At 35.6% G+C, this 144,179-nt stretch overlaps 7 protein-coding genes and 3 pseudogenes across 8 annotated transcripts; 6 read left to right on the plus strand and 4 right to left on the minus strand.

The window, feature by feature from the left end:
• The first annotated feature begins 20,306 nt into the window (after positions 1-20,306).
• LOC120129034 (flap endonuclease 1-like) lies at positions 20,307-24,120 on the plus strand. Its single transcript, XM_039146636.1, has 17 exons — positions 20,307-20,394; positions 20,493-20,609; positions 20,743-20,801; positions 20,962-21,021; positions 21,179-21,232; positions 21,350-21,398; positions 21,492-21,539; positions 21,707-21,772; positions 21,870-21,920; positions 22,083-22,202; positions 22,272-22,356; positions 22,463-22,544; positions 22,640-22,754; positions 22,840-22,896; positions 22,992-23,038; positions 23,141-23,195; positions 23,584-24,120. The coding sequence occupies exons 3-17, from the start codon at positions 20,770-20,772 to the stop codon at positions 23,749-23,751; spliced, it is 1,089 nt and encodes a 362-aa protein (XP_039002567.1). The 5' UTR covers positions 20,307-20,394; positions 20,493-20,609; positions 20,743-20,769; the 3' UTR covers positions 23,752-24,120.
• A 2,117-nt stretch (positions 24,121-26,237) lies between these two features.
• On the plus strand, positions 26,238-27,208 carry LOC120128690. Its single transcript, XM_039146318.1, has 2 exons — positions 26,238-26,578; positions 26,638-27,208. The coding sequence occupies exons 1-2, from the start codon at positions 26,238-26,240 to the stop codon at positions 27,206-27,208; spliced, it is 912 nt and encodes a 303-aa protein (XP_039002249.1).
• Positions 27,209-29,228: 2,020 nt separating this feature from the next.
• Positions 29,229-30,075, plus strand: LOC120129035 (germin-like protein subfamily 2 member 1). Its single transcript, XM_039146637.1, has 2 exons — positions 29,229-29,406; positions 29,490-30,075. The coding sequence occupies exons 1-2, from the start codon at positions 29,298-29,300 to the stop codon at positions 30,038-30,040; spliced, it is 660 nt and encodes a 219-aa protein (XP_039002568.1). The 5' UTR covers positions 29,229-29,297; the 3' UTR covers positions 30,041-30,075.
• A 4,749-nt stretch (positions 30,076-34,824) lies between these two features.
• LOC120128691 lies at positions 34,825-35,505 on the plus strand. The gene has a single exon (XM_039146319.1). It carries the CDS (start codon positions 34,825-34,827, stop codon positions 35,503-35,505), a length of 681 nt encoding a protein of 226 aa, XP_039002250.1.
• Positions 35,506-35,586: 81 nt separating this feature from the next.
• On the minus strand, positions 35,587-55,236 carry LOC120128692 (thioredoxin F-type, chloroplastic-like). Its single transcript, XM_039146320.1, has 4 exons — positions 55,198-55,236; positions 54,995-55,140; positions 36,164-36,263; positions 35,587-35,972 (listed from the first exon to the last, which is right to left on the minus strand). The coding sequence occupies exons 1-4, from the start codon at positions 55,234-55,236 to the stop codon at positions 35,838-35,840; spliced, it is 420 nt and encodes a 139-aa protein (XP_039002251.1). The 3' UTR covers positions 35,587-35,837.
• A 4,447-nt stretch (positions 55,237-59,683) lies between these two features.
• Positions 59,684-61,078, minus strand: LOC120129033 (annotated as a pseudogene).
• Positions 61,079-66,895: 5,817 nt separating this feature from the next.
• Positions 66,896-68,974, minus strand: LOC120128803. The gene is made up of 2 exons (XM_039146433.1): positions 68,344-68,974; positions 66,896-67,332 (listed from the first exon to the last, which is right to left on the minus strand). Exons 1-2 carry the CDS (start codon positions 68,812-68,814, stop codon positions 67,270-67,272), a joined length of 534 nt encoding a protein of 177 aa, XP_039002364.1. The 5' UTR covers positions 68,815-68,974; the 3' UTR covers positions 66,896-67,269.
• Positions 68,975-69,644: 670 nt separating this feature from the next.
• On the minus strand, positions 69,645-70,707 carry LOC120128693 (annotated as a pseudogene).
• An 11,040-nt stretch (positions 70,708-81,747) lies between these two features.
• Positions 81,748-83,321, plus strand: LOC120128697 (mitochondrial import receptor subunit TOM7-1-like). Of its 2 annotated transcripts, none has more exons than XM_039146324.1 (2): positions 81,748-81,847; positions 82,898-83,321. In XM_039146324.1, exon 2 carries the CDS (start codon positions 82,925-82,927, stop codon positions 83,141-83,143), a length of 219 nt encoding a protein of 72 aa, XP_039002255.1. In that variant the 5' UTR covers positions 81,748-81,847; positions 82,898-82,924; the 3' UTR covers positions 83,144-83,321. The 2 variants fall into 2 exon arrangements, with proteins under 2 accessions (XP_039002255.1, XP_039002256.1); XM_039146325.1 differs by having other exon boundaries at positions 81,756-81,847; positions 82,905-83,321.
• A 23,048-nt stretch (positions 83,322-106,369) lies between these two features.
• On the plus strand, positions 106,370-115,165 carry LOC120129014 (annotated as a pseudogene).
• Positions 115,166-144,179: the final 29,014 nt, after the last annotated feature.

Genomic DNA, 144,179 nt, shown 5'->3' on the forward strand with positions numbered 1-144,179 from the left:
TGTTTAATGAATTATAATTAATAAATATTTGAATATTATTTTATGATTGTGATAATTTTTTTGAAATATTTAATTGTAGGAGGACGAGCAGCGAGTCCTTCGTCTTCGACTACATAAAGTGCCCAAGCCACACCCACTAATAGAAGAAAATTTGCAAGAGGCTGGATTTTGGTATGTCACATTTGTGCGAGATTACAAGTTGGTCCCAGGTTTTATCAGTGCGTTGATTGAACGCTGGAGACCAGAAACGCACACGTTTCATTTGCCGTGTGGCGAATGCACGATAACTTTGGAGGATGTGGCAATGCAACTCGGGGTCCAAACTAATGGGATGCCGGTGGTAATGTCACATGAGTTTAATAAGGTGGAACAACTTTGCAACTTGTTTCTTGGGAAAGCGCCCGTACCACCAGAGTGTAAAGGGTGGCGGGTGAGGTTGTCATGGTTGAAGAATGAATTTCAACTTCAATCAAATAGTACGGAGCACGAAATTATATATGCAACACGAGCATATATATTACAATTGATTGGGGGAATTTTGATGCCTGATAAATCCGGTAGTTATGTTCACACTCAGTATCTTCTTTTTTTAACAAATTTTGAGAATTGTAGGCAATATAGCTGGGGTTCGGCGATATTGGCGTTCTTGTATCGTGAGATGTGCAAGGCGTCATTAGTCGTGAATGATAATAATACAGTAGAAATCGGTGGATGTCTGTTGCTTCTACAATCATGGGCTTGGCATAGACTTCCGTTTCTGACACCGATTAGTCGGACTGCGGTTGACTTTCCACTTGCCGGACGGTAATATGAATCCTCTATTTTAATATAAAATATTAATTAAAAATATTTATTTTGATTAAAATTATTGAACAAAATGTCTCTATTTTTGTTTTGATTGATATACAGATAGAGGCATAAAATTGAAGGCACAGGGTTGGTGCACAACAACATTAAAGAGTTCAGGTTGAAGATAGACATTAAGGCCAAAAAGGAGGTATGCATAATTTGTATTTTTTAATTATTATTTTAATTAACTATATTATCTAATTTAAATAAATTTTATTGTTTTTGTAATTTTACAGTTTAATTGGAGACCATACATGAATGAAGAATTATTTGCGTTGATACCGCACGATATTTTAGATGGGTTTCAATATTGGTGTGCTGTTACACCATTGATCAATTTTGCTTTTGTTGAGATCCAATTTGGGGATAGAGTGCTGAGGCAATTCCACTTCCACCAACCTATTCCGCGGAGTCCATGGGATCATGACCTCCTCCAAAACTTAGATGGTCGTCGTCCAGTGAATTGGGTTGAGACGCATGACGACCTGCACAGATTTGATGGTCGTCGTAAAGAAAGCGTTAATTGGGTTGAGAAGCATGCAACCTACATTAATGCTTGGAACAATAGGGCTTCATTCATGCCAACTCTTGACGCCATTCAAGACGACGACTTTAATTTTGAGACTTCGGCTTACCTTGCTTATTTTTTGGATAATGGAAAGCCGTTCCTCACAACAATAGTAGAGAGGCGACAATTTTTGAGGTTTAAGAAAAGATTTGGTAAAGCTGAATACTCTCTACCGAGTGGGAGTGGGAGTTCATCTCTACAAACTGAAGCGGAAATGACCGATGTGGATAATAGCGCACCACAATCGTTGCATCACGCAGTTGATGACTCTACTGGCCCGGCATACATACCAGAGTTTGTGCAGCCTGAGGCACCCATCTATTCTCCTACGTTTTCGTCGACGTATGACTTTGAACACATGACAGTTCAAATACCCCCACTGAATGAGGGGGATGAGTACAATACTCCTGAGCCACAACGGCCACAACGTATCAGACGTCCGCCCCGACATTATCATTCAACAACACCCCGACATCGACAACAATTGTAAACTCGTTTGCTATTTATTACAAATTATTTATTGAAATTAGACTACTTTTTTTAACCTTAACAATGATGTTTAGTATCAAATAATTACTAGTATCAAATAATTAGTATTAAATCATTAGTAATAATTAGTAAATCATTAGTATCAAATCATTAAATATTTAAAAATCATTAATAAATTCGACTATGTATAAATTTAAACTCAGTAATCCACACTTGTACACTACTTTGTTAGTATTCTATAATTATTAGTAATAATTATTAAATCATTATTATAAATAATTACTAAATAATAACATAATAATTATTATAAAATCATTATTATAATGATTATTATCAAATCATTACTAAATCATCAAATCATTAAATATTTAAATCATTATTAAATCATTTTTATAATGATTATTACTAAATCATTACTATAATGATTATTATCAAATCATTACTAAATCATCAAATCATTAAATATTTAAATCATTATTAAATCATTTTTATAATGATTATTACTAAATCATTGTTCATTGTTCATTGTTCATTGAACCAAAAATCATTAGTTTGATAATTTTTTTTATGGTTAATTGAACCAAACATTGTTCATTGTTCAAGTCGTAAATCATTACTAAATCATTACTAAATCATTACTATCAAATCATTAAAAATTAATAATAATTTCATTATTACTAATCATTACTAAATCATTACTATCAAATCATACATAATTAATAATAATTTCATTATTACTAATCATTACTAAATCATTACTATCAAATCATTAAAAATTAATAATAATTTCATTATTACTAATCATTACTAAATCATTACTATCAAATCATACATAATTAATAATAATTTCATTATTACTAATCATTACTAAATCATTACTATCAAATCATTAAAAATTAATAATAATTTCATCATTACTAATCATTACTAAATCATTACTATCAAATCATACATAATTAATAATAATTTCATTATTACTAATCATTACTAAATCATTACTATCAAATCATTAAAAATTAATAATAATTTCATCATTACTAATCATTACTAAATCTTATAAATACATAGAAATTCATAGAAATACATATATCATTACTAATGATGAGGCCTATATCTTGGTAAATTAGGACAATTGTTTTTTGAATGGCCTTCACCCCTACATAATCCGCATCTCTTTGTTTGACCTCTCTCTCTAGCATGGAAATCCATACTGGTATGAATACGAGTGGACTCAGGTCGACCCTTTGGACTTCTGCGAAGCATTGGATTTGGCAGCCATTCGTCATGATCTTTTCTGAGCCAATATGATTCATTTGGTATCTGTCTGAACTCATAGCTGTAGACATTTAATATCCTACGTAAGTGAAAGCACTCATCAACATAAGTGTATGCGCTTACACCAGCATACATACATGCTGCGACTGCATGAGCACATGGATATTTCCATGCCTGAAAACGACCACAATCACACCATTTATGTCGTAAATCAACTCTAAATGTTTGGTCTTCTCCTCCGACGTTACGGCGTATGCACGACACGACAAAAGTATGACCAACTCGGTCGAAATTATGAACAACCATTGATGTTGCCAATCGCTCATTTGCTTCCATTGATTCCACCACTGTAGGAGCCCAAGTTTTACCTCTATTTATAAGACTCTCTATTTCTTTGCCTTTGTCCGACCAAACTTTACCCAATCTAAAGTACGTCTCTTTCATCACACTCGCAATTGGGAGATGGCGTGTACCTTTTAGTACCGAATTAATGGCCTCAGCAAGGTTTGTGGTCATATGTCCGTATCTCCGACCTTCGTCATATGCTTGTGACCATTTTTCCCGCGGTATTTTTGAAGCCCACTTCCAAACACGCTGATCATCGTAAAATACCTTCAAATTCTCCAATCTCTTATCAAAATTTGGTCGACGTAGTTCGTATCCTGTTTCATAATATACTGTGTTAAACCGCAATTAAAAAAACCATGTAAAAAATGCACAAATATTGAAAATAAAACTTACCCATGCTGACTATCTCGCTACGAATGTGTGCGTTATGAAATTGGTCGATGCTATTCTTGCCAATATGACGGATACAATATGTCGGATATGCATACGGAGGTATCCAACGACTTCCTGGTCGTTCAATTGCCGCCAAAATACCCGTTCCTCTATCGGATATCAAGCAAACTCCATCTTCACGAACGACATATTGACGTAGATTGGTCAGAAAGAAATCCCAAGCCTCTGTTGTCTCTCCCTCAACAATGGCGAATGCAATTGGGAAGATATTTCGCTCACCATCTTGAGCAACTGCCATCAAAAGTACATGCCTATATTGACCATACAGCCACGTACCATCTACTTGGATCATACGTTTACAAAATGGAAATCCTTCAATACATGCCTTGAATGCCCAAAATAGTCTATGAAATATTTTCTTCCCTGGCAGAAGTTGACCTTCTTCGTCATATGCGGGCATGGTTTGAGACTTCACTATGGTTCCTGGGATAAATCGCTTCATTGCTTGTAGCAAATGTGGTAGCTCATTGTACGATGTATCCCAATCTCCATACGTCAGCTTCATTGCCTTCATCTTCGCATTCCACACCTTGCCATATTTTACTTGATATCCAAATTGGCTTCGAATAGATGCAGCTAACACTGAACAAGATATCCTTGGATCCTTTTCAACCATCGCCTTCATGTATTCACATATTACATCGGAGTCCAATAGTCGGTGGTCTTGTTCGATGAAGTTTCGCAAACACGTGTGCGGACCATTGTACCTCGTGATGACCCAAACATCGTGCCTTTGATTTTTCGACACTCTGATCTTCCACTTGCACTCTAGGCCATATTTTACACACTTCGCGTATAGGGTTTTCTGGTTGGACTCTGCAACATGGATATCAACATGGCATTTTATGCAGTACTCTTTAATCGCTAGGGTAGCTTCATTTTTTCCTCTGAATTGCACCCCAACTGAAAATTCACCAGAATTATCGAATGATGCAGTCATTTGGTATGGAGGTAAATGTGGCATGTCTGGGAATTCAGGTGCCCTCATCGCATCATAGTCTATTCGTACATGTGAGGAGTAGCTTCATACGGTGCCGGAACTTCATCAATTGCACCTCCACCAAAAATATTTTCGTCGCCGCCCAAAACGGGTTCTTCGGTTTCTTCATCTTCGCTTGAATCATCATGAATTTCTCCCCATCGATTTTCAGCGTCAATATCAACAACCAATTCCGGTATGTTTCTCGTCTCACACTCTTCTGTTGCAGATGTCCCCCCGACTTCATTTACACTTTCCAATAGTGCCATAAAACTGTTCGGGAACCTGTATGTCGGCTCCTCAAACTGACTATATAAAGTCATTTCAGATGGATTTTGAGCCACACCTCTTGATGACCCAGGAACATCACATATGTTATGCACATCAACAAATAACTCAATAACTGCTATATTGGTTAACTCATGTAATCGAACCATGGTTCCAATATCATCATCTTCTTCAAGTGGAACTGCAGCATATTTGACTGGGTTGGGGCATATCATAAACCTATACCTCAAACCATCAACTGCAACTCGAATTTTTCTTTCTATCTTATGCTTCATTTCTATAAATGTGATGTCTTTTTTGAACATCATATTTATTGGTTTTTCAGACTGAAAAACTACTCCGATCTCATTTCCATAATCTGTCCATTATAATGGACAATCGTGAAAAAGTTGTTGCTCATTTCCTTTCCTTTCCTTTCCTTTATTGTTTCTTTCTTCGAATCAATATGTACGTGGAAAAATGTTGTGGAATAATGCTCTGTACGTGTAAAAAAATTATTTCTTTAAACAACAATAAATTAAAAAAATTAAATTTATATAATCTAATATATTATAATATAACTTAAACTAATAAACTTTTTCTTTATTATAATATAATTTAGTTAAAATAACAAACTAACAAACTAATTAAGCACTAATTAACTTTTTTAATATTTTAACTTAAACTTCAACAAACAACTTAATATACGTTTAAACACACTAACAAATTAATTAAATATTTTTTACATTTAATAACTTAAACTAAGAAACTAATTAACTAATTTTTATATAATCTAATATATAACTTAAACTAACAAATTAATATAATATAACTTAAACTAACAAACTAATAATTTATACTAACAAACTAATTAACTAAATTTCTGTTTTATCCTAAACCCTAAACTAACAAACTAATTATTTCATAATTTCATATTAATAAACTAAATTAAACAATTAAAAATTACCTCACAAACGATATTTGAGCCTTTATCTCCATTTCCTCTTCTTCTTATTTTCCTTTCATTTCCTTTCTCTCGCCAAATTTTCTTTCTTTCTTATGATTCTACCCTAAACCCCTCATATCCAATATATAATGATATTTCAACGGTTGGTAGGTAAGTTGCAATCAATTTGAGCTGTATAATTCACGTTGAAAGCTGTAAATTTTTCAACCGTTGAACGCTGCAATAATACAACACAGCTGATTTTATGCTGCACCAATACAGCTATGATAACAAGAGTGAACAGTCTCGAAGCTATGGCATGAGGGACAAGCTATGGCTAGAAGCTAGGGCACGAATCTATGACACTTTGCAGCTCAAATCATGCTGCAATAATACAGCAGATGTAAGAGGAATCACGCGAGGAGCAGGAGGAATAGGTTCTCCTGAGCAGCTGCAAGTGGAGAGGATTGTATGGCTACCTATCCTGCATGGCCCAACGTTGTTCAGTCCAAGCATGGACTGCATGGTGACCTTTGGCGAGCTGGGCGTGCATGGAGGTCGTTGGGCGTGCATGGCCGTGCATGGAGGTCGTTGGACGTGCCTGGGCATGCATGGAGGTCGTTGGGCGTGCATGGGCGTGCATGGGCGTGCATGGAGGTCGTGGGGTAGGTCGCAGGGCGTGCATGGCGACCTGGTTGGTCGCCGGGCGTGCATGGCGACCTGGTTGGTCGCGACCTGGTTGGTCGCCGGGCGTGCATGGCGACCTACCCCCGGTACTGTAGAGGACACTACTTTAGCAATTAATCTGGCGATCCCACTATTTAACGAATAAAAAAATTTCAACGCACTATCAACGAGATTTTGCCTGTAATATATATGTTTATTGTTTTTAATTTAATAATAATATATATCGTAACGTAAAAAATAAATCATTAGACGCCTATAATTACTAAATTAATATCTTAAAACTCACTCAAAAGATGTATATACCTAAATATGTAGTTATTGTACATACCTAAATATGTAGTTATTGTACATACCTAAATTTAATGATAATATATACTTGTAGTTATTGTACATACCTAAATATGTACTGCGAATTTAATGTTGTACCCACCCTTTAACTACCACTACCAATGCCACATCCTATTGAAAGCAGCACGACTGAAACATGTTCAAAATGAACCTTTGCTTACATCTCCATCAACTCCTGGACCACTGAACTTGCACAACAAAATTTTTGCCATGGATAATACTGATGTAGACAATGTTAAGCCAACCGAGGAATGCCATGAAGTACATAATGTTGATGAATCTGACAGATTGGTTGGTCAGCTCTTCTGTTCACGTGATCAAGCTTGGTACTTTTACAAGGGATTCGCACGGGAACATGGGTTTAGTGCACGTAAGGGAACAACACGGCTTGACGTGGAAGGGAATGTGAAGACACAAGAATTTTGTTGTTCCAAAGAAGGGTTTCGAGTATCAAAAGTCAATACTGTTGATCGTCAACGTGCTCATATGCCAGTCACAAGAACAAGATGTAAGGCTAGAGTCGTAGTTACAGCAACAAATACAAACGATCAGTGGGTTATAAGTAAGTCTGATCAGAAACATAATCATGCATTGTGCACACCTGCTATGACACCATTTATGCGTTCTAATAGAGCTGTAAGTAAGGCTGATATCGATGAGGCAACAACATTGAAAGAGGTCGGTGTTGGCACGTCACAAGTAATGAACTATTTAACGCAGCAGGCAGGGGGCTATCATAATTTTGGATTTACACATAAAGACCTCTACAATGCACTTCAAAGAGGTAAAGCAAAGGAAATCGTCGATAGGGATGTGAATGCGCTTATTGCCTACTTTGATTATAAGAAACATGATGATCCTGGGTTTTTTATGATATACTCGGTAGACAAATCGGGGGCATTGTATAATCTTATTTGGTCGGATTCTACATCGAGATCGGATTACACATGCTTCGGTGATGTAATTGCGTTCGACACAACGTACAAAGATAATTTGTATGGTCGACCAATTATGCCTATTGTTGGTGTCAATCATCACCATAACACAATTGTGTTTGCCACTACCATAATCGCTGACGAGACGTCTCAATCTTTCGAGTAGGTGCTACAGAATTTTTTAGAAGCCATGATGAATAAATCACCTATTTCCGTTGTAACGGATGGGGATAGGGCAATGCAAAGGGCTATCAAATCTGTTATCCCTTATACTAAGCACATATTATGTTCTTGGCATATTTCTCGCAATGCACAAGCTAACATTGGTGACCCAAAGTTTACAGCAGCATTCTCAAAATGCATGGCTTCCTGGTGGACAACCAATGAATTTGATATTCAATGGCGTTCGGTTGTTTCAGAATTCAACGTCCAAAAGCATCCATGGGTGATTGAGAAGGGAAATACACGACACTTATGGGCACAAGCATATCTAACCGGTCATTTCTTTGCCAATATTCGCTCAAGTCAAGCTCAGTTTGAGTACAAGCACACAGCCTACATCAACTGATTTTTTCGAAGACGGAATGGAATGACAACGATCTCCATATATCGTAAGTATCAACATGACTCCTATTGTATGTACATATAAATATTTTGAATGAAGGAAGAAAAACCGCGTTACTTAAAAGTACCGACACAATATTAGAAAGTGTCGATATAGGTTGTAGACCTATTCGCTCATAAAACCGGTATATTTATACCGGTTATATTACAAAATTATCTATTACATTATAAATCTGGGTTCCGATGTGTACATGTCGACACTTTTTTAAATGGTATCGACATATTTTTCTTCCAATCTGGACATAAAGTACCGACACAATATTAGAAAGTGTCGATATAGGTTGTAGACCTATTCGCTCATAAAACCGGTATATTTATACCGGTTATATTACAAAATTATCTATTACATTATAAATCTGGGTTCCGATGTGTAAATGTCGACACTTTTTTAAATGGTATCGACACATTTTTCTTCCAATCTGGACATAAAGTAGCGACACAATATAAGAAAGTGTCGATATAGGTTGTAGACCTATTCGCTCATAAAACCGGTATATTTATACCGGTTATATTACAAAATTATCTATTACATTATAAATCTGGGTTCCGATGTGTAAATGTCGACACTTTTTTAAATGGTATCGACACATTTTTCTTCCAATCTGGACATAAAGTACTGACACAATATTAGAAAGTGTCGATATAGGTTGTAGACCTATTCGATCATAAAACCGGTATATTTATACCGGATATATTACAAAATTATCTATTACATTATAAATCTGGGTTCCGATGTGTAAATGTCGACACTTTTTTAAATGGTATCGACACATTTTACTTCCAATCTGGACATAAAGTACCGACACAATATTAGAAAGTGTCGATATAGGTTGTAGACCTATTCGCTCATAAAACCGGTATATTTATACCGGTTATATTACAAAATTATCTATTACATTATAAATCTGGGTTCCGATGTGTAAATGTCGACACTTTTTTAAATGGTATCGACACATTTTTCTTCCAATCTGGACATAAAGTACCGACACAACATTAGAAAGTGTCGATATAGGTTGAAAACTTTGTTGTGGATATCATCAAAAACAATGCTATAGTCATGTGTTTCGATACATTTGCAAGCAGATGTAAAATGCATTAGTATTGATATTTCAACAATCCTCAAATGTATATGTACACATAGAAGCGAATATGGAATAATTAATGAAAATATACACACAATATAATCACACCAAAATATAAATACACAAGAATGTTCAAATAATGTACCGACGAACAAAATTAATCCGATGAAAAAGGGTTATTTCTAATGAAGTCCGGAACATTAGAGGCCTTCAACAAATTTTCCAAATACTCTCGTATGTTTCCGCCTTTTTCTGAGGACATACATAAATAATTTCAATTATCAAACTAATGAGGTACAATTTTACTAACAATAAACTAAATTCGCATAAGCATGAATAAATTTGTGTCATACGTAGAGCATTGTCGTTCGAATGGGAAGCAGCGTCAAAGGTATGTGGACATATGTAATTGTATTTCTATATAAACACATAAGTTGTTAAAATAATCAATGTCTGAACACCTGTTCAACTGGAAAAACATATTGCATAAATGCAAGTTACCGAATTATAAATCATTTTTTCCACTAAATCATCGACCAAAAGTGTATTTAGCTCGTTAAAATCTGGACACGCGTTCCAAACATCATTGAGATCTTTACAGTAGGTAACATAATCGTATGTTTTGCATTTTTTTTGATCCTGCTCACAAACAGTCGAACATAAATATGTAGGAATCATAGACAACGAAAAGTCAGCAAACTGTAATGACATTCATCTTACCCACACGAATAGAAAATGCTCAGAAAATACAGGTAGTTTCTCAAGTACACGGTCGATGTTATGCCTGAGATTGTAATCAAGTTTGAATGTTAACATTCAAATGTATATTAACGATTTTGACTACAGTAATTCAATTGTTCCAAAAATGTTCTAACCTCATCTTTGAAGACCAAAGGGCAACAACAAAATTGTCGACACAAAATTGCATAAATTCAAATAATCATCTTCTGAGGACAACATCTACAACATGAAGAAAATGAGATTAAAGTTCTACGCTTATATGTTAAAATAATGGATACAAAAGAATAGAATTAAAACCTGCAGGCAGTCTTGGGATGTAGGCAAGGACACCATTGATCAAAAATTAAAAGTTTTCTTGAAGGGGGCGTTGCAGACACGATATACTTGTTTGGATCATCATCATCATCATCATCATCATCGTCATCATCTTCATCGTCAGCTTCATTGTCATCATCATCGTCATCTTCATCGTCAGCTTCATCTTCATTGACCGCTTGGTTGTCCACATCTGTTAAAAGAAAATAAAATACAGTTCAGAACGTGTAAATGTTTAGAAACATAAATAATGAATTACCTAACTCGTTTGATGTCGTTGACGTAATTCGTTACGCAACATGGAGACTTCATGTTGCAATGATGAAATATCGGATCGCATTCCACTCACAAGAGAATCAATATGCTCCTGAAAATTGACCATGTATTCCATCACGGTCTTAATTGTGACATCCTCTGCAATTGGAGCTTCTTCCATCATTGCGTCTCCACTTGGTTGCTCTTCTTCATGGCCAACGGGGTCTATTTCCTCCCTCTCTTGATCTAATCCGACCTCATTGACACGCTTCCAACCGAGTTTTTCAACAAAATCATATCCCGCTTTTTTAATAAATACCATGTCAATCTTGCGGGTTAATCGAACAAGGGCGTCATGCGAAAAATTAACTTCCTTCTTCTTCAACAGATGGGTGATGACGCATCCATATGGTAGTGTAGTTGAAATTGTTGCTCCCTTTGTGACCATATATACAATTGTATTAAATATGAGTTTTGCAATGTTTGGAGCCGTTTTGGATTTATACTTTGCTATCCACCAATAATCGCAGTCTCGAAGCGTTGAATGTTTTCCCCCACTAGGCCGGATATACCATGTGAGCATTTTGTGAAACACTCTCGACTCTACATCGAGGTGAATTGGGCTATTTCTAGCAACCCGTTTAATTGTAGACCAATCTACACCATTTTCATCTGAATCCCCTTTATTCGCTACACCTAAACCCTCCGCAATAGTTTCTGGAGATATATATATATCCTTCCCCATGACATGTGTAATAATTCCTATTATATTAGTCTTATTAGGCTCATGCTGTAAGGAAGTATTGTTGTAGAAGACTCTAACTAGGTTGGGATAATATCTTGGTTCTACACCAAGGAATTCAAGCCAACCCCAAGATGTAAATATGGATTTAAAACTAAATGCATATTTATTATCAAACAAGAAACCCAGGTCAATGACACGTTCGGGACGAATCTTCCTTACTTTAAAACTCGTCTGCCATCTTTGTTTCTCCATATCGGATCTAAAGTTCAGAGTTTCGAAGGACCTGATTTCCTCAGAAGAATCGTTTGTTACAGAAGGAGGTTGTGGTTGAGAAGAACTGGGTTGAGAAGAGCTTTGAGAAAGACCGCGCTTCTGACGCTGACGTTTTGGAGCCATTTTGGTTGGATGCTATTACAATAGAACACAAACACATTCAGGAAAAAAACTCCAATATAGAAATCAATCAAACCCATAAAATATCGATAAATTTACCTGAATATCTGATCGTCACTTATGATAACGCTAGAAGAAAGAGGAAGAGTTATCTTCTGCCTGCTTGCCTTTATGTTTAGGGTTTTTCGATTTAGAGTACTATATATAGTGAACGGTGGAAAAAATACTTGATATTTAAATTAGTATCGACAAAACATTAAACAGTGTCGATACATATTATATACCAATTCTCTCATAAAACCGGTATACTTGTACCGGTTAGATTGAAAAATTACATATTACATTGTACTTTTGGTTTTCGATGTTTTTGGGATCTACACTTTCTATATATGGATTGACACTTTATGGTTGCACCCTGTTTTCCATTCATTCTGGACCAAAAATATCGACACAAACTAAAAAAGTGTCGACACATTATTTAGACATATTCTCTCATAAAAACGGTATACTTGTACCGGTTAGATTGAAAAATTACATATTACATTATACTTTTGGTTTTCGATGTTTTTGGGATCGACACTTTTTATATATGGATCGACACTTTATGGTTGCACCCTGTTTTCCATTCATTCTGGACCAAGAATATCGACACAAACTAAAAAAGTGTCCACACATTATTTAGACATATTCTCTCATAAAACCGGTATACTTGTACCGGTTAGATTGAAAAATTACATATTACATTATACTTTTGGTTTTCGATGTTTTTGGGATCGACACTTTTTATATATGGATCGACACTTTATGGTTGCACCCTGTTTTCCATTCATTCTGGACCAAAAATATCGACACAAACTAAAAAAGTGTCGACACATTATTTAGACATATTCTCTCATAAAACCGGTATACTTGTACCGGTTAGATTGAAAAATTACATATTACATTATACTTTTGGTTTTCGATGTTTTTGGGATCGACACTTTTTATATATGGATCGACACTTTATGGTTGCACCCTGTTGGCCATATTGTAAATTTGTCTTTTACTTTAAAGTATCAACATGACCCTTAATGTGTATAAGAAACATGTACAACAACATACTGCTAACTTTTCTCATCTCATTCATAATTATATTCACATACAAAATTATAAATCGTATACAAAATTATAAATCTTATACAAAATTAACCCTACATTTACATCATTGCATCCTTTTGTTATTCTTATGTATCATGGCAGCTTTTGTTATCTCCTGTCTTCGTTCATTTTGATTGTGGCTTACGAGATCGTTTAATATTTGCGATCGATCCCACTCTCCAACAACCTATATTCAAATTGTCCGAACGTTAAGTATTGTAAACTACAGCATTCAATCTACGACTTTTAACAATTTTACCACAAACGAATTTTTCTTTCAACTTACAAAATCACCAGTTGCCCCTGTAGAACCGATCGATTCCATCCACATCATCACATACATGCCGCAATCATGTCTGTTATAAAATTTGAAAACCACACATGTCAATTATGATGAATACTGCATAAATTAAGCTTTCTATTTGTGATAACATCTCATACCCATTCAATTGCTCATTCTTCTTATGCTCCACAAATTTGAAATTTTTCAAGGGATACTTTCCTAGAGATCCACAGGATTCAACCCAAATGCGTTTCTTATTATAAGAATCTAATATTTTAATCTGCATTAAAATAGAAGAAGTTATGATCCAAAAAAATTATGCATTATAATTTACATAATGTCCTTTCATACATACATACATACCAATCTCTTAGCATCCTTCACTCTCTGTTTAGCTGCTTCAGTTGTAAACATACTATCATATATTATTGCAACACGATCTGCCATATCCAACACCAATAGATACCAATGTGAATTATGGTAGTTTATTGTGATCATGATCTGCAACAAATTTCACACCCAATTTGACAAAATTCAACATTCTATATCCGAAAACATCATTTGCAATTGGTATGGTGTCTTACCTTCTCACAGTCGGTGAATTTCACATAGTTATTCAGTATGGGACCCCAGAAGGTAGCAATACTCTCAACACTTTCTTTGCTGTTGGCATCCAACGCCTGCTGCTACAATTACGCAACAAACATTATTAATTTACAGTCTATAACACTACTTATCTCCATTTATTAATTTAACTCACCGCTAAGTGGTATGGAAGGTAGCCAATCCTCCGGAGTGACTTCTGAGAATCGTAGCATACTGTCCAGGCGAGCAAATCAATAACCTAACAAAATTAATTACACAATCAGAACATATTCAATAAGTTTTAACATTTTCTACTTTCTACTTACCACACCGCCAACCCATTCCGTAGGCTTCAACGTTGCAACGTCGTATACACTAGCGAATTGATTTCCCATTGAGATTACAGAATATCTGTATGAATCATTAGGATTAATATGTTGTCATGAAATATTTAAATATAACTCACAAAGCAATATATTTCACTTACTCCGATTCTAACTCACTATTCCATAAATAATCACAAATTGCAGCTTCGATGTCATCAATTCCGCTTGGAATATCCGCTTTTTCAACCTACAATTTTGCATACAAATTTTTGTCACAACAACATAATAAAAATCAAATTAAGTTTTCTTTTATTCAACTTACCTTCTGCTTCTTCTTCTTGGGTGCAGGACATTCCGAATCCAAATCTGTTGCTATAACACTCTCCGGTGTATAAATGACATCGACTTCCTTCCTCCTCATTTCTTCCATCTCTTCTTCTTCCTCCTCCCTCTTTTCTTCTTCATATTTTTTCAGTTCATTGTATTTTTTTCTACATAGCTCTTCATCTCTTTTATTTCACCCTTCAATTGATCTCCTTCATCCAAGTATTTATCAACCACCCCCTTCACCCCCGTAAGTTCACTCCTCAATTCCACAACCTCCTTCACCACTCCCTCAAATTTTTCACCCGTCACCATCTTAATATCACCCCTTAACACCCCAACTTCTTTCACCACTTCACCCCTCAACACCTCTACTTCTTTCACCACTCCATCTATTTTTCCTTCCACTACCCCCTTATGCCTCTCAAGTGTATCTTCGACTCTCTCAAGTTTCTCTTCGACTCTATCAAGTTTCTCTTCGACTCTTGATTGTCTTTGCATGATATCAAATTGGATTTTTTTTGATATAAGCCAATTCAGAAATCAAAATGTCGAAGTTACTATGTTTTCCCTCACCGTTGTCCCACTCACCGTCATCCCCCAATACAACCATCCCTCCTTTCTTCTCCTCTGCCTCCACTGCCTCCTCTACATCCTTGCCAATAACCTTCAAAATAAAATTACAATATTAAGACATTGATTATATTCTTAATATTATTTAATTACATTTATTACCCTTTCTTGCTTCTTCGCTCTATCCAACTTCAACTTCACCGTCACTCTAACCACCTCTTCCTTCCCCCATGCACGGATGCGTGCCACTCCGGTTCTTTCATAAGCCGGCACTGCCTCACAGCCTGACCAAAAATCGAACAGTGCAACCTGCATTTATAATAAAATTTATATTTTTATATAAAAACCCAAAAACGTTATTCAACTCATTTACCTCTAAGATTGCTATGCACCCTTTGAGGTATCTCTGGCTACCCTTTTTAAAGGTGATTATTGATTCAATCAATCTCGAATGGATATATTCAGCCCAATTGAATTCACCCTTCAAGCCTTCATCACAAATGAGCTTCATATGTTCCTTGTTCGTTGACGTATTACCCGTTGGACAAAGAAAGATACCGACAAGGTATAATAGAACTCTGGCCTTCAGCTCATCCCCAACGTAAGATCCACTTTTTATTTCCTCTTCAATTTCAGCATATGTCACCTTATGCTTCAAACCATATTTGGAGGCAAGTGCTTTCCAGTCCTTACTCTTACAGACTTCTACAACACTTTTGCCTTCATTTTCTACCCCCAATACGGCTGCAGCACATGGGATCCCGAGAGGAAATGAAAAATCACCATACTTAGCAATACATTGTCTGACATCAAATTGCGCCATCAAGGATCGACACAATTCCCTCCGAATAGGTCGATCCCTTACTCCTACCAACGATCCAAAACCTATTTCTCCCAGCACATTCAACTGAACCTTCTCCTTAAGGTGTTTAGTTAATAAATTCACCCTCTTAATGCTGCATCTTGTCGACACTTCCTACATTTTTTAACAATATATAATGTTATAGTTCTTATATATTTTGTATCAACGTATTTACAAGTTTAATGAATACCTTATTTTCATGTGCTTTCCTCCGTTCTTTGTATTCTTTACTATCATTCATTGACTGTGTGATGTAAGGTTCCTTTTCAGCATCACTCATTGAATTCCATTTGGACCTCACATATTTTGTCACCTAATATTAAACATAAACGTTTCTTAATCAATACATTAACACTAAATACTACTCAATGTCAATTTCATTTTACATACCGAACCGCTCTGTGTGCCATCTTCCTTCATCCTTTTGCATTCGACCATACTGTCAACATTTAAAATTTGTAATCAATTTAAAATTATCGATACTTTAATCCAATTACCATTTCAACAATAATAACAAAAAGACATTGATACTTACTAGAAGTACATATATCCACCCTTTGGTTGCTTTCGAGTCTCGGCCTCAATTTCAAAGTCATCTGCTCCACCAACAATTTTCCAACCCATTGACTTCATTTTTCCTTCATATATCAGTTTATGCAAATCAAATTATTTTGTTACATACACTTTATTCAATACACAAATATAGATAACTACTCTTGTGGTAAAACAGTTTTCTTCAAAAGAATTTGAATGGCCACACCAAAATGTGTCGGCACATTTATACAACCTATAATATCATTTTCTACCTATAATATTTAATAAAAGTATCGACATTTATATTTTTCCTTGAATATCACTTTCTACTTGCAATCGGTCCCAAATGCTTCTTTACTCCAAAACCCCAAACAACACATAAAAATCCTATCGCGATTACTGTAATAATAAAAAATTAGGGTTTCGACAACATACTTTTCGATTCGACTGCAGCAACAAACAAACAAACTTCGCTTTAGAAACGCCTTCTGAAATGCAGCAACAATTACGCTTCGATTTCAAAAACTCGTCCGTTCTATCTATTTTCAGAGGATATTTAGCTTATTATTTCATCGGATATGTTATTTATATTTAATCGATACAAATACAAAAGTGTCGATACTTTTATGTCAGGTGTCGATACTTTCGAAAGGATAATTACCTATTTCTTTGAAAGTGTCGATAATTTATTACACGTACTTACGAAAGTATCGACACTTTCAATATATCCGGTATTATTTTACCGGTTTTATCATTTTGATATCTGTTTTATCATATTTTTACCTGTTATATCATTGTGGATCGATATATTTTTTTAAAGTATCGACACATTATAGGCGCTAAAACTGCTTCTCTTTTAAATTCACAAAGTGTCGATCCTTATATAAAGTATCGACACTTTCAATATATCCGGTAACGTTTTACCGGTTTTATCATTTTCTTACCTGGTATATCGTTTTGGATCGATACATTTTTTAAAAGTATCGACACTTTATAGGACTTAAAATTACTTCTCTTTTAAATTCACGAAGTGTCGATCCTTATATTAAAGTACCGACACTTTAAATGTATCCGGTAGCGCTTTACCGGTTTTATCATTTCAATTCTGGTTTTGTCATAGTTTTACCTGTTTTATCGTTTTAGATCGACACATTTTTAATTTGGATCGACACGAACCGACAAGTTAAGTTTGCCGGTTGCACAATTTTTTAATATTTCTTCATGACTTAGATCTACTACATTATTATTAGACAACATTTCCGGTAGCGCTAAACCGATTTTGTTAAATATATTTTAATGTATCCGGTAACGCCATATATTAGCCGTATATTAACCTGCCTTTCCTGAGACATTCCCACAATTATTACAGGGGGAAGTTCAAGGAAAGTCGATGTAATTTAAAATTAAGAAAATAAGTAATCGAAAATATTTTCGGTTTAATACAATCTAAAATATTAATTTTTTCTTAATATTTTTAAGTTGAAAACCTTTTTGATATTTCAGATATTATCATATATTAAGATAATTTTTTAATAATATCTCAGTAGTCAATACTCTATACCAACCTATGTTCTTTTTTAACACTCCGTCTATGCAACTTTAGTTCAAGGCCATGATTACTATATTTCAGATATTATCATATATTAAGATAATTTTGTAATAATATTGATATTTACTTTTTTAATTATTTAATTTAATTTAAATATTATATAAATTATAAAATTATTTCAATTTAATTTATTACATTCAAAATATTAGGTTTTAAAACTTTAACCTTATTTTCATTTCACTCAACAATCAAATATGATCGATTTGTCAAGTTGTCCTTTATTTTTTCATATTGCTTTTGGTAATGACTTTTAGACCTATTAAAAACAATTCTCTTAATTTCTCTAGAATCTCTCTTTTTCTTTTCCCTAAATAAAATTACGATTAAATTTAAATTTTATAAAAAATCATTTCATTTCATCTCATTAATAATTTAGTCATATTCTTTTACTAATCTTTATAATATGTATAAAGTATAAAAATTAAATTATATGTTTAATATGATATTTTTAATTTTATTTTTAAAATTTTAACTCATATAATATATGAAATATGTGAAATCAAATTTTATTACTGATTCATTTATTATATATAAGTTGTAAATTTAAGGAAAAATTTTATAGAATGATAATTAAACCAACGCTGTTGTATGGATCAGAATGTTGGGCAATCAAGAAGGATCATGTAAGGAAGACGGAGGCCACAGAAATGAGAATTTTTCGATGGGCATGTGGTAGGACTCTGTGGGACATGACACCAAACTCTGCAATTAGGATGTTATTGGAGGTGGTAGGACTCTGCGAGACATGACACCAAACTCTGCAATTAGGATGTTATTGGGGGTGGTGCCTGTATCCGAAAAGTTGATAGAGTGAAGACTACATATTTTTGGACATGTCCTTAGACGACAACCGTCGGAGGCGGTCAGGAGGGTAAAGTCGATTACAGTCAACGGTGCTAGAAGGAGATGTCGACCAAGGAGGAAGTGGGAAGACTGATTGAGATCTGATTTGAAGGATTTAACCCTTACCGAGGACATGACCTCTGACAGGAAAGTATGGAGACTGAAGACCATGGTAGCCGAGTAGTGTGGGTCACAGCAATAGGGTGTAGCATCTCTATCTTATTTTTTAATGCCTTTGTACTAATTTCCATGACTTTTACTTTTATACGTTTATGTTATTGGAATTTATGAAGGCTTAGAACTAGTGTAGCGGAGTAGTGTTGCCTTAGTTTTGGTTTTAATCCAATTTGACTTTATTCCTTCTCGTAACTTGGTATCTCTGACTATTGTGTATCATTCTCTTTCCTCTTTTTAAATTTAGCTTGGACTTACGTTTCTATATATATACTGAGATTTTTACGCAGAGATTTATTTGCAGGGATTAATTTTCATTACAGACGCGCATATGTAGACTGCATATGAAGACTGTCCAACTATGTATTTATTTATACATGCATTGTATTTTATCTTTATTTTTTAATTTTCTGACTACCGGAAGTCTTCCACGGAAGTTATTGTCAACCTGGCGTTGAGGGCAACCTACTACCATACCTTACCTAATTGCATATGAGAATATAATTTTATTATTGTTGTTGTTGATATTTTAATTATCCTTGTATTTTATTGAGTTAAGACTGATTTTTTTTAATAAATTAGTTAAATTAAAATATAAAGATTAAATTTATATTTATGCATACTAGAAATGACAATCCAGCTCAGTTGGTAGAACACAATATTTTTAATCTTGAGATCGTGAGATCAAGTCTCATTGAAGGCATTTCATAATTTAGAGGTCTCCTACTGAATCTGATGTTGCAACTATAACTAAACACTCCCAAATTCTAAACCCTTGCTGCCGCTGCCGCTGCAGGCACCGCTGCTCTTCCTTTCTCTAACCTATACCAACAATGGGCATTAGGGTGAGTTATTTCTTTAGCATTATCATATAAAAAATGGAAGATTGGGGCTTTCTTTTTGAATATTAACGTAAATTTTCGGATTTAACTGTGATGATTAGGGTTTAACGAAGCTTCTAGCGGAAAATGCACCAAAGGCAATGAAGGAACATAAATTGGAGAACTATTTTGGTTGCAAGATTGCCATTGATGCCAGCTTGAGCATTTACCAGTTTCTTGTCCGTATATTATTCACCTGCTGTTTCTTTTTCATTAAAATGAAGAAAAAAGAAAGCTTAACTATCATATCCATTTGGGAGCTAAGACTCTAATAATATAAAGAGGCTCTCTTTTGTTACGGGGTGAGTGCAGATAGTGGTGGGTCGTAATGGGAGTTAAATGCTAACCAATGAAGCTGGTGAAGTTACCAGGTTTTTTACTATGTTTTGTTTTCTCTTCAATTATTAATCCTCTTTGTTTCTCTGCATAATTTCCTTTATCAGATTCTTAGTTTCTTACTTTTACTTTGTAATTACGTTTCTACACTTGTTTCTAGTAAGGTTTACTTGGTTTTACTGGCTTAATCCTCAGTCATCTGCAAGGCATGTTCAATCGCACAATTCGACTTCTTGAAGCAGGGATGCAACCTATGTAATGCATTTCATTACCTTGTCTTATCAGTTTCTTCAGAAAGAAGTTGATTTTCAATTTGTACGAAACTATTTTCATTGCTCTTTGTTGCTTGTATGGTACCATACCACTTCCCGAAAGTCCTTTATTTGCTAATTAGTGTATCATCTCCTTTCAGCTACGTTTTTTATGGACATCCACCTGATTTGAAGAAACAAGAGCTGTCAAAACGGTACTTTTCTGCAGCACATATAAATTCTTCTCATTACTTTCCTCCCTTCAAAATTGCTGGAATTTGATGCCTTTCGTGGCTACTCCGTCATAATTTTCTACTAAATTTGGCGTGTAGTTACTCAAAGAGGGAAGATGCTACCAAGGATTTGCATCAAGCCATGGAGGTATCTTTCTTAGTTGTTACAGAGTGATGGATAAAGTGCCCTTTAATTGTTTCACCACCACTAAAAATCAAGCTTCTGTTTTCATATTGTTAGACTGGCAATAAGGAAGATATCGAAAAATTCAGCAAGCGGACAGTAAAAGTGAGTTCTTCTTGCCTCTCTCAGCTCCCTGTACTATATAAGAGAGCCAACTGTTTTACTCAGCACCTATTTCTGAGTGTTTAGGCAGGATAGAAATAGGAAACATCAAAATAAGATAAAAATGTGCCTAAAATCAACGTTGGATTATTTGCTCGCCTTGTTTCCAGGTCACAAAGCAGCACAATGAAGACTGCAAACGGCTATTAAGACTTATGGGGGTGCCTGTAATTGAGGTGAGTTTTCATCATTTTAGGTGCGAGTTTTTAGGTTTTGGGGTTTGATCTGAGAAAGCTAAATTGAAATGAGGGACTTATGTTTTAGTTTCCTTAGGCTCCTTCAGAATCAGAGGCACAATGTGCTGCACTTTGCAAATCAGGAAAGGCAAGTATCTAGTACATCATGATAAGATTGTCTCTATGAGATTGAAAATGCTCACAACTGTTTCCAGTGCCATTTTAAAAGTGGTTTTTCGCAGCATTTATTTTATTAATATCCTAGTATTCTATAAGGCTTCAATAGTTGAACCATTTCATAGTATTTTAGGTTTACGCTGTTGCTTCTGAGGACATGGACTCTTTAACCTTTGGAGCTCCTAGATTTCTTCGCCATTTAATGGCCCCTACCTCAAGAAAAGTTCCAGTCATGGAGTTCGAAGTTGCAAAGGTACTTTGAGTATTACACACTGATGTATTTTGTTGATTTTGAGTTTCTAATTTATGGGATATGTGCTAGATTTTAGAGGAGCTGAATCTCACCATGGATCAATTCATTGACTTGTGCATTCTTTCTGGATGTGATTATTGTGAGACCATCCGAGGTATGCTGGGATTTTCATTAAAATGTCCGACCTTTATGTTACATGATCCACCTAAAAGTTGGGCTATGTAGTTGGTATGTCATAATCATTCTCAAGCTGTGCCCAGGTATAGGGGGAAAGACAGCTTTGAAGTTAATTCATAAACATGGGTCTATAGAGCATATACTTCAGAACATAAACAAAGAGAGGTCTGAACTGTTTATGTGGTGTGAAATTATTTATACTCATTTCTGTGTAAAGTAACTAATATTAGTCTAATACTAATAAAACATCTTCTATTCAGGTACTCAATACCTGATGATTGGCCATATGAAGAGGTTCGATGTATTTTTAAAGAACCTTTAGTCTGCGCCAATAATAAACAATTTGAGGTGGAGTGGAGTGCTCCAGATGATGAAGTGTGTAATTCCTTATCCTATTTACATACAGTTTTCTAAGAGGTGTACAACTATCTACTCTTACATTATTTTGTCTATTTCCTAGGGGTTGGTCACCTTTCTGGTGAATGAAAATGGGTTCAGTAGTAACAGAGTGACAAAGGTACGTCCTCTCTCATTAACTCTGCTGTTATGATACTTTTTGTTGAATTAATAAAAAAGATTAACTGTGTATTTCTGTCTTTTTATGTTTACTAGGCAATAGAAAAAATTAAAGCAGCAAGGAACAAGTCATCACAGGGCGGGTCAGTAACACTTAGCTGCATAAAAATAATGCTTTGTTACATAATCGATGCTATAAATTTCTGCGCTATTGCTTACTATGTCTTATATTCTTCTCTTTCCAGACTAGAGTCATTATTTATGCCAGTTGCTAACACACCTATACCAATTAAACGGAAGGTATGATATGAATCAACTCAGCATTTTGATCCTTGTGTTTCATGCATCATACAACTATTTTGCATGCAAATTGGATTTAGTGGCTATTTCTTTTTTTCTTCTTCTTCTTCTTTTGGTACATTAAATGGATATCGCTTTACTCACACTACGCTATATCGCTTTACTCACACTACTCTATATCGCTTTACCTCACATGATACTTTTCAGCCATATAGAAGTAGCAAAGTTGATGTTTTATTAAGTTTTGAGAAATATATTCGGTGTTAGACAATCTTCCTCTATAATTTAGAAAGGAGAAAGTATGAAGGTTAATATATTCTCTAATGCTTGGTCTAATCTTGACTGGACTTATTTGCTTCCATAATTTCTCTGTAACACTGTTTGCCAGGCAACCAGGTGCATGCTTCAATATCCCAAATCGACTTTCAACTCTAAGATATTCTCTTCGCAAGTTGGTACTTGTTCCCGGCCAAAGGGTTTCAGCAGCATGACACCATTTCTGTTGCATTTCAAGAACTCGGAGTTATTTTCTAGAGGTGTCTGCTCTGCCATATGAAGCCGAAAATCGTGATGAACCTAAGAGCAAATACGTGGTCGTCTCAATTTAGTGAACATCAAGGGAAGTGCATGGAATGCTATTACTGTGGTTCTCATGGCCATTAATATTTTAGTAGTGTTAATAAGACAGGAAAGTGAATCTAGTACAAGAAACCACGTGCCTCCGGTTTTATCTGGTTGTTTACTTTGATATTTTTGGTAGTCAGCTGTTAACTCTTTGTAGGCGTAGAGCTCTATTTATTTGGTGAATTGTTAGTGTAACAAAGCTGTGTTTGAACTAACATAACTTCGTTCCAGTTTCTATTAGATCTTTTTCAGTAAAATCCTTCCATCAGTTGTAGTTTACATAAGATGATTTGTTGTATGCATGCATTTAGTGTGAGGATTTCAAGGGGATTGATCATGGATTATATGATGTTTCCTTATTCTTTGATAATGCTATTACTAGGGCTGAGTAACAAAAACTGAAAATTGAAAACCGATTTGAACAGTAGTGTTTGGACTGATTACGGTTCACAAGTTTAAGAATTGTTGTTACCCAAACCGAATCAAATTTTATTTTTTTATTTAATTTATAATTAATTTTAATTATATTATAATGTAAAAAAAATTAGTGTCTTATACTTAAAAATAGTGACATAAGTTAAAAAATGTTACATTATACAAATTAATTAATTATTTTTAGTTACTTGAAAAATAATTTTTTAATGTTTATGGAAAACTTTACTAATTAAAAATCATAAAATAAAATTATTTTATCAAACCGAACTTTAAACACACCTATATCTAGTACAATCAGTAATCTCACAAACATTATTTACACCTATATCTAGTACAACGTTCCTTTAGAACTGTTTTCTAATGAAGGATTGAGTTACATTGCTAGTGCAATAGGTTTTCCTCTGTCAATGGACTCTATCACTGCTTGTTGAAGTAGGTGTTTCTGAAGTAATTCCAAAATCGATTGATGTTGTGCTTAATAATGGCCTGCATACTACTGTTATTGTCGAAATCCCATGGCTTCCACCAAGCTGTAAATCTTGTAACACTTTTGGCCATAACACTAAAAGTTGTAAGGTTAACCCTTCTCCCTCTCTTACTACTCAAGTTTGGAGGAAAAATGAACCCTTAGCCTCCACTTCGCAGGCCCCAGTTAATTATTGTAATGATACCTCAGAGAACACTAAAGTTACTGAAAATGTTAGTGCTCAGGTATCCTCTCCTAAGGACTCTGGAACTGAAATTCTTCATGGTTCTGAACCCTTTTCTCCTGAAAAAGCTAATCTTTCCGATAGTGCTTCTATCTTATCTCCAAATTACCCTCTTCCAGAACCTGAACTCGAAGCTGCTGATCTTAATCCTCCAGAGATAGTAATTTGTGATCAAAAGACATCATCCCCCTCTAAAAGGGGTCAGGGTAGACCTCCTAAGACTAAAATCAAAAATTCTTTAGCAGGTTCTTCGAATAGATTTGAGATTTAAACTCTTTTGAAGAGGCTCATACCGAGCCTGAGATTCAAGGGGAAAAACAAGAGTTGTAACTTTAGGGGTTGCAGAACTGATCAAAGATATAAAAGCTAAAAAGAAATCACACCTTGAGAAAGCTAAAAGTGCTCCAGTAGGAAGTAAAAGGGGGGATTTTGTCTCCTCTCCCCAATTTAAATGATTATTTCATTTTGGAACGTAAAAGGATTAAACAATCCTCTTAAACAATGTAAGGTCCTTAGGAGAGCCTCTCTCAATAACATTGATATTCTGTGCTTATTGGAAACTCGTGTCAAAATGGACAATTCTGCTGATATTCTTGTTTCCAGATTTGATAATTGGAATTTCTTAGGCAACTATGATTATGCTGCTAATGATAGAATTTGGTTACTTTGGAGGAAGGCTCTTGACTTATCTGTTTGTCACATTTCTGATCAAAGTATCACCGTTAAATGCTTCTTCAAGAATGTTCATTTTCTGCTTACTGGGATCTATGGTCACAATGATGGAATAGCTAAACGTAGCCTTTGGCAGGACCTTAGACTTATAGATTCCAGGTTTCCTGACTTCCCTTGGATCTTGGGAGGTGACTATAATGTCACTATGCATCATAATGAAACCTCTAACTTTGAGCTTCTGGGTCCTTTTACTTCCTCTGACATGATTGACTTCCAAGAACTATCCCAAGATCTTCAACTTCAAGATCATCCGTATTTTGGCCCTACTTTCTCTTGGAGTAACAAACAAAGTGAAAACTTCCTTGCCAAAAAACTCGACAGAGTGCTCATTAACTCCCAGTGGTTTTAATCTTTTTCAAATTCATTTGTGAAATTCCTTGCCCCTGGACCTTCTGACCATTGTATGGCTATGGTCTCCCTCAGCAAAGAAATTTAAATGAACAAACCGAAGCCTTTCAAATTCTTCAACTGTTGAACCCTTAATCAAAGCTTTTTAGACACCGTTAGGCATTCTTGGCACCAACCTTGTTATGAAAATCCTATGAAGAGGCTTTTCCTCAAGCTTAAAAGGCTTAAAGTCTATCTGAGAAATCTTAACAAGGATTTCTTTAGTGACATCTCTGCTCGAGTAAAAATTAAAAGGGAAGAGATTGAGAAACAACAGATTCTTACTCTTAGAGGTATGGAGCCTATTGAAAAAGAACTCGATTCGCAAAGGGAGCTTAATTCTCTCGAAGAAGCCGAGTCTATGTTTCTTCAACAAAAAGCTAAATCTCATTGGTTGAAAGAGGGGGACAAGTGTTCCAAATTCTTTTACTCTGTCATAGCTACTAAAAACAAACGTGATACCATAAGAGTCTTAGTGGATGACCAAGGCAAAAGGTTGTAATCTTTTGATGAAATATCTTCTAAAGCTATTAATTTCTTCAAAAAACTTTTAGGTTCACTGACCCTGAAGTTAAAGTTTATTCTGTCCCTCTTCTAAAAGGTCTGCTCCACCATCTCCCTTCCCCTGATCACTTCGTGGGGCTCACTAAGGATGTCTCCATTGAGGAAATTAAAGAGGCTATTTTCGATCAAGGCAATGATAAAGCTCCCGGTCCAGACGGTTATACTCCTCTTTTCTTTAAGAAATCTTGGACTGTTATTAAAGAAGATGTGATTGAAGCCATTAATTATATTTTTCAAGAATCATTCATCTATCCTGGTTTCAATGCTACAATTATAGCTTTAGTTCCAAAAATCCCTAACCCTTGCAAAGTCTCGGATTTCCGCCCTATTTTCTACTGTTATGTTATATACAAGACCATTACTAAAATCATTGTGAAGAGGATCTCCCATTTAATGTCTATGCTTATTTCTCCTAATCAAACTGCTTTTGTCAAAGGGAGGAGTATTGTTGATAACACTCTCCTAGCACAAGAAATTGTGAAAGGCTATGGGAGAAATAATATTTCTCCTCGGTGTGCTCTTAAAATCGATCTTCAAAAAGCTTTCGATTCTATTCACTAGGGCTTCATTCCAATCATCCTCAATGCCTTAGATATGCCAAGTAAACTCATTGAATGGATTTCTGCCTGCTACTCTAATGCCTCCTACTCCATTGCATTTAATGGAAGTTTGGTTGGTTATTTCAAAGGAGCAAAGGGTCTTAGATAGGGAGACCCATTATCCCCTTTGTTGTTTGTTCTGGTCATGAATGTTTTATCCAATCTCCTAAATAAAGCAGCTGACAGAGGAATTTTTAGCTTCCATCCAAAGTGCAAGAAAATAGGCCTGACTCACCTTACTTTTGCAGATGACCTGTTAATTTTCTGCAAAGGTAACCTTAAATCTGTCATGGGTGTTGTTTTTGTTCTTGATTATTTCTATGAGCTATCTGGGCTTAAAGTTAATGCGCTCAAGTGTGAGATCTTCACAGCTGGCATCTCTGTTCCCTCTACTCAAATTCTCATTAATTCTTCTGGTTTTCAACATGGGTGTCTGCCTGTTAGATATTTAGGAATCCCCTTGGTCACCAGGAAGCTCTCTATTAAAGACTGTCAGCCTCTTATCGACAAGATTCAAGTCAAACTTCACAAATGGTCTAGGATTAAATTGAGTTACGCGGGTAGGCTTGAACTTATTAAATCCGTCATCTTCAGCGTTTCCAATTATTGGTGTAGACAGCTTATGCTGCCTCAATCCATTATCAACAAAATTGAGCAAGTGTGTTCTAGATATTTTTGGAAAGGGTCGAATATTCCAGCTACTGGTGCTCGGGTTAGCTGGGAGATGATCTGCACTCCAAAGTCTGAAGGAGGTTTAGGCCTTAAAGACATTAAAACCTGGAATAGAGTGTGCTTGATCCTCCTTATCAAAAAAATCCTTGTCGGGGATGGCTCTCTATGGGTCGCATGAATTCAGTGTTATATTATAAAGCATTCTAACTTTTGGTTCATGAATGAACTTTCTTCTTGCAGCTGGAGTCTCAGGAAAATTTTAAAGCTACGAAGTGTCGCTTATCCACTTCTAACTTCAGGAGTTACTAGTTTGAAAAATATTTGGGAGCAGGTTTGTTTGAAATGTAGCAGAGTTCATTGGCAGAAAATCATCTGGTTTCCCCTTCACATACCAAAACACAGCCTCATCTCGTGGATGGCTATTCTGGATCGTCTCCCCACCAAAGAAAGGCTGCTCAGGTTCGGCTTAACCACTAATGATCTGTGCATCTTTTGCTCTGAAGGTAGCGAAACTAGAAACCATCTTTTTTTAATGCAAAGTTTCTTCTTCAATCTGGAAATCCATTCTTCTGCTGTCGGGCATCAGAAAATCTCCTTTCTATTGGTTCACCCTTATGGTTTGGGCGACGGCGAAATGGAAGGGAAAATCTTTAATTACTGTCATCCTTAAACTGTCGTGGTGTGCATTCATTTACACCATTTGGGAAGAAAGGAATCGTAGGATTTTCAGAGGCATTAGCAGATCAGAGGATGATATAGTTCAATCTATTAAGCAGACTATAGGTCTCCATTTAAGCAATAGAACTATCAATAGATTAGATAGCACTAATTTATTTCTTTGTAATCAATGGGGTATAATTTGATTTTTGTTGTATATGTTCCCCTTATTTTGTTCCTTTAATTGGATTGTTTTTGTAGCAGATTCATGCTTTCTTGGATAATAAAACTTACTTATCCAAAAAAAAAAGAAAAAAATAAATGCTGCTTATTGATTATTCATTCATTTATGTTAGACCTAACAAAAATAGTAATAATGATGGGATTAGAAGAGACCAAAACTTGTTGAATTATTAGGTGGTCAATGAGCCCAAAACCAAAAATAGAAGCCACAACTATCTTGGTTAGTTTTGACGACACAAAAACAAAGAGATGCATGTTTCTGTCATGCCCACAAATAATACACCAAACAAGTGTCCGAACTCAAAACCATTGGTTAAACTTGATTCCCAACTTTTTCTCTCATTCGTTCATTAATCTTATAATTCAACCGTGATTTGTCTTTATATCTCCATGCTCAACTCTTCATGATTCACCATCTCTTCCCTTCCCTTTCGTTTTTTATTTACTTTATTATATCATCACCACCAACAACATTCACCATGGAAGCTTCCCCAACTCTTTTTCTTATAACATTCGCTTTAATGTTGGGTGCTTCCCGTGGTGATTTTGACTTGCTTCAAGATGTTTGTGTTGCCGATCTTTATTCAGGTACATTTGCTATTTCTTATATATAATATATGCATATACAATTATACAAAATATGCATTCTGTCTTGTGTTGATTTAAAACAGGAGTGAAAGTGAATGGATTCCCCTGCAAGCACCCTTCAACTATAGGACCAAATGACTTCTTCTTTTGCGGTCTGGCCAATCCAGGCATCCCTAACAACACTGTGGGATCGGTCGTCACATTGGCTCATGTCGAAAAAATCCCCGGTCTCAACACGCTCGGCGTCGCCATGTCTCGCATCGACTATGCCCCTGGCGGGGTTAACCCTCCCCATATCCACCCACGAGCATCTGAGATATTGTTCGTGTTGGAAGGCGAGCTCGAGGTCGGCTTCTTGACGACAGCCAACGTCTTGATGTCGAAAGTGATCAAGAAGGGTGAGGTGTTCGTGTTCCCTAAAGGATTGGTGCATTTCCAGAAGAACATCGGGACGACTCCTGCTGCCGTTATTACTGCCTTCAATAGTCAGTTTCCAGGAACACAGTCCATTGCTGCCACCTTATTTGCAGCCTCACCAGCGGTTCCTTGCGATGTGTTGAGCAAAGCATTCCAAATTAGTGACAAAGAGGTCCAGATAATCAAGTCCAAACTGACACCTAAAAAACAGGCTTAAGCAAGCTTAATTGTGCTGTTGCTTATTTTAACCAACTAAATGTGTGACTTGATTCCGAACCAAAGGAGATGCTTTAACATTGAGATATTTACTCAACATAATGCATGCACGGTTGCAAGACTTTGAAAAACAGCTGTTTTCATATATACAATATAATCTTTTAAAAATACCATTATATATTTGTTTATGTATGAGATTTGTTCAAAGAATTTATGAAATATTATTTGTGGAGAGAGAGTGTTATTGTCCAAGTTCAAGTGGGATTGAGTGTCGTGTAAGAATTTCATGATTTCACCTCGTTGGTATTTTCAGTTCTGTGAATTATCCTACGCGAAAACCTCAGCCGACAAGAATAAATTAATGTTGATGTCCTTTCGCAAACTTATCTAAATAGAGCAGCACATCCAACTATATACAAAATTCAAAGCTATCTATTTCTTCTTCATATTCAAGGGCATTCCGGTTTCGGTAGTTGCCATGCCATGACAAAAGAAAATAATTTTCCTGTTATGAATTAGGGTAGATTACAAATTTCATCATTCAACTTTTTCTCTCTCCTACTTTGATCATTAAAGTTTAAAAATATTCAAGTTAATCAGTACACTTTCAATTTACTCCTATTTTTGTCACTATTTTTGTTACTCTGTCATTAAATACTTAACAGAATTATAACCGGATATTTATATTTTAAAAATTATGAAATGATCCCAAAACTTCATTTATTTATTTTTTGCTAAAAAAACCTTGGCTTCAAATTCTCTTTGATTTCTTAACGATGAAGCATATTCTTTCAAATCCCAACGCTAGGGAGGTGAAGGAGGAAGTGCGTTGTATATATTAATTCCACATTGAATGATAGGTTTTGGATTGAGTTTCGTAAGTTTTAAAGTGATTTTGGGAAAGTCTAACTTGATAGTGTTGCAACAAACAATGAGACGAGTTTGTCGGTGTCTCAAGTGATCGAAGAAGGCATTAAAGAAAGATAATTCCATTGTTTTTCTTAAACATCGATGAAACTGTAAAACTTTCATTTTTAGAGAAAAATATACCGTCACGCCGGGAGACAAATTAGGGTTCATAGGGAAGGAATTGGGAATTGGAAGTGAACAGAATTGGAAATTAGGGTTCATAGGGAAAGAATTGGGAATTATAAGAGTTAGGGATTGAACAGAATTGAGACTTGAAAGGGAGAAGTTCAAACCGGGCGATGGGTATATAAAGAGGGAACCGAGTTCAGGGAATCAATAGAGCCAAACTGGTCCATTACACGCATGCCCAACTGAAGGAAGAACATCTGAGGGGAACCCATTCCACAACAGACTGACAGCTTAAATGATGGACAACTGGGCAGCCCAATCACCTGCATAAGTCAGCATAACAAATAGGATGAAATTCAGTACCACAGTACAACTGTTAAGTAAATTATGTACTATGTAGATATATAAAACTTGTACCCAATCCTCAGGGGTTTTTCATGTTGAATGAAGTGAATATTTTTTTTCTAAATTCCTCATTTATTTTTCTAATCTCAATCTTATTATTCTGAAAACCCTACTAAAACATAACAATTGGTAATCAAGCCAAGTTTTTTGATACAAACACAGCTGGGTATGCCTAAAAAATCACAAAAAATGGGTGAAAACAAGCCACAAGAATCAACAGAATCAAGCAATGAAGAGAAAAGTGAAATGGTGCCAAAATGGTGGGAGGAGCAGAAAGCAAGCTGGGAAGAAAGCTTAAGTACTTGGAGGCCAGATCAGAGGAGAATAGAGGATACCTTCAGTGAATCCCGAGTTTGATGGCAAAAAGTTCAGCAGAATGTGAGCAAGGAACTTTCATATTTAATCAGAAAATGGGGTAGAAGAGCACATGCAAGGATGAAGGTAAGACTTCTTTACAAGTCACTGTTATAGATGAGCATGAAAAGTACTCTTTTAATCCCCAATAAACCTGGTTTTTTACCCTCTAAACCAATGACATCCCATCAACTGCCCTTAGATAGTCATAAACTTAAATGGGGGATACAGTAGCAGACACTAGTCAGGGTAATGGTGGAAGTGAATCAGAAAGAGAAGATGGAGCAGAACCAGAATCTGGAAATTTCCCCCCTAAGACCAAGGATTGAACTGCATAGTTTTAATGGTGATAACCCGAGAGGGTGGGTGAGAAATTGTCAAAAATACTTCTCGATTTTAACTGTCCCTGAGAGCAAGAAAATAGAGTTAGCCACTATGTATTTGGAAGGTAGATCTGAAACATGGTTTGACGGCTACATAATGCAAAACCATAGAGTGAATTGACATGAATTTTCTGTAGACATTTGTCACAGGTTTTCAGACAATAACTGTAATAATACGTTGGAAGAATTTAACAAATTATTTCAAAAGGGTTCAGTGGAGGATTACCCTGAGAAATTTAAAGAGCTCAGATCCTTAATGTTACAATATAGCCCTTTCTTGGAAGAAGACTACTCTGTGTCTAGTTTTCTAAGTGGATTGAAAGAGGAAATCAAGCATCAGGTGAAGACATATGAACCTCAGTCCTTGGCTGCTGCATTTAAGTTAGCTAAGTTGTATGAATTAATGTGGGAAGTGGAAAACAGAAAATTAAAGTATGCTCCAAAATGCACTGTAACAGGACAAAACACCAGTTATAAACCTCCCACCCCAACTGTGAACTCACCCATGAAAGGAAACCAAACTATGTTGTGGGGAAAACAACCGTTGATGGAGTATAGAAGAGCACACAATTTGTGTTTCAAATGCAGAGAAAAATTTACTCCAGGACATCATTGTAAAATGAGGCAATTGAATTCTAGAGCAAACCCCAATACAAGAAGACAAAGATGCAGTGTTGGAAGGAGAGGCCTTGGAAATTTTAATTCATGCTTTCACATGCAATGTGGTCTCTTCTACGTTGAGAATACATGCTGTAATTCAAGGTAAGCCCGTCAATATTCTGATTGACAGCGAGAGTACACAGTTTTGTGACTCCCAAATGGGCCAAAGAGGGTATTGAAGTAAAACAAATTCAGCCCTTAGCAATTATAGTAGCAAACGACGATAGATTATTCAGTACAGCAGGATGCAAGGATATGAATTTCAACATGATTTTAGAGTATTACGTTAAGTGGTTGTGATATGGTGTTGAGAGTTGACTGGTTCAGAGAATACAATCCCAGTGAAATGAACTTCAAAACAACGACTCTGAAATTTCTTAAGGGTGATAAGGAGGTACTCATTTGGGGTAATTAATAACAAGCTATCGTTAAGACCATGTTAGGGGTTAAATTTCAGAAAATGGAAGGAAAGGGCAACGATTTAATATGTGAAATTTAATTTTTGAGCGCAGAGACAGTGGTTTACACAGTGCTAACAAAGATCAAACCCTTATTAGAGGACTTGTATATGACAACGTCCAAGGCAACAACGTAAGGTTCTTGTGTAGTATTGGATACAGTGAAGAAAATATTACAAAGATATCAGGAACCAACACCACTTGCCCTAAAAACTCTACTAAAACGCTGCCGAGAAACTTCAATTATCCATCACTTTCTGCTCGAGTTAAACCAGGTGGTTCATTTACAGTCAATTTCCAAAGAACAGCCACGAATGTGGTGTGGCAACATCTACTTACAATGCAACAATCTTTTCAAACTCCAAACTTGACATCGAAGTGATTCCTCAAGTTCTATCCTTCAAGTCTTTGAAGGAGAAGAATTCGTACAATGTGACTGTTAAGGGAAAAGCTCCGGTTGAATCATCATTGGCATCAGCATCGTTGACATGGACGGATGGCATTCATAAGGTTAGAAGTCCAATTGTTATTCATACATACAAAAGTGAGTCTTAGGGAAAATCTCATGACTGATCCTGCAACTGATGTTAGTTGCTTCCACTTTATGTTATACATGTCTAGTCGATTTTCCGGGTCTAGTTGTTGTATCTTTTTGCAAGAACAAGAAAAGGATGATAGATATGGAAATAAATTGTTTTCTAATATGCTTTTTGTATTATATGATTAGAGAAATTATGGTATTTCAATTTTATTAAAAAAATTGCTAAAATTTAAAAATTTAGGACAAAATGTATAGGAGAAAGACCAAATCTTCTCCGATAAGGGTTTGTTAGTATACTAGCAAGCATAGTGATCATATATCTATCATAGGTCACCTCGGAGTATTTATTCTTGAGAAAGACTGAAAAGGGGATTACATTTTCGTCTCAAGTTTTCACCTAGAAATTATATATTTTTCTTGAAGTCATCTTCCTCTCTTCTCCAACAGGGAAAACTAAGGGTTTATTTTCTACCAGAATGAACCATTAATGACCAATCAAACCAAATATATTATCTTTTACAAAATCAACAAATAATTTATTCTAATCGTTGAAAAGGTCAAATGACCAAAATGAAAGCTTTCTACTTTTACAGCAATATTCCAAACTAAGTTGCTTCCAGAACATAATTGCAGATGACCGCAATTTACTTATCTATTTATTATGGTAGCTTTAGCTACGAAGGGAGCGCAATAAATGGTTTTTGTTTCTTCACATTCATATTCTAGAGGATATAAAATAAATTTGAGGCACCGTGCCATGTGCTTTGTACACGTAAAACAACACCTATAAGTCAAATGGAAGCTTCTGTTATTATTTTTGGTAATTGGATTCATTTTCCAACCATTTACTTGACTTGTTAGGTTAACAGGTTGGTCTCCTTTATAAGTCCTTCCCTGTTTGAATCAAACTCAAACCCTGAAAACTCCACATCTCCAAAACCAAGTGATGTTTTACTCGTTTGTTTGTGGATCTTTCCATCATCAAGAAGGAGATGATGAATCCTGGATCAGGCCGGTTTCGACACCTAAAAGATCAAGGAGAAAAAGGGATAACGAGAACCCGTATTCGACACGTGGACTCGATCAGTTCTATGCACTTCTAGCTGAACTCGAAGAGAAGAGGCAACGGATTTACTCACAAATGGGAAACAGAGGTGTAGTTCGATTCGTTTACAAGAACTCGAACTATTGTGTTCCTCTCGTGGTAAAGCCCAAGGACAAGAAGGAAGAGAAAATCAAACCAGCAACTATAAGTGATCATCAGCCTCGAAGGGATAAGCTTCAAACAACATCGGAATCAGATCGAAAGATCAAGAAAGAGAAGAGCATTTCATGGAATGATGCGTTGCAGAATTTGAGAAGACCTTCTCATTACATACCAGCAGTTATAATCTTGATTTTGGTATCCTTGGTATGTTTTGGAAGGTCTGTAGCAATACTATGTACTTGTATCGGATGGTACACGGTTTCCGCTACAAGTGAGGAAGGTTCGAATTTGAGGACATCAATGAAAAAGAAAAATTACGTTGGAAAGTTGAGTGAAAACAAAGCTGTAACCGGTAAACTATCTTCTCCTAAGAGTAAAAAGTTTGGGGCTACAAGAGAGAAGTTCCCACAATCTATTTAAACATTCAGTATTTCAATTTTGGTATTTGTATCGTAATTGCAGACATAATGAATGTAAAAGTCTGATTCATCGAGATTTGGACCTACCAGGAATAAAATAGCTGATTTTTTTGGTTCACAATCACACCTTCTCTCCCAATAAACTGAAACAGAGTGTACATATATCAGAAGTAGCAGGTTAATGTTACATACAACCCGGGGCCTTTCTCCATTTGAAGAACTGGGAATGTATCCATATATATATACAAGAAGAAAAATAAGTTCAAAGCATGCATGAAGTCATCGTTGTCTTTGATTTGATTGGATTAATATTTTGCAGGTACTGAAATGAACTTAGCTGGATCGAACCATCTCGATGGCCGCAACTAAGTCATCGAATTTCGCTCCGGTCACCTCCTTTACTGTCTTATTGTGCTTCAGTACCTTGAACGTTGGAACCACCCTTATGCTGAGCTCCTTGGCCAATTGCTGTCAAAATCATTGCACAAATCTCTCATCATCACATAGTTTCATAATTTTTTCAAGACTTGCTTTTGAAGCAAGCACTATATACATGCGTAATATACAGATTAGCTGATTCACCAAAACCTACACGTAAATTACCAAATGCTCACATAGTTGAGCTAACTACTGGATCTGGAAATAATCATAGGAATTACCTTGTTTTCTTGATTGCAATCAAGCTTTAGAAAGACAACGTCAAGGTACTTCTCAGACAATTCTTGGTACTTGGGAGCTATAATTTTGCAAGGACCACACCTAGAACATTAAAGCAAGTCATGTAATTAAATCTAATGCAAGACTAGTAATTGTAGCCACAATTATAATCCACATACATGGAAATTAATCATTACAAGAAATGAAGTACATAGTCAATTCAACAGTTAAATCAACTCATCAAGCTAACTAATGGGAGAACCCACACAACTTCAATCAGTTCTTTTAAATTTTGCCAAATCAAAATGCAGAGAAAATTGTGCTTTTTTTAATTTTAAAAGTTGGCTTTTGCATGATATAACTTTATCATCCCCACATCAACCACTTCTTTCATTCAATACCAAACACTTGCAAGTTTTTAAACCACATTCTTTCACCACTTAGAATTTTTTTTTATAATTTATTTTTTCCCAAAACCATTTTTTTTCTAGTGGCTAAGCTAACCCATAATGGAAATGTTTCAATAATCGAGACGATTATGGTGCATCACAAAAACGAATATACACATTTGCATGGAAAATTCTAGAAGGAAAAACTCACGGGCAAAAAATAAGAAATTTAATTCTTATAAGCAGACCCTTATAAAATACTTAATAATGTTACCAATAGATTTTATTTTTTAAAATCAAACAAATAGAGTATGTAGACACCCGTTTTTGTCCGGGTCTTTTATATTTATTTTTTTATTTTATTTTTTTATTATTATTATTAATTTTACATATTACATTTTTTTGCAGGCTTAGAAGCCCAATTCAGATTACAAAGGCCCAGAGACCAGAAGCCCACTGCTAACCCAGACCCAACCTAGCAGATTAGGGTTTCAAACCCTAAAACATATTAGGGTTTCAAACCCTAATCCTCTACTCAGCCGCCGCTTCTGTTTGGAGTTCCAGCCGCCGTGTGACTCCTCAGCTTCCCAGACGCCAGCCACTCAAGCCGAGCCTCCCTTTCTCTTCCTCTGACGCCGCCACCATCACTGTTCCGGTCTGACCCCAACTGTTCCACTATTATCATCTACAGCAAAACCAATCAAGGAAATATATCATATACAGTTCAAATCTCACAAAATCTAAACTCCAAATTAAAATACCAATAAATCCCTAAATATTCGGGATTTCTATCCTACCAAATCAGAAAAAAAGCCAGGCTCTACCTAGATATCATCATCATCTCACCAGAAATCCGGGGCAAGCAAAGATAAAAGAACAGAAAAAAGAAAAAAAGAACAAAGGAACGAAAGAATACAGAGAGAAATTCGAAACAGAAAAAAAAGAGAGAAGAAAGAAAAGTTTTACCTTCTCGAACCACCACCGTGAATCTCGTTGTGACCTTCTCCGATCCCAGCTAGCCCCATATCTGAAGGTAAAGCCTTTTCCTCTTCTAGGTTAATTAGGTTTGGAGTGCAGTGGGTTTTAGGTTTTTTTAGGTGAGAGAGAGATGAGGTTACTCCCCATGGCCACCGATCTACGGTGGCCGGGGAGTTTAGGGTTTAAATCCTCGGTTGAGGATGAGAGAAGGAAGGCGAAGAGGAGGGTCGAGAACCATTTTTTGCTCTCTGTCTCTGGAAGGAGAAGGAAGACTGAAGGGTTTAGGATTCTCTAGGGTTTTCACCGCCGATTTACGGCGTTTGTGACCTCTGTTTTTCTCCACGGCGGAGGATAAAGGAGAGGTGGAGGGCCTCTTTGGCTCTCTGTTTCTGGAAGAGGAGGGAAGAATGAGTGAAACGGCTGATGAGGGGAGTTATAAAATGATTTTAGGGTTTCATAATAACCCTTAAAGGGTATATCTCAGACGTCAAACGACGTCGTTCTGAGACAGGGGATGGTCGAATGCTGGGTTAAAAGGGGATAATGACAGTATGGGTCCTCATAACTTCTTCCGTGTTTTGTTATTTTTTTGGGATAATTACAGTTTAAATTCCTTTAGCTTTGTAACGTTTGTAATTTGATCCTTAATGAAATTTCATATTTCTATTTTGGGTTCTTTATTTATTTCGTGTTTCATTTTAACCCTATATGATTAGTATTCTATTTTCTAAGTGTTTAAATTTTTGGTTGCTTATTTTGTATAATGTTCGTTTTAGTCCTTATTTGCATGTGTTGTGTGATTTTAGCTGATGTTCGAATTTGGCCCTCAGATTTATGCATCTTTTGTTTTAGTCACTGTTTTGGCATTTGGTTTAAATATTTTTTGATCCTTCATGTTTTTGTGTAATTTCAGTTTAGTTCTTTAACTTATGTTTCTTCGATTTTAGCCCTTTAAATTTCTGTATTTTGTATTTTGGTCCTTAAATTTCTTTTTTTTGTTATTTTAGCCTTTCAAGCTTGGTTAAACGTCATTTTGGTCCCTGAAATTATCATATGTGCTTATTTGGTTTGTATTTTGGTTTGTAATGTTAACTTAGTTTTATTTTAGTTATTTATGTATGAATGTATTTTACATATTTTATGGTTATTTGTATTATGTAAGTAATGTGTTTAATTCTATTTAATGTAAATGTTTATATTTCCAATTGCATTTATTTTCATTATATTTGATTTTATTTTCAAGAACACGTATGCGTAGAATGAGCGTGGAAAGTACTACTTGGTCGAAGTGGTGCGATCTGGTACGTCATTTTAGCGACATAGGAACTTGAAATAAGTCGAATATATTTTACTAATTAATTTATTAAAATGATGTAATGTGTGGTACCTTAAGTGATGCTCACTTTATTTTATGAGAATGTAAATTTTAAATTTTCATTTTATATTCGATACACATTTTTAAATAAATGATGAGAGAATATTCTTTACAAGTAAGAAATAGACGAGGTAGCTTTCCCGGCGGAGGATTGCAAATCTCGGGATTTCTTATCGAGAAAAGGATTTTTTTTTTAACTAATATTCAATAAATAGATCATAATTTATTTATTATTCTATTTTCATAATTTTTATTGTATTAATGGTTGTTATGTTAATATTAACGATACATAAATTAAGCATATTTTATTTTCTACTCATGACGATATTATTTAGTGGTAATTCAAAGATAGGATATACTTTATAGATAAGAAATAGATGAGGTAGCTTTCCCGTTGGAGGATTGCAAATCTTGAGATTTCTTACCAAGTGAAGTATTTCTATTATTTTAACAAATATTCAATAAATAGATCATATTTTTACTTCATATTCAAATTGTAATTTCCACCATTTACGACGATGTGTAAGTTACACAGTACCAATTTTGGGCGTTGTGGGGTGTTTACCCTTCCCCACACGTAACCGACTCCCGAACCTGTTTTAAATGAATCTTTGGTAACGTAGACCAAATTTTTGTCTTATAAAATTATTTTTCTTAAAATTGTTTTTAAAAGACGTTTTTAGGTATTTGACCTACCTAACCCAAAGGTCGATGGCGACTCTTTTCAATTTTATTCAAATCCATTCAAAATCACCAAATTTTCCAAATTAAAGTCATAATTGTTTTTAAAAAATAAAATTTAATTGTTTTAAAAAAAATGGATATGACAGCTTGGCGACTCTGCTGGGGACGTCTAGAGAGTCAGGCTGTCGGTCGCTTATATATGGTCGTTATGGTGGAAATTATAAGTTCGAACCTTTAGTAAAACTATGATCTATTTATTGAATTTTTATGTATTATTTTTATCTCTTTATTTTTATATACTAACATTTTAATTGTTTTCATTTTTTTCAGATATTTCTTAGTTCTCGTTGGGTGTTATTTTTTATTTTTATTTTCCCTGCTTTTGAGTCAAAGGTTTGTTTGTTTCTCCTCACACACATAACTTTCATTAGCATAACATGAGCTCTAGACATGAGTTTCGATCCAAATTAATTAGGGTGATTGCTTTACTCTCGTAAGAATTTATTCTTCGTATGAGTTTTAGTAAACAACCCATGGGATACATACCTTATACCTTCGTAGGAATTTATTCCTCGTATGGGTATAAGGCAGTGAATCCCCTCGAATTGAACTCGATCCGTTTGAAACCTGTAATGGGTGAGGATTGAGGGTTTGGTAGCCCAAGGGGGCACTGACATCAAGGACAATTCGAGTTCCTTTTTTTCCTGTTAGAGCTGAAACCATGCATATAGTGAACCATAGAACGGTCACACTAGGTAGAGTCATACTGAACCTCTGTCCGTCAATAGGTACCCAAAATAGGCGTATACAATGGAGAAACCCTCTAACCTTTTTATTTTATTTTATTTATTTATTTTTGAGTGTGTAGAATAGATTTATTCTGTTAAAGCATGTGAAATAGAATTTAGGTGCAGTTAGAATTTAATTAATTTAGGAGGGTAGAGAGCATGTTCGGGTAGGACCCTTTTTGAGGAATATTATTCGGGTAGATAATACATAAATAGAATAGATTTATTTCCCGTTTTACGTATCTTTTTATGTTAAATTTATGCAATTGTTTTGACTAACTGTTTCGTTTGTTTTGTTTATTTTTTTCATACTGCATAGACATATCATTAGAAAAGGCGATTGATCTGTGAGTATCGATAAAGTGGAAAGACTTTCACGATGGAGAGGAGTTTCCTAAACAAAGAAGTGAATCCAGCAGATGTAAGGAACTGGTCCGAAGCCAAGCAGAAAGAGCAGGGAGATAGTCTATCAGGGAACTACGTGTCGGATCTGTCTGATTATGCACCAGCTTCTTTAAAACAGAATGAGCTTCAGGGATTGAAAACCATTTGGGAAAGTTGGAATCTTATTGAGAGGCAAGCTTTCCAACAGACTTATGGGGATATATTTCATCTGATATACGTGAAGGTAGACCCGGTTCTCATCCGAAGCATAATACAGTTTTGGAATCCGGCCTATAGTTGTTTCACATTCAACCGAGAGGACATGACTCCAACCCTCGAGGAATACCAATTTCTGTTGAATTTGACAAGCGTTAAAGTGGACAAAGTTTACTCCCGGTCGATAAAAGGGCCTTCTTTTAAGTCAAAGCTTGCAAAGATCTCGGGCACAAGCGACAAATGGGTGAATGATCGCTTGCAACGCAAGGGAGAAAGTGAGGGAGTGCCGTGGTCTCACTTACAAAAGATAGCTGAAGCACACGTAGATGAAAACGTGCGTAGAGATGTATTTGCTTTGGGTATATATGGTTTGGTAATTTTTCCAAAATGTTTGGGATTGATCGAGCTAGCAGTAGTCGATTTGGTTGAGAAGTTAGGAAGAGAGGTGAATCCGGTCCATGCAATTCTTGCTGAAACTTTCCGATCTTTGAATATATGTAGAAGGTTGGGGGGAGGTCGTTTTATGGGTTGTGCTCAATTGCTTACTGTGTGGATCAGAAGCCATTTCTGGAAGGACGAAAAAGTCAACTATAACCGTTTTTTGAAGGATTATTCTCCTGTTGCTGAGTACCTTACGAAGGAGTGGCCTGAAGTATCTCAGAAAGATCAATGGATTGATTTCTTCCGGAATCTACAAAGTCAAAACATAGCATGGCGAACACCGTGGCTGATGCATACACAAATCTTGTTCAAGTATGGAGATTTGGACTGGATTATATTACTGGGACTGTGGGGAGGAGTGGGATACGCTCCTTTGTTGATATTGAGACAGTACGGTGCCCGACAGTTTGTTCCCGTGACTTATGGGTTGACTGGTGCTGAATTTGATTATAAAGAAGGCAATTATAGAAAGAAAATCAAAGATGTGGCTGATTCCTGGAGGATGACTTTTAGGACTAAAGTAATTGGAGCGGATGTTATCTTGACGCCTGATTATGAAGCCTGGAGAATCAGGAGGGTAAATGATAAGATACCTTTAACATCTGGAGAGGGATCAAGGTCGATAGAAGAACAAATCAGAAATATCCCTTCGAATTTGGAAATCCAAAGAATTGAGTTTGAAACGGAAAAGGCTAAAGATTCCAAGAAAATAGAAGAGATGGAGAGAGAAAACTTCATGTTGACTATCGAGGCTGAATTTCATGCCAGACAGTTTATAATGATGAGAGAACGGAAAGAGGAGGTGGAAGCCGATTTAGAAGACTTAAAAAAAGATTATCAAAGGGTGCAGCAAGTGAGAAAGAAACTTGGATCCAGAGAATTAGCGGCTGCAAGACGGCGAATCAAAAGTCTGGAAATTGAGAACAAGTGTCAGATCAAGAAGATAGAAGCTGGAAAAGCAAAAGTATGCGAGCTAGAGGCCGATAAAAAGGAATTGATCAAGCAGTATAAAGCTGAGGCTCGTAGAGCTCAAAAACTCCATGAAGAAAAAAAAGTCAGCCTGAAAGAATTAGAAGAAGAAAAGAATCAAGTCCAGGGGTTAAAAACTGAGATGAACAGTATAATTGAGGACTTTGAGGACAAAGATCGAAGAATTTTAGAGCTCGAAGAAGAAAGAAAGCAAAAGAAAGAAGAGATGTGGTCTGAGAGACAGGGATGGAATCGATTCCTCGATAGAAAGCAGGCAGAGATTGGATCGTGGATGCAGAGATTCTCGACAAAAAGTCAGCAAGTAGATGAGCTCACGGGAGAAATGGGAGAATTACAGATAAGATTCGAACATGAGATGAACCAATCTCGAGCTATGAATGATGAGCTCAAAAGTCATGTATCGAACCTTGAGCAATCCCTTCTGCAAGTGCAAGTTCCTCCCGCTTCAGTGGACCTAAGAGTTGCTCTCGAAGAAAACAAATCCTTCCAGAAGGAAATCAGAGAATTGAAAGGTGAACTCCAGAAATGCCGAATTCATATTACCAGTCTAGAAAAAGAAATCAAACGTATCAATAAGGGATGGGAAAATACATATGAGCACTATCGATCCTTGGTAGATGAACGCGAGCGCATGATGGGGGAAGCTATTGCTCAAATGGGTGAAGTGGCTCGGTACATGAACGAATTAGCCAATAGAGCGGAGATCATCCAACTGCGCACAAATCCGGTTTCTGAATATACAAGGGAGATCATCGCCATTATGAATGAAATTGTAGAGCTGAGTCTGAGGGCTAGGCCTTATATGTAATAGAACTCCTTTGTAATGAGTGAAACTTTTTATCCAATGAAAGTATTTCCGAATGGTTACTGCTGGGGTCAACGCCTTTTATTTGCATTTCATACTTGCATCATTCATTATGCATAAGTATATTCATCATTTATAATGCATCACCAATAAAATGTATCATTTATAGCACATTACCAATAATATGCATTCGAATTTAAAAGAACAATAAAATTAATTTCCGAAGGGTTATGTGACAGACGATTCTGGCAAGTAAGAACTCCAATCCTTATCACACGCGAAGTAGAGCCATGGAGGCCAAGCTTGATCAATTAAAGAAAGAAATGCAAGAAGATTTACTAAGAATACAACAAGAATGGCAGGCAAAGATGGATCAGTCACAAAAGTCAATTATAGATCAAATCCTGCAAAGCCAGGCTAATATGATGAATGAGATGATAACCAAGATGTCTGGGTTACATACTGAAACAGTTAAAGAACCAAGCACTGCCCCTGTTGAAGTTTCTAGGCAGGAGTCTACCCCGAGACTAGTTATCTCACCTGAAAAGCTAGTTGAACATCCTGCAGGGTCTTCAGCTATAAAGGTTCAAATGGCCACGACTAACCCTCAAAACAGTCCTCATGAGTATATTGATGTAGATCCTGAGGAAATGGAGAAACCTAAAACGGAAGTACCAGAGCATTTAAAGGACTGGTGCAAAGGTTTTTTTAAAGAAATGGGAAAGCAGAGTTCTCAAGACGGAATGAATGCAGAGGAATTGAGTCTTGTGCCAGACCTAGTATTACCACCAAAGTTCAAAATGCCGGAATTTGAAAAATATGATGGAAAAACTTGTCCTGTTGCTCACTTGACCATGTTTTGTCGAAGAATGACAGGATTTGTGAAGGATGATGGGCTATTAATTCACTGTTTCCAGGCCAGCTTGACGGGGTCAGCTGTCAGATGGTATAACCAGTTAACCCGAGCTAAAATAGGGTCTTGGAAGGATTTGGCCAATGCGTTTAAAGAACAATATCAACACGTTACCGATATGATGCCTGATCGTGTTACTCTCCAAAATATGGAAATGAAGCATAATGAGACCTTCCGACAATACGCTCAGCGCTGGAGGGATATTGCTGCTCAAGTGCACCCACCGCTTATTGAGAGGGAGTTTATAACCATGTTTATAGATACGTTAAAATCTCCTTATATTGATCATATGTTAGGAGTGGCAACTAAGAGCTTCTCTGATATCGTGATGTGCGGAGAGATGATCGAGAGAGCATTAAAGAAGGGGCAGATTGTCGGTAGCCAAACTCCTGCAAAGAAACCCTATGTGAAAAGGAAAGAAGGAGAGGTGAATAATGTAAATTTCTCTGTGAGTAAGCCGAAGATGGGAAACTCTTCTTCATCTCAAGGAGAGACTAAGCGCGAGCATAACAATGAAAGGATGACGTTCACTCCCATACCAATGACTTACAGTGAGCTTTTCCATGGATTAGTCCAAGCTCACGTAGTGTCACCAAAATTCATTGATCCAATTAAACCACCTTATCCAAAATGGTTCAACGAAAATGAGACATGCGAATATCATGCAAATCTCAGAGGACATAACATTGAAAAGTGTCTCGCTTTCAAAAGAGTGGTTGAAGATCTGATCAAGAGAAATGTGGTGTCCTTTAATGATTCTGAAGTACCCTGTGTTGCTGCAAACCCGCTTCCAAATCATCAGAATCAGGGAGTGAACGCTATTGAGAAAAATCAGAAAATTAAAAGGAGAATTGAAGAAATAAGAGCACCGCTGAAATGGGTATATGCTCAAATAAAGGAGAGAGGGTTGTTGAGCCCTAGAAATGAATGCTCAACGGAAAAGACAGAGAACTTTTGTGAATACCATGGTGAAAATGGTCATCAAATTCAGGACTGTCAAGAATTCAGGCAAATAGTCCAAGAATTAATGAACAAGCAGGAGTTGCAGTTCTATGAAGAAAGAATGAGTGAGAATGAAAGATATATCTGCGCTTCTGAAGAAAATTCAAGGGAAGCTGAAAAGAATTTAAAAAAGCCTGTCCTGGTCATATCAAAACCAATTTACGAGGCCAGCAGTGGAAGTATAACATCTAGGGTGGTGATCAAAACCCCTGCGCCTTTTGCCTACAAGAGTAACAAGAGTGTTCCCTGGGACTATACATGCCAAATTAATACTCCTGAGAGTAAGGAGGAAGAGGTTGTTGAAGTTGGATTTTTCACCAGGAGTGGAAGATGCTATGCTCCTGGAAAGGCTGATAAAGCAAGAGATGTGGTTATTAAAGATCCTGATGATAAATTGAATGAGCCTGTTAAGATTGAGGAGGCTCAGGAATTTTTAAAGTTTCTGAAACACAGCGAGTATAATATTGTGGAACAGCTTCATAAGACCCCAGCGCGGATTTCAATGTTATCTCTACTATTGCATTCGGAAATACATCGAAATACTCTGATCAAGGTGCTGAATGAAACTTTTGTAGGGAAATATATACCAGTGGAACGTGTGGACAGGATGGTAAATCATATTAATGCAGATAATTTTATTTATTTTTATGATGACGAAATACCTGAAGAAGGAAAAGGCAGGGGCAAGGCTTTACACATTACGGCTCATTGCAAAGGAGTTATCGTCTCAGGTGTGTTAATTGACAACGGATCGACCTTGAATGTTATGCCATTCGCCACTCTAAATAGACTTCCTGTGGATGTATCACAAATGAGGGTTTGTGGCAATGCTGTAAGGGCATTTGATGGGACAGAACGCAAGATAATGGGGAAGATGATTATCCCTCTCAGAATTGGCCCTACAACATTTGAAGTAGATTTTGTTGTCATGGATATTCATCCGAGTTATAGTTGCTTACTAGGGAGACCCTGGATTCACATGGCTGGGGCAGTCCCTTCATCCCTTCACCAAAAGCTCCGATTCATTGTTGATGGGACTCTGGTGACCATCAAAGCGGAAGAAGACATCATTGCCTCTATCACTACAGATGCACCATATGTAGGGGTAGATGAAAATGCACTAGAGTCCTCCTTCCAGTCCTTGGAATTTGTTAATGCTACTTTTATTTCTGAAGGCAAAAGAATTCCCATTCCTCATCTTTCAAAAAATACAAAGATGCAATTAAAGGAGACCTTAGCTAGAGGAGCAAAGGTAGGGAAAGGCTTGGGAAAGAAACTGCAAGGAATCACTGAAGGGTCGGCTCCAGTTCCTAAAAGAAATTATTTTGGTCTCGGATACAAACCAACATACCATGATAAAGTCAAGGATGCACAAAAGCTTAAGGAAAGGAGGAAGGCAAGAGTAAAGGGAGAAGATCTTGTTTGGGGACCCATGGTCATTCCACCACTCTCCAAATCTTTTGTGTCTGGAGGATTTGTGATTGACACGCTGAAACAGTCAGGGGATATTGAAGATACATAATTTGTTGAAGATTTATTGGGAAGCCTGAGCATCAACGTTATCACAGAAGAGTCTACTGGAGAGTGTTCATTGGCATCAATCCGTCCGTGTCCTCCTGGCTATGTATTGAACAATTACACTGTTGAAGAACTCCCTGCGTTCTATAAGCACTTTTCAAAGTAATGCATAATAACAAATCTGTCTCCTTTTGACCCAAATATAATAGGGCTTTTGTAAAAGGACAAATTGTTATTTGTCATTGCTTTAATGAAACAGTGTTCTTCTTTCATTCTAATCTTAGCAAGTATTTTATTCATCTCTTGAGTATTCTTTATTCTTTATTGATAATTATTCTCTTGATAAATATTAGATAAAATTTTTGTCCACAGCCAAATATACTCCTTTTGATTCGCAGGTCTTCAGATATCAACTGTTCGAGTAATGATACTTTTGAACCACAAATTGATTTTGAAAATGACATGTGTCTCGAAGAATCTGAGGGTTATAAAGATGAAGAGGAATGTGAGTTAAACTCTGAGCTTGTTAGAATGATGGAGCAAGAAGATAGACAAATATTGCCCCACAAAGAGACAACTGAAACAATAAATTTGGGAACAGAAGAGGATATAAAGGAAGTTAAAATTGGCACTTCACTCTCACCAAAAATAAGAGATGGTCTTATAAGTCTTCTTCGGGAATATAGGGATGTGTTTGCTTGGTCTTATCAAGATATGCTGGGGTTGGAAACTGACATTGTGATGCACAAGCTACCAATAAAGCCGGAATGCAAGCCCGTTCAGCAAAAACTTCGAAGAATGAGACCAGATATGCTATTAAAAATCAAGGAAGAAGTGAAGAAATAATTCGATGCTGGATTTTTACAAGTGGCCAAGTACCCTGAATGGGTAGCAAACATAGTGCCAGTTCCAAAGAAAGATGGCAAAGTTCGGATGTGTGTTGACTACCGGGATCTCAATCGAGCGAGCCCCAAAGATAATTTTCCACTCCCACATATCGATACTTTGGTTGACAATACGGCTGGTCATGCTCTTTTCTCTTTCATGGATGGTTTCTCAGGTTACAATCAAATTAAGATGGACCCAGGAGACATGGAAAAGACAACTTTTGTGACAATGTGGGGTACGTTTTGTTACAAGGTAATGCCCTTTGGACTGAAGAACGCTGGGGCAACATATCAAAGAGCAATGGTTACGTTGTTCCACGATATGATGCACAAGGAGATAGAAGTGTACGTGGATGATATGATTGCTAAATCACAAACCGAAGAAGAACATGTAAAAGTCTTAAGGAAACTATTTTTAAGATTAAAGAAATACCAGCTCAAGCTTAACCCGGCCAAGTGCACATTCGGAGCTACTTCAGGGAAGTTATTGGGATTTGTAGTCAGTGAAAATGGGATAGAAATAGATCCTGGTAAAGTCAAAGCAATTTTGGAATTACCTCCCCCTAGAACGCAAAAAGAAGTACGAGGTTTTCTGGGGAGGTTAAATTATATTGCCAGATTCATCTCTCAGTTGACTGAGAAATGTGATCCAATATTCCGATTACTGAGAAAGCGAAACCCAGGAGAATGGGATGACAGTTGCCAAGAATGCTTCGATAGAATTAAGGGTTACTTAATTAATGCTCCTGTCTTGATGCCACCAATCCCAAACAAACCATTGATTTTATATTTGACTGTCTTTGAGAAGTCAATGGGATGTGTGTTGGCCCAACATGACGAAACTTGAAGAAGAGAGCGAGCTATTTACTATCTCAGTAAGAAATTCACTGACTGTGAGACTCGATATTCCTCTATCGAAAAGCTGTGTTGTGCTTTAGTATGGACTACTAAGAGGCTGAGACAGTATTTGTTGTATCATACTACCTGGTTGATATCAAGACTGGATCCGCTAAAGTACCTGATGGAATCAACGGCTCTAACTGGAAGGATGGCGAGATGGCAAATGTTGTTGTCCGAATTTGATATAGTCTACATGAACCAGAAATCAGTTAAAGGGAGTGCTATTGCAGATTTCCTGGCAAGCAGAGCATTAGAAGACTATGAGCCAGTAAAATTTGATTTTCCGAATGAGGACTTGATGAGTATATTTGTTACTGAAGAAGATACTCCGAAAAATGAAGCATGGAAAATGAACTTCGATGGCGCTTCTAATGCTGTGGGACATGGAATTGGGGCAATACTAGTTTCACCTGAGGGAGATCATTATCCTTGTACTAGTAGGCTCGCCTTTGAATGCACTAACAATATGGCAGAGTATGAAGCATGTATCTTGGGTATTCAAGCTGCAATTGAGCGCAAAGTTAAAAGCCTAGAAGTATTCGGCGATTCTGCTCTGGTTATTTATCAGCTTCGCGGGGAATGGATGACTCGAGACTCCAAGTTGATAGAATACAAGAACTTAGTGATGGAGTTGATCAAAGAGTTTGAAGAAATTTCTTTTACTTATCTTCCTCGTGAAGAAAATCAAATGGCAGATGCCTTGGCTACGTTGGCAGCTATGTTTAAGGCCGATGATCAATCTCGAATGATGCCTATTCGGATGAGTATAAGAGAAATGCCAGCTCATTGTTGCAACATAGAGGAAGAAGAGGATGATAATCTCCCATGGTATTATGATATTCTCCAGTATGTGAAGTATCGGGCTTACCCAGCGGAGGCAACTGAGAATGATAAACGGACCTTAAGAAGATTAGCAATGGGGTATGTCCTTGATGGAGATGTATTGTATAAAAAAAGCAAGGATCAGGTGCTTTTGAGATGTGTGGATAGAATTGAGGCCAAGAAAATACTTGAGGAAGTCCATGAAGGAGTTTGTGGAACACATGCTAATGGATTCACAATGGTTAGAAAAATCATGAGGTTTGGGTACTATTGGTCCACTATGGAAGGAGATTGTATCAGATTTGCTCGAAGATGTCATAAATGCCAGATTCATGATAACCAAATACATGTTCCTCCTTCACCACTCCATGTAATGAACGCACCTTGGCCATTTTCAATGTGGGGCATCGATGTCATTGGGGCAATTTCACCGAAGGCCTCAAATGGACATCGTTTTATCTTAGTGGCTATAGACTACTTCACCAAATGGGTTGAAGCTGCCTCTTATGCTAATGTCACAAAAGGAGCAGTGTGCAGATTTCTAAAAAGAGAAATCATTTGTAGATATGGAACACCTGAAAGGATCATCACAGATAATGCATTGAATTTGAACAACGATTTGATGAAGGAAGTTTGCACAAAGTTAAAGATCAAACATCACAATTCGGCTCCTTATCGCCCAAAAATGAATGGGGCAGTAGAGGCAGCGAATAAAAACATCAAGAAGATCATCACAAAAGCAACTGAAACATATAGAGACTGGCATGAGAAATTACCTTTTGCATTGCTTGCTTATCGCACGTCCGTTCGTACATCTACTGGGGCAACACCATTCTCTTTGGTATATGGGATGGAAGCAGTTTTACCTGTTGAGGTGGAAATACCTTCTTTGAGAGTATTGATGGAGTTGAAACTGGACGAGGCTGATTGGGTACAAAGTAGGTTTGATCAATTAAATTTGATTGAGGAGAAAAGGCTGAAAGCTATCTGCCATGGCCAAATGTACCAGAAAAGGATGATACGAGCATATGACAAGAAAGTCAGACCTCGAGAATTTCGTGAAGGCGATTTGGTACTAAAAAAGATCCTACCTATGCAAAAAGACTTTCGAGGGAAGTGGATGCCGAACTGGGAAGGTCCCTATGTTGTAAAAAAGGCATTCTCATGAGGAGCTTTGGTGTTAACAGAAATGGATGGAGAAGATTTGCCTAATCCCGTGAATTCAGATTCGGTCAAGCGATATTACACCTAAAAAAAAAAAAAAAAAAAAAAGAAAAAAGAAGGAAATGAAAAAAATGAAAAATGAAAAAGAAGAAAAAATAAATAAAGAAGGGTTCAAGATGAAAACCCAAAATGGGCATCTTGAAACCAAAGGAGGATTCGAGTTGAAAATCCGTAATGGACGGCTCGAATAATCAGAAATTGAAATGGTGGATTCCCCCCGGAAGCCTAACAGTTTAGGGAAAGACTCTCATACTCACACATCTTTTGTACGATCTGAATCTTCGAAACACATGTCAACTTTCGAGAAAGATTTGGGGTGAAGAAACAGAAGGACTCAGCATTTGATATTCACTATATTTGTCCATTGTTTTTCCTTTGTATATACTTGTTTTCTTGTCCCAAAAGATTGTACTTTCTCATTATCTATCTTCAGTGAAATTTTGAATTTGATTCAATGTCCTCGCATATATTCACCAAATTACTAATCAATAACATCGGTTATTATGCCTTACTCGGAAAAGTGTCAGAGTATGGGGATTTTGAAACAGGTGTTCGCCAGAGAACACATACAAAGGCACGCTCCCATCAATCATTAAACAAATCATTGATTAAAAGAAGGTTTAAATTAAAGAAATCAGTTTCAACATAATCATACTTTTCCCAAGCAAAGAAGTCCCAATTTAAAGGCATGCAACAAGGAAAGGCCATTCTGAATGAATTTTCTCTGAAAAATCAATCAATGACCAAAGAATCAAAGAGGCAAGATAAACTCTCTCGGGGTAGATCAGAAGGACCAAGTCAAAGAATATTTAATGAGAGGTCAAGAAAGTAACCAGGCATGGACAAACGCATAAATATCGCATATTCCGGTCAAAGAGTATGAGAGATTCCCAATGCCAGGATCGAACTGAGCATAACCCTTTAAACATGCATTTAGATCATCCTTAGGGCATATTGCTAACATGAAATCATGGCATATGACCATTTTTACAGGATCTTCGAGACTTATTTCATTATTGAAGCAATGAATCAGTCAACATCAACTGACCAGATCTCCTCATCACGTAGGAGAGTGTCAACATTAGGATAACCAGCCGTCCTCATCACGTAGGAACCGAGTTATCACCCTTCCTAACGATGGCCAGAGTTCTTCATCATGTATGAACCATGTCATCTACCTTTAGACGACCAGACTTCCTCATCACGTAGGAGCCGTGTCGACCTTAGATAATCAGTCGTCCTCATCACGTAGGAACCGAGTTATCACCCTTCTTAAAGATGACCAGAACTCTTCATCACGTATGAGCAGTGTCGTCCCCAACAATCAACATTATTCAATTTCTAAGTTTGAAAGGGAGAACCAGACAAAAACGTGTTGGCTTGTCGTCTTTGCACTGTTCTTGTTAACACAAGTATGTGCAAAGAGGGGCAGCTGTAGACACCCGTTTTTGTCCGGGTCTTTTATATTTATTTTTTTATTTTATTTTATTATTATTTAATTATTATTATTATTAATTTTACATATTACATTTTTTTGCAGGCTTAGAAGCCCAATTCAGATTACAAAGGCCCAGAGACCAGAAGCCCACTGCTAACCCAGACCCAACCTAGCAGATTAGGGTTTCAAACCCTAATCCTCTACTCAGCCGCCGCTTCTGTTTGGAGTTCCAGCCGCCGTGTGACTCCTCAGCTTCCCAGACGCCAGCCACTCAAGCCGAGCCTCCCTTTCTCTTCCTCTGACGCCGCCACCATCACTGTTCCGGTCTGACCCCAACTGTTCCACTATTATCATCTACAGCAAAACCAATCAAGGAAATATATCATATACAGTTCAAATCTCACAAAATCTAAACTCCAAATTAAAATACCAATAAATCCCTAAATATTCGGGATTTCTATCCTACCAAATCCGGGGCAAGCAAAGATAAAAGAACAGAAAAAAGAAAAAAAGAACAAAGGAACAAAAGAATACAGAGAGAAATTCGAAACAGAAAAAAAAGAGAGAAGAAAGAAAAGTTTTACCTTCTCGAACCACCACCGTGAATCTCGTTGTGACCTTCTCCGATCCCAGCTAGCCCCATATCTGAAGGTAAAGCCTTTTCCTCTTCTAGGTTAATTAGGTTTGGAGTGCAGTGGGTTTTAGGTTTTTTTAGGTGAGAGAGAGATGAGGTTACTCCCCATGGCCACCGATCTACGGTGGCCGGGGAGTTTAGGGTTTAAATCCTCGGTTGAGGATGAGAGAAGGAAGGCGAAGAGGAGGGTCGAGAACCATTTTTTGCTCTCTGTCTCTGGAAGGAGAAGGAAGACTGAAGGGTTTAGGATTCTCTAGGGTTTTCACCGCCGATTTACGGCGTTTGTGACCTCTGTTTTTCTCCACGGCGGAGGATAAAGGAGAGGTGGAGGGCCTCTTTGGCTCTCTGTTTCTGGAAGAGGAGGGAAGAATGAGTGAAACGGCTGATGAGGGGAGTTATAAAATGATTTTAGGGTTTCATAATAACCCTTAAAGGGTATATCTCAGACGTCAAACGACGTCGTTCTGAGACAGGGGAGGGTCGAATGCTGGGTTAAAAGGGGATAATGACAGTATGGGTCCTCATAACTTCTTCCGTGTTTTGTTATTTTTTTGGGATAATTACAGTTTAAATTCCTTTAGCTTTGTAACGTTTGTAATTTGATCCTTAATGAAATTTCATATTTCTATTTTGGGTTCTTTATTTATTTCGTGTTTCATTTTAACCCTATATGATTAGTATTCTATTTTCTAAGTGTTTAAATTTTTGGTTGCTTATTTTGTATAATGTTCGTTTTAGTCCTTATTTGCATGTGTGTGTGATTTTAGCTGATGTTCGAATTTGGCCCTCAGATTTATGCATCTTTTGTTTTAGTCACTGTTTTGGCATTTGGTTTAAATATTTTTTGATCCTTCATGTTTTTGTGTAATTTCAGTTTAGTTCTTTAACTTATGTTTCTTCGATTTTAGCCCTTTAAATTTCTGTATTTTGTATTTTGGTCCTTAAATTTCTTTTTTTTGTTATTTTAGCCTTTCAAGCTTGGTTAAACGTCATTTTGGTCCCTGAAATTATCATATGTGCTTATTTGGTTTGTATTTTGGTTTGTAATGTTAACTTAGTTTTATTTTAGTTATTTATGTATGAATGTATTTTACATATTTTATGGTTATTTGTATTATGTAAGTAATGTGTTTAATTCTATTTAATGTAAATGTTTATATTTCCAATTGCATTTATTTTCATTATATTTGATTTTATTTTCAAGAACACGTATGCGTAGAATGAGCGTGGAAAGTACTACTTGGTCGAAGTGGTGCGATCTGGTACGTCATTTTAGCGACATAGGAACTTGAAATAAGTCGAATATATTTTACTAATTAATTTATTAAAATGATGTAATGTGTGGTACCTTAAGTGATGCTCACTTTATTTTATGAGAATGTAAATTTTAAATTTTCATTTTATATTCGATACACATTTTTAAATAAATGATGAGAGAATATTCTTTACAAGTAAGAAATAGACGAGGTAGCTTTCCCGGCGGAGGATTGCAAATCTCGGGATTTCTTATCGAGAAAAGGATTTTTTTTTTAACTAATATTCAATAAATAGATCATAATTTATTTATTATTCTATTTTCATAATTTTTATTGTATTAATGGTTGTTATGTTAATATTAACGATACATAAATTAAGCATATTTTATTTTCTACTCATGACGATATTATTTAGTGGTAATTCAAAGATAGGATATACTTTATAGATAAGAAATAGATGAGGTAGCTTTCCCGTTGGAGGATTGCAAATCTTGAGATTTCTTACCAAGTGAAGTATTTCTATTATTTTAACAAATATTCAATAAATAGATCATATTTTTACTTCATATTCAAATTGTAATTTCCACCATTTACGACGATGTGTAAGTTACACAGTACCAATTTTGGGCGTTGTGGGGTGTTTACCCTTCCCCACACGTAACCGACTCCCGAACCTGTTTTAAATGAATCTTTGGTAACGTAGACCAAATTTTTGTCTTATAAAATTATTTTTCTTAAAATTGTTTTTAAAAGACGTTTTTAGGTATTTGACCTACCTAACCCAAAGGTCGATGGCGACTCTTTTCAATTTTATTCAAATCCATTCAAAATCACTAAATTTTCCAAATTAAAGTCATAATTGTTTTTAAAAAATAAAATTTAATTGTTTTAAAAAAAAAAAGGATATGACAGAGTAAATTTCATATGTTTTGGTTGGGGGCATAGTTAAACCATCAAATAAACAAATTATGTCCATTTTAATTTATATAAAAGCATAGCGTAAAATTAAGGAAGGATCAAACTGAGCTTTCAATAAATTTCCGAACATTTAAAATATATTAGAAAAAAATAAGAGCAAACAGATTAACAGATTACGACACTCAATTCTCAACAAAAAAAATTAACAGATTACGTCAGCATATAGTATATATTAGGTGTAAGTATGTGTATATGTAATTTGTATACGTACCATTGAGTGTACATATCGAGGACGACAGTTTTATCCCCGGCGGCATTAACGATGGGCCAGAAAGTGTCCTTTGTAACCCCGTCACCTGCCCCACCGTTGCTCCCGCAGTCTCCAAGCTCGACCTCACCTTTGCAACAATGCCTTTTCTTCTTGCATGGTCATGTGATATTTCTGCACGTCCCCTCTTACTCCCCGCTACATGCCGTCCCCTCCTGCTCCCCGCTGCATGCCAATGCAGCCATCATAGCTGCAACTGCAGCGTGAAATCAACTGCTTCATGCAACAATTATTGATGCATGCATGTAAACCATTTCAGCCCGTGAATTGTACAATTATTGGTGAAATAATTTAGGCAACTGGTGTTATATATGGGAGGTGGTTAACGTGAGAACATAAAAGAAAGAAAGGGGAGAAGAGATTATAGCCGAAGAAAGGGAGAAGATATTACAGCCGAGAAAGAAAGAAAGAAGGGAGAAAGGGAAGGAAGAAGAAGAAATGGAGATAAGGCTCTTGTGAGGTAAATTTTTATTATTTAAATTAGTTTATTATTATAAATTTTTAGTTTGTTAGTTTAGGGTTTAGGGTAAAACAAAAATAAGTTAATTAGTTTGTTAGTTTAGGGTTATATGATTGTTAGTTCAAGTTAAATATATTATACAAAAATAAAAAATTATTTAATTAGTATGTTTGATAGTTATATAGTTAAAAAATAATTAATTAGTTTGTTTTGTTATTCGTTAGTTATATAAAAAAATTATTTAATTAGTTTGTGTTAGTTAAATAGTTAAGTTATATTTGTTTGTTGAATTTATATTATACTAAAAATTAGTTAGTAAGTTTATTAGTAGTATATTATAATGAAAATAGTTTATTAGTTTTAGTTATATAAAAGAATATTTTATTAGTTATTTAAGGGTTTAGCGTTTAGCGTTTAACTTATATTTTAAAAAGTTTAGTTTGTTAGTTTATTATATTATAAGTTATTATATTAATTTTTTTGTTATGTTGTAAATTAGTTAGTTAGTTTATATTATATTATATTATATTAAATGATTTTTTAAATATTGTTGTTTAATTTTTTTTTACAGATTCATTCCAATGGCTAACCAAATTCCACTGCTGAGACTTGACAATAAATATATTTCAAGTCATTTGGGAATAATGGTGAATAAAATATTTGTTTAATGAATTATAATTAATAAATATTTGAATATTATTTTATGATTGTGATAAATTTTTTGAAATATTTAATTGCAGGAGGACGAGCAGCGAGTTCTTCGTCTTTGGCTACATAAAGTGCCCAAGCCACACCCATTGATAGAAGAAAACTTGCAAGAGGCTGGATTTTGGTATGTAATATTTGTGCGAGATTACAAGTTGGTCACAGGTTTGATCAGTGCGTTGATTGAACGTTGGAGACCAGAAACGAACACGTTTCATTTACCGTGTGGCGAATGTACGATAACTCTAGAGGATGTGGCAATGCAACTCGGGGTCCAAACAAATGGGATGCCGGTGGTAATGTCACATGAGTTTAATAATGTGGCACAACTCAGCTTGTTTCTTGGGAAATCACCCATACCACTAGAGTATAGAGGGTGGTGTGTGAGGTTGTCATGGTTAAAGAATGAATTTCAGCTTCAACTAAATTGTACGGAGCACGAAATTATATATGCAACACGAGCATATATATTACAATTGATTGGGGGAATTTTGATATCTGATAAATCCGATAGTTATGTTCACACTCAGTATCTTCTTTTTTTAAGAAATTTTGAAAATAGCATGCAATATAGCTGGGGATCAGCGATATTGGCGTTCTTGTATCGTGAGATGTGCAAGGCGTCATTAGTCGTGAATGATAATAATACAGCAAAAATCGGTGGATGTCTGTTGTTGCTACAATCATGGACTTGGCATAGAATTCCGTTTTTGACACTAATTAGTCGGACTGCAGTTGACTTTCCACTTGCTGGAAGGTAATATGAATCCTCTATTTTAATTTAAAATATTAACTATAAATATTTATTTTGATTAAAATTATTGAACAAAATGATCATACTTTTGTTTTGATTGATATACAGATAGAGGCATAAAATTGAAGGCACGAGGTTGGTGCATAACAACATTAAAGAGTTCAGGCTGAAGATCGACATTAAGGCCAAAAAGGAGGTATGTATAATATGTTATTTTTAATTATTATTTAAAGTAATTATATTATTAGATTTAAATCAATTTTATTGTTTTTTTAATTTTACAGTTTAATTGGAGACCATACATAAATGAAGAAATTTTGGCGTTGGTGCCGCACGATGTTTTAGATGGTTTTCAATATTGGTGTGTTGTTACACAATTGATCAATTTTGTTTTTGTTAAGATCCAATTTGGGGATAGAGTGTTGAGTCAATTTCACTTCCACCAACCTATTCCGCAGAGTCCATGAGATCATGATCTCCTCCAAAACTTAGATGGTCGTCGTCAGGTGAATTGGATTGAGACGCATGACGACCTGCACAGATTTGATGGTCGCCATAAAGAAAATGTTAATTGGGTTAAGAAGCATGCAACCTACATTAATGCTTGGAACAATAGGGCTTCATTCATGCCAACTCTTGACGACATTCAAGACGACGACTTTAATTTTGAGACTTCGACTTACCTTGCTTATTTTTGGGATAATGGTTTAATATTTATTATTAATCTATTGATTTGATATTTAATGATTTAATAATAATATGATTTAGTCATAATTACTAATAATTATTTATTATAAATATTTAATGATTTAGATTTGATACTAATCATTTAGTAATGATTACAAATAATAATATTAGTTTGATAATATTTTTTATTTTTTTAAAATATCAAACAAATTTTTAGGTAAAACTGTCGAGATAATGTTCTCGAAAGAATTATTTCACGAGATAATACGTTGGCTGGATTATTTCATTCAATTAATTTTTACTCCTTACTAATTTACACATATAATATAAATTAAACAAAATATTTTTTTAAAACAACACTAAATATTTTTAAATACAATATTTTTTTAAACGAAAATTATCTCACACAAATTAGTTTATATAATCTAATATAAACTTACTAACTAACTAATTTACACATACACAACAACAAAAAATGAACAACAAAAAATAATAATTTACCCGCGTATTTATGGCTTCTTCCTTTCCTTTCTTGTTTCTTTCTTTGAATCAATCTGTACGTGGGCAAATGTTGTGGAATAATGCCCTGTATGTGTAAACAAAATATTTCTTTAAACAACAATAAATTAAACAAATCAATTTTATATAATCTAATATATTATAATATAACTTAAACTAATAAACTATTTCTTTTTTATAATATAACTTAGTTAAAATAACAAACCAACAAACTAATTAAGCACTAATTAATTTTTTTATAATATAACTTTAACAAACAACCTAATATATGTTTAAAGACATTAACAAATTAATTATTTATTTTTTTTATATTTAATAAATTAAACTAAGAAACTAATTAACTATTTTTTATATAATATAATATATAACTTAAACTAACAAACTAATATAATATAACTTAAACTAACAAACTAATATAATATAACTTAAACTAACAAACTAATAATTTATACTAACAAACTAATTAACTAAATTTTAGTTTTACCCTAAACCCTAAACTAACAAACTAATAATTTCATATAATAAACTAAATTAAACAATAAAAAATTACCTCACGAACGATGTTTGAGCCTTTATCTTCTTTTCTTCTTCTTCCTTTTCTTTCTCTCGGCAAAGTTTCTATATGTTCTTCTGCTTCTACCCTAAACCCCCATAACCTTTATATAAAGCAAATGAGCGTTGGAGAACGTCATTAAATTTGACTGTTGAAGCAAATAATATTAAGCGTTGAATCGTGTAACTATTGAGCGTTGAAAGGTTGCAATTCAATAACAATATTTGCTGCATTTAGCAGCTAAATTAACGCTGCAATCTCCCAGCTATGGATGCAACGCATGCATGAGGGAGCAGAGGGTTAAAGCTTGGTCGCCGGGCAGGAATCTCCCAGCTATGGCATGCAGGGCATGCAACAGAGGGTTAAAGCTTGGTCGCCGGGCATGCATGGCGACCTACCATGTCGCCCAGCGTGCATGGCGACCTACACCAAGAAAATTCGACGTGTGCATGGCCCATGCATAGCTCCCACATGCATGCATAGCTCGCCCTGAGTCTCCTTGGTCGCCCTGAGTGCATGGCAACCTCTTTGGTCGCCCGGATGTCATGGCGACCTACGGCTTCACTGTAGAATTCACCCTATCTCAGCAAATAATATGTCCAAAGCATTATCTCATGAAATAAAAAGTTCGAGAACATTATCTCGTGGAATTTGCCTCTTTTTTACTATTAATTTTTTTAATGAGTTATATGTCAAAGTAAGATTAGTTTTAACAAATATACAAAGAATTAATAATATCAATTGTTAGAATTGTAATAAAAATAGAACACATAATATTAAAGATACAACAACGATGAATATTTAATGAAATATAATTGATCTAACAATAAAACATAAAGAAGCCAAAAAAATTAATAGGAAAAAAGAAATTACACGAAAACATGGGTAAATTACGTACAAGAGTAAATCATGAAAACTAGAAAATCACAGGAGAATACAGAAAATTCGGGGGTGTTAAGCTGAGAAAGGGATGGACAAACGGGAAAGGCGTGGATTGTTGAAAATGGCCACATGCTTCGTTGTAGTAGCTGACTGTCCCCGAGGGGGCATGTACTTGGCAGGGTTCGGCCCCACCACTCTCACCGCCTTCTGGCTTCGGCAGCTCAGCAACCTCCTTCTCCTGTTTTCTTCTTTCCACCTCTATTGTAATTTCCAACATTCTCCTCCGCTTCTGATACCCCAACCGATCCCCTCTCGAACCCTTCTGCCGTCGTCACGCTCCACTCTATGCTCGCCTCACTTGGCTCGTAACACTCCGTCACCATCGGAGAATACGGACACCCAAGGCTGAATCCTGTGGCCCCGTTATTATAGCCACCTGGCATCGATCTTATTGTGTTATAATGCAAGGCCTCGTCTAACGAATCTCGATGGTTGTACATTTGATATGTCGATGCGGTGGTCTGCCTCTGGGTGGTTGTTGATAAGCTCTCGATTTCGAACAGGTCCGAGCTGGTATCGCTTGCTACATCATCGTCTGCTACGGTGATTCTCGACACAAGTTTCTTTGGTGGTTGGAACACATCCAACGACTGTCGAGGCGGATCGCCATGATCCATAACAAGATCAGAACTAATATTTCTGTTCACTGTCATTTTAACGTGGGATAGTTTTGGTTGTTTGTTAAGTATTGGAAAAGTAAACCCAGCAGGAGCAATCCCTAAAACTCTTGTTGTTGTTGCTACCACACGCTGTTCTAAGCTTGAATGAAACTCGTGATTTTCTTCTGAGATACTGTGAAGGTTGCTGGTTAGTTGTATGACGGGTATCTCTTGCCGTTTCTGATCATCATCATCTACCTTGAGTTTTGGTCCAAACTCAACGGTGCTTTGGGCTCGTCTTGAACGGATTTCTTTCCCGAGCAGGGGCAACATGGTCGGCCAAGCCATCGTTTTTTACCAGACCTTTTTCTCCTGTCATCGCTCGTGGTCATAGAAACTGCAATGGCACCAGTGGGATTTGACAACAAACCAGTCTGGCTATTCCAGCTAGCCTCCGATGAAGGCGTTGGTGTTGCGTGGAAGGAACGAAGTCGGTATGTCATCCCATAACCATACACGTCAGAAGCCGACGAAGCAGAGGAAAATCTACCGGCCAAGGCCAAGGCAGAATTATCTCCTCCGACGCAGTGCTCCGCTGAAACATGAACCAGATTGGGTATATCAATCGTGGACACTCGTGGTTCGCTGTTGCTTTCGTTGAAATACTTTTTGGCATCAAAGATGCTAATCTCCGTATCCTCGTCTGCAGATACTTGGACACCATTCATCTTTTTCATCACTCTTGGATTTTCCATCATCATCTCCAACCAATCAGAGGTCAAAAGAAAAGAATTAATGGATATCTGAGAGTGGAACGGCCTCTGAAAGTCTGCGTTTTTCAGGTATATGTGGAGGTTTGTCCAAAGACATCAATCATTGATGCGTAATAATTGCATACATAGTCTTCACTCCAGCAGTGAATATTGAATGCCAAACGAGGAAATCGACATCCCCGGATTTCATCATTTATCCACGACCACAAGATTTGAGAGTTGTAGACAATGGCAGTGAGCAGATAATTCACAGCCATCAGAATTTCCGACATCTCATGGAAAATAATTGTGTATATTCCCCACAGCAACCGTCCGATATGTAGAGTCTTGTTTTTTTCATTGATTTCACTTTTCACTTTTCTCTGCTCTGTACTTCTCTTTCCTCATGCCAATGTTTCCAACTTTTGATTAGTAGTTGTTAAAGGATACCGATGCTTATAGGCATGATCACCGCAAAGTACAGTATATGGTGACGTTTGTTTATTGCCTTTTTTTTCCTATGTTTAAAATAGATCTGCACTTTCGCCGCGTGTGGAAACGACACGTCTGTTATCAGAAACGTCGTCATATTTTGCGATATTATCTAAAACGGCATTTCTTTCCTAGTTATATATCCTCTGCTGTCTTTATAAACGTCGCAATAGTTTGTAAAAAAGGTTTAATTATAAAATAAGTATTTAGAATATATCACTTTTTTTTAAATAAGTGTTTTAATTTTTTAATCATTTCGGTATCTATCGTTAGAAACAATATCACTTTAGACTTTAGATATCGTTAAGTTAAATATGTCATGTTCCAATAATTTTAAAAAATTTATTTAAAATAAAAAATAAAATTATATATATTTTAAAAACCCCAACAATTTCAAAAAACTTTAAAAAAAATCAAAACTTTGAAAACTTCAATTTCAATCTCTAAACCCATGTCAACCATCATTGTATGACGTCAATCGGACCTCCACCCTACGACAAGCCAAACCTAACCATAAATGTCACGTCTCTAATAAAGGAAAAGATAAAATCGCGACCCTAAATCACATCTCCGACGAACTTAAACCCTTAAATTTACGACCCCAAACTATCCAATGACGCACATGACGACAAGGGAGACGATGGCTGACCAGGAAGATGGCAAGGATGATGTCGACAATGACGATCGTGGCTCTTAAGGGAGGTTAGGGTTAGGGATTTGATATCTTTAAGAATTTGGGATATTTTTGTAATTTTAGAAAAAAATATAGTTTTTATAAATATAATAATTTTTTATTTTTTTAAAAAAATTAAATTATCAGAGTGTGACATGTATAATTTAGGAGAAATTTTTAAAAGTTGTTACATTCCATGCATTAAAATAATAACGTTTGTAATGTTAAACACCTAAATGATCCCAAAAAAATTATACACCCATTTAAGAAAAGAGTATAATTTAAACATTTATTTTACAATTAAACCTTATAAAAAAATATATATTTTGTAATAGCGTGGTCTTACTAGCTGATCTTTAATTATAGACTTTAATCAACATAAATCTTTTACTATAGCACTAATTATTTGATGACAAATAAAATTATTATTAGGTAAAAACTTAATGTAGAAATATTTAAATAAATAAACTTTGTCCTATGCGTTGCAGGCTACAAACACGTGTAGTTATAGTTTGAAGTACACCAAATTGTTTAAATGTATTTACGGTATTAACATTGAAAATATAAAATATAATGATTCTGCGCCCATTTACATGGACATTTTTTGGAAATATAATATCAAAATCCTATCCTAATAATGAATAACTGGAGGATAAATATATTGAATTGATGAATCACATGGCACCCTATCATTTTGGTGTGTTTTGTGGAACCCAATTTCCGGCAACTGACTGCAACATTTCAGCATATGAATGTGCAAGGACGAGTTGGTAGCTTTATCCAAAATCTTTTAGAAGCATCATTCATTTCGGGAGCTGTGCCTCCAAATCTTTGCATCTAGACTGTACATGTTAACTCATATGATGTGTTTCATCAAAGAAAAAACTGAGAAGAAAAATTATGAAAGATAGGTATTTCGAGAGTTGTCTTAACAAAATTTGATTTGATAATTATATATGAATTTGAGATAACATTTTATGATTCTTGTGTTTTTCTTCGTTTGTCTAATATGATGATGTCTTTTTATAAAACTCTTCCAATACATCATCTAAGTCCAATTATGCAGTGACATATTAAATCTTTACATGCCATAACGAGAACATGATATTTTAATCTAACAGCGGAATATCATATTTTATTGTTTCCATAATCTTAAACCCAAAACGCTTATACTAATTTATTATGATATCGAAACGATTATCGTCAAATAAATAAACACGATCGAAAAAATAAAAAACACCAAGATTTATATGAAAAACCCAAAAGGAAAAAAATCACAGGCATACTAATATAAAGAAAGAAAATACAATAGGATTTTGGTGAAAGAAACAATTTCTAACTCTTACGCTTAGTATCTATTTAAAATAGATAGATACTTGATTACAAGGGAAAATTAAATAGAGTAGAAATCTACTTTGATAAAGTTATATACTTTTAATCAAATTAGGATCCTTACTTTCCCAAATTTAAATATTAATTTGTGACACTTTAAATTCGAGTCAAATTATAATAAATCTCCACCTTGATGCCAATTCTGAAAGTGCGACGGTTTCGAGATAAAACACTCAAATTCGATGAGACACCCAAACTCAATAAAAAAACAATTCTTCACTTCAACGAACAAGTTCTCCACCTCTTCCATCACACCCATCAAAGGGATAATCTTCAGTAATGGATACCGACCGAATCCAAGCTTTTTCTAAGCTTTGATTGAGCCTTCACATCGACATGGTTATCATAAGTGTCAACTTTGCTTACAAATGTATCACCACGAGCAACATCGTGCACAACACGATCCCAATCATCAATGATAATTATATCTTCAAATTCGTTATGTCTAGGAAATTAAACTTTTTATGCTTCACATAACCGTTCTGCCCACGTTATTTAACATGGGATTAAACATCAACTGTATTGTCTAACTATTAAACCCTGTAAAACATAAAACTTGGCAGTATTTCTCTGTCCTTTCATCACAACAAGAGAGCCCTTGTAAATCTTCATAGCTCCACATTTACTGGAGAATTTGTATAATTTTGATTCTAAGGTACTTAACGAAATTAGATTTCCACTCAAATCTGGAACATGTGATACATTACCAAGTGTTCGAAAAATCCCATCGAACATCTTAATCTTTAGATACATCTTTATACGTTGTAAATCAATCATAATTATGACTCATATGAAAACTACTACTAGATTCAAGTATCCACTCATCATTTGTTATAGAGTTCTCCATCATCGCACTCCTCTGCTACACCGATCTCACCAGATTTTATACAATTTTGCTCTTCAACTTCTCTTTTAATTTTATTATGTAACTTGTAACATTCTGATTTAACATGACATTTTTTTTTAATAAAAGTGACAAGTTTTATCTCGGTTGAAAGATTTTGATCTGCCTCTTCCTTCATTACTAGAAGAACGCTCACCTTTTCTTTCGTAGTCTGCATGCACAACGAGACCCTTTGCCTGGGCTCAGAACCAGATACAAGATGTTTTCCTCTTGTCAAATGAGTGCAAGCCATTATACACCTCTTTAAGAGTGAGTGTTTCATGACTGTACAGAATTGTGTCTATGAAAGATGAGTAGGAATGAGGCAGTGAACACAAGAGGATAAATCCTAGATCTTCTTGATCATACTTCACTTCTAAAGTTTTTAGATCAAAGACAGTTTCCTTAAATATGATCAGATGCTATTCAAAAGACGAACCTTTCGTTTACTTGAGCGAATAAAGACGTTTTTTTATGTGCGACTTACTGGTCATTGATTTCTGCATGGATAGTTGCTCTAATTTTGTCCACAAAGAAGCATATGTTTTTTTTCTTTTAACACGACCTACAAAATTTGATTTGATAAGTGTGAATGGATTTGAGACAGGGCTTTATGATTTTTATGCTTTTTTTTATTCGTCCAATCCGACAATGTCTTTTTATCAAACTCTTCCAATGCATCATTTAAGTTCAATTGTGTAAGGACATCCCACATTTTCACCAGCCGCAATGATATCCTGATGTTTTGATCCAATATCGGAATATCATACTTTTATTGTTTCCATAATCTTGAACTCGAAGCTCTGATATCAATTTATTATGATATCAGAACGATTATCTTCAAACAAATAAACACGGTCAAAAAAGAAAAATAAAGAGCACCAAGATTTACTTGAAAAACTCAAAAGGAAAAAACCACGGGCGAAAGAGAATAATTTCACTAATATGAATGAAGAAAATACAAGATGATTTTAGTGAAAGAAAAACTTAGGGCCCGTTTGGTTTTAGAAAATATAAGCTATTTTTATTTTTGTTTTCTTAGAAAATGGATAGCGTTGAAAACAAATATGTGTGGTTGTAAAATTAGAAAATGATTTCTGAAAAATGAAAAAAATGAAAATATGATAACATAAAAAAGATGTTTTCATTATTTTCATTAAAGTTGTTTTGAAATTTTGAAAAATATGGAAACACAATATCCAAAATTTTAAGTTAAGTTGTATTGATTTAAATCATTTTAACAATAATTTTTTGACTTAATGATATCTAAAACCTTCAAACTTTTACAAAAAAAAAAATCAATATGGTCCATAAACTTTTTTACACTCAATTTGAATAATTTAATAATTTAGATTTTTAGTATTTTTATATTTAATGTATTAAATATCTTAATAATTATTTATATTTTATATTGTAAATTTAAGTAATTTTTCAAAAAAAATAATTAAGTTTTTAAACTTTATAAAATAATCAATTAGGTCCTCGAACTTAGCAAAAAATCAATTAAGTCCATCTACCACATCATCATCCATTATGTTCTACAACAACAAGATCGTGAACAATTAGCTCAGTATTGTGTATTGTCATGTAAGCTTTGTGAATTGTCATGTAAGTATCGTGATGATCAATGTTTGATTCGATTAGTCAAAGGGTTATATTATTTTTTTCCTCAATTTAAGAGTTACATTAAGTGTAAAAAAGTTCAAGATCTACACTAATCCCCCCTCCCCCAAAAGTTTGAGGGCCTTAAATACCACTAAACATATTTTTTATTTTAACAACACTTTTATGTGCTCTTGTTTACAACAATATTTTTTATGCATTTTTTAATTTAATTGACGTCTAATATGAATTAATATTATACTCTTATTATAAACTAAAATAATTTGTGTTATAAAATTTTTTATAAACTTTATTTTTTATGTTTTATAATTGCATAACTCTCATAATAAATTTATTTAAAAACTATTTTTTAATATAATTATTTGATAACTATTTGTTCATCTATATTTTAAAAAATAGATACCAAATATATTTCAATTATTTTTATTTCAGAAATCAAGTTTTCATTTATATTAACCAAACATGTTTTCTAATTTTCAAAAAACTGAAAATGAAAACTATTTTTTGAAAAAAAAACTAAAAAAACATAAAATATTTTCTAAAACCATACTAGCGCTTAATTTATAAATTTTACACTTAGTATCTATTTATAGGGATAAATACTTGAGGAAAACTAAATAAAGTTTAAATCTATTTTAATAAAGTTCTTTACTTTTAATTAAACTAGGATTCTTACTCCCCCAAATTTAAATATTAATTTGTGCCACTTTGAATACGAGTCAAACTCAAACATAAAAAATTAACATTTCTTTTACACACTCGTAGACATAATTACTCGAATTTAAGATATCCAAAGTAATAAGAACAAAATAGGTAGAAAGAGTAACTTCCATTTACAGAGCACAACCATAGTACATTTGTATGTCCATTGATTCGAGACAACAAGCGGCAACAATTTCTACAAACATCAACTAAGAAAACCAAAGCCAAACAAATGCCCCACATTCAACCTTAATTCGTGCATAAAAGACTCAAGTTGTTAAACTCTGCCAAAAATGTTATTCTTACTATGACAACATACATTAGCTTGAATAATCAGAACAACATGGCGAGTGCGCCCACACAACTGGAAGCCCATGACCCATCAAACTATACTCTTGAAGACTGAATCTTCACATGGGAATAGAAACACACGTGTAACAACCACCTTCAAACTTCAATACACTAATATTTATCTTCAGAGTCTATGATGTGGCCCTCAGCTTGTGCTCTTCAACAGTTTCAGTACCACTTAACATGGATGGTTCCTGTATTGTAGAGACACATACAGAGGCAAGGACAATATAATCCATCTTATTATCTTAAGAGAGCAAATGAAACTTGCATGCTCAATAAGGAAATATTTAATTTTTATTAATCCAAAAATTTTTAACATGTGTGCATGCGTATCTGGATGCATATTTCAGAAAATTGAATTCCAGAAATTTTAAGTATAAAGTCGTAAGAATAAAGTTCTGTTTATATGCAGCATCAAAAGAATTGCATACTTTGATTATTGTTTCTCAAACATTACAGGTAATACGAGTTTGATGAAACCAAAAAAAAAAAAAAAGAATCATTCGAATCAGCTAACCGGAAAGACACATTCACAGTGAAATCATTATTCTCACTAATCAGAATCCATTAAACAAGGAACTCTGAAAATATAAGACTTTCAACGGAGCTAAAACTAATACCAAATTAAGATTTGTTGCAGGCACTAAACTTTTCAAGAAAATAAAATTACATAGCTTAAAAGAACTTGGGAATTAGGATATTATAAAGCTCGGACAAAAAACACTTTCCCATGGAAAAGAAATGACAATGCTTCAACATGTCCAAGAACCAAAATTTTCAAAGACTCACAGACTGTGGGACAAATGTAAGGAAATGACATAATAATTGGTAAAAATTCATGGAGCACACAGCTACACAAGTAATAGGAAGAACATCATTCTGCTAGATTAACGCAACGCATAGAAGAGAAAATGGCAATTTCAGATGATTAAGGTAAAATACTATTATATTTCTTAAGTAACAGAATACATGATTTTAATGTTATATGCTACCAATTATTTCTGTTATGTCTATCGACTTTCAATGTAGCTCTTTTACATTTCATTTGTAATCAAATATGCACTCATACTAGTTAAAGAAAATAATTAAAATACTAAAATGAATATGTGCAGTCTGTAACCTATGAAATGTACATTAAAGAAAGAAAATATCATGTAAAAGTGAGAAATATAAGCAAGGTAAAATCTTTATGCAGAATCCACCTGATAATTCGAGAAGGAATCATTAGGATCAACAGCGGTGCAATCAAGGGGGGTCTCGAACAAGGACAAGGAGAACTGTTTATCAACGACGCCAACATCGAAGTTGATCAAACCGGAGTCTGGATCATCGACACGTATGTTAATAACGGGAAACCATAGGAACAGCTCCTGCTGGGACATACCGGTCAAATTCGCGATCTTCCGGGAAGATAAGATTCCGGTGATGTTGAAATCGTAATGGAATTGGATCTGGGAGTCGGAGTTGCAGGGTTGGGTTAGGTTCACTTTGAAACGGTTCGTCTCGGGATCAATTGAAAAATCTGTCACACCCTTTGGGAAGATACCCACAGGGAGGCCGTTGTGTTTCAAGTGGTCGTAGATTGAAGGAGGGGATGATGATTGGGCGGTGAGAAAATTAAGAAAGAAAATTAGGAAAAGAGAGTGAAAAGGAGAGAAAATTGCAAATCCCATGATTGGGGTTTATTTCCTCCCCTCCCTTTTCCCCCAAAACTAAATTTATGTGTGTTTCTTGGGTTGCTGGTGATGCTTCGATTGATTTAAGGTTGAAGAAAAACGGAAACCCCAAGGAACGGTTATTTTGCAAGGGTTTGGATTTTATCGGGCTGTTTCGTGAAGATGTTAAGCACGCGCCAATTACGAGCGTTTTCACGCGTGGGAAAAAATTCCTCCAAATTACGGGTTGGGGTAGCTTTTGTCCATTTCGATCCAGTGCTTAATGGGATTAAGACCGTGGCATATTTTGTTTTTAATGTTTAAGATTAAGGCACGTGGCATATTTGTTTTTAATGGTTAGGATTAAATCTCTTCATCTTCAATATGTTTAGTATGCTGTTTTAATCTGTTACTATCGCTCAAGTAAATGACCTTTGAAAAAGAGAAGATTTCCCAACTACTCAAGCTGCCGCATCTCACAACATTACCAAAACACTGAAACTCAACCTGCCAGCCTGCCTGTCCTTCCTAGTTTAACTCCATTGTTTGGTGTTGCCTACTCAAGAGTCTGAGTTCAAGGTTCAATCACGAACAGAGGCTGTAAAAACGACAAACAAGAACATCCCGGAAAACAAAAGAGAGTCGAATTTACTTCGAATCTAAAATTCGATATCCATCCTTCCATATTTGGAATGAAGGTAGTTAGGACTGCTCACCGTGTCAACACCGACTGCTTTACCATCTTCTACAAGGATCTCAACTATGGTTCCCGATTGATCAGCCTAATGAAACAATGATTTTTCATTTACAGTTAGCAATGTAAGAGGCAATTTGAAATTTTCAATAAACTATGGATGCAACAAAACAGCATCTTGATTAACGGCTGTACAACACATTACAGTGGTACTGCAACTCTGCAAGTGCCAAGTGTGTTAATTATAGGCTGTCATCACTCATTGGTCAAGCAAATTGAAATGCAGCTTTCAATATCGCTTAGAAATTTTACCTTAGCACTTGTAAGTTTTATCACCCATGTACTACAATCTTCCTGTTACTAGTCTACTACATTTGGGATACAGAAGTTCTAAGATAAAAAAAAAATGAGCTAAGAAACAATAAATTTTGTTCGACAAAAGATATTCTTTCTCCAAGCAGAATGAATAAGAACTTACTTCTATTTCATTCAACTTCATTGCCTCAATGATGCACACGACCTGACCTTTTTGCACTTTGTCTCCAACCTACAAAGAAAGCCTTTTGCATAAGCCCAAAGAGCCAAAGAGAAGCAATTGTAGGATAAACATAATGGCAGCACCCTAAAAATCCAATAAAACCAACATGTATGGACCACCTTCACAAATGGTGGTTCACCAGGACCCGGACTTCTGTAGAATGTTCCAGCCATTGGACATTTAAGAGGTGGGAGCGAAGATTTAGTTGACTTGGGAGGAGCTGGAGAAGGTGCTAGAGTTGAGGCAGCAGGTGGTGCTTGATCAGAAGGAGCAGGGGCAGTTTGCATTGGAGGCCCTACTGGTGGTGGAGAGGATGCCTGCATCATAGAAACAAGAGCTGCAGAAGGTGGTTGGGGCAAGGCCACATTTTTTCAGATTATCAGTTCACATTCAAGTTGTTTCAGCTGCAACTCCGCAATATCTCTTGAATCAACTAGCCTATAAGAAAACAGATAAAAACCATCAAATTGATCAAACTTAGGAGGTACGAGAAACAACACATAACCTATCAAAGAGCTGCATACTTGACTAAAATTGAAACTTGATTAAGGAACTCTGAGATCGATTCTTCCGAGGCCAAATCTGGAGGAGAGACATTGTTTGATGGCTTAGCATTTGATGATCCATCTATGTCAACCTTGAAGGCAACATATGATCCCAAAAGTGTGTCCAGGAAGGGAGAAAAATGTTGAAATGCACCGAAAGTGCAAAAGAATTAATGCACCGAAAATTGAAAGAATAATAAATAATTCCACCGAATGGAATTGGTCCAAAAGGTATAGCATTTGTGGAATTTTGGAAAATGGTAAAATCATTTTTAGTCATTGTAATTTAGGATATTTACAAATTAGTCCTTAAGCTTCAACTATAAATACCCTAGCTCATTTAGCTTCAAAACCATCCCAAATCATTCTAGCTTTCTCTCAATACTAGAGAATTTAAAGAGTTTCTTGAGAGTTGTTTTCTCCTTTTTATCAAGAGAAAATTGTCATTGTTTTTTTTTGGTAAGTCGAGAGACGTTGTATTCCTATTTTCTTATAGTGAAATTCTTCTACCGTTGCCCGTGGTTTTTACCCTATATTATTTAGGTGTTTTCCACGTAAAATTTTGTGTCTCTTTTATCTTCATTTTTATTTTCTAAAATTATTAGTTGTAATTTTGCTCTATCCGATAGCCGTCTTCCGCAATAATTGGTATCAGAACCAGATTTGAGTGTGTAATATCTGCTTATTGTCTTTGTGGTTGCCACCAAAAGGTGGATCCTCCAACATAAGAAAGTAAGAAGGTATTACCCTTTCTTTGAAGGTTCCAGAGAACTATTCACGATAGTTAAATAATGGGAGTTATTCGAAATAGAAGCTATGACAACGAAATTTGATATTGAAAAATTCAATGAGAGAAATTTTTATTGTGGAAATTGAAGATGAATGTCATCCTAAGGAAAGACGGTTGTCTAGCAGCTATCAGTGAAAGGCCGGTAGATTTCACAGATGACAACAAATGGATCGAAATGGAAGGGAATGTTATGGCAAACTTTTATCTGGCATTAGCAGATGAAGTATTGTCAAGCATTGAGGAGAAGAATACAGCTAAGGAGATATGAGATCATCTCACCAAATTGTACGAGGCCACATCGTTGCACAATAAAATTTTCCTTAAAAGGAAATTGTACACTCTCTGTATGCCAGAATCTACTTCAGTGACGGAGCACTTAAACATGCTGAACACTTTATTTTCTCAGCTTACATCCTTAAGAAGTACAATAGGAGAACAAGAACGTGCTGAACTTCTACTTCAAAGTCTACCAAATACGTATGATCAACTCATCATCAACTTGACAAACAATAATGTCACCAATCTAGTCTTCGATGACGTTGCAGCTGCTGTTCTACAAGAAGAAAATCGGTGCAAGAACAAGGAAGACAAACAAGTAAATCTGCAACAAGCAGAAACGTTGACAACGATGAGAGGGAGATCAACGGAACGTGGCCAAAGTAGCAGTCACAAACATGGTAGATCGAAGTCGAGAAGCAAAAAGAATTTAAAGTGCTACAACTGTGGAAAGAATGCTCACTTGAAGAAGGATTGTTGGAGTCTAAATAAAAACTCCAATCCATAAGGTAATACTGCAAACACTTCAGATGATGGAGATGCTCTATGCTGTGAAGCGTCAACCACCGTGGAAGGTAAAAAGAGATATGCAGATATATGGCTCATTGATTCAGGAGCAACATATCATATGACCTCAAGAAGAGAATGGTTCAATCATTATGAACCTGTCTCAGGAGGATCTGTGTATAGCTGCAATGATCATGCCTTAGAGATCATTGGTGTGGGAACCATAAAATTGAAGATGTATGATGGAAAAGTTAAAGTTGTTCGAGATGTGCGACACGTGAAAGACCTGAAGAAAAAATTTATTATCCTACGAATTGTTAGATAATAATGCAAGCAAGATTGAAACAAGGAAATGAATCATGAAGGTGTTCTGTAATACCCCAACCCGTACCCGACTCGAATACGAGTCTGAGGTGTCACATTGAGCTTTCAAAACGTTTACTTTGACAAAATTCAATGAATTCAGTTAGACATTTCCACTAAAACCCAAATAATTTCTATTATATAAAAAACTTATGATTTTACAAATTGATCAGAGCGTTTCCAGTACAAATCTTTTATCTTACATGCCAACTACATTTCATATGACAAAATACATAATTTAAACCTATTTCTGATCTGAATTGTGGAAAGGAGAATCTGACATGTCTTGCTCCTCTAAACTTATCTTCTTGCTTTCCAGAACCTACGTGTGAAACACTCACACGCTAAGTCTATGACTTAGTGGGGCATTAAACACATTAAAGTAACTCTAACTACTTAATCATCCAGGAACATATCATATCATGCTATCACACAAAACAATATAACATTTCATGTAATCAAATGTACACATATATACATCATCATATCAATCATATAATACAATTCATATCACAAAAACATATACTTTACATGTAATATATATTTTTATTATTATCTCTTTGTTAGCCCATGTACATCTGTGAGAACTGTAGATATGTGAGTCTATTGAGGTTGTGCACTATGCTGTCACCACAGCTCGTATGGGGTCCCACTAGGGGCTATGAATTTTGTCCCGAAGGACCTATGTACTGTATTTGTCCTGAAGGACCACTCCTTAAGAACCATATACATATTTCAATGGATCACATATGTATCTCATAAGACCCTGTAAATGTTCCAAAGAATACATATATGTCACGAATGACCACGTAGAACCCTCGACTCTTGGCATGCCAACTATACCTCTAGCTCTATTTACACATAACATGGGTATTAGTAATCTATCATGTCACATATTCACATGTACACTTTCATATCACGTCATATAAGCTCATAGCGTCTTTCACATATACATGTAGTCACATAGTTTCTTTTCATATTCTCATAGGATTACATGGCTTATATCTTATACTTTGTTTTCTCATGTTCACATATATCCTGTCATATGGCTCATATATATACATCACATAGCACATACTTCTCATATCATTACATTCAAAAGCATGTTAACACATATAATCATGCATACATACAATTTATGTCATGCATATACGTATAATCATATATTCATGCATTCTAACATAGGAAATAAACTTGTCACAAGTCTTGTTTCCATTTAGCACCATAAACGAATTAATATGCACTCACCTTGGCCTCACTAAGTTCCAATCCATTTTTATAATTTCCTCTCTTGCGATCGAATCATAACTTGATAATCGTTCCGGGACTTGTTCGTGCTCGATATCTATATAATCATACATTGATACATATCAATATTCAATTAATATACGCTAATCTATCATTTCTTAGACCAAAAGAAAGATTTATTTCAATTTCCCCTTGAAGTGCATCGATGCATCCTACCTTGTATCGATGCATCCCTTAACGTGTGCATCGATGCACTCCTTATGTATCGATGCAATAATTGCATTAGATATTTCCATTTTTAAGAGGTGCATCGATGCACTTCCTGTGCATCGATACATACTGAACAATTTATGGAGATTTACCCTTGATGCATCGGTGCACCTTGAATGTGCATCGATGCACATAGCTCAAAATTCATTTTTAAGCCCGAAAATCTACTCAAATCAACTCAAATGCTTCATATTTCATCCCCTTTCATGTTCTCAACTCATATACACATGCTTAAACCAATTTATATCCATATAAACCATATTTAACTTCAAAATTCTATTCCTCATATGTAACTCAAGAATTAAACCAACTTTGCAATATGTTTTAATTCCAATTCTATGGCTTCTAACTTATTAATTAGACCCTTGACAAGTTAAATTTAACTTCCAACTCTAGTTATGAACTCTATTTTAAGATTTCACCCAAGAACCTCAAATCTTTAATCCCTCCTAGCTCCATCATACTTTGATTTTAAGATAACTTAAGCTTTCCTTAAGCTTAGTTATCATCTAATAATCATAAACTAACTTTTATTTCGACAAATAATCAACTAACCACAAAACTCACATTTGCCATGATGACTCACGGCTGAAGAAGAAGAAGAGAACTCTGGAAGTTTATTTTCCTTCTTTCTCTTCAACGTGGGCTTCCTTATCTAATAAAGCAAAATAAAAATCTTCTATGTCAAATGACTATTTTACCCTTTACTTCATTCAATAATTACTAAATAACTTTCATCATATTTCCAATAAATCATTGAACTATTCAATTATCCCACTTTAGTCACCAATTTCTGAAACTTTACAATTTGGTCACTAACCCGGTATTTAGGATGTTATATGTTCCGTGGAGCGCTTGTGGTGCTGAAAGGCGAAAAGATAGCAGCAAACTTGTACATGCTGAAGGGGGAGACTTTGCTAGAAGCAGAAGCCTCTGTTGCCTCATGTAGTTTAGATTCTACAATGCTATGGTATCAGAAACTTGGACACATGTCAGAACAATGAATGAAAGTCCTTGTGGAGCAAAAGTTACTTTCAGGCTTAACAAATGTATCACTTACTTTGTGTGAGCATTGCATAACAAGTAAGCATCACCATTTGAAATTCAATACGTCAAATTCTAGAGGCAAAAGTGTTCTAGAATTGGTTTATTCTGACGTATGGCAAGCACCAGTTACATCCATAGGCGGAGTAAAATACTTTGTCTCATTTATTGATGACTACTCTAGGAGTGTTGGGTATACCCTATTAAGAAGAAGTCAGATGTGTTTTCAACTTTCAAAAACTTCAAGGCACAGGTGGAACTTGATTCTGGTAATATGATCAAGTGTTTCAGAACAAATAATGGAGGAGAATACACAAGCGAAGAATATGATGACTTTTGCAGGAAAGAAGGCATCAAGAGACAGTTCACAGTGGCGAACACTCCTCAACAAATTGGAGTGGCAGAGAAGATGAACAGAACCTTGTTAGAAAGAACAAGAGCAATGTTAAGGGATGCAGGCCGAGAAAAATCATTATGGGCAGAAGCAGTCAATACCGCCTGTTATTTGGTAAATCGATGTAATATCCTAAATCAGGGTCAGTGACTAAATTGTAAATTTTGAAAACTATATGCTCAATTTCGAATTAAGTTAAAAGTTCTTGGATTTAATTGAAGAAATTTAATGTTGGATTTAATAATAAAGTTAGAAAGTAACAAGGGCATTGTGGTATTTTCTATGAGAAGATTTTTATTCTCTCTTTTAAGGGATATAAAAACGTGAGAAATGAGGAAATGTATCCAGAGTCTTCTTCTTAAGCTTCTTCTTTTCCCTACAAGCCTCAGTTAAAGGTGAGTTTAATTTCAGTTGTTTAATTCTTAGATTTATAAGTTGATTTTGATTCTTTGAGTATTATATAAGCTTAAGGAAATCTTATATAAGTTTTAAACATCAAGAATAGAAAATTAAAAAAGAAATTATATGAAGGGTGTAGAAATGAACTTTGGTTATAGAAAGGTTTTTGAAGTTCTAAAGATGGATTTGACTTGTCAAAGGGTCAATTAAGAAGTTAGAAGTGATAGAATTGAATTTAGAATACATGGAAAATTCGATTAAATTCTTTGATTCAAGAATTATGGTGAATTATGAGAGAAGGTGAAGAGTTATAGTGTTATAAGAAGGTTTACATATGTATAGATAAGTTTTAAGGCATAAGGAGGGGTTGATAAGTAGAATTAGAAGGCAAAGTAAGACATTTCGTGCTCAAAATGAAATTTTTGGGTTGTGTGCATCGATGCATCTTCAATGTGTATCGATGCACTCTCAATTAAAGAAGCATCGAATGTAATTTATGCATCGATGCATCCCCTTAGAATGGAAACATTGAATGTAATTTGTGTACCGATGAATGGGTAGTGCATCAATGCACATGTTAAGATATGCATCGATACATTGTAGAATGTACCGATGCACTGCAATAGAAATGGAATAAATCTTTCTTTCAGTCTAATAAATGATAGATTATAGTATATCTATTGGATATTGATAGTATAAATACATGATTGTGTAGATATCGAGCACGAACAAGTTCCGGAACGATTATCAAGTTAAAATTCGATCGAAAGAAAAGAAATCATAAAAGGGGATTGGAACTTAGTGAGGCCAAGGTGAAAGCATATTAGATAGTATATAATATTTAATGGAATAAGACTTGCGACAAGTCTTTTTCGTATAGTATTATGTATGGATTCATGAACATGAGCATATGCTTGTTATGAGTTATATGTTATCGTATGTGTGATATGATTTGTATGAATATATGTTAGTGTGATAAGACATAGGAACTAATATAAGTGACATATATGTCACATAAGCTATATGATATACATATGAACATAAGTAAACAAGACATGACAGATGTGCTTACATAAGAACAGGAGAAATAAAATAAACAATGTGATAAGGAAATAAATAATGAAATGAATATGTAGTAATGAGACTATATGAACATATACTGTTGATAGGGATAAAAATAGTGAGCTTACATGTTATGTGATATGAATATGATATATGTGATGTGACCATGTGTGAAAAGGATGAATAATGTGAATTTCATGGAAAAATGCTACGTGAAAGTAAATTACGTGACTATGTGATCATATGAAATGTGATAAAGAGCTATGTGAAAGAACTATGTGATATGAATATGTGAATGTGTAATGAGGTAAAAGATAATGCACATGTCATGTGTTATGAGAGCTATAGGTATAGTTGGCATGCCAAGAGTCGAGGGTCTACGCGGTCCTTTGGGACATAGTGGTCCTTTGGGACATATGTGTTATATGTGGTCCTTCGGGACATCTAAGTGGTCCTCCGGGACAAATTCTATGCGCCCCTAGTGGGAATTATACAAGTTGTGGTGACAGTATAGTGCACAACCTCTATGTACTCACATACCTTAAGTTATCAGTAATGTGCATGGGCAAACCAAAAAGATAATAATAAAACGTGAGTTGTACTGAGAAATGTGTTACATGTTTTATATGATGATATATGTGAATGTGTGTATATGTTACATGAAAGAATGTGTGTTATGAGTTATGTCATTTGTTATGTGATGTACATGAATATATGTTAATGTATATATATGAATGAATATAAATGACTCATATGATGATGTAAGAATATGTTAAAAGATATATAATATGAAAATAAGAGATCATATGAACAAGAGATAAAAGATAGAAAGGATAATCATATAAGAGTATGAGAAAATATAAATGATGATATGCATGTGTGTATGTAATTGTTACATGAAAAAGTATGTATACAAGTATGACGTTGTATTACATGATATGTGAATGCATTTGATAATTTACATATGTATTTATATGTCTCACTAAGTCTATGACTTAGCGTGTGAGTGTTTCACACGTAGGTTCAGGAAAGAAGGAAGAGAAGCTAAGAGGAGCAAGACATGTTAGTTTCTCCTTACCGAAGGTCAGGTCAGAACCTAAATGAATAACATGTATTTTGTTATATAGAATTTAGTTGACATGTAGTTAAAAGATTTGTATTAGATACGCTCTGATCAGTTTTGTAAAACCATATGTTTTATATCATAAAAAGTAAATGGTTTTATTAGAAATAACAAACTGAATCTTGGGTATTTTGTAAAAGTAAATGTTTTGAGAAGTCAATGTGACACCTCATACTCGTATCCGGGTCGGGTACGGGTTGGGGGTGTTACAATCGAGCTCCATCAACTGCAATAGAGATGAAGACACCATTGGAGATGTGGACTGGTAAACCATCTAATTATTCAAACCTCCATGTATTTGGAAGTATTGTGTACGTGATGTACAACTCCCAAAAAATTTCAAAACTAGATCCAAAATCCAGGAAATGCAAATTCTTGAGGTATGCTGATGGTGTAAAGGGGTATCGCTTGTGGGATCCTATTGCCCGCAAAGTGATCATTAGCAGGGATGTCATCTTTATAGAAGATAAACTATAAATAAAAGAAGAAGATGGTAGCGCTGAAAAGTCAGAGACTACACAGATACATGTGGAAAAGGAGTTTGAACAAGGAGATTCTTCTGAAGCATAATAAGCACATGATGAACAAGAACCAGAGAGTTCTGAAGCTCCAACAACTCGTCAATCAGATCATGTGAGAAGAAGTCCCAATTGGTACTCAGATTATGTTATAGAAGGTAATATTGCATACCGCCTTTTAACAGAGGACGGTGAGCCATCAACATACCAGGAGGCAATAAACAACTTAGATGCTTCATTATGGATGATGGCGATGCAAGAAGAAATCGAAGCCCTTCATAAAAATAATACATGGGACCTTGTGCCACTACAACAAGTAAGGAAGCCAATTGGTAACAAATGAGTCTTCAAGATCAAGCGAAATGGTGACGATCAAGTTGAGAGGTATCGTGCAAGACTAGTGGTTAAAGGATATGCTCCAAAATAAGGTATTGATTTCAATGAAATATTTTCTCCTGTAGTTCGACTAACAACAGTTCGAGTAGTCTTGGCAATGTGTGCTACATTGAACTTACATCTAGAGCAGCTAGATGTTAAAACAACTTTTCTTCATGGAAATCTTTAAGAAGAGATTTACATGCTCCAGCCTGAAGGTTTTGAAGAAAAAGAAAAGAACTTGGTTTGCAGGTTGAACAAATCTCTGTACGATCTAAAAAAGGCGCCGATGTGTTGGTATAAGAGATTTGATTCATTCATTATGTGCCTTGGATACAACAGACTTAATGCAGACCATTATGCTTATTTTAAAAAGTCTGGTGATAACGATTTTGTTATATTACTGTTGTATGTGGATGACATGTTGGTTGCAGGACCCAACAAAGATCATATTGAAGAATTGAAGGCACAACTGGCTAGAGAATTTGAAATGAAGGACTTGAGATCAGCAAACAAGATTCTAGGGATGCAAATTCACCGAGACAGAAGTAATAGGAAGATTTGGCTTTCATAGAAGAATTACTTGAAGAAGATCTTGTCAAGATTTAGCATGCAAGATTGTAAGCCAATTTCTATCCCTCTTCCTATTAACTTCAAATTATCCTACAGTATGAGTCCTAGAAGTGAAGAAGACAGGATGAAGATGTCTTGAGTACCGTATGCATCAGCAGTAGGAAGTTTAATGTTCTCTATGATATGCACAAGACCAGACATTGCACAAGCAGTGGGAGTGGTTAGTCGGTACATGGCGAATCCAGGAAAAGAGTATTGGAATACAGTAAAGAGGATCCTAAGATACATTAAAGGGACCTCAAATGTTGCATTATGTTACGGAGGATCAAATTTACTTATAAATGGGTATGTTGATTCTGACTATGCATGGGATTTGGATAAAAGCAAATCTACTACAAGATATGTGTTCAAAGTTGCTGGTAAAGCTGTAAGATGGGTTTCAAAATTGAAGTCAGTTGTGGCTACATCCACAATAGAGGTAGAATATGTAGCAACTACACAAGCCAATAAAGAAGCAATCTGGTTGAATATGCTATTGGAAGAGCTTGGGCACAATCAAGAGTATGTCTCTATGTTTTGTGACAGTCAAAGCGCCTTGCATCTAGCAAGGAATCCAATATTTCATTCAAGGACAAAGCACATACGAGTTCAATATCATTTCATTCGTGAAAAGGTAGAAGAAGGAACGATAGATATGCAGAAGATCCATACTATGACAACATAGCAGATTTTATGACGAAGACGATCAATACTAATAAATTTACTTGGTGTAGATCCTCTTGTGGCCTGTCAGAAACGTAAGCAACATGAAGGTACAAGGTAGAAAGAATGGTGTGAAGATATGATTGTTCCAATCAAATCTTCAAGTGGGAGATTGTTGAAATGCACCGAAAGTGCAAAAGAATTAATGCATCGAAAATTGAAAGAACAATAAACAATTCCACTGAATGGAATTGGTAAAAAAGGTGCAACATTTGTGGAAATTTGAAAAATGGTAAAATCATTTTTAGTCATTGTAATTTAGGGTATTAATAAATTAGTCCTTAAGCTTGAACTATAAATACCCTAGCTCATTTATCTTCAAAACTATCCCAAATCATTCTAGCTTTCTCTCAATACTAGAGAATTTAGAGAGTTTCTTGAGAGTTGTTTTTTCCTTTTTATCAAGAGAGAATTGTCATTGTTTTCTCCTTGGTAATTCGAGAGACGTTGTAATTCCTATTTTCTTATAGTGAAAGTATTCTACCGTTGCCTGTGGTTTTTACCCTATATTATTTATGTGTTTTCCACGTAAAATTGTGTGTCTCTTTTATCTTCATTTTTATTTTATCCAATTATTAGTTGTGATTTTACTCTATCCGATAGTCGTCTTCCGAAAAAAAAAATTGAAAACAGATCCTCTAGCCAAAATCATTTAAAGAAACTTACCTCATTCGAGTAGTTCTGACCAGTCTGCAAACTCTGCAGTGCAGAGAACAGTAAAATTTTAGTCCATCATACAAAATAGGAGCAAAAATGCACACGACAGATGAATATAAAGTTTCAGATGGTTTTTTAATATATCTACATGATTAGGTGAATTCAGCAAGGTAGGGAATTGTTTTTGTCAGTACAAATAAAAAGAAGTCAAGTTTCAACCCTGGATGAGCCTCTCACTTTCAATATTACATTGCATATATGATCCATAATACATGGTCAAAGCTTAGCTGTTTATTTCAAAATAACTCCATTAATTTAGAGAGAGAACGTAGATAGAATAATAATTTTAGTCAACGAAAACCTCAACCACAGGTTATTTTGCATGCAACAAAAAACTCTGGCAACCACATTAGTTAACCATAATCTGTTTAATGGCGTGTTTTTTCCTCTCATTGTTTATCAAATTATGTAATTGTGTGAAATCACCATTAAGTTGTGAATTTGATTGCTTTGCACCTTAAGATTAACCCATTTAACTTCACACCATGATGTATGATACCGTCACCAATGTCAACAACGTGATGTATGATTTATCACCGATTATGCAAATAATATCAGCTCTATACACTTAAAGTTGCAGTTAAAATTAATACCAAGAGAGAAAATTCAGAATAATTGTCGCAAAAAAAAAAAAAAAACATAGGTACCTAATTGAATACTGAATCCAAGTCCAAGCACCAAAACTTATATTTACTTTACAAGGATAATAAAGTAATAATGCAACCGAACCCTAACAGAGTGTATTCCCTTCGTTTTAAAGCCCTCATTCCTCTCATCCACCGTTCCGTTTCTTCTTCTCACGAATCCTCGAGCCAAGCAATCTTCCTTGGCTTCCTAAAGGCCCGTTGTAGAGGTAAGCATTGAACGAGCCTTTCGTAGTTGATTTCTTGTGATTATGCTTTTCCATTTTCTATCATGAAATTACCTCCTCGTAGTGCTTTTTTGATAATTTGCAAGGCTTCCATTGCGCTTCCAAGTGTTTTTGCCTCTTTCGAAACTAATATGGTTGTTATTGATTTGAGATTAAATTAGCTACGAATTAAAGATACGTATGGCAAAAATTAAGAATCTGGTGAAGCTATCTTGGACAGGATTTGAATTGGCTAATTACATTTCTTTCTTGGTGTTATCGTGTTTTGTCTGTGAACTTGATCTAAAACATATCCTTTGATATCCCTCTTTCGGGTTTTCTGAATGTTTTGAATTTGGATATTTGGGGTTTGATCTATAACTTGTTTAAAACATGATCCTCATTCATTATTTTCTTGGTGAAACTTGTTTATTGTTAATCATGAAACTTCAATTATAATTTTTGTTTGAAATAATTCTTCTTTAATTTTCACGTCGATGTGATCATATATTTTAACTGTTATTTTATCAAAATTTTAACAAAATGATCATTACAGTTATTGAACTCTTACACTTTTTATGACTTCATAGCTGGGACGGAGCTAGGATTGAACATTGAGAGGAGCTAAGGTCTATTAAATATTTAAATCATAAAATTGGGAAGGGTAAAGGTCTTATTTGATTAATATTTAAACTAAAAGAAACATAGAATGTTATCATACCAAAATATTTGGGAGGGGTTGTTGCTCCTCCCATACAAAGAATGGCTCTGTCCCTGCTTCAAGTGACGGTTTGTAATAATTAGATAAATTTAATAATTATTTTGTAACCTTTGAAAGTACGACGACTAAAATGATTATTTGAAAGCTATTTTGTTATTAAAATGATTATTTGAGCATAGTTCAATGATTAATTCGTTTTCTTTGTTTTCAACATTTCTAGATAATTTTTACCTTTTCGCAGCTTTTGTGTATTGAGTATTTTCTAAAATTACTGAACTAATTGCTGCTCTCTCCCTATAATGCAATGGGTTTATCCTGACAAATCTTCAAAGAGTCCAGGGAAAAATAAACACTTTTTAATGGCATCTAGAGTTTCTCTAAAGACTAAAGGCAAAGGAGGGAAGGGATCTAAGGGGTCGGATGAGAAATCAGCTGCACGGTGCTTGAAAGAGTGGAGCACATGGGCTATGAAGAAAGCCAAAGTGGTAACACACTATGGCTTCATTCCACTGGTCATCATCATCGGCATGAACTCTGAACCCAAACCCCAGCTTTATCAATTGCTAAGCCCTGTCTGATTAAGTTGGTTACCTATTGTAATTGGCTGTTGCCTATCTGTCGAATCTACATGGTATTATGTTTGGGGCTTGTCTTTTACATGATGTTGGCTGTTTTATCCTATATGCATTTGAATAATCATGAGCGCTGTGCATTTTATGGGAATTTGAGTCTTATTTGAAATTCTTTATGTTTTCTTTTGTTACCCATTTCCAGCTTAATGACTTGTGTGCATTCAACTGTGCCCATCATGTTTGCTTCATTTTATTGTTTTTTATTATGGTCGAGTTCCCTTGGGACTATGTTGGTCCAATATTCTCCAAACATTACCAATGATCAACAAGCTGCTAATCGTTGTTTAACGTGGTTGGATTATTATTAGATCATGTAACAGGTTTGTGGGAATTTGGACTTTAATTTTCTTTTCTGTTTTTGGTACTTAACTGGTTTTGAAATACAACACGTGGCTTGATTATCGAATCATGTCATTGTTGATCGTTGCTGATAAACAGTGGACTGATGGAGATAAACAGTAGACTGATGGAGAGAAAATTCTTTGCAATGTATTACTAAAGTGATGTATTAAAGCGTATTATAAGTAAATTTGTTTTTTAATGTAAATAATTAAAAATATAATGATTTATTTAAAATTAACTATTAATGAAATTTTATTTTTAATAGAATTATAATTTAATAATGATTTTTATTAAAAAATAATCGTTTTTAATTAATTAATCTTTAATTCAATTCAATTTAATTTATTAATTTAATTTAATTAATTTCATGAATAAATTAAAATGTTATTATTATTATTATTATTAATTAAAATTAAATTATAAATTTGAAATTAATTATCAAAATAAAAATAAATTAAAAATTATAGAAAATTTAAAACCTAGAAGTCTAAAATCTAAACAGGGTAAAGTGCGGGGGGTTTTCACGAAATTTGATCATTTAAATTAAAAGAGTATGGGGTGGGTAGTGTAATTTAGCATGTCTATTAAAACATATACATATGTTTGCTAAAATCTAAATGGGAGAAACTATGGGGGGTTCTCATGAGATTTGACCATTTAAATTAAAACAGAGTATGGGAGGGGATAGTGTAATTTAATCATGTCTATTAAAACAGACATGTGTTTGTCTAAAATTTAAAATGGGACAAATAATGGGGTGGTGGGGGGCCCCATGCAATTTAACCTTCGAAAATAATACACAAATAAGGGGAGTTGTAATGTAATTTAACTATTCAAAAAGAAAAACTAAAACTAACCTGCAACAGTCGTGCAAAGGAAGAAGACGATCGACGAGTTTCTTGCAGAGGAAATTACACGCGAAGACGATTAAAAACTAATAGTGTTTAGAAGTCGTGGTGGTAGTCGGAGTTTGAAGACGGATGACCGACGATCGCAAGTTAATTTTTCGAAGGTCAACGCAAGTAAAAATAATGGAAACAATCGCGGGTTGAAGGCTGACTCTATTGTTCCTTCGCGACGGCGAACTGGACGACGACGATCTAAGCGACGCAAACTGGGTGACGGCAGCGCTAGATTTGTTGTCAACTGTTTTTCAATGAGTTTTTGACTCCAACAGTGATGCTGTTGATGACCACCCTAAAAAAATTAATTCTAAACAAATTAAATCACTCAAATTAATTATTATTATTTAATAAAAAAATTATTAAATTATAATTATATTAAAAATAAAATAAAATTTTAATTAATGATTAATTTTACATAAATCCTTATTTTTTAATATTAAAATAAAATAAATCACTTTAATCATATGTTACGATATACTATTTACGTTGTAGATTCTTCCACCGATGGAGATACTAACGAGTTAATAAAATAAATAAATAACTACTGTAGCCCCATAATTATAAACGAAAGAGATCAATAAAGTTATTTTTATTTTTTTTATAGTTGCGTCAATAATTAATGATAAAATTAAATAAAAATTAATAAAAGGATTAAAAATTTAAATAAAAATAGTATAATTTTTTTGTTGTAAGATTAAAATATAAAATATCTAAACTATTATAAATATTTTATTTAACCCCTCAATTATGCATATTCTCTTACTCTAGTATCAAATTTTTTGGGTGAATTATATGGGTGAATTATAAGTTTAGTACTTAAACTATCAGTTTTGATATATTTTAGTGCCTAAACTTTCAATTTTTTCAAAATCATACCTAAAGTTTAGTTTTTGTTTCATTTTAGTACTCTTATTCAAAATTTAATATCAACTTTTGAAAAAAAAATGAAAATTTATGTACTAAAACAGACCAAAATTGATTATTTAGGTACTAAACGCATAAGTATTTAATGGCAAGTACTAAAATGAAACAAAACTAAACGTAGACATGATTTTGAAAAAAAATTAAAGTTTAGATATTAAAATAGACTAAAACTGATAGTTTAAGTACTAAATGTGTAGTCTACCCAATATTATTTTGCTGTCTACTCTAGTACTTGAACTTATCATTCTGTATCAAAACACTACCAATTAACTTTTTTTCCAATTAAAATTGATGGAGAGAACAGAGGAGAGAACAGATCAAGAACATGATCAACTGATGAGAAGTAAGAAAAAATAAAAGCATCAGATTCTACAATGAGTGGTTTGGAAGTCAGAATGGAAGAGGAAAACCATTCGAATAACGCGGACAAGGCTGGATTGGAGAAACCTTCTTCACAACACATTCTTAGGCAGGGTTTTAAAAATTGGCCGCGATATAATGGTTTCGCCGCCGTCCGAGTTATCCGCGACGGCCGCAATAGCGTCCGCGACAACCACAATAGTGCCCGCGATGGCCGCAATCACGGTAAATCCGAAATAACCGAAAACTCGACCGCGATTTGAAACCCTAATAAAAGTTTGATCAATTGTTTTCAGGAGTATGATGAATTCGGTCCCATTGATAAGAATGATGGTCTAATAACGGTGGGATGTAAAGATTCTTGCCCGTCTTTGAGCACCTTAGAGAGATTCTGAGCAAGTCTGCATATTAGATGGTCCAACTGTTTGATTTTAAAACTGCTAGAGAAGTCCATTGGCTTTCGAACATTGGATGAATGAATCAAGAAGATGCGGATGCCAAAGGGTATGAACTAATCTATGTTGGAGATGGCTACTTCCTAATAAAGTTTTCTTCTTTGGATGATCTTAAGATTTTCCCTTGAAGGACCATGGATTATCTATGGCCACTACCTCGTAAGTGGTTTGCAGATTTCCACCCGTCATCTACCACCATTGACTCTACTATGGTGTGGACTCGCTTCCTTGATCTCTCGGTACATTATTACAACGAACGAATGCTTTTTTTGCAAATGGGAAATACCCTTGGGCGTGCTTTAAATGTAGATTTGAATACTACCATGCTTCAAAAGGTAGATTTACTCGGGTTTGTGTTGAAGTAGACTTTAAAAAACACTTGTGCCAAAAATTGAAGTTGAAGAGAGATGGTATTCAGTGGAATATGAGGGATTACCACTAATTTGCTTCCATTGTGGAAAATTTGGACACATGGATTGTTCTTCATTTTCAATACAAGCACCCATGAGGGATGGCCACGAGACTGTGCAAACAGAACCAACCGGCCACAAGTCGGCAAACGATGACTCAAGAAGTAAGAAAACTATTCCTAAGGAAACCAATATATCTGGAGAATCTGCCTTTGGCCCTTGGATGATCGCCCAACGCTGTAAATCGAGTAAGATTACCAGGAATCAAGAAGAAATAGTTGGGAAAGGAAACAATCAAGGTGGATCCAATTTTGGGTCAAGATTTGCTCCCTTAAATATATCCCTAGACGAGAAGGAGGCTAATATGGAAAATATCTCTATTGACCAGTCCCCAAGCGTCAATCATGGAGGGGGTCATAACTCCAAATCGACACAGATGGCTAAAGGTAAAAGATTGAAAACCCCGATTGTGAAAGACATTGATAGACCTAATGTTTCATTAATTAAGGAAAAAACCCAAGGTGATGGTAGAGAAATCTCATGTAACCACTAAAAATCTATATGAAAATAACTCATTGGTTTCACGTGCATGTTCTCCACGTACCAATGATATGCGGCTTTAGACTGCATGGATAATGTTGTTGATAATGATATCACGATGGGAGATGCCATTGTGATTACTGACCAAAATTTTCGGATCAAAGAACATTTAAACGCCTTGATGGTTGGCTTGTTTCACAGGCAAGAGATGGTAGTGGTTATGTTATTCTCATTCCTCACGGTGAGACCTCTCCGGGCAACATTATTATGGATTTTGATGCAAATGTTCCCTCAAGTGAGCATATCCAACTTGAGACTACCCCCACTATTTGCTAATGAATGTTCTTGTGTGGAATTTTCGATGTATTGGAAATAAAGACTTTATGTATGTGGAATGCTCGGGATATGATTAAAGCTCATAAACCTAGTATCTTTGCAGTGGTTGAGCCTCGTGTTTCTGGCAGGACCGCTCAACGTATCGCTAAGAAACTTAGTTTCTCGAAAGTTCATATCGTCAATCCGATTGGTTTTTCTGACGGAATTCGGATTGCTTGGGAAGATCAAGATGTTGTTATGGATGTAATTTTCTCATTTTAGTAAGTGGTCCATTGTGTTGTGAAGTATGTGTGATGGATCCTTTCGTTCTTACCGTGATTTATGCTACTCCAATGTTAGAAGTGTTGCGGAAGACGGCTATCGGATAGAGCAAAGTCGCAACTGATAATTTGAGAAAATAAAAATAAAGATAAAAGAGACACAAAATTTACGTGGAAAATCCCTAAAAAAAATTAGGGTAAAAACCACGGGCAACGGTAGAAGAATTTCACTATGAGAAAATAGGAATTACAACCTCTCTCGATCTACCAAGGAGAAAACAATGATAGTTTTCTCTTGATAAAAAGGAGAAAACAACTCTCAAGAAACTCTCTAAATTCTCTCTAGTATTTGAAGAAAGCTAAAATGCTTTGGGATGGTTTTGAAGCTAAATGAGCTAGGGTATTTATAGTTGAAGCTTAAGGACTAATTTGTAAATACCCTAAATTACAATGACTAAAAGTGCATTTCTACCATTGTTACTTTTCAACACAAATCCACCCTTTTTGACATTTGCCATTCGGTGGATTAATTAAATCCAACTTTCCACTGAAAGTTGGTTTAATTTTCAACAATCTCCCACTTGAAGATTTGATTGAAACAATCATATCTTCACACCATTATTTCTACCTTGTACCATCATGTTGCTTACGTTTCTGACAGGCCACAAGAGGATCGACACTAAGTAAATTTATCGGTATTGATGCCTTCGTCATGAAATCGGCTATGTTGTCTTTGGTATGAATCTTCTGCATATCTATCGTCCCTTCTTCCACCTTTTCATGAATGAAATGGTATTGAACTCGTATGTGTTTTGTCCTTGAATGAAATGCTGGATTCCTTGCTAAATGCAAGGCGCTTTGACTGTCACAAAACAGAGAGACATACTCTTGATTGTTCCCAAGCTCCTCCAATAGCATCTTCAACCAAATTGCTTCTTTACTGGCTTGTGTAGCTGCTACATATTCTGCCTCTGTTGTGGATGTAGCCACAACTGACTGCAATTTTGAAACCCAACTTACAGCTCCACCAACAACTTTGAACACATACCCTGTAGTAGATTTGCTTTTATCCAAATCTCCTGCATAGTCAGAATCTACATACCCATTGATTAATAAATTTGATCCTCCGTAACATAATGCAACATTTGAGGTCCCATTGATGTATCTCAGGATCCTCTTTACTGTATTCCAATGCTCTTTGCCTGGATTCGCCATGTACCGACTAACCACTCCCACTGCTTGTGCAATGTCTGGTCTTGTGCATATCATAGCGAGCATTAAACTTCCCACTGCCGATGCATACGGTACTCGAGACATCTCCATCCTCTCTTCTTCACTGCTAGGATTCATACTAGAGGATAATTTGAAGTTAATAGGAAGAGGGGTAGAAATTGGCTTGCAATCTTGCATGCTGAATTATGACAAGATCTTCTTCAAGTAATTCTTTTGTGAAAGCCAAATCTTCCTATTACTTCTGTCTCGGTGAATTTACATCCCTAGAATCTTGTTTGCTGATCCCAAGTCCTTCATTTCAAATTCCCTAGCCAGTTGTGCCTTCAATTCTTCAATATAATCTTTGTTGGGTCCTGCAACCAACATGTCATCCACATACAACAGCAATATAACAAAATCGTTATCACCAGACCTCTTGAAATAAGCACAAGGGTCTGTGTTAAGTCTGTTGTATCCAAGGCACATAATGAAGGAATCAAATCTCTTATACCAATACCTCGGCGCCTGCTTTAGACCGTACAGAGATTTGTTCAACCTGCAAACCAAGTTCTTCTTTTTTTTTCTTCAAAACCTTCAGGCTGGAGCATGTAAATCTCTTCCTCAAGATTTCCATGAAGAAAAGCTGTTTTAACATCTAGCTGCTCTAGATGTAACTTCAATGTAGCACACATTGCCAAAACTACTCGAACTGTTTTTAGTCGAACCACAGGAGAAAATATTTCATTGAAATCAATATCTTCTTTTTTAGCATATCCTTTGACCACCAGTCTTGCACGATACCTCTCAACTTGATCGTCACCATTTTGCTTGATTTTGAAGACCCATTTGTTACCAATTGGCTTCCTTCCTTGTGGTAGTGGCACAAGGTCCCATGTATTATTTTTATGAAGGGCTTCGATTTCTTCTTGCATCGCCATCATCCATAGTGAAGCATCTGAGCTGTTTATTGCCTCCTATATGTTGATGGCTCACCGCCCTCTGTTAAAAGGCAGTATGAAACATTTCCTTCAATAACATAATCTAAGTGCCAATTGGGACGTCTTCTCACATGATCTGATTTACGAGTTGTTGGAGCTTCAGAACTCTCTGGTTCTTGTTCATCATGTACTGGTTCTGCTTAAGAAGAATCTCCTTGTTCAACCTCTTTTTCCACATGTATATGTGTAGTCTCTGACTTTTCAGTGCTATCATCGTCTTCTTTTCTTTGTAGCTTATCTTCTACAAATATGACATCCCTGCTGATGATCACTTTACGGGCAGTGGGATCCCACAAGCGATACCCCTTTACTCCATCAGCATACCCCAAGAATTTGCATTTCCTGGATTTTGGATCCAGCTTTGAGATTTCTTGGGAGTTGTACATCACGTACACAATACTTCCAAATATATAGAGGTTTGAATAATCAACTGGTTTACCAGTCCACATCTCAATTGGTGTCATCAGCTCTATTGCAGTTGATGGAGCTCGATTCACTAAATAACAGGCGGTATTGACTGCTTCTGCCCAGAATGATTTTTCTAGGCTTGCATCCCTTAACATTGCTCTTGTTCTTTCTAACAAGGTTCTGTTCATCCGCTCTGCCACTCCATTTTGTTGAGGAGTATTCGCCACTATGAACTGTCTTTTGATGCCTTCTTTCTTGCAAAAGTCATCAAATTCTTCGCTTGTGTATTCTCCTCCATTATCTGTTCTGAAACACTTGATCTTATTTCCAGAATCAAGTTCCACCCGCGCTTTGAAGTTTTTTGAAAGTTGAAAACACGTCAGACTTCTTCTTAATAGGGTGCACCCAACATCTCCTGGAGTAGTCATCAATAAATGAGACAAAGTATTTTGCTCCACCTAGGGACGTTACTGGTGCTTGCCATACGTCAGAGTGAACCAATTCTAGAACACTTTTGCCTCAAGAATTTGATGTGTTGAATTTCAACCGGTGCTGCTTACTTGTTATGCAATGGTCACACAAAGGAAGTGATACCTTTGTTAAGCCTAGAAGTAGCTTTTGCTCCACAAGGACTTTCATTCCTTGTTCTGACATGTGTCCAAGTTTCTGATGCCATAGCATTGCTGAATCTGAATTACATGAGGCAACAGAGGCTTCTGCTTCTACCAAAGTCTCTCCCTTCAGCATATACAAGTTTGCAGCTATTTTTTCGCCTTTCAGCACCACAAGCGCTCCACGGAACACCTTCATAATTCCTTTCAGTGTTTCAATCTTGCTTGCATTATTATCTAACAATCCATAGGATAATAAATTTTTCTTCAGGCCCTTCACGTGCCGCACATCTCAAACAACTTTGATTGTTCCATCATACATCTTCAATTTGATGGTTCCCATGCCAACGATCTCTAAGGCATGATCATTGCAACTATACACAGATCCTCCTGAGATAGGTTCATAATGATGAAACCATTCTCTTCTTGAGGTCATGTGATATGTTGCTCCCGAATCAATGAGCCATATATCTGCATATCTTTTTCTACTTTCCACGGTGGTTGACGCTTCACAACATAGAGCATCTCCGTCATCTGAAGTGTTTGCGGTATTGCCTTGTGGATTGGAGTTTTTATTTAGACTCCAACAATCCTTCTTCAAATGACCCTTCTTTCCACAATTGTAACACTTTAAATTCTTCTTGCTCCTCGACTTCAATCTACCATGTTTGTGACTGCTGCTTTGGCCACGTTCTGTTGATCTCCCTCTCATCGTTGTCAGCGCTTCTTCTTGTTGCAGATTTACTTGTCTGTCTTCCTTGTTCTTGCGCCGATTTTCTTCTTGTAGAACAACAGCTGCAACATCATCAAAGACTAGACTAGTGACATTACTGTTTGTCAAGTTGATGATGAATTGATCATACGAATTCGGTAGACTTTGAAGTAGAAGTTCAGCACATTCTTGTTCTCCTATTTTACAACTTAAGGATGTAAGCTGAGAAAATAAAGTATTCAGTGTATTTAAGTGCTCCGTCACTGAAGTAGATTCTGGCATACGGAGAGTGTACAATTTTCTCTTAAGGAAAATTTTATTGTGCAGCGATGTGGCCTCGTACAATTTGGTGAGATGGTCCCATATCTCCTTAGCTGTCTTCTTCTCCTCGATGCTTGATAATACTTCATCTGCTAATGCTAGATGAAAGTTTGTCATAGCATTCCCGTCCATTTCGATCCATTTGTTGTCATCTGTGAAATCCACTGGCCTTTCACTGATAGTTGCTAGACAACCGTCTTTCCTCAGGATGGCCTTCATCTTCAATTTCCACAATGAGAAATTTCTCCCATTGAATTTTTCAATATCAAATTTCATTGCCATAGCTTCTCTATTTCACTATCGTGAATAGTTCTCTGGAACCTTCAAAGAATGGGTAATACTTTCTTATTTTCTTATGTTGGAGGATCCACCTTTTGGTGGCAACCACAAAGACAATAAGCAGATATTACACACTCAAATCTGGCTCGGATACCAATTGTTGCAGAAGACGGCTATCGGATAGAGCAAAACCACAACTGATAATTTGAGAAAATAAAAATGAAGATAAAAGAGACACAAAATTTACGTGGAAAACCCCTAAAAAATTTAGGGTAAAAACCACGGGCAACGATAGAAGAATTTCACTATGAGAAAATAGGAATTACAACCTCTCTCGATCTACCAAGGAGAAAACAATGATAATTCTCTCTTGATAAAAAGGAGAAAACAACTCTCAAGAAACTCTTTAAATTCTCTCTAGTATTTGAAGAAAGTTAGAATGCTTTGGGATGGTTTTGAAGCTAAATGAGCTAGGGTATTTATAGTTGAAGCTTAAGGACTAATTTATAAATACCCTAAATTACAATGATTAAAAGTGCATTTCTACCATTGTTAATTTTCAACACAAATCCACCCTTTTTGACATTTGCCATTCGGTGGATTAATTAAATCCAACTTTCCACCGAAAGTTGGTTTAATTTTCAACAAGAAGTCCGTAAACGACTTTGGTTGAGCGTTGAAGAATTTGTTGAGTCCAATAACCTCACTTGAGCTATTGCATGTGACTTCAATGATGTACTATTTATGACTAAAAAGTTTGGTGAGTGGCACCCCTCTGCTTTCCGGTGCCGTTTATTTTATGATATGATATCTAGCTGTAGGTTGCTTGATTTGGGATTCCAGGGCTCTCCATATACTTGGTGGAACATGAGACATGGAAATGCGAGAATTTATGCAAGGTTGGATAGGGTGTTGGCGAATACTAGCCGGCTAGGTCATTTTGTTGAAGCACTCGTCACTCACCTTTCGTGCCTTCACTCTGACTACTGCCCAATTCTCTGACAACTGCATTCGACTCAGGTTTATTCGAGGGAAAATTGCCCCTTTCATTTTCAAGCCATATGGCTTTCTAGAGATGGCTTCCACGATATGGTGACAAATCTCTGGTCCACGTTTAATTGTGACTTTGTTGATGGTTCTAAACAATTAACGGATAACCTTGTGGCTTGGAACCGGTACCATTTTGGGAATTCATTTGGGCGGAAGAAACATCTTGTTGCGAGAATCAGAGGTATACATGTTTCCATGCAGTACTGATCTCACAACTCAATATTCTTGAATAAGAGTTTATCACCGAGTACAATAATCTTCTCAGACAAGAGGAAACATTCTGGTTTTCAGAAATCTCGTGTCCAATGGTTGCAACAAGGTGAAAAAACACGCACTTTTTCCCTCTTTCGACTATGGCTCGCAAAAGACGTAATAAAGTTTTATTGTTACGTAATATGGATGGTGAATGGATCAGTGAATCCGAATCTCTCATCTTCATGGTTTATGATTATTTCATTACTTTGTTTTCTTTGGACCGTGTTGCGGGTGACCCTCTTTCGTGCCTCACTTTCCCAACGATTCCTTGTGATAAGATTTAATCCTTAACTCGGCAACTGTTGGAAGAAGTGTACAATGCTCTTTTTATGATGAAACCTTGGAAGACACCTGAGTATGATGGTTTTCATACGGGTGTTTATCAGGAAATGTGGATCACATTTCGGACTTCCTTTACTGAGATCGTAAGTTCAACTTTGGAGATGTGCTCATTCCTTGTTATGCTCAACCGAACCTTGAGCACTATAATTCCCAAAATGGCCTCCCTGGACTCGGTTAAGCAATTTTAGCATATTATCCTTTGCACCGTCGCTTATAAAATTATAACGAAAGTCTTGGTTAATAGATTAAGGCCTTTATTAGATAAATCGGTTAGTCCTCTTCAGGCGAGTTTTATCCCGGGTAAATAAGTCATGGATAATATTTTACTAACGTAGGAGGTGATTCACAAAATAAGACGCTTTAAAGGTAAGAATGGCTAGGTTGCTGTTAAGATAGGTCTTGAAAAGCATATGATCGAATTCATTGGGATTCTAGAGGAAATGCTGCTTCATTATGATTTTCCTCCAAAATGGATCAATCTTCTGCTCTTTTGTGTTTAGGGCTCCAAGTTTTCTATTCTTTAGAATGGTGAGAAGACGGAATTTTTTAGCCCCTCTAGAGGTATCCGTCAAGGTGATCTCATTTCTCCTTATTTATTTGTCTTATGTATAGAGAGACTCGGATATCTGATTTAAGACGTCGTCAATAAGAATTCATGGAAACCAATCAAACTTGGGAGGGATGGTGATAACTGCTTAATTTAGTTAATATTTTACTTTTAAATTACTCTTTAATCATTGATTTTTGTGACTTATTTGTTCATTTTAATTCATTTTATGTACAAGACGTAAGATTATGGAAATTGCATAAAAATGACACAATTCTGTAGATTTTTATTTTCGGAATCAAAGCTGGCTGGAATTCGGATTTGGATTAAACTCAAATTTAGTATAATATTTTAAACATTATATTTTATATTTGTATTTTAGTTTAAATAGGTTTTTAGTATTTTAATTAAGTTTTAGGATATTATTTTTATATTTTATCTTTATCTTTGTATTTTAATTTAAATATGTTTTAGTATTTTAATTAGGATTTAGAATATTATATTATTTTTCTTGACAGGTTCTTTCCAGCGGCTAAAGCAAGCGAGTTGCGAATGAGCATTCTTTCCATTCAACAAAAGAGCGAAGAAAGTCTTTATGACTATTGAGAGCGATTTAAAAAGCTTTGCGCACGTTGTCCGCAACACGGATTAAGTGAGCAAACATTACTTCAATACTTTTATGAAGGTCTTTTACCAATGAAGATGAAAATGGTGGATGCCGCCAGTGGAGGAGCATTAGTTAACATGACCCCAACAACAACAAGGGAATTGATTTCAACCATGGCAGCCAACTCTTAACAGTTTTCGAGTGAACCCAGCCGACGAGTTCACGAGATAAGTACATTTTCCCTTGAAAATAAGTTAGATAAATTAACTGAAGTATTTAATTCACTTGTTGCAGGAAAATCTGGAGCAACAAGAGCATGTGGGATATGCACAAAGCTAGATCATCCGACGGATTGCTACCCGCTGATACAAGAAAGAGGCAATGCAGAAATCAATGCAGTAGGGAACTTTCCAGGTCCTCCACAAAGACAATACAACCCATACAACAATACTTACAATCCAGGATGGCGAGATCACCCAAACTTCAGCTATGCGGCAAATCAGAGACCAACTTATCAACAAAGGCCTCCTCCTCAACAACAAACGCAAAACTCATCATTAGAGGAACTCATAGGAAAGTTAGCAATTTCACAAGAAAAATTCCAAAACCGAACTGAAACACATCTTCAAGAGTTAGATAATCAAGTAAGTCGACTAGCTCAAACTATGGGAAAATTGGAATCACAAGGAAAACTACCTTCTCAAACGGTGTTAAATCCAAGGTACACTCAGACGGGGAAAAGTTATCTCACCCGAAGTTCCAGCAGAAAAAGACGCACATCAGGAAGACGCACACCAGGAAGAACAAGAGGAATGCCACCTCCAGAAATACAAGGTACGTATGACTCATCCTTCTCTTTCTTCTCATGAAATCACGCCACCGCCCTTCCCATCAAGGTTGATGAAGCGTGATAAAAGAGCTGAAGAAAGGGAGATCTTAGAGGTTTTCCAAAAAGTTCAAGTCAACATACCTCTTCTTGAAGTAATTCGACAAGTACCAAGGTATGCTCGATTTTTAAAAGAACTTTGCATTACAAAGAGGAAATTAATGGGACACGAAAAGGTAAATTTTGGAGAACATGTTTCTGCAATTTTTCAACGAAAACTCCCACCAAAGATGAAGGATCAAGGTATGTTCGCTATACCTTGCAAAATAGGTAATTTCAAAATTAAACGTACAATGTGTGACTTAGGAGCTTTAATTAATGTTATGTAATTTTCTATATATAAAATGATTACTAACGAGCCTTTGAAGGAAACATGAATAACCATACAGTTGGCTGATCGATCTGTGATCTATCCAGTGGGAGTAATGGAAAACGTCTTGGTAAAGGTCGATGTATTATTCTTTCCTGCAGATTTCTATGTCATTGACATGGAACATGATAGGTCGGATTCTTATTCCGAGGTACTCTTAGGTCGACCCTTCCTAAGCACAGCACATACAAAGATCGATGTTAGAAGTGGTATACTAACAATGGAATTTGATGGTGAGATCGTTGAATTTGATGTTTACAAAGCAATGAAATGCCCTGATCATGTTGAAAGAATTAATTTTGTTGATATTATAGATCCTTTAATTGATGAATATATTGAATATAATTTTTCTTATGATCTTTTTAAGGATCCTGAACTTTTCCATGAAGATGAAGAAATGGAGTTTGAAAATATTAATTCAATCAATTCTGATTTATCTTTATATTCCTCTAAAACTAAAATTTTACCTTCTGTTTTGCAGGCACCTGAGGTAGAATTGAAGCAATTACCGGAGCATTTAAAATGTCTTTTTGGGCGAAAATGAAACTTTACCAGTAATCATCTCAAGTAAATTATCCAAAGGAGAAGAGGAAGCTTTGGTAGCGATATTGTGCTCTCACAAAGAAGCCATAGGATGGACCATTACCGACATTAAAGGATTAAGTGTCTCGACTTGCATGCATAAGATCAAAGTCGAAGAAGGAGAAAAGTCATCACGTGAAGGACAATGTCGATTAAATCCATTGATGATGGAAGTAGTAAATAAAGAAATTCAGAAACTCCTTGACGCTGACATAATCTATCCAATTTCGGATAGTAATTGGGTAAGTCCGATTCATGTGGTTCCCAAGAAAACGGGAGTCTCAGTGGTCGAAAATCAAGAAGGGGAGTTAGTGCCAACAAGAGTTCAAAATGGATGGCGAGTTTGTATTGATTACAAGAAGTTGAACTCTCTTACTCGAAAAGATCATTTTCCTCTTCCTTTTATAGATCAAATGATTGAAAGATTAGCTGGGAAAACTCATTATTGTTGTCTTGATGGTTTTTCAGGTTTTTTCCAAATCCTAGTGGCTCCAGAGGATCAAGAAAAAATGACTTTTACTTGTCCCTTCGGTACATTTGCATATAGATGAATGCCCTTTGGTCTTTGTAACGCACCGGCCACCTTCCAAAGATGCATGCTAAGTATATTTTCTGACTATGTGGAGAAGGGCATCAAAGTCTTTATGGACGACTTCACGGTTTATGGTAATTCTTTTAATGAATGTCTTGATAATTTAACTAATGTGCTTAAAAGATGCTTAGAATATAACATTGTTTGAATTATGAAAAATGTCATTTTATGGTTGATAAAGGGTTAATTTTAGGTCATATTATTTCCTCAAAAGGGATTACGATTGATAAAGCTAAAACAGATGTTATACGCTCACTTCCTTACCCCACAATTGTGAGGGAAATTCGTTCTTTTCTTGGCCATACAGGATTTTACCGCAGGTTTATTAAGGACTTTTCGAAGATAGCACAACCTTTATGCAATCTACTTCAAAAGGATCAAGACTTTGATTTTAATTCAAAATGCAAAGAGTCTTTCGATTCATTAAAGGAAAAGCTTATTTCAGCTCCAATTGTTCAGCTGCCAGATTGGAATCATCCCTTTGAACTTATGTGTGACGCATCGGACACTAGCGTTGGAGTCGTTCTCGACCAAAAAATAGGGAAAGAGCTACATGTCATAGCCTACGCATCCTGAACTTTGGACTCGGCTCAGAAAAATTATTCGACAACGGAAAAAGAACTTTTTGCTATAATTTTTGCTTTAGAAAAATTTAGATCCTATTTGCTTAGTACTAAAATTACTGTTTTTTCTGATCATGCAGCTATAAGGTATTTGATGAGCAAAAAGAAAGCAAAACCAAGGCTTATCATATGGATCATGCTTTTACAGGAATTTAACTTGGAAATTAAAGACAAAAAGGGATGCGAAAATCTGGTAGCAGATCACTTGAGTCGAATTCCCCTTTCCACATCCGAACCACCACTTAGAGAAGAATTTCCTGAAGAAAAACTGATGGTGGCGCAAAGCATAACTCCATGGTTTGTAGACATGGTTAATTATTTGGCCACAAGTAAGTTACCATTAGATTTGACGAGAGCTGAAATCAATCGAATTAAGCAAGAATCCCGATACTATATTTGGGACGATCCTTATCTATGAAAGCACTTCTCGGATCAGGTAATTCAACGATGTATTGCCGAAAGTGAGGTAAACTCAATTTTACAATTTTGTCATTCTTACTCTTGCTGTGGTCATTTTGGGCCAAAACGTACAGTTCATAAAATTCTTGAATGAGGTTTCTATTGACCTAACATCTTTCGGAATTCTTATATATTTTGTAAAACTTGTGAAAGATGTCAAAGTACAAGTAATTTAAGCCGTAGGAATGAAATTCCGCTTAATTCTATACAAGTTTGTGAAATTTTTTATGTTTGGGGAATCGACTATATGGGTCCTTTTACTTCGTCATTTGGAAATACTTATATTATTTTAGCTGTGGATTATGTTTCTAAATGGGTGGAAGCTAAAGTCACTCGGAATAATGATGCTAAAACTACAGTTAATTTTTTGCAAAATATTTTTTCCAGGTTTGGCACGCCACGGGCTATAATAAGCGACAGAGGAACACATTTCATCAACCGAGTAATCAAGTCGCTAATGAAGAAATTTGGAGTAACTCAAAGAATTACTACCGCTTACCATTCACAAACAAATGGACATGAAGAAGTATCAAATCGAGAAATTAAAACAATTCTTGAGAAAATTGTTAAACCGGACCGAAAGGATTGGAGTTTAAAATTAACCGATGCACTTTGGGCATATCAAACTACTTATAAAGGTCCCATTGGGATGTCACCATACCGGCTTGTTTTCGGTAAACCATGTAATTTACTGGTCGAGTTAGAACATTGGGCTTATTGGGTCGTTAAACAATGTAACATGAACATGAATGCAATTGGTGAAGCTCGGAAATTACACATTCAAGAACTTAAAGAAATCCAAAGAAATGCCTATGATAATGCTCGGATATTTAAAGAAAAAACAAAAGAATTTCACGATAGTAGAATTTCTTTTAAAACTTTTTTTGTCGGTCAAAAGGTATTATTATTTAACTCTAAATTTAAACTTTTTGCAGGAAAACTAAAATCAAAATGGCTCGGACCGTTTACAGTTACTCAAGTATTTCCTCACGGTGTTGTTGAAATTGAAGATAACTCAGGAGCACGATTTAAAGTTAATGGTCAAAGATTGAAGTCATATTATGAAAATGCTCCGGTTGGTCTAATCAAAGAAATCAATTTAGAGGAACCCACGCTTTGAAAAAACAGGTCGTCGAGCTAACGACGTTAAACAAAAGCTCTTGATGGGAGGCAACCCATTTCGTTATATTTTTGTTTTTATTTTTTTATTTTCGTTTTATTTTTTTTATTTTTTAGAGATCTTTATTTCATTCTATTTATTTTATTTTGATTGATTTTATTTTTCCTGAACAGATCTGAATTCCGATCGAATATTTAACGAAAAAAACAATGCAGAAAAACTGACCTGGTTCGAACTGTGCAGAAAAATTTGAACAAAACGGAATAAGTGAGGGGGAAGGATAAGCATGTGCCAAATTTTTCTTGACTTATTTAATCGTTTGAAATTGAGTTATTCTGATGTGATATATTGTAATCGTTGGTTGTTAATCTTGAATTTCGCTTTATACTTTTGCTTCCATTTGGATTATGACCATGTTTTTTATCGAATTTAATTTGCATGATTAGTGATTGATATAACTAGTGAATTTTTTGTTGAGTATTGATATTTCATGCTTTTGTCAATAGAGATGAACTTGACTCAATGCATATAAACTTTTCTTATGAGATTTGAGCTTAACGAGCATACATTTTCTTTCTTGCTCATTGTTTTGTGTGTGTCGAACTAATTAGGATATTCTAGAACTTGTAATCACAATGCATATTGAGACTACATGTTGAACGTAATGTTTTAATATGATAGGGGCACCTAGGATAAACCCACTTTTCCAAAAAAAAACCTACCTATTTATATATCCACTAGTGAACCACATTTGAGCATATTTCTCTTTCTTTGTTTTTACACCTCATAATTAAACCCGAAGCCTTTTTTTTCTATCTCTTTTCACACCCTTACCGAGACTTGAGATCTTTTATCATTGTTGTTCCAGGAAAAAAAATTCAATGTTTCAAAAAAAAAACAAGTTGTTCACTGTATCGAACAGCAAAAAAAAAAGATCATTTGTTCGAAAAAAAAGGGAAGGAAAAAATCGATCGCTTCAATTGTCTTTCATCTATTCTTTTTCCTTGTTTTGTTCTTCATTGCGTTTCATGTTAATTCGTGGATTGTTCTTAATTATTTTGATTTATTGTTTCGGTATTTTAAATCTTTATTTTCGGCCTTTCCCTACCCTAACCTAAGCCTCGTTACACCTTGTTTAAAGACCCCTTGATTATTGCATTATGTTCATTTTTCGTGGTGGAGACTTGATTGGATTCCAAGCCTATGGTAATATTTTGGTTAGTTTCGGTTTGAGCGGTTCCATTTACCCCAAACACTTTGAGCGGATATATGTGAATCTTTGTGAGGTATTGAGTCATGTTTCATTGAAGTTGGCAATTAATTGGGATATCTTGCCTACTTTAAATTTTCTTGGTTATGTCTTTGCTTGATTGTAACTTGAATTCGGCAAATGTCATGGACTTAATTCGATTGGAGGTTTGAGGAATAAATTGAAATTGAAGATGACAACTTATGATTTTGATATGTTAATTGAAGAATGCTTGAGGACAAACATAGAATAAGTGAGGGGGAATTTGATAAAAGTTTAATTTAGTTAATATTTTACTTTTAAATTACTTTTTAATCATTATTTTTGTGAGTTATTTGTTCATTTTAATTCATTTTCTGTAAAGGACGTAAGATTATGGAAATTGCACAAAAAGGACACAATTTTACAGATTTTTATTTTCGAAATCAAAGCTGGCTGGAATTCGGATTTGGATTAAACTCAAATTTAGGATAATATTTTAAACATTATATTTTATCTTTGTATTTTAGTTTAAATAGCTTTTTAGTATTTTAATTAAGTTTTAGGATATTATTTTTATATTTTATCTTTATATGTGTTTTTTAGTTTAAATATGTTTTAGTATTTTAATTAGGATTTAGAATATTATATTATTTTTTTAGGTATTTTAGTTTAAATAATTTTAAGTGTTTTAATTAGGATTTAAGATATTTTAGCTTGTTTTTAAGATTTTGAATGCTATAAATATCCTCTAAGGGTGAGCCTAGAAACATATCTCTCTCATTTGAGAATAAAATCTTCTTTTTCTCTCTAGCTTTCTCTCTATTTTTCGCATACTTTTCTATTATGCTAGGTATGACTTTGGTTATGCTTAGCTAATTTTCTTTCAAGCCGAAGACTAAAGCGAATGCTCAATTCCAAGCGTGAGAATTGTAAGGGTACTTAAATCGCTTCGGATTTTCTCTCTGTTTTCTGAAGCTTACTTTTCAAATCAAAACTATTTCGACATTGGTCCGGATATTGTTATGGTTAATGTTTGAAGAAGGATTTGCTTATTGAAGCATATTCAACTTCCCGAGAACACACTTAGTAAAATTGTTTGCTAAGAGGAAACTGAGATCGGAATCAATTGTTGTTGAAACGACACAATCCGAGTTGGCAGCGAAGAATTGTTCTTGTAAGCTTACGTGAATCTTGAAGTAAAAATTTGTTTCGATAATCCGAGAAATTTGAGGCGAAGCTGAAGTCTGAGGCTGCTTTCACAATAAGCTTCTCTTTATCTTAATCTCTTTAATTTATTTATTTAATTATTTTTTTCTTTTTATTTAATTCTTATTTTTTTATTTAATTCTTATTTTTTATTTTAACCACAACTTTTAAAAAAATCCCCCTTTTTATATTTATTACTATTAATATTTATTATTATATTATTTTTCTTTATTTATTTATTTTATTTTAATATATCTTTTCAACTTCATCTGGAATTCTATCTTTTTCTAAAATCAAGAAAAAGTTTTATTAAATCAGAAACACCACAGTCCCTGTGGATCGACCCTGCTTCTCTATACTATATTTTCATTTTTATTTTTATTTTTATTTATTAAGAAACCAGGAATTATTTTGATAGTAAAACGACGGTTATTAGATGGCCCCAAATATCCCACCTTTTCTTCGCATACGACTTGTTTTTATTTGGGAGAGCAAGTGAAAACCAGGCGGTTGTGTTCAAAGATATCATTGATCAATTCTGTTCAATTTCTGGTGCGAAAGTGAGCTTTGAAAAATCTAAGTTCTCCATCAGCTCAATCTGGAATTGGACGACAGTTTGGTCATGTTATGAATATGAGTTCGACGTGTGATTTAGGTAAATACCTTGGTGTGCCTCTAATCCATGGTCGAGTTTCCAAGTCAACATATGTTGAAATTATCAACAAAGTTAGAATGCGGTTGAACAGTTGGAAAGCTAGTCTTCTGTCTCCGGTGGGAAGATCTATTCTAGTTGGTCCGGTCATGTCCTCTATCCCAACTTACACTACGATGACATCAAAGCTACCTATTAGTACCGTCAACGAGATTGATAGGGCAAACCGACTATTCTTGTGGGCTGGTAATGCAGAAAAAATGTACAACTCATCTAGTTGCTTGGGAGGAAGTTTTAAGCCTAAGAGATTTGGTGGCTTAAGCTTAGTACAATAACTAAACATAACTAGTTCTTCACAAAACTGCATGGCGTTTCGTTACTCAACCTAACAGCTTGTGGGTAAAAACTTTGAAAGCCCTTTATGAAATCCATGGCGGTTCTATTTCTTTTGTAATGTCTCATGCACATCCAACCTCCTCTTAATCCCACACCTGGCGAAGTGTTTTGGCTGGTCTTCAGGGCCTAAAAACAGGAATGATTCGACGTATAGGCAATGGCCAGAATACTCTATTTTGGATTTGATTATTGGCTAGGTCAACCCTTTTGTAATAATTCAAGTATACTGCCTATATTTATTGATAAGTCTACTAAAGTGTGTGATTTCTCATTTTTGGAGATTAGTTGGGACCTTGAAATTTTTTTTTGCTATGCTCCCTTTGGAGGTGGCGTTAACTGTCATGGAATACCTACTCCCAGCTTAACAACGATGTAAGATGAGTACGTCTTGAAGCATACAACTAACGGTAAGTTCACTACTCGCTCGGCTTATATTGCGCTTTCCATGGATAACTAGGACGATGTTGAGACTAAACTTTCTTGGATTTGGAGGTTACCGGTTATACCCAAATGGAAATTTTTTATTTGGCTAGCTTGGAGGGACAGAGTGTTGTCCAACGCATGCTTAGCTTCTTGGGGCATTACGAACTTAGACAGATGTGTTGCATGTGGTTATCCTTTAGAAAAATTGAATCATATTATAAGGGAATGCCCTATTGCTCGCAAACCTTGGAACATATACATTGAGGGCTCGAGGCGTGGTCACTCTTAGGACCAGGACTTGCGAAATTGGCTCCATGATAACTTGGATAAGGAGAGAATTTCCCAGGAGTCAGCTACCTTATTTGCATACACTTTATGAAAGCTATGGACTGAACAATGCAAGAGGCTTTTCGAGGCTGATGGTTACAATTATGATGAGATTGGTTTTTGGCGTGAAGTTCTTCTATTAACCAAGGAACAACTACATGCACATAAAAAGCCTGCATATATCACCAATTCTCTGAAACTTGTTAAGTGGCAGCCTCCTATGGCTGGTAGAGTGAAGCTTAACACCTATGGAGCTAGCCAAGAGAACCCGAGTATTACTGGAGCATGTGGTTTTCTTCGAAGTGAAACTGGAATGGATCTTGGGATTTGCAGGGTATTTTAGGTGTCTGTTCTAGTGTGGCTGCAGAACTCTTTGCTTTAAGAACTAGCCTAGTTATAGCATGAAAATACAGCTTTAGTAATATAGATTGCGAAGTAGATGCTCAAATAGTTTTGTGGCTTCTCGATTCTGGCGCACCTCGACTCATCCCCTGGGCTCAGTATATTCGGAGTCTCAAAGCTCAGAATTGGTCGCGAAGGTAATTTCTGGGCTGATGTTTTCTCGAAAATGAGGTGTAGTCTTGTTGAGGAGCTCGTCGTTTTTTATGCCCCTCCAGTGTAGGTCTGCTCTCTTTTGGATGCAGATAGCAGAGGTGTCTTGTACCCTAGAGGATTAAATATGCGTTAATTCCTTTTACTTTCCCCTTGTAAGCAGAAAAACTATCATTATGTCATGAAGTTTAATTTGATATTTTTATAGATCAACGGCGGATCTAAAAGTAAAAAAAAAAAAAAGTCTAAAATTTTAATTTATATTTTTTAAAATAATGAGTATGTAACTTTTTTTTCTTTAATATATTAAACTAAATTTAACTATTTTTTTTCAAAACAATAAAGTTGCACTTGGCTCATACGAAGAACTTAGTGCATCCGCCCCATGAAGAAATTGCACTCATTCAATCTATGAGAATATATCATGTGTTGATCATTTATCCATGTTACGTATAAAAAAATAGTGTTGATCAACTTTAATTTGTCAATTAATGTCAATCAATGATTAATCAACATCGAAAAATGATTATTTTATTATAATTAAAGATCAAACAATACCTATAAAAGTATCACATTTTTGACATATCGATAAAAAATATCATATTGTAACGTTGCGTTTTAATAAGTTAAATATCTCACATAAAATCTTTTATTTATTTAAGGGTAAATTATTTGAATAGTTCTCTTTATTTTTTGTTTGATCGACTTTTATCATCAATTTAAAAATTAAGGATACATAATCTTTAATATTATAGATCCGTTCGATTTTAATACATAATATTATCAATTCGTTTGACTTTATTCCCGTATTTGTTAACTCTCATTAACCCTTTAATGGAAACATTACGTGAGAATTAAAAATTTTGAAAAAAGTTCACGCTTCTTCTTCTATTGTATTCCTAACCAATTAAAAAACAAAATTAATGCTAACTCTAACCAATTAGAAAAAAAATAATGCAAAAAAGTAACCCTATCCATAATTCTAACTCATCTTAAACCCTTTTTTTTCAAGTTAAACTATTCGAGTTGTTCCCTTTATTTTCGATATGACCGACTTTGGTCACCGATTTTTTAATTAAATGCGCTTGATTCTTTACGTTATTGATTCATATGTTTAAGTCTATTGATCGTTAACTTTCATTAACTCATTAACGAAAGTATTAAGTAGTAATTTTAAATAATAAAAAATTCTACACATATCAGTTGTAAGTGACGTGATAATTTTAAAATAATAATAAAAATCCAACCACCTCTTATTCTTCCTCTACATCTTCTTCTTCTTCTTCCAGGGACACCATCAAAGCAGAAAAGGGGAAGCTTCGTGGAAATGATAAAATCTACTAAAGGTTTCTCGATTGATGATTTTGAAGAAGATGAAGACATACTTTTTAAGGTAACCAAACAAATCAATATCCATGTCGTAACTGTCCCTTGAATGGACCCAAAATCTAATTTCGACTTGAATTTATGTGTGTTGGAGCCACCATCGATCATTTTAAATTAGGTTGATCGGACACCTTAACTGCTTGTTATCTGAACTACATAAGACATTTTTTTTGTAGGTTTTGAGGGTTATATGCTTGTTGGGCCTCTGTTCTATTTGTCTGGGCTTTGAGCGTATAAGTATGTACCTAACTAATGATTGTCCTTTGAGAAGTATATGTTTGCGTATTATATCATCCGAAGAATATTCTTAAATTATTTTAAGTTTGTTGGACGACATGTTCTGTTGAGTGTAATTTATCCGAAGAAAAGGCACTGTAATTATATTTACAGCGGTCTCATCTGACCGAGTCTGCTGATTATTTAACTAAATGTCTCCCCAAAGTCAAATTTCCTCCTGATATTATTAGTATTTATTAATTCTCTACTAGGTTCTACCATGAACTCCGACATGGACCCCAACGACGACGTTCCCGATCTCGGTCCCAGAATCTTCGACCGTTATGCCTCCTCCTCCGACGACGATTCGCAGTCGCCCTACCCTACCCTTCCCTCCACTTCACCAACCGACGCCTCGACTACATGATCCAATTCCTTGACCGCAATCTTCTACCTCAACAATCCTCTAGTCACAAGTCCTCACTTCCCGAGTTCGTAGCTAAAGGCGGCGGCCAAGGCATTTTCACGCTGCCTGATCGGAAACCCCTCCACCCTAATCGGCCTCCCCACCTCGAGGTTCGACCGCACCCCCTCAGGGAGACCCAATTCGGTCGCTTTCTGAAAACGATCGTCTGCACCGACCGGCAACTTTGGGCGGGCAGCGAGAGCGGGTCGATTAGGGTTTGGGAATTGAAGGATTTGTACGAGGAAGGTGAGGAGGAAGAGGCGGCGCCGTTTAAGGAATCATCGGCGATATTATCTAATGGGAACGGGAACGGGAACGGAAACGGAAACGGTAATGGGAATGGAAATGCAGCGGTGATTTGTATGGTGATGGATGAGGGGAGTGGAGTTGTTTGGAGTGGGCATAGTGATGGGAATATCAGAGGGTGGAAGATGGACTGTGAGAGTGGTGGGTTTAAGGAAGGGTGGTGTTGGCAGGCTCATCGTGGCCCAGTGCTGTCCTTGGTTTTCACTTGTTATGGTCTGTTAACCCTTTTGCTTTTTTTTACTATTGTTATTTTTATTGTTTTTGTTCCTATTAATGTAGATCCACTGCATTAAAATTTACAAGAAATTACTAGATTACTTATAATAATAATGAAAACTCTGAAAAATAACCTCTACTCGATGTGCTACATGCCATTTTGATGGAAGGCTGATTAAGAATACATTAGCACATTTTTAGATGTTAGAAGTATTAATTATCATCACCTTGCCTTTTCTAATTTTATTTTTGAAAACCGAAGGAACAATAGCCGGCAATAATCTAGAAATCAAGTTCAGAAAATTCATCTCTCACAAACTGTTTATTCTTAAAACTAAAATTCGTCTCTAACAAATAGACGTTGAGAAGAGCAAAATGTCTCGAGAGCTATTTCTGCATCCCTACCTGAAGTTGCCTGTTACTATTGTGTGCCTCCATCCAGTGGTAAGAGAGTGATGATCTCTTTTGACTTTATCTTATTCGCTGTAATTTTTGTTTTACTTTGGTTCAGGGGATTTGTGGTCTGGTTCAGAAGGGGGTAATATCAGGATTTGGCCATGGGAAGATATTCAAAAGGCACTCTCTCTGACTGGGGAAGAACGGCATATGGCTTCTTCGCTAATGGGAAGATCATTTATTGATCTTAGGAGTCTACTCGCTGTAAATGGTTTCAGTTCTATATTAAATTCAGATATCAAGTGCCTTCTGTCTGATAATATCCGAGCTAAAGTTTGGAGTTCTGGTTATCTTTCCATTGCACTATGGTATGTCTAGACCATGAAAACTGCACCTTAAAATTATCGAAGTTATTTTGTTATATGTTTAGCATTCTTTGATTAGTAATAAGGTATATAGACTTTATACCCCTTTTATTGATAGTCTAGATCAGTTACAATGATGTCTTTTCCTGTTCGAATATGGGATGTTTTTCGAAATTATAATTGATAGATCGATCTAGTTTTACCCCAAATGTTGGTTGTAACGTTGTTCATGTTTCTAGGCTTGGAGGATCTAGGGATTCTTAATGTATTTTGTTTATTTTTGAGATATTTAAGGTTGCAAAAATAAGAATGTGGATCTTAGTTAACTCCTTGCACAATTAAAATTTCTAGTTACTTGCATTATTTTGGCTTCACTTTGATTTAAATCATCTGATCTTACACTGCTCTCGTATATGAGTTTTGCATTTTTATTTTCCGTCTCCTTTCTGTTTCTTTTGTTGGGGTTTCATAGAATTGTAAAATTTCAGGGATGCTCGAACGAGGGAGTTATTCAAAGTTTTCAACATTGATGGTCAAATTGAAAATAGAGTAGATTTGTCATTAGTTCCAGATTTTGCTATGGAAGATGAGATAAAGATGAAGATTGTTGCAAGTTCAAAGAAGGAAAAAACACAAAGTTCCTTTGGTTTCTTTCAGCAGTCACGTAATGCTATCATGGGAGCAGCTGATGCTGTTCGCCGAGTTGCAGCAAAAGGAGGCTTTCTTGATGATAACCGGAGGATTGAAACACTCACTATAACTATTGATGGGATGATTTGGGTTGGCTGTGCAAATGGCTTGCTCATCCAGTGGGATGGAAATGGAAATCGTATTCAAGATATTCAGCCTCATCCTTCTGCTGTTCTATGCTTATGCAGTTTTGGATCAAAAATATGGGCCGGTTATGCAAGTGGTATGGTTCATGCACTGGACCTTGCTGGTAATTAGCTTGGAGGATGGGTTGCTCACAACAGTTCTGTACTGAGGATGACCATTGGTGCTGGTTATATTTACACCCTGGCTAAGCATGGTGGGATACGTGGATGGAGTATCACATCACCAGGAACTCTTGATGGCATATTGTATTCAGAATTGACTGCAAAAGGATTTCTGTATACAAGGATAGAAAATTTAACTATATTAACTGGTACATGGAATGTTGGGCAGGGGCGAGCATCTAAGAGCTCGCTTGAATCTTGGCTACGTTATGCTGTTTCAGACGTTGGAATTATTGTTATTGGATTGCAAGAAGTTGAAATGGGTGCAGGTTTTCTTGCAATGTCTGCAATGAGAGAATCGGTAAGATATCTTCTTCATCGTGGCTTGCAATGCATTAATATTGTATGAGCTTAGCATTATGATTGTAGAGTTTAATGTTTCAGAAAGAAAGAGCGGGCCTCAGTTGCTGAATTGATTTCGGTAGAAAATGACCCACTGTTGTGTGTGATCTGTTTGGGTCAGCAACACATGTTAAATAAATGCTGTTTCGTAAGAAAGGTTTGGAATGTCTGGGTTTCAGTCAGACAAAATGTTTCGTAAATCAATTGGACCTTGTTACCTCGTGTTAGGTGGAGTGCATGTCTGTCTTATGTTACTAGTAAGTAATTAACCGTCACTGCACAGACTTGTGAGAATGAAAATACAAGGGAAGCATTTAGGAACAAGTTTCATGATTAACCATTGTCTTTTGCTTAAATAAGAGAAGGATCTAATCAGTTGAAACCAGAAAATGGAGTTTCCTAGGAAGAGGATTAAGAAACATGGGAAAAAGAAAGAACTAGATATCTAAGCAACTTTTGATCCTTATTTATTTATTCTTGGAATGCCCTCTTATTTAGTTACTTTTCCTTTCAGATAGATTGGCTGATGGTAAAGTGATCGTTTTCATGCTTAAATAAATTGCTATCTTTAGAAATGGGGTAGAAAATAACAAAGCTGACAGAGGACTTATAACTTTGGTTAGTTTAACAACAGCTGGAATGATGCAGATTTAATTTTTGCCTTCCTATAAAGCCTGCAGTAGTTTTCCCTATCAAACTAATCTGTATGTATAATTAGGTCAGTCTGGGTGTTTGTAATGGACCTTTACTAAAAGGAACTATGACCAAGAAGGATAACAGGAAAGAAAAAAAATTATAGAGAAGAAGGATTAGAATCTTCTCCATAGATGCCCACTATTTTAACCATAACTATTAATCTATTATTGAAGCTGCATGGTGAAAATGAAGGCCAAATTATTGTGCCATATTCAATGAGTTATGCATGGGATTCTTCATTTTTCAACCCTTTATTTATAACCATTTTCTAACCCCTCCTGTTTACCATAGGTGGGGCGTGACGGTAGTGCTATTGGACAGTGGTGGTTGGATATGATAGATGATACATTGCATGATATAATGGAAAGACATTCACAGGATGTGATGAGAAAACAATCGCATCAGTGGAGAAGATTTCAACGTGTTGGATCTAGGCAGTTGGCAGGCATGCTTATTGCTGTTTGGTTAGTGTCCATGACAAGATATTGGATTACTTGTTGAATGTATAGGACTATTTGTTCTTGTGACTTTTTTCTTGCAAGGCTAAAAGGCCATTCAGGATTTTTATAGTTCTTAATTTTTATTGTGTTAAAGATGCAAGGACACCTCACTTTTTATTCTCATTTTCTTTTTCTGTAAGTTTGTTTTTGGTACTTTTCCTTGAGAGAATTCTAAAAAGGGTTATTTTTTCCTCTTCCTCGGGAAAATTCTAAAAAGGGCTATAATGATGTGTAAATCTCCAAGGACCATGCATGTATTGTTATTAAAAAAACTGTTTTGAAATATTTTTCAGACTAGGCTTCTAGGGGAGCACCTAGATCATTCTAATTTATGTACTTGCAAAGTAAAGTTTTTATAGATAAAAGTAAAACACAATAGGGGAAAAATTAGTTCCTAAGAATTTTCATTATTTAAAATAAGTAAAAAAAAGTTTTCAAGCTTGCTGATTAAATGATGTGAATCCCATAAGAAACCTTCTGTTGTAAACTGCTAGAGTTAGGGGCTATTTGTTTGGCTTTGAATGGAACCATTCAGCGCTGAATGTTGAACTGTTCAACATTCAGACTATTTGTTTCTCACCTTTGAATGATTTCAGTGTTGATTGATTCAACAAAACAGTGCTGACTGATTCAGCAAAACAGTGCTGAATGTTTCAGTACAGAAGTACATTCTGAATGATTCAGAGCTATTATCAAACAACATGTCACATTCAGAGCTATTATCAAACAACATGTCACATTCAGAGCTAATTCATACAGAGCCTTTGAATCATTCAACATTTGAATCGTTCAGCGCTTAATCATTCTGAAGTAAACAAACAGTCACTTAGTCTTGTTATTGTTCTCTTTCATTTTTCTTAGCCACTCACTCAAGTTTCCTTTTATAATTTATTAATGCTTGTTTCTTTATTTTTTTGTATTTAATGGTTGATTTTATGTTTTAGGGTTAAGGATAATCTTAAACCATATGTTGGGGATATCGATGCTGCTGCAGTCCCTTGCGGCTTCGGGCGTGCGATTGGTAACAAGGTATTATTGTTCCTTAAATAGGCATGATATGTAAAGAAATTGGTTCTATGTATCCAATATATAATAAATGTTAGTATATGTAATGTATAAGTATAGTCTTATGCCTAAGTGATTTTGTTCTATATATTGTAGATATTAATAAACAAGTCTATCTCATGCACTGTGTGCAAGTAAATTTTCTCCTATCAGAAACGTGTATCATGCACTTTGACATTAAAGTTTTAGTGAAAGAAATTCTCTAGCCTCGATATTAAACCAAGCTAGAGTATTGTGAAAATGGACATGTTTTTTTATTACTATTTAAGGTCTAGAGTCTGGACAATAGATTATAATTTCCTATGAGAAGAACTTTGTCACTGTTTCATTTTTACTATTTTGTGTAGTTCCTAAATTCATAAGCATGATTTATTAGAATTGTTGAAAACATTGTACTTATCTCTGTGGATATTTAGTTTGCACAGAGGATTGTGGTTAACTGTAGAAAGTTATAAAAAATATTTATCTTTTAGCTTGTGAACTAAAGTTTTCTTAGGAATTATAAATTTAAATATTGATAGGTTTTTGTTTAACAGTGATATACATTTGATTGTGCACCCAGGGAGCTGTTGGTTTAAGACTAAGAGTGTATGACAGGATTTTTTGCTTTGCTAATTGTCACTTTGCTGCTCATTTGGAAGCTGTTGGTCGTCGCAATGCTGATTTTGATCACGTATATCGTACAATGACATTTAGTCGACCATCTAATCTCTTCAATAGTGGTGCTGGTATGGTGTTGTACCCGTTATTGTGTTGCACGCTTGCCTGCTCAATATATTTATTTTAGCTTGTTTATAGATCTAGCTTGCCATTTGTCCTTTCTATTGCAGCTGGTGCTTCGTCGGTTGTTCAAATGGTTTCATGGAGCTAATGTATGTATACACTCTGATTTTGTTTCATCTGCCTTCTGATTTATGCTTCATTTCCGGTTAGTGTGTGAGAGTTGATGCTTATACAGGCTATGGGTACCCAGTCTGTTGAAGGAATGCCTGAATTATCCGAGGCAGACATGGTTGTATTTCTTGGCGATTTTAATTATCGGCTTGATGATGTGTCATATGATGAAGCTAGAGATTTTATATCTCAAAGATGCTTTGATTGGCTTAGAGAAAGGGATCAGCTCCGAGCAGAGATGGAAGCTGGAAATGTTTTCCAGGGAATGCGGGAAGCAGTTATTACTTTTGCCCCCACATACAAATTTGATAAACATGTTGCTGGTTTATCAGGTACCTTATATAGTAGTTATGAATTCTTCATCTTGTTTCCAATCTTAATGTCAGTCTCTTAGTGTTTGATTTTTTGCCTTCCTACTGAGCTGTGCATTTTATTATTCATAAAGTGTTTCAGCAATTGCTGTTGTTAAGTGTTAAGTAGTCTATTAAGATATTTTTCACAAGAGGCTCAGGAAAAATGTTTCTTTGTAGTGACGGTTATTATTATTAGTCCTGGGAATTTTAGTGTATTTGATTGGCTAACAGTACATTTACAAATGCTTATTTTAAAGGTTACGATTCTGGTTAAAAGAGGCGCATTCCTGCTTGGTGTGACAGAGTCTTATACAGTGATAGCCGACGAACTTTGGGATCTGAATGCAGTTTAGAGTGCCCTGTTGTATCTTCAGTATCACAGTAAGTTCTATTGATTTCCATTTTGGCAATGTTTAGTGATAGTTTACTATCTTTAAAATAATTGTATGCTCTGATTCACGTCATAATCTGTTGTGATCCTTTCTGGTGGTGAGAGCAATGCTTTAACAGTCTCTCTGCTTTTCAACTTCTTCAAAAAGATTAACACGGTGATTATTCCGGATCCAGATATATGTGAATACCAGGAGTAAATTGCACCATTTAGCAATATTTCGTCTTTTATCTGAGATCTGAACTGACTGAATAGTTTATTCACACCTGTCTGAATTTGTTCCAAATCCATATATCCTGTCAACTCTGTCAAAATATGGACAGTATTTTCTTCATATTATTTCCACTAAAGTGCCTCCTGGAGAATTCTCTCTGTATGCTAACATATTGAGTTTTTAGGGTTATATTTGAAAATGAAAGATTGTGAAAAGGTGATCGCACTGTAGAAATGGGGTAGGTTGTTTAGTATTTATCCATTTGAACATGCAGCTTTTGCTTTTTCAGAGCAGATCAGCTGACTGGAATTCTATTTTCATCTCTTTATATATTTGTAATCATTTTGAATAGATCCTGATATATCCTCTTGAATAGGTACGAGTCTTGCATGGATGTGACAGACAGCGATCACAAGCCTGTCATTTGCATATTTTCTGTTGAAATTGCTCATATTGATGAGTCAGTAAGGAGACAAGAATTTGGAGATATAGTGAGATCAAATCAGGAAATCAGATCCAAGCTTCAAGAATTATTCAAAATTCCAGAAACAGTTGTCAGCACTAACAATATACTCCTCCAAAACCAGGACACAACAATTTTGCGCATTACAAATAAATGTACAGAAAGCGCTGCTTTGTTCGAAATAGTTTGTCAACATGAATCTACAATCAAGAGTAATGGGCAGGCATCATATCAACATCCAAGAGGTTCCTTTTTCCTTCCACGGTGGCTTCAGGTAGGCTTTCTTGTTTTAGATGGATTGTTATTTCTAGCAGGTGCTTGAGGTTGGGTTTGATTGAAGAGAAACTATTTTACCTTTTACTGGGTAAGAATTGGTGTTGGGTCCATATTGATAGGGTTTTGAAATCCTTTATATTGAAAGAATCAGTCGAGGGAACTTGGATTTTGAATATCCAATGGTAGTCTTTGGAGCTTAATATGCATCTAACTTTTCAACCTGGTGAGCTTTACCATCATTGAGCTTTGGATGCAGTCTTGGTTATATTTGGATCAAAGTTGAACTGCTGCCAGTTTTAGGGAGCAGATTAAAATTGGTTTAGGGGCTTTGGCTCCTGCTTTGTGTCTGTTTAAAGGGGCCAGTCCTTTGAAGTTATGGATTTTTTCATGCTTAGGCATTGATTCTGTTTTGTAAACCTCAAATTCATGTCTATGTTCTATTGTAGAATATGACCAGACATGTTTACCAGCTTTATAGGGCTTAAAATTTCATAATTTGCTGCAAAAATATGACCTAAAAGAGTTCATTATCTGGATTATACTGCTTGTTTGTCTTTGGGGCTAAAATCCAATGACATATTTATGATGTTTGTTTGGCCCGGGTTACTCCAGCGGGTGGCATAATTGAACCAGATCATGTAGCAGAGGTATCAATTCATCTTGAGGCATTCCACACTCGGGAAGAGTTTGTCAATGGTTTTCCACAAAACTGGTGGTGTGAAGATAAGGAAGCTATATTGGTGGTTAAAGTTCATGGAAGGTATTCGATGGAGACAAAGAATCATTGGATCCGTGTTCGTCACTGTTGTTCAGCTAAAAAGATTGATCCTAAGCCTAGAGATTCTGTAGAAGCTCAAGGAAATTTCCTCCACCGTTCTGATTATCAAAGGCTTAGTGTTTCCTATGACGTGGTCGATCATCTCTGGAATTTGCAAAGTCCATAAAGTACCAAGGTAAGTAGTCCACAAAAATCACATGCCAGGACTGTGTGGCGGTTGATAAAGCAGTGTACGATAAATGTCCAGAACTTGTTTTTTTTCCTTCCAAAATATCCCGAGTGATTTTCTTATTGTGTGAATAGATTTTTGCCCAATTTTTATGTCATCAGTGGTCTTTGTTTAATTTCATTTAATCATTGTGTACAGTATATATGGAAGTATGCATGAGCAAGAGAGCTGTGAAGCATTTCGCTTCTTTTTTCTTCAACACACATTTCCTTTCAATTTGTGGAAATTACTTATAAATTGGGTTTAAAAACAAAAGTTCTTTAAGATTCTTGATCTAATTGATATTTGAGTTTGTTTTGAGTCTATTTTTTTTTTAAACATTTCAACTCTGTGGAATAGTTCAGGTTTGGATGATTAATTTGGATTATTTTGAGCTTTCTTTTTATCAAATCAGTCTTCTGAGTTTGTATTAGTGAGCATTTAAACATATTTGATTTTACGTCTTTTTGTATATTTAATGTAAAATTAATGATTATTTTCGTTTCATAAATGTTCCTTTATGATTTTAGTTTATTTTTTCTTTCTTTCAAAAGCCACATTTCACAAAGATGAAAGGCTTTGAGAACATTGGTTGTGATCTAATTATTCCTTAAAAAACACTTCACCTGGACTGAGCCATTAATCCTTTCCCTGCAAAGCCACACTTCGCTATGCCTGTGACCAAAATGTTTATATACAATATGCTTTGTAAAAAAAAAAAAAAATTCTCAAATCAAATCACATGCTATTACGAAAAGTACCAGAGAAGTCATAAAATTCAAAATGCCCAACCAGTGAAAATGCGCCACGTTTCCAACATACGTGCAGTGATACAACAACGAACACCAACGAAAGTTGAATTTTGAAAATCTTTCTTAATTACAACAAAATCAACCCCCCACCCACTGAATTAGCGCTGTCCCTTTGGTATATTAGAAATTTAGTTTTGGCAACTTTATGAGCATGTAATTAGGAAGAAATAATTAAAATGTCCTTTTCTTATTTGTCCTATTATATGCTCTTTTCTTTTCTTGTAATTTCACGTGTATTAAATCAACCACCGGAATTAGTGATGGTCATGCATACTTAGTTTTAAGTATATTCAGCATTTCTAACATATATTAGTAGAAGTGGAATTTCTGAATTGAAAATTATAAATACCAGATTTGCTTGAAAATCGACATGCTTGATGACATGATGAAACTTGGTAAAAACATGGTTTCTCTTGAAAATTTTGGGGGCAGGGTGGATATGACAATAGTTTGCTCCTATATGCATGTCTCTTGCCTACCGGTTTTTGAAACTGAAACTTCCATTCCAAAATTCCACTTAACATTTATTGAGAATTTTTTAAAGCTCATTGCATCCTCCTTTTTTCTATAACTTCATTTATTTTTGTGAATATGGCTTTGAACAGACTATTATGTTTCCTGACGTGCCAATTGCGCTCCGATTGTCCAGTTATCTTCTTCTTGGAGTGGTGAGGATATATTCTAGAAAGGTGAATTACCTGTTTGATTGTAACCCCTTAGACCCGGTCTATGCGTTTCGACTAAGTCTAGTGGATCACATACATGATTCTTAAAGACATTTTCTGAAACCGTTATTCAATCATTATAAAATCACATTATAAATGACATGAAATTATACTATTAAAACCCAACATGTAAATATAATACCAATAAGTAATAAATTAATTTAAAACAGATCTTCAAAATCACAATAAACCGAACAGTAATAGTAAAAGTGTCATCATCCTAAAATACGATACTTTAAAATAAGGTTCATGTCACCAAAATAAAGTCAACTAGCAAGATAAAACATTACAATCAGATATACTTCAAGAGATATGTTGATCCTCCAAGTGCTCGAACCGAGATATCTAACCAACAGTATCTGAAAGGGGAAAAACATTTTCGAAAGGTGAGCTAGGCTCAGTGTGTCCCAATATTACCTTAAAATCACAATAGGTACATTAAACAAATCATAGTCCAGTAAATCTCATAAATTCATAAAAGAGTTTAACTTTTGAAAATCATAGTTTAAACCCTTTTCTTGTACACCATCAGTAGTTCCCAAAACTATTTTCCATATAGCTTACTTTAAGCACACATCAAAAAGAAAGCCAACCTAAGGATAAGCTTTAGAGCTTGTATCCTTAGGCCCGTAAGTCCAAGTCCATATAGCTTACCCTAAGCACACAGCAAGGGAAGCCAACCTAATGTATCTTGGGTCCCCAAGAGTCACATTAGGCCCATTCTGTTTATTAGCTTGATCAAAGCTATACTATTGTAATTCAATCCAAAAGTTCAATTGCACCGTGTCACAAATTCCATAAATCATCATATTAAATTGGTGCATCAATAAAACAGTAACCAAAGAACTCAGTGTACCTCATATTAAAACCAGTAAAACAGTTCAGTAATAATTAGGGAACACACCTCGATAATAGGTTCAAATAGTAGATCTACTGATTGCTGGTTTCACTACGCTCTGCTATAGTTTTCGAACCTATTTTATAATAACCCTATATTACTTATGGGTAACATAAATAAATCTCTAAAATCATAAAATTTATGGGTCTTACGGGTGAATACTGACACACGTGGTTTAACTGATCTAGAAGAGCTGGGTCGAGCTGTCGAACGATCCGTAAAATCTCTTGTACCTTCAAACAATAATAATTTATTAGCCCCAAATCTTACTTAATTGTTCAAAGCTAAAATTCTTAAGTATATACGTATTTTTAGGGTTTGACTATCAATTTGGAGGATTTTGAGTCTGAATTTGGTCAAACGAATTGCGGAATCGGAATCAGGACGTCGAAAAATATAAAGTATGACTTTTCGAAAATTTAAATTCTTGGTCAAAGTCAAATTCAACCACTTTGACCATCGATTTGGAGGCCTTCGGGTTCGAATTTGACAAAACGAACTTCAGAAACGGATTCGGGACGTCGAAAACTATCAGAATAGGTATACTCGGAAAAGATTAACGGTCGTTTAATGGTCGGTCAAAGCCATTTTAAGTTTTGGTCAAAGGATGTCAACAGTCACGGTCAACGGTTGGGTCGGGTCAACGGTCGGGTCGGGTCAGGTCAGACCGGTCAAATCGGTTCAGACCGGTCAGACTGGTTCGAACCGGTCGAAACCGGTCAAAACCGGTCAAACCGGTTTTCCAGCTGCTCACTCTCCCTGCGGCGGCGCGTGTGGCGCGTGAGACCACCTCCGGGGGTCTAAAAATTACAGAAAAATTTCCAAAAATTATTTTGAGCGATTTCGAGATACTTACAATGATCGGTTCAAATTTTTAAACGGCGGAGAGCTCGAATTTCAACTCGGCCGAATCTTTGACTGCTCCACCTCCTCACGCGCCGTCGTCGACTGCGAACAAGGTTGACACCGGCGGACTCGCAACGACATAAGAACACGATGGTGCAGGAGGTGTCGTAAACGGAGCAACGATCGGTGATGAATTTGAGATTTTCCCGGCGATCGAGCTAAATAAAATGTCGAGACTTTGACTGGAAATTCCCGACGTTTGGCAGCGTTTTCGCTTCAATTAATTTGAAGGGTTTGTTTCTCGCTCGATGATGAACACAACGGTGGTTTCAAAACGACGATCGGAATTCGGACGGCGTCGAGATCTAAGTCGGAAACCGGCGTAGGGGGAAGGGAATTTGGGAGTGTGGTTTTCTGTTTTTGAAACAGAAACCACACGTATATATAACATATAACCCCAAACTTATCTAACTTTTTTGGGTAAATTCAGGGCTTAGTCCTTGAATTTTCTTTAACTCTAAAACAAGCTCCAAGTTTTAAAATCTTTCAATTTAGTCCCCAAATTTTTGCCAATTTTCACAATTAACCTCCAATTTCAATTAAATACTATTTTGTAAATATTCGGGTTGTTACAATTCTCCCCCTCTACAAGAAATTTCATCCTCGAAATTTACCTTATAAGAATAGTTGAGGAAACTGAGCCTCCATTGACTCCAATGTCTCCCAAGTAGCTTCTGAGGGGCCTCGGTTACTCCATTGAACTTTGACCATTGGAATACGCCTATTCCGAAGAACTCGCTCATTTCTTTCTAAGATCTGGATGGGCTCCTCCTCATATGACAAATCAGGTCTCAGCTATTCCTCATCAACTTGAATGATGTGATCTGGATCTGGACGGTATCGCCTTAACATAGACACATGAAAAACATCATGAATACGACTAAGATGGGAAGGCAACTCAAGCTGATAAGCAACAGGTCCAACTTTCTTCAGAATACGATACGGCCCAATAAATCGCGGACTCAGTTTACCCTTACGTCTAAATCTCAATACTTTCTTCCATGGAGATACCTTGAGAAAAACCTGATCTTCAACGTCAAACTGTATATCCTTCCTCCTTTGATCTGCATAAGATTTCTGCCTATCAAATGCCTCTTTCAGACGGTCACGGATCAATCTGACTGTGTCTTCCGTCTCCTGCACTAACTCAGGTCACAAAGTCTTCCTATCACGCAACTCAGTCCAATAAATCGGGGTGCGACACCTACGCCCATAGAGTGCTTCATAGGGTGCCATACGAATGCTGGTCTGGTAACTGTTATTATAAGCGAATTTAGCCAAAGGCAAAAAGTTCTCCCAGCTACCATGAAAATCAATTACACAACCCCGTAACATATCCTCCAGAATCTGAATTACTCTCTCAGATTGACCATCAGTTTGTGGGTGGAAGGAGGTACTTTAATCCAATCTCGTACCCAAAGCCGTATTAAGCGCCTTCCAAAATCTCGAAGTAAATCTCAGATCTCGATCTGAAATGATAGATAACGGAACACCATGCAATCTAACAATCTCTGAAATATACAACCTCGCCAACTTGTCCAACGTATAATTTACCCGTACAGGAATGAAGTGAGCTGACTTTGTAAGTCTGTCAACAATCACCCAAATTGAGTCATTTTTCGAAGGAGTCATAGGTAAACCAGTAACAAAATCCATAGTAATACGCTCCCATTTCCATTCAGGAATCTTGATAGGTTGTAACAAACCTGATGGATGTTGATGTTCCGCCTTAACTTGCTGACAAGTCAAACACCTCGCCACAAAATTCGAGATTTCCTTCTTCATGCCTACCCAATGATACCTCTCTCTCAAATTCTGATACATCTTATCTCCACCGGGGTGCATAGCATATGGACTACTATGAGCCTCCGTAAGGATAGTCTGCCTCAACTCAGCATCATCAGGCACACAATACCGACCTTTGAAGCATAAAACTTCATCCTGATCAAGGGCGTAATCTGAGCTTATCCCTTGCTCTACTTGCTCAAATATGGAAAGCAATGAGCTATCAAGGGGCTGCTTAGCTTTGATCTCATTAACCAAGGTCGGCTTAACTTGTAATTTTTTCTAACAGAGTGCCATCGTCATATAAATTCATCCTGGCCATTAAAGATCTCAACTCTGTTACCGCCTTTCGACTCAAAGCATCCGCTACAATATTAGCTTTACCAGGGTGATAATCAATCACGCAATCATAATCCTTTAGAAGCTCTAGCCAGCGTCGCTGTCTCAAATTAAGCTTCTTCTGGGTCAGAAGATACTTTAAACTCTTATGATCCATGAAAATGTAACACTTCTCTCCATAAAGATAGTGTCTCCAAATCTTCAAGGCAAAAATCACTGCTGCTAACTCCAAATCATGAGTAGGATAATTACACTCATACGGTCGCAGCTGACGGGATGCATAAGCCACTACCTTACCTTCCTGCATTAGAACACAGCCGAGTCCTGAGTGTGACGCATCACTATACACTGTAAAATCCTTCCCGGACTCTGGTTGAATCAACACTGGTGCTTGAGTCAATACCGCCTTTAATTTCTCAAAGCTCTCCTGTTATGCCTCACCCCAGTCAAACGGCACATTCTTCCTTAACAACTTTGTCAAAGGAGAAGCAATGATCGAGAAGTTCTCAACAAAACGTCGATAATAACCAGCCAAGCCCAAGAAACTGCAAATTTCAGAGATATTCTTGGGTCGTTTCCAACTCACAATAGCCTCGATCTTGCTTGGATCTACCTGAATACCTCGCGCAGAAATAATATGCCCCAGAAACGACACTTCTTGAAGCCAAAATTCACACTTGCTTAGATTGGCATATAGACGATGCTCTCTCAAAGTCCGTAGAACGATCTTCAAATGCTCGTCATGCTCTGCCTCAGTACGAGAATAGATCAGAATATCATCAATAAAGACTACCACAAATTGATCCAAATATGGTCGGAACACCCGGTTCATCAAATCTATGAAAGCTGCATGAGCATTCATCAAACCAAAAAGCATCACTAAGAATTCATAATGACCATATCTAGTGCGAATGGCCGTCTTTGCAACATCAGATCCTTTAACTTTCAATTGATAATACCCCGAACGAAGATCAATCTTAGAGAATACAGTAGCTCCTCGCAACTGATCAAATAAGTCATCAATCCTGGGTAGTGGATATTTATTCTTGACCGTCATCTGATTCAACTTCCGATAGTCAATACATAATCTTAGCGACCCATCATTCTTTTTCACGAACAGAACTGGAGCTCTCCATGGTGAAGTACTATGTCGAATAAATCCTCGATTGAATAATTCTTGCAATTGGACCTTCAACTCCTTAAGTTATTTTGGAGCCATGCGATAAGGTGCCATAGAAATAGGTGCAGATCCCGGATAAGTCTCTATCTCGAACTCTACCTCTCTATCAGGAGGTAAACCAGGCAACTCCTCTGGAAAGACATCAGGAAACGTTAATGTACGGATCTCTTCGATCGTGGACAATGAACCTTTAGTGTTCAAATACAAGCAATGAAAGTCTCATACCCTTCCGGATCATACGATCAATTTCCATCGCTGAAACTATATTGGAGAGATAGCCACGCGTTCACCAATTAACACAACAGTCCGACCATCTGAAGTCTTTAGAGTAGCCCGCTTGTATTCGCAATCCAGATTTACCTTGTGTTTATTCAACCAATCCATCCCAAGAATTAGATCAAACTCCTCTAAAGGAAGTTCCATAAGATCAACGAGAAAAATTTCTCCATGAACCTCGAGAGGACAATGCCGAAATACTTTATTCACTAATACCGCTTGTCCTACTGGACTCGTAACTATAACAGTATTTTCAGTGTTCTCGATCGAAATCTGAAGGTTTCGAGATACCGAGCTCGATACATAGGAGTGAGTGGAGCCATTGTCCAATAATGCAAAGTATGGATATAATAAATAGTAAATATACCTGCAATAACCTCAGGCTCATCTATGTCATCCCGACGTCTAGTGGCATAAACCAAAGCTGGCTGTCTAGCCTCAGAAACTGTTGGCCCTCTATTTTGCTGAGGTCGGGCTCTACTGTCAGTCCTGGACGCTGAACCACGAGCCTTTACTTGGCTACGATCTCTAATTGGAGTCTGTACTGTAGTCTGAGAACGCACATGAGTCTGAGTAGCGGTCTGCTCAAACGAAGCTAGCTGAGGACAATCTCTCCGAAAATGACCACTAGATCCACACTGATAGAAAAGAACGATCTTCTTACGACACTTTCCTATGTGTTATTTACCACAAAACTCACAGAGGAACCCATGATAATACGACGTGGAACCGCCTCGACTGCCAACTAACGGTGAGGATGCTGCAGGCCTAAAACGTGTATTGCTTCTCTTAGGGACTGAAGTACGAGTCCTTTTCCCGAACTGTGCTGATGACTCCATCGGGCCTGAAAATTTCTTAGATCGTTCATGTTCAACACGCTCTCTACCAGAAGCTAAAACCTCTACCTCTTCAGCATCTTTGGCTCTGCCCATCAGCACATCAAATATCTCATCCTGATGGGTTACAACTTGCCTACGCAGCTCGTATCTGAGTCCAAGGGCAAATTTACGACATCGATCTCTCTCAGTAGGTACCATACTGAATCCATACTTCAGCAACTTCAAGAACTCGATCTCATACTCAGAAACAGTCATGTCTCCCTGAACCAGGTCTTGAAACTGCTGACGTCTCTGAGATAAATAGAACTCTCCCAGAAAATGACTCCGAGAGCGATCCTTAAAGAAATTCTAGGTCAAACAATCGGTAGGAACACTTCTGGTCACTGACTCCCACCAAGTGTAGGCATTGCCATCTAACATCGCCACAGCACCCTGATATCTCTTAGTTGAGTCTAAACCCAACTGATCCATGCGTCTCTCTGTATCCTGGAGCCAATCCTCAGCTTCAGTAGGATTTCTACCAATCTGTCCCCCAAAAGTTCTAACTCCATTAAAAATCAAAGTCTGCGAAATAGGAACCTCTGATACAACACCAGTAGCTCTGACTGCTCCCTGTATCAACTGCAGAAATTGTCTACCAAAATTCTCATCCAAAGCAACTCCGGTAGACTCTGACTCAATATCGGTCTCTCCTATGATAGGTGTAGTCATGCCAATACCAGCGGTAGGAGGCAGATTCGTTGGGGTCGTAGGATCAGGATCACCTATCGGAGGTGGGGGATCTACTCGTATCTCATCAATCGGATCTGCAAATCTAGCCACTCGACCTCGTCCACGGCTAGTTCGAACGACCACGTCTAGCACTCATTTTGATGGATCTCAAGTTTACTATAGAAGATAAAACTTAGGGTTATATAAGCACTTGGAGTCTCGAACACAATTTAAAAATCTTAATAATTTTGTGACATGGCCTTTGTAACTTGTTTTGTAAAATATTTCAAAACCGTATTTTCAATATGGACTCATACACAGTCCGAGGGTTAAAAACCAAAAGCTCTGATACCAATAAATGTAACCCCCTAGACCCGGTCTATGCGTTTCGACTAAGTCTAGTGGATCACATACATACATTAAAGACATTTTCTGAAACCGTTATTCAATCATTGTAAAATCACATTATAAATGACATGAAATTATACTATCAAAACCCAACTTGTAAATATAATACCAATAAGTAATAAATTAATTTAAAACAGGTCTTCAAAATCAAAATCATAATAAACCGAACAGTAATAGTAAAAGTGTCATCATCCTAAAATACGATACTTTAAAATAAGGTCCATGTCACCAAAATAAAGTCAACTAGCAAGATAAAACATTACAATCAGATATACTTCAAGAGATATGTTGATCCTCCAAGTGCTCGAACCGAGATATCTAACCAACAGTATCTGAAAGGGGAAAAACATTTTCGAAAGGTGAGCTAGGCTTAGTGTGTCCCAATATTACCTTAAAATCACAATAGGTACATTAAACAATCATAGTCCAGTAAATCTCATAAATTCATAAAAGAGTTTAACTTTTGAAAATCATAGTTTAAACCCTTTTCTTGTACACCATCAAGAGTTCCCAATACTATTTTCCATATAGCTTACTTTAAGCACACAGCAAAAAGAAAGCCAATCTAAGGATAAGCTTTAGAGCTTGTATCCTTAGGCCCGTAAGTCCAAGTCCATATAGCTTACCCTAAGCACACAGCAAGGGAAGCCAACCTAATGTATCTTGGGGCCCCAAGAGTCACATTAGGCCCATTATGTTTATTAGCTTGATCAGAGCTATACTATTGTAATTCAATCCAAAAGTTCAATTGCACCGTGTCACAAATTCCATAAAATCATCACATTAAATTGGTGCATCAATAAAACAGTAACCAAAGAACTCAGTGTACCTCATATTAAAACCAGTAAAACAGTTCAGTAATAATTAGGGAACACACCTCGATAATAGGTTCAAATAATAGATCTACTGATTGCTGGTTTCACCACGCTCTACTACAGTTTTTGAACATATTTTATAATAACCCTATATTACTTATGGGTAACATAAATAAATATCTAAAATCATAAAATTTACGGGTCTTACGGGTGAATACTGGCACACGTGGTTTAACTGATCTAGAAGAGCTGGGTCGAGCTGTCGAACGATCCGTAGAATCTCTTGTACCTTCAAACAATAATAATTTATCAGCCCCAAATCTTACTTAATTGTTCAAAGCTAAAATTCTTAAGTATATAAGTATTTTCAGGGTTTGACTATCAATTTGGAGGATTTCGAGTTTGAATTTGGTCAAACGGATTGCGGAATCGGAATCAGGATGTCGAAAAACATAAAGTATGACTTTTTTGAAAATTTAAATTCTTGGTCAAAGTCAAAGTCAACCACTTTGACCGTCGATTTGGAGGCCTTCGGGTTTGAATTTGACGAAACGGACTTCGGAAACGAATTCGGGACGTCGAAAACTATCAGAATAGGTATACTCGAAAAACATTAACGGTCGTTTAATGGTCGGTCAAAGCCATTTTAAGTTTTGGTCAAAGGAGGTCAACGGTCAACGGTCGGGTCGGGTCGGGTCAGACCGGTCAAACCGGTTCAGACCGGTCAGACCGATTCGAACCGGTCAAACCGGTTTTCCAGCTGCTCACTCTCCCTGCGGGGGCGCGTGTGGCGCGTGAGACCACCTCCGGGGGTCTAAAAATTACAGAAAAATTTCTAAAAATTATTTTGAGCGATTTCGAGATACTTACAATGATCGGTTCAAATTTTTGAACGACGTAGAGCTCGAATTTCAACTCGGCCGAATCTTTGACTGCTCCACCTCCTCACGCGCCGTCGTCGACGGCGAACAAGGTTGACACCGGCGGACTCGCAACGACACAAGGAACACGATGGTGCAGGAGGTGTCGTAAATGGAGCAACGATCGGTGATGAATTTGAGATTTTTCCGGCGATCGAGCTAAATAAAACGTCGAGACTTTGACTAGAAATTCCCGACGTTTGGCAGCGTTTCGCTTCAATTAATTTGAAGGGTTTGTTTCTCGCTCGATGATGAACACAACGGTGGTTTCAAAACGACGATCGGAATTCGGACGGCGTCAGGATCTAAGTCGGAAACCGGCGTAAAGGGGAAGGGAATTTGGGAGTGTGGTTTTCTGTTTTTGAAACAGAAACCACACGTATATAACATATAACCCCAAACTTACCTAACTTTTTTTGGGTAGATTCAAGGCTTAATCCCTAAATTTTCTTTAATTCTAAAACAAGCTCCAAGTTTTAAAATCTTTCAATTTAGTCCCCAAATTTTCGCCAATTTTCACAATTAACCTCCAATTTCAATTAAATACTATTTTGTAAATATTCGGATTGTTACATTGATGATTGAAGTGAAGCCTTGCTTAAGATAAAGCAGGCTTTTCGCTCCACTGCAGTTGATTTACCACCCGAAGAATCAACTGCACCCTACCATTCAGTCACTTTGCGGAGAATTTTTGATCTTGATGATTTTGAGCTGCCTGATAATGAGTTTTTTCAGGGGTTAGTTCCTAATTGGCTTTCTTGATTTATGTGTTGCCTTGGTCATATGAGATTTTCATTAGTTATCCACCATGTTACTCGGACTTGGGAGTGAGTGTCGGATATGGACTTGCAAAATTGGTATGGTTAGATTTTTCTCAGTTTTTCCATGTTTGCGGAGGTTCTTTGGAGGTCATATCCCCATATTCACCTGTTGGACACAATTGTCGGACAGGGATACTTTAAGTAAAATGAACAGTTCGAGCAACATAGGTTATCAATAGATGTACTGTGTAATGTGTAACTTTGTTGGCAGTAACTATGTTGATAATCACAGTAGCTCAAGAGAGCAGATTACTCTTCAAGATACCATGGATGGCGTGGTTTACTCTACCTCACAATTTGGATTAGATGGTTAGTATGTGCTTTTGAATGTAAGGATTATTGACTTAACTACGTTTTGATTATTAAATATGTAAATCTAAAATTCTGGATTTTATATACACTTCCAGAAACGATTTGGTGATGGGGATACTTCTCAGATTGGTATCCTTGATGAGGTAATCTTGTCATTCCTGCTTCACTGACATTTTGTTGGAAATTTTGTCTTTAATAAGTGGGAGGCTTACTAATATAGGCAAGAATATCAGAATTTAGGACTTTAATGGATGACAAAATGTGATAAGTTTTGATGGTTGATTTACTGAAGTGTAACTTGGGTGTATGGCCAAAATTTGGTATGGGATTGGTTAGGATTTGATTGATGGTTTAGGAATAAGAAGATGATTAAGACTTAGGCTATACAGGTGAATATCCTGCACCTAGGGTTGAGGTTGCCTTGTACAATGCAAATCTTCCACTATTTCTTTTAGAACGTTTTTGTTTTCCTCATCTTTAGAGTTATTTGGAATTGGTATTGGAACAAAAGGATTGTGATAATATTGCACAACGATAACGACTACTTTAGGGTTTTGGGCTAATGGGTTAGTTTATTTACTTTTTAGAAGGGAGGAGACCTTGATTATCCGAAGATAGGAAGAGAGAAGTCAATGTGTGCTTAAAGCTTCCCAACTGGGATGGGAATATTTTCTAACTCAAAAGGGGTGAGCAAAACTCAACCCGACTAAAAAAATTGATTTTTTTTTATTAATTTCGAGTTATTCGAGTTAAGTTATTCGAGTTAACTTGAATTAGTGGTATGGATTTTGTGCTTGAGTCAAGTTTAAATTTTAAAAGTTCGAATAATCGAAAACCCAAATATTAAAACTATGTCATTTTGATCTTTAGATAAGTAATTCAATTGTTTTGTGATTTGGTCCTGGTTTCCTTAACTCCTTTGTAATTAATACTTTGCCTCAAAACCACTACTTTAAAAATAACATTGTAGATATATTATATAATTTCGGATGGTATTTGATTTACTAAATAACATTACAAATTTTATTATGAAGAATATGAAGAAATATACATGTATATCGTATATAGTTATGATAAAATAATACTCGTCAACACTAACTTGATTTCTTTTCACTCGATTCAACTTAACCCGATCGAATACTCTCCCCTAAAATTTGAATGATTTGTGACTGTTGCAAAATGTCCACGAGGGAGTGGCTTTTTAGAGAACAACAGTAATGAGATGAAGGAAGGGCCAAAGAGCAAATTAGCTTGTTTAAACTGGCAGTACGGAGATGTGGATGAAGTAGGATAAATGCATATCCTTGCCCTAAATACAATTAGAATTGCATATTGCATATTGCCTTTTAGGGATGGGGATGAAGTGGGTCAATTTACTGAAGCGGTTTCGTAGATGGCTTGAACAATCAATAACTCTTATCCCTTGGTTTTTTGAAGTTGAAATGTGTGCCCTGGGATCCTCTGGTCCGCAGAGCCTTTAAATTGCTTAATGGATGGTTTTGTCCATGGCCCTTCAAATCTGATACAAACCCTGAATGGAGGGTTAATACCAAATATACGTTTGTTTTTCGTAAAATGAATTACGAAATTGGTTTTCCTCGAATCTCATGTTTGTTTCATGTAATTCCTTTTTCGGAAAATATTTTTTGTGTTTGTTTCATGTAATTCCTTTTCTGGAAAATATTTTCCCGGTCACAGAATTTCTTTTGTGTTTTCTGGAAAATGACTTACGGTCTGATTTTTCACTTCAAAGAATAAATACTCAAAATAATTTTATTTTATGAATTTAAAATTAATAAAATATTTTAATATCATTTTCATCAAAATATTAATTATTAAAATATTCAAATAATAATATAATATTAGATTTTTAATATTATAATAAAATATTCAATTATATTATAATAATATAATATATTATATTATTATTTTAATAAATATATAATAAATTTTTATATATTTAATAATGAATAATATTATTTATATATTTAATATTAATATAATAATATAATAATATTTTAATAAAGATATTTAAAATATACTAATTAATATTTTTAAAATATAATATAACACTATTACTTTAATAAATAATTAATATAATTTATAATATTTTTATTTCACTAAAATATACCAATATTAATATTTGTATTAATAAAATTATAAAAATAATATTTAATAATAAATAAATTATTTTAATATTTTAAAATAATAATATTAAGTTTTATGATAAATAATATTATTTATTGTATTTAATATTTGTAATAAAATAATTTTTAAAAAGCTCATCAACTAGTGGAAAAAAGGTTTAAATAACATCTTCCAAACATCATAAAACGTTTTCCAGATGTTTTTCAGAAAAATGTAATTCATTTTACGGAAAACATTTTCCGGAAAACGTTTTCCAGAAATGTAATTCATTTTCCAGAATTCAAATTCCAGTAATTCATTTTCCAGTAATTCAAATTTCAGTATTCAAATTTCAGTAATTCATTTTTCAGAAAACCAATTACAGCTAAACAGACCCTAAGTTTATCTTCTCTATAAGTTGGCTGATCTTTTTTTTCTTCTTATTTTTGCTTGGTGCTTTTTTCTCTTACACTAATCATGGACTAAAAGTTCTTATCTTGGTTTGATTTTGAGCAGAAGCTAGTCCTAGATAAGGGTGCAGTGCCAGTAGATGTTGGAGATTCTTTGTAAGCTTGATATATTTTTATAATCCCTATCCTTTCTCGAATTGTATTGTATATTAAATGCTCACAGACTGATACACTCTTTTGCCTTGTGGCTCTACAATCATTAATAATTGCAACATTCACAGTTAGTAAGCTATCACTAATTTCAATGGTTAATATATGCCACCATTAAAGGCATTTTTTTCCAAAAAATCATCTTTTTAATTTAATATTCTCGATCAGGCATCGGTCAGACTATATTTCCCGATTTAACATCCTTTGAAGTAAGGCATGCCCCCTGCAGCGCGCTATACGTTGATTTGGCGCCACGCGGGGTAAGGCGCGCCCCCTGCGGCGCTCCTTATGCTGACATGGATACACGTGTGTATGGCGTAGGGCAGGTTGGTAATTAAGGGTATAGCGATGGGCAGGGGCCGCGTCTTACCTGTGATTCTGACACACGTCAGAAAGGCGCGGCCCCTGCCCCGCGCTATACCCTTAATTACCAACCTATCCCCGCCCGTTCACACCTATCCCTCCCTATAAATACTCTCATTCTCAATCACTTTCATCACACCAAATCCTCTCAACTTCTCTCAAATACTCTTATATTCTCTTATTAATGTATATTTTATTATATTTAGTATTTTTTAGTAATTTATTTAATTATTTTAATTGTTTAATATTTTATTTAATTAATTTTTTTTGCAGATATAAAATGGAAGGCGGTCTACTTTGGTTGGATGGAAATCATATATCTCGACACTTTGCTGATACGATAACATTATAACATTTTAATTTAATTAATTAATTAATTTAATGCATGATTATTAGTTTAAAAATTAATTTGTGTAATTATTTATATTTTAGGAGAGACCGTATATTAGATCCTTTTATTAGGAACCTTAAGTTAGTATACCTACTCATGTAATGTCGTATTTAGTAGAGGCTGAATTCGGTCACCTAGGTAGATATCAAGGTCACTATAAGATAGAACCAGGCCTTATTTCTGCCTTAGTAGAGCGTGGAGGTCGGAGACCCACACATTCCCTTCCGTGCGGAGAGTGTACGATCACGCTTGAGGATGTTTCTATGCACCTGGGGCTTCGGTGGATGGAGGTGTGATATTAGGGATAGCTTTCGGTTCTTGGACTACTTTGTGTCGGGTTAGTCTAGGACGTGTCCCAGAAAAATTTTAACGGTGGACGAATACCGTTAAATTGGTAGATGCCAATTTTGGGAGTTGCGAGGACCGTTTGACGATGAAGTTAAATAGTATGCACGGGCATGCATACTGCAGTTGATATGAGGGTTGCTGATGCCGGATAAATCGCGCAACCAAGTTTACTGTATGTGGTTGCAACATCTTGGTGACTTTCATCTGGCTGGATCACTCAGTTGGGGGTCGGCAGTTTTGGCTTGCCTGTACAGGGAGATGTGTCGAGCCATTGACTACAGGCGTAATGCTATCGGCGGATGTCTCCTGCTGCTGCAGTCTTGGGCATGGTATCGATTGCCCTTTTTATGTCCCGTTGTCAAGAACCCATTCGTATTTCCGCTACTCCTGAGGTAATTATAAAACTGATTTTGTATATTAATAATTTTATACAGTGAATAAGAAATTATTATTTTTGAATAGGTGGTCTACTGATAGGAAAAATCATCAGGAGCTACCTGATGATTTAGAAAAAATTAGGGTGTTAATCGATCAGAAGGCTGGCACACATGTATGAATTGTAATGTTTAAAAATCGATTTTAGATTATAGTTATATAATTAGATTATTATTTTGATAAAAATTATATATATTTGTTTTAGTTTGAATGGGTGTCATATTCTACTGATGATGTGAGGGCGGTGATCCCACCTAAGTTGAGGGGCCCATCAGATGTTTGGATGGCGATAGTCCATTTGATATGTTATGCGACCTTCGAGTGGAACTCCACTGATCGCGTGCTCCGACAATTTAGTTGTTTTCAACCAATTTCGGAAGCACCTCGCAATATGGAAGAGTTGAATAGCACAAATAGATGTGGCAAGACAGATACAGATTGGCCGGTGAGACATCATGCGTAGGTCGTGTTGTGGGAAGATCCACATCGGCGCCTTCCCCGTAGAGAGCCCATTTTACATGACCTCTTGATGGTTGCTGACGGTTATTACGAGTGATTCAACAATAACGGGAAACCGTTTCTACTTCCCGAGGATGCACGAGGGCAGACCTTTCCGCAACGTCAATAGATACGTTCACCGACACAGCACAATCGTCCCTCGACTCGTGGACGGAGAGCAGGTGCTTCCGATTCATCCTCAGCTGCACCAGTAGGACCTTCACAGCAGTCACCGTATCCACGGACTTACATACCGCAGCCATATATGATGCCGCCACCGCCACCTTCACCTGGTTTTATGACCCCGCCGCCGCCGTTGCCACCATCACAGAGTTATATGACCCCTCCTGGAGGCTATTATGGGTCTATGTTTGCATATCCGACTTGGGGTTCATATACTCACATTTTGGCGGGTTCAGCCTCATCACTCATCGTCGCAGCACATACACCTCCTGTACAGTTTTCACACTCAGCGATGTCTGGGTTTTATGAGTTTTCCCAATTTTCGCAGGCCAGTCGGATAGTCAGTCATACACCTCGAGGGTCCTTATTCTATGGAGGTGCTTCATCGTCATCAGCTCCTCATCAACAAAATGTAGCTGCTCAGGACGACGACGATGATGATGACAACGAGGAGTCACAACCAGTGATACGAAGAAATCCTCCCTCGATATCGACAGCCACTGCCCTGCGGAACACATTCGCGTCGTAGGCATCGATATATTTTGTTTTTTATACTTGTATTTAGTACTTTTTTATTGTAGTTGTTTATTGAACTTTTTTATTGTATTTTTTTTATTATTTATCATTTAATACTTACTTTGTTAATTTATCATTTAATATAAGTTATTGTAATTTGGCTATCATTTATCATTTAATACTTATTATATCATTAATATAAATTATTCGTTAATATAACGCCAACGTCTAATCTCGTATAATTGTATCGTTTTTTAATCTTTATCAGCGGTTATCGAATAACATTAACTTGAAGTAAATGCAAAGTAAAATTCAAGAATTATTATTTGATAAACAACTACATCATTTCCTCATCAATTGTTACTTGATGACAACAGAAGTGGACATGTTTTTCTAGTGTGTTCTGAGTTTCTACAATGCCCATATCTTCTGTCTTGCTAGATCTTTCTCAAATATCCATATCGCAATGAATTCGATTGGATTTTGGACGACCACGCTCCCTCAATAAACTCAGATTTGGTACAATCGAAAGGCAATCTTGAACCTCATCAGAGTCTTTGTCATTACCTATGAGGGGAAACTCAAATTCTTATACCGTAAAAACTTCAATAGTAGGTATACGGGATCCACAAAACGGTTATAGTCTTGACGTGTATGCGAGCAAGCTGCTATCACATGAGAGCATGGATACTTCAGAGCTTGAAAAAACTTGCAGTCGCACGTTCTGTCCCTTAGATTTACACTTAACGACATAACTTCAATCCCTTGAAGAGGTTGCGGTAACTCTGTGACACGAAACATTTCATGACTTCTAGAGAAGCTTGTTACAGACATTCCATTTGATGCAGCAATTTTTTTCTGTATATCTGCAACTAATCTAGGGTGATAGACATGACCGCCTTGCATCCAGGTTTTAGCTTGTCCCCCGAGCTTCGCAAAAAGCACCCCCAAACGAAAATATATAGTTTTTACCAAAGCCGCTACAGGTAAGTGACGTACACCCTTTAAGGTTGAATTGATTGCCTCAGCCAAGTTGGTCATCATGTGTCCATATCGATATCCACCATCATATGCGTTCGTTCATATTTCTCTATCGATGAGGCTGATGTAATCGTATCCTTCCTCGTTCTTCGCCCACAAATCTTGAAGCATTGAGTCAAACGTTCAAGGAAGTAGTTCGTAACCTAATCAAAAAATGTATAACTTAATAACTTGATTTCTTTTCAAAATTAAAATGATCAAAAAATGTATAACTTACTAATTTGCTTTCACTTACCCATGCGCACAATTAATTGACGCTCATCATTCTTCTTGTACCTTCCATGGTAGTTCGCAGCAATGTGTCGGAGACAATACCTATGTTGGACAAAGGGTGGTTGCCACATTGGACCCAAAGACTCCATTACTGCTTTAATCCCAGCTCCGCGATCTGAAATGACACAGATTTTCTCCCTCGTGATAACATGTGCACGTAAGTTTCGGAGGAAAAAAGCCCAAGAATCTGTATCTTCTCATTCGACAAGAGCAAAAGCAACTGAAAGAATGTTGTGATTGTTATCTGTTGAAAACATTTTTGTGTTTCGATATAACAAATTAAGTTTAAATGAATTTTAAGATTTTACAAATGATTTTCTAAATATATTCAATTTAATTAATCGAATATCAAATTATTACTCAAGTCTTTCAAGTCAAATTAAACCTTACTAAATATGTAAAATTGTGTTTTATACTTAAACTATTTTTGAAATAATTTTCATAAAGTATTTTGAACCAAAATCAAGCCTAAATCAATTTATTAAAGTGATGCACCGATGCACTACTAAATATGTAAAATTGTGTTTTATACTTAAACTATTTTTGAAATAATTTTCATAAAGTATTTTGAACCAAAATCAAGCCTAAAATCAATTTATTAAAGTGATGCACCGATGCACCAATCCATGCATCGATGCACCATGAATTAAATTGAACATCAAATGCATTTCATGCATCGATGCACATACCATGCACCGATGCACTGAGGATTTTATGAAAACATCGAAATTTGATGCATCGATGCAGCCATGATCGATGCACTCTGGCTATTTTGAAACATCGAATGCACTTGATGCATCGATGCACTCTTAGTGCACTGATGCACTAAGGGTCCAACAGTTAAAATATTTGAATTTTACACCGATGCACCGATGCACCATGGGTATGCATCGATGCACTGACGCTCCCAACTGAATTTATTAATTATTTTCACACTTAAACGGCTATATTGATTCCACAAAGCATCCCCATTCAGAATCATTTGAAGGGTTTAAACAAGCTTAGAAGCCATTGGTCAAAAACAAGAAACAATCAATAAGAATCAAGAGAGAATCAAAGAGAAAGCATCAAACCTCAAGTTTGAGCATTTCAAGCCTATTTTCATTCAATATTCATTTTCTTTCAAGAACATACTTGTACTCAATTGTATTCATTTTTTAGTGTTCTTTGTTCTAGAATTGTGCAAACAATCTACCTGTGAGGATTTCCTTGTAAGTTTGCAAATTGTAATCTTCTTTGAGAAAGAGTGTTCTCAAGAATTGGGGTATATTCTTGAGGGAGTTGTAAGGTTATCTCTTTGGCCTCAAAAGAAAGAACAAATTAGTGAATTTGTTGGAAAATCCTTAGTGTGGATAGCTATGTGCAATTACTTTCAATTTTTTACAAAAGCTTCCACCAAAATTTTAATTGCCAATTCACCCCCTCTTGGCCGATTCCATCGATCGATTAACTCAACAATTGGTATCAGAGTCTCACTCATTTGAAGGTTTAATCACCTCTTGAGTTGATTCGGGAAGAGTTACATCGATTGTCAAGTCATCAATGACCTTTACTTCAAATGTCGACTCCAGTCTCGATTCAATGCTCGTCAACAAGCCTCATTTCTTCAATGGAGCTAACTATGCCTATTGGAAGAATAGGATGATGTATTTTATTCAAGCAAGTGACATGAGAGCATGGAATATTGTAGAAGACGGATATATCAAGCCTCTTACTCATCCAAGATTGTGGAGTGAAGGAGAGATAAAAATGTTCCAGCTCAACTCCAAATCAATCCATATATTTGTGCTCTTGGACCAGATGAATATGGAAAGCATCTTGTACAACCGCTAAAGAAATATGGGATAAACTACAAGTCACTCATGAATGCACCGACGAGGTAAAAGAATCTAAAATTAGTCTTCTAACATATAGTTATGAAAATTTCAGGATGAAACCAAATGAAGATATCAAAGCTATGACGGATAGATTCTCAACGATTGTCAATGGTCTCAAATAATATGGAGATATGATTCCAAACAAAAATATTATGAGGAAGTTAGTTTACTCACTTCCAAAATCATGGCAATCCAAGAAGACTGCAATCATCGAGGCTAAGAACCTAAAGTCCTTAATTCTTGAAGAGCTAATCGGTTCCCTCCTCACTCGTGAAATGATGCTTGAAGATGAGGTGGATCTCGATAAGATTAACGAGACACCAAAGGAGAAGGAGAAGAAGAAAAACATTGGAGTTGCTCTCAAATCCACAAAAGATGAGAGTGATTCGGATGAAGATGACGATGACGAGGAAATGACATTGTTTGCCAAACGGTTCAGAAAAATGATGAGAGGAAGAAAAATTAAACGAAATGAAGGCCTAAAAAATGAACCAAAAGAGAAGGACCCTATCATTTTCTACGAATGCAAAAAGCCGGTGCATGTCAAATATGATTGCCCACAATTGAAAAGAAATGGTCAATCAAAAAATAAGTACAAGGCTCATGTGGCTACATGAAATGATGAAGAGGGTTCCGATGAAGAGGAACAAGAAGTAGCAAGCTTGTGCTTGATGGCATTCGGGGAAGATTCTAAGGTAACCTCTAACTCATCTAAATTTGAAGATTTATCTTATGATGAGTTATTAGAGGAATATAATGGGTTGGCTTCGGATTATGAGAAATTGTTTTTAAAATATAAAAATGATGTTTCAAAATTGAAAAATGAAAATAAACTCATATCCAAAACCAACAACGATCTTGAAAGTAAAATCAAAGATTTGCAAATCAAACTAGAAGAGTTTGAAAAGAAAAATTTGGATTTGCAAAAACTTTCAAGGTCATGATCATCAAAAGAAAACTAATGTTTTCCAAACTTCTTTTGATAAAGATGGAACAAAACGTTTTGAAAATGGAGAAAATTCAAAATCCAACTTTGTTAGAAAAAGTTTTAAAAACTACAATCATAGAGGTCCCCTAAGAACCTCTAATGGAAAAATCGTTAGAAGTATATGGGTTCCTAAAGGACTCATTACTACTAAAGATAAAGATATCCTACACAAATGGATACCTAAGGGGACTAGGATTTTTGAAACTAATGAATATGGACCCAAAATAATTTGGGTACCAAAAATTAGAAATTAATCTTTGTTTGTAGGAAAAGGAGCATTGCTACAAGGAACGAGAAAAAAAATCAAACTCATGGTACCTTGATAGTGGATGCTCAAGACACATGACCGAAGACAAAAATGGGTTCATAGAGCTTAACGCCAAAAATGGAGGAGAAGTGACTTTTGGTGATAATTCAAAAGGTCACATCGAAGGTATATGTACTATAGGTATACCTCATAAACATAGAGCTTAACGCCAAAAATGGAGGAGAAGTGACTTTTGGTGATAATTCAAAAGGTCACATCGAAGGTATATGTACTATAGGTAATACCTCATAAATTAAAAATGTTTTATATGTGAATGGATTAAAGCATAATCTCTTAAGTATTAGTTAATTATGTGATAAAGGATTCAATGTCATGTTTGAAACTAATGGTTGTAAAGTTATTGACATTGCATCTAATCGAATTATGCTTGTTAGTCATAGAATAGGAAACATATACATGGTGCATTTAGACTCTATTGATATGACTAATTTATGCTTAGTTGCTAAGGATGAGCATGATAGTTGGTTATGGCATAGGAGACTAGGACATGCTAGTATGAGTGTTTTGCAACGGCTAATTCAAGAAAATTTAGTTCGAGGGTTGCCTAAGCTTAAATTTGATAATGATAAAATTTGTTATGCTTGTGCTAAAGGAAAACAAAAGCGAATTTCTTTTAAATCCATTAATGATGTATCAACTAGTAGAGTATTACAATTGATCCATATAGATCTTTTTGGGCCAACTAGAACTACTAGCTTGGGTGGAAAATAATATGCATTTTTCTTGGTAGATGACTATTCTAGATATACTTGGGTTATATTCTTAATTACTAAAGATGAAGCATTAGAAAAATTTATCACATTTTCAAAAATAATCCAAAACGAAAAAGGTTACTCTATAACTAGTGTTAGGAGTGATCATGGAACTGAATTTGAAAATCTTGGATTTATTGATTTTTGTAATTATAATGGTATTAGATATAATATTTCAGCACCTATAACCCCTCAACAAAATGGAGTTGTTGAGAGGAAAAATCGAACTTTAGTAGAAATGGCTAGAACCATGCTTTGTGAAAACAATTTGCCAAAATATTTTTGGGCGGAAGCCACAAATACCGCGTGTTATATTGTAAATCGAGTAATGATTAGGCCAATCTTAAAGAAAACTCCATATGAAATTTTCAAAAATAAAAAGCGTAACATTAGCTATTTTCATCCTTTTGGATGTAAATGTTTTGTTTTAAATAACGGTAAAGACAATCTTGGCAAATTTGATGCTAAAAGTGATGTAGGATTTTTTCTGGGTTATTCCTTAAATTCTAAAGCTTATCGAGTATTTAATAAAAGAACTTTAGTTGTAGAAGAGTCTATACATGTTGTTTTCGATGATAATCCCCTTCCGAGGAAGGATTATTGTTTGAATGATGATGTAGGTATTATAAACATAAATGACGTTGAACATGACGTTGGAGAACCATCATCAAAGGAAGAAACAAAAGATGAGGAAACTCAAGATCCTCTCGAGAATCCAACCATTGAAGAAAGAGAAGTATCTTACCCAAGAGAGTACAACTATGCCAAGGATGGTGAGATTATTGGTGATCCATCAAAAGGGGTAACAACTCGATATTCTCTTAGAAATATTTGTAATTATGTTGTATTTATCTCATGCATAGAGCCTAAGAATATTAAAGAAGCATTAAAAGATGAACATTGGATTATGGCTATGCAAGAAGAGTTAAATCAATTTGAGAGAAGTAAAGTATGAACATTAGTTGAAAGGCCTAGTAATAAATCTATTGTAGGTACTAGATGGGTGTTTAGGAATAAGCTTGATGAAAGTGGTAATATAGTGAGAAACAAGGCTAGACTTGTTGCTCAAGGCTATACTCAAGAAGAGGGCATAGATTATGATGAAATATACACTCCCGTAGCTAGGATGGAAGCAATTAGAATGTTATTAGCATTTGCATGTTTTCATGAATTTAATTATATCAAATGGATGTTAAAAGTGCATTTTAAATGGTTTTATAAAGGAAGAAGTGTATGTGGAACAACCTCCAGGTTTTGAAGATTTAAAATTTCCAAATCATGTTCTTAATTGACAAAAAGCAGTTATGGTTTAAAACAAGCTCCTAGAGCTTGGTATGAAAGATTGTCAAACTTTTAATTGAAAAAGGTTTTTTCAAAAGGAAGGTTGAGACTACATTGTTTTTAAAGCATAAAGGTAAAGATTTATTAGTAGTTCAAATTTATGTCGATGATATAATATTTGGTTCTACTAATGATGTTCTTTGCCAAGAATTTTCTAAGCTAATGCAAAGTGAATTCGAGATGAGCATGATGGGGGAGCTCTCATTATTCTTGGGACTCTAAATCAAGCAAAGAAAATATGGCATCTTCATCAATCAAGCTAAGTACGTCAAAGATATGCTTAAGAAGTTTGGACTGGAAAATGGGAAGCCACATAACACTCCAATGAGTTCATCGACAAAGCTTGACATAGATGAAGGAGGTAAATGTATGAATGTTAAATTATATAGGTCAATTATTGGTTATTTGCTTTATCTAACTGTAAGTAGACCGGACATTATGTTTAGTGTTTTCTTATGTGCCAGATTTCATAATGGCCTAAGGAATCACATTTACTAGCTGTTAAGGATCTTTAGATACCTTAAGGACACTCCTAGTTTAGGACTTTGGTATCCTAGAGACTCTAGCTTTAGCTTGCATACCTTCTCTGATGTGGATTATGGAGGATGCAAATTAGATAGGAAAAGCACCTCCGGTACTTGCCAATTCCTTGGAAATATGCTGATTTCTTGGTTTTCAAAGAAACAAAATTGTGTTGCATTATCTACCACTGAAATTAGACATCACTTCATTAGAGACCATGTCGCTAAGGAAGATGTAGTTCTAGAATTTGTTGATACTTTGCACCAATTAGCGGATATCTTTACAAAACCTTTAGAAAAAGAAAGATTTTGGACACTTAGGAGAGAATTAGGTTTAACTGACCTATTTTCACTTAGTGTTTAAAATAATTTTAGCACTTTTAAGTATAAATGAAAAATGCTTATAATAATAATTTTTTATTGCATTCTTTGCTATTAGTTAAGGTGAGTTTATGTTGCTTGATAAAAATTAATTTTATGTTCAAAAGTAGTTTAAAGGATTAATTTAATTGATTGAACATGATTAATTTTCAATATATGAGTTACCAATACCACTAGAGCCAATTAATTTAGCTTTTTGAGTTTTTAAAATGGATTTTTTTGACACTTCATGCATCGATACACTTAAAAATGCATCGATGCATCCCTTTTAATGTGCATCGATTCATCATGTAGATGCACCGATGCACGCCTTGAATGTGCATCGATGCACAGGGCCATATATCGATGCATCCGTCGGGTTTTGGGTTTAAAAGGCTTATTTTTCTCATTTGGTTCAAACCTTAAAAACTAAACCTCTCTAGTCGCTCGTCCCTCTCACTCTCTAAATTATCTTCTTGCTCAAAATCAACGAAATTTTATCAAAATCTTCGAGCTCTTCAACTCCTAATCCTGCTTTTATCATCAAATCGTGCAAAACCACATCACATTCCCTCAAATCCAAAAATTTTCAAGGTAATATTTTGAAAACTCTATTTCATTGATTTTTTTATCTTAGGACTAGTTTAGATTAGTTCTAGGATGAACATTATATCGGGCATTGATTATTTGATGATTATAAACTAGATTTTACAACCAATTTCATCAAAAACTCACAAATTTTCAATAATTTTTTGAAATTTTGAAATTAAAAAAAAATCGAAAATATGATTTTAGTTTTAAATTTGATGTTTTTGATTTAATTATGTTGTCTTCATGAAAAACTATACATATTATAATTTTCAAACGTTGTTTTCTCAATAGTTTTTCAAAAACTATGCTCATTAGAATTTGGTTTAGAGAACCTTGAATTATTGCGGACTCATTTAAGTTTTGGGATTGATTAAATTGCATACATGTAATATCCCAAACTATGGGTTAGTGACTTAATTGTAAAGTTTCAGAATTTGGTGATTAAAGTAGAATAATGGATTAGTTCAATGATTTATCTAGAAATAAATCCTAAAAGTTGTTAGTAATTATTAAAGGAATTAAAGGGCAAAATGGTCTTTTTATCTAAAAGATAATTATCTTATCTCTTTATTAAGAGATAAGCATGTAGGGAGATATTTGTCCAGAATAGAAATAAATCCTAAAAGTTGTTAGTAATTATTAAAGGAATTAAAGGGCAAAATGGTCTTTTTATCTAAAAGATAATTATCTTATCTCTTTATTAAGAGATAAGCATGTAGGGAGATATTTGTCCAGAACTTCTTCTCCTTCTTATTACTCTCATCCCGTATCTCCAAGCTCAAAGGTGAGTCTTCTACTTAGTTAATTATTTGTTAAGTTTAAGATTGGGTTTTGATCATTAGATGATAACTAAGCTTAAGGAAAGCTTAAGTTATCTTAAGATCAAAAGATAAAGGAGATAGAGAATATTAAAGATTAGAGGTTCTTGAATGAAATCTTTAAATAGAGTTCATAACTAGAATTGAAAGTTATATTTGACTTGTTATCAATCTAGTTAAGATATACGAAGTGTTAAAAGCGGAATTCAAACATGTTGATTTATTAATGTAATTCTTGAATTACATATGAAGGATAGGATTTGAAGGTTTAAGATGAAATAAATGAGTATAAATTGGTTTAAGGATGTGTACTATAGTTAAGAATGAAAAAGAGGATTAAACATGAAGGATTTAATCCAAAATGAATGAATTTTCGGGTTCAAAAAGAGGATTCTGGGCAGAGTGCATCGATGCACATTCATAGTGCATCGATGCATCAAGGTTAAAACCCAGAAATTGTTTGAAGGTGTATCGATGCATTGGTAGTGCATCGATGCACTCTTTTAAAATAAAAACATCGAATGCAATTGTTGCATTGATGCATAAGGAGTGCATCGATGCATCCCAGCAATAATAATACATCGAATACCTTTTATGCACCGATGCATCAGTAGTGCATCGATGCATACCTTCATTAAAAGATGAAATTGACTTTTCTCTTAGTCTAAAGAGTGAACCATTAGAGTATATTAGTTATAATACTGATATAAATCCATGTGTGATTATGTAGATACTAAAAGTAAGCTTATTCCGGAACGATCAAAGGATTAGAATTGAATCAAAGCAAAGCTAAGGTGAGTGCATACTATATGTATATTATAATGGAATAAGACTTGTGATAAGTCTAATCCCTAAGTTGATTTTTATAATATAGTAGTGGTGAACGTGCATATATGATAATTATTTTGATACATGCATAAGACATATATATGTTCATGTGATATGATATGTGATATGAGAACATGATATGAAGTGATATGAGATATATGATCACAAGAGAAATGATATGAGTACATAAACATATGAAATATAAAAATAATGCCCATAGTATACGATATGAGAACTATAGGTGTAATTGGCATGCCAAGAGTCAAGGGTATTATAGTCCTTCGGGATGTAGGCCTTCGGGATGTAGGGGTCCTACGGGACATAGATAATAGTCCTACAGGACGAATACTGAACTAAGGTTCGGTGCCTCATGAGGGAATTGATACGAGCTACGGTGACAACATTAGTGCACAACCTCAATGTACTCACATACCTCTATTCTCAATAATATACATGGGCTATGCAATTGAAATACAGATTTACAGTGAAAGTGATACAAGAAGGTAAGTTTCGTATGTGCATTATATGTTATCGTGCGATAGATACCTGCATATTGAAATGTCATGATCCAATGGTAAGTATGAACATTCATAAGTTTATTGTTGCATATTCATTTATTGCCTCACTAAGTCTATGACATAGCGTGTAAGTGATTTACACGTAGGTACCAAGAATCAGGAAAAGTGGAAATAGAAGTAGCACGAACAATAATACTACTAAGAGATCAGATGAGAAGTAATTGACAAACTATGTACTTGGTTATGTATAGAATGTTGGCATGTAATAAGTGTTAATTACGAATACTCTGATCGATTTTGTATTTTATGGTCTTATGTAAATTAATGTATTTCGTTTTAATGAAAGTTTTAAAAATTCTCGGGATTTTCTATGAGAGTCAAAGTTTGAAAAGTCAATGTGACACCTCAGACTTGTATTCAGGTTGGATATGAGTTAAGGGTGTTACATTTAATGGTATCAGAGCTACGGTTTAGTCGATTCTCGGCATAACCTGAAGTCTAGAGTGTCTTATAAGGTATACATGCCAACAAAATAGTGGAAACTTCTGATCTGATGGAATAGTAAGTATGTTGTTTTGCTAATAGAACTATATGGTTGTATTTTTATAGATGTCCGGACAAAGTAGATCTAGAAATGAAGCGGGAGATGACAGACCCGCTGAAAGTAGTAATTCACCTGCCCTGGGTGGGCAGAGTGAAGAACAGACATCCTCTGGAATGCCTGTCAATGATCAAGATATATTCTTTAGAACGTTAGACGTGGTATTGACGCGTTTCCAACCTCCTGTTACTTCAACTCCAAAAATGAATGTTGCGAAAGAGTTTAAGGGATTAGGAGCTCCAGAGTTTAAAGGGGAAGCCAATGAAGGTCCTGTTATTGCAAACCTTTGGCTTAATGATATGAAAGTCATGCTTACGGGACTTCATTGTTCCGATGCTGAGAAGCTGGATGGAGTAATTTCCTTGTTGAGAGGACAAGCAAGGATCTGGTGGACCAATGTTACAATGAGGATATCTAATGCCCAAGTAACTTGGTCATTATTTTTAGAAGAATTCAAGCATAAGTACATTGGAGATCAATTTGTTCATTAAATGAAACAAGAGTTCATGAATCGGTTAAAGGAAATGTTGATTGTCTTGAATTTATCATCATTTCAAGAAGTAGTTAACCGTGCCAAGGCTCTGAAAAGAGCTCAGAACGAGAGGTTTGAAAATTTAAGAGCTCAGACAGTCAAAAGAACGGGTGTTTCTTCGAGTTCTGCACCATCAAAAAAGGGCAGAGATGCTGGTTTTCGACCCCATGTTCGATCAGAATCAGTGGCATCCTTCGCTAGAAAATCAAATCAAATGAGAGGTAGACAAACTCAGTCAGTGGAATCTGGAGCTGGGAGAACTAATCAGAGTCAAGCCAGAAATTGCCCGTATTGTGGAAAGAATTATTTAGGGGTATGCCGGATGATTTCTGGAGTCTGCTTTAGATGTGGAGACGCCGGACATTTCGTTCGAGATTGTCCAATGTCAACTAGTGAATCTGTACAGCCAGAGAGGTATGTTTCTGTAGCCCATAGGGGAAGAGGTAGAGGCAGATGAAGAATTCAGTCAGAGTCCTATGCTCAACAGGAGATACACTCCACTGCTCGAGTGTACAACCTCAAGACCAATGAGGATTGTGATGACCCAGATATTATAACAGGTA

Source organism: Hibiscus syriacus, unplaced genomic scaffold (assembly GCF_006381635.1).
Source record: "Hibiscus syriacus cultivar Baekdansim isolate YM2019G1 unplaced genomic scaffold, ASM638163v2 tig00110482_pilon, whole genome shotgun sequence".
In the NCBI taxonomy this organism is placed as follows: Eukaryota; Viridiplantae; Streptophyta; class Magnoliopsida; order Malvales; family Malvaceae; genus Hibiscus; species Hibiscus syriacus.

Coding starts and splice junctions, on each gene's coding strand:
- LOC120129034 (XM_039146636.1), top strand. CDS start 20,770: ATGCTAACCAATGAAGCTGGTGAAGTTACCAG. Junction 20,802..20,961: donor GAAGCTGGTGAAGTTACCAG/GTTTTTTACTAT, acceptor CTTAATCCTCAG/TCATCTGCAAGGCATGTTCA. Junction 21,540..21,706: donor TCAGCAAGCGGACAGTAAAA/GTGAGTTCTTCT, acceptor CCTTGTTTCCAG/GTCACAAAGCAGCACAATGA.
- LOC120128690 (XM_039146318.1), top strand. CDS start 26,238: ATGAAGAGGCTTTTCCTCAAGCTTAAAAGGCTTAAAGTCTATCTGAGA. Junction 26,579..26,637: donor GTGGATGACCAAGGCAAAAG/GTTGTAATCTTT, acceptor AAAAACTTTTAG/GTTCACTGACCCTGAAGTTA.
- LOC120129035 (XM_039146637.1), top strand. CDS start 29,298: ATGGAAGCTTCCCCAACTCTTTTTCTTATAACATTCGCTTTAATGTTG. Junction 29,407..29,489: donor TGTTGCCGATCTTTATTCAG/GTACATTTGCTA, acceptor GATTTAAAACAG/GAGTGAAAGTGAATGGATTC.
- LOC120128691 (XM_039146319.1), top strand. CDS start 34,825: ATGTTTTACTCGTTTGTTTGTGGATCTTTCCATCATCAAGAAGGAGAT.
- LOC120128692 (XM_039146320.1), bottom strand. CDS start 55,236: ATGGCTGCATTGGCATGCAGCGGGGAGCAGGAGGGGACG. Junction 36,264..54,994: donor CTCGATATGTACACTCAATG/GTACGTATACAA, acceptor TTAATGTTCTAG/GTGTGGTCCTTGCAAAATTA. Junction 35,973..36,163: donor ATTGCAATCAAGAAAACAAG/GTAATTCCTATG, acceptor TGATTTTGACAG/CAATTGGCCAAGGAGCTCAG.
- LOC120128803 (XM_039146433.1), bottom strand. CDS start 68,814: ATGGGATTTGCAATTTTCTCTCCTTTTCACTCTCTTTTCCTAATTTTC. Junction 67,333..68,343: donor ATTCCTTCTCGAATTATCAG/GTGGATTCTGCA, acceptor TCTACAATACAG/GAACCATCCATGTTAAGTGG.
- LOC120128697 (XM_039146324.1), top strand. CDS start 82,925: ATGGCATCTAGAGTTTCTCTAAAGACTAAAGGCAAAGGAGGGAAGGGA.